This window comes from Aquarana catesbeiana, linkage group LG04 (genome assembly GCF_042186555.1).
Source record: "Aquarana catesbeiana isolate 2022-GZ linkage group LG04, ASM4218655v1, whole genome shotgun sequence".
NCBI lineage: Eukaryota > Metazoa > Chordata > Amphibia > Anura > Ranidae > Aquarana > Aquarana catesbeiana.
In genome coordinates, this window is record NC_133327.1 from 53,732,264 (window position 1) to 53,876,442 (window position 144,179).

General features: G+C 43.6%; 1 protein-coding gene across 1 annotated transcript; it reads left to right on the top strand.

Annotated features, from left to right (window-relative positions):
• Positions 1-990: 990 nt before the first annotated feature.
• Positions 991-97,308, top strand: LOC141139251 (NACHT, LRR and PYD domains-containing protein 3-like). The gene is made up of 13 exons (XM_073625209.1): positions 991-1,088; positions 2,486-2,547; positions 28,628-28,717; positions 33,240-33,400; positions 35,592-35,763; positions 48,673-48,738; positions 51,296-53,012; positions 56,657-56,821; positions 64,232-64,396; positions 75,872-76,036; positions 82,683-82,850; positions 89,054-89,218; positions 93,004-97,308. The coding sequence occupies exons 3-13, from the start codon at positions 28,684-28,686 to the stop codon at positions 93,089-93,091; spliced, it is 3,066 nt and encodes a 1,021-aa protein (XP_073481310.1). The 5' UTR covers positions 991-1,088; positions 2,486-2,547; positions 28,628-28,683; the 3' UTR covers positions 93,092-97,308.
• The last annotated feature ends 46,871 nt before the right edge of the window (positions 97,309-144,179 follow it).

Consider the following 144,179-nt stretch of genomic DNA (forward strand, 5'->3'; position numbering starts at 1 on the left):
ATATATATATATATATATATATATATATATATATATATATATATGTTATATGTATGTATGTTCTGCTTCAAACATACATAAGGCTGCATTCACCTGAGCGTTTTCAGCTCGTAAAACGCCAGAAAAAACGCCGGAAAATGCTCAACAAGCAAAATGCCATTCATTTAAATGGCCCATGTTCACATCTGAGTGTTTTGTACCCTGTAGCTCAAAAAAGTACACAAGCGTCTTTTTGGGCATATTACAGGCGTTTTTCTGCTTTTTACATTGGTGACCTTTTGACCTGTACAAAATCGTGGCAAAAATCGCTGCAAAATCGCGGTAAAAACGTGCGCCTTTCTGCCTGAAAACGAAACGCTCAGGTGTAAATACAGCCTAAAGGCAAAACTTTTTTTCATTTTGGATAGACTATGGGAGTGTTATATACCCCTGCCAGTTTTTTTTTTCAATCTGTGCGCCATTGGGGAGATTTCCCTTCACTTCCTGTCCCATAGCCAACAGAGGAAGTGAGAGAAAATCCCTGTGTGTCATCAGAACTAGCATCCCCATTGGAAGACTTCCCCTCTGTTCCTGTTCGAGGGACAACCCAAATGTGGAATTTTCTTTTACTTTCTCTCTCAGTGATAATGATGAACATAACAAATAGAGAGGGTGAATCTGTCTAATGGGGGCTGATGGGTGTTCTAATCCCTCTGCATTATATCTAAAACGAAAAAAAAGTCCTGCCTTTAACCACTTGCCGACCGGGCCATAGACAAATGACATTTTATTCTTTAGGGTCTCTGCTAAAAAAACAATATATGATGTTTGGGAGTTCTAAGTAATTTTCTAGCAAAAAAAAAAAACACTGATGAGAGATGTGTCAGAAATGGCCCTGCAGGCAGGTGGTTAATTATACCTTAAATCAAAAGGAATCCCATAAGCAAAGTTTATAATTGATGTTTACATACACTATAACAGCTCCCTGACTGCTGTTTGAGGGGAGTAGCCTCCTCCTTGCAGTGACGCCACACAGTAGGAAATGATGAGGTCTTTGAGGAAGATTTCTTAGATTATGCTTTGCAGTTACTGTGTATCGAGCAGGAATGGTAAGTCTCTTCAGCCTTTCTAAAATGCTAGCCATTTACTTCTAATTCTTTAAGAGTGAGTGTCACAATGGAAGTTTGCAACAAAAAGAGGTTTAAGTAATTACATTTGATTAAGAATAACGTCTGGAGTACTGCTGCAAGATGTTTTGGAGAGGAAGGAAGGCATGCCTGTTCTCAGCTATGCTATTTATATATATATATAAAAGTCCAAATGCAGCGCTTAAATGAAATAAAAGTCCAAATAAATGTGATAGTCCATAGAAATCAATCAGCAATAGAGATGACATGAAACCTCCACCAGACTTCAGTGTGCACAGGAAAAACACAACACACCACACCCACGTGCTATCAGTCTGCTTACCAGAAAGATATAAAAAATAGGCAATGTATTTTTGTTTATGTTTTTATATCTTTCTGGTAAGCAGACTGATAGCACGTAGGTGTGGTGTGTTTTTCCTGTGCACAATGAAGTCTGGTGGAGGTTTCATGTCATCTCTATTGCTGATTGATTTCTATGGACTATCACATTTATTTGGACTTTTATTTCATTTAAGCGCTGTATTTGGAATTTTATACTTTTATGTTTGATGAAATCTACAAACTATGTTAGCTGCTTTTGTTGTTTTTTTTTAGTTAGCGCAGATATTTGTTTTTCACTATATATATATATATATATATATATATATATATATATATATATATATATATATATATATATACCCTGTTTCCCCGAAAATAAGCCCTACCCTGAAAAGAAGACCTACAAGGACTTTAACTAGGGCTTTTTTTGGGGGTAGGACTTATATTGCAGCCATCACCGACAATCACGCTAGGTCTTATTTTCGGGGAAACAGGGTATATATATATATATATATATATATATACACAGTGTACAGTATATATATTTATAATCCAGGTTGGGATAAAGTTTGAGGTTGGCATAAAGTTTGAGTTAGGAGCCTGACTTTGTGGTGGTGCCTTAGGGTGATAGTGTGCTTCCATATATAATGGGATCTTAGATAGAACTTCTATATATCAAACAAATAATATTTAAGACTCAATAACCTGTGGGTTGAATAGGCCGTGCCCTTTATTATAGGTATAATAATTCATAAATTAATCATTAAGAATATTAAATTTAATTAATCAATACTTATATTATATAGTAAAATATTACATAACATACTCATAGCTCAGCTATATAAGCTCGAGCTAATACTTTAAAAAACAACCTAAAAGCCCCTTTTCAAGTGCTAAGGGACAGTAAACATCAACAGGAAAGAGAACGTTAATAAATTGTACACCTCATAAATAGGGCCACAACAGGGAGGGGGAGGGTGGCACAAGCTTCTTTTTCTGTCTGCCTGTATGATGACGCATCCACTTTCTTTTTATAGTTACCTGCTCCTGCCTGAGGACCATTTATTGGATAACTGTCAGCACATCTCTTCAATCTCCGGTAAGTATTCACTTTTTATTTTTATTTTTTTATAAATCTTTATACTTTTTTTAATAGTCTCTCATGATCCCATATGTGGTGGGGGTGGGGACATTTTATGCCCCACCCCTCACTTCTATTCCGAATGTATGCAACATAAAACTTTGTGTTAGTCTAGATAAGGACATTATTGGCTGACAGAGAAGAATAAGAGTGGAAGGGAATAGTAGTCAGAAATGGTACCATAATCCAAAAACACACAATCCCCCCCCCGCAAAAAAAAAAGCGCTCAGAAACCTCATATAATCAAACGCAGTGTCTTTGCAGAGTCACTCACTCGAATGTTATAAAAAAAGTCTCAAGCTGACCAAAATCTTGAACTCAAGACTGGTGGTCTCATATGGTGTCCATTGCACAGGGGATTGAAGGGGACTACATTGTGTCTGGGAGTCCACATAACTAAAAGCTCTAGATTTTGACACTCTTGCTTACCTATCACCCTGTTCTTTACATCACTCTTCACCCAATAAGGAGGACTGTTTAGCACCAGATGTTTTATGCTGTACATGCTTTTATCTTTCTCTTCTGTAAAAAGGACTGTTTACTATCAGATATTTGATGCTGTACACGTTAGGAGGACTTTTTATCAGTAGATATTAATGTTATGTATATTAGTTGAGCGCGACTCTGTTCCAGCTTATTTTTTTGTGATATTACACATTTGAGTTGCTGCTGTTTGTTTAAATTTTTACTTTTAATTTTCACTTTTTATTTGGAAGTGTGTTTTTTCTCCCATATACATTCCAAACGTATTGCCTTGTAGGCTTACAGTACATGTCCCCAGAAATCCAGTGTTCATGCTGGAGGTGAGAACTGATTTGTTGGATGTTTGTTTTGTTTTTGTTTTTTTACTAAAAGGTTATTATTATTTTTTTTAATTTTGATATTATGTTTGTTCATATTTGTTTTATAGGTGGAATTTCTTTTTTGGTTGGTGATGTTTTTTTTACCCATTCCTACAATATTCATCATAAAGCGGAGCTCCACCCAAAAGTGGAAGCTCCGCTTATCTGACTCGCCCCCCCCTTCGGTGCCACATTTGGCACCTTTCGGGGGGGGGTGAGCCACGGTGAGATCACCTGGAAGTTCAGCCCCCCTCCTCCTACTCCCGCTGCAGGGTCATTCACAAAACGCAGCTTTAACGGTGTTCCGGCGGCTTTCGAATTTGCCCCGAACACTGCATATTGTTCCGTGTTCGCAGAACATCCGAACAACCAAAGTTCGGACCGAACTTATGCTCAGGCCGAACCGTTTGCCCATCCCTAGTTATGAATACCCACCATTTATATCCATGTATCTTTGACACGTTCAAAGTGTAAAAGGTTTATATGATATAATTATGCACTGTATTTGCACTGAGAACTATGTATTCCAATTAGGTCATTTGTTTTACTTGTGGTATTCACAATACGATTTATGGAGGTGCCCTTTAGACAGGATCCCCATATATCCTAGTTCATTACATTAGCGCTGCACACAGTGCTGTGTCTTGGCCTAGGCCAGGCATGTCCAAAGTCGGGCCTGCGGCCAATCGCGGCCCGCAGTCCGGTTTCAGATGGCCTGCCTGGTAATTTTGACATATATATCTTTTGTGGCCCCCAACGAATCCCCGAGCGCCGGGGACCACAAAAGATAGATATGCTGGCTGCCTTGGAGGGGGGCTGGACGAGCGGCGTACAGGAGAATTTCCTGTTTACACGGCGTCCTGTGTAAAAGGAAGTCCCGTCTCCTGCGCTGCCATTGGACAATTGTTTTGTCCATCATAGGAGGCGGGACTTTCAATTAAAGAGGCTGCCGATAAAAACAGGAGTTTCTCCTGTATGTCTGTTGGCGCTCGCCCCCTCCCTGTCTCCTCCAAGGCTGCAGATGGACATGAATCAGGCTGCACTGATGGCAATGGTGAGTCTGCATTCATGTCAATACGGTGGGGGCTGCATTCATGTCAATGTGGGGGCTGCATTTATGTCAATGTGGGGGCTGCATTCATGTCAATACGGTGGGGGCTGCATTCATGTCAATACGGTGGGGGCTGCATTTATGTCAATGTGGGGGCTGCATTCATGTCAATACGGTGGGGGCTTCATTCATGTCAATGTGGGGGCTGCATTCATGTCAATACGGTGGGGACTGCATTCATGTCAATACTGTGGGGACTGCATTCATTTCAATACGGTGGGGGCTGCATTCATGTCAATACGGTGGGGGCTGCATTCGTGTCAATACGGTGGGGGCTGCATTCGTGTCAATACGGTGGGGGCTGCATTCGTGTCAATACGGTGGGGGCTGCATTCGTGTCAATACGGTGGGGGCTGCATTCGTGTCAATACGGTGGGGGCTGCATTCGTGTCAATACGGTGGGGGCTGCATTCGTGTCAATACGGTGGGGGCTGCATTCGTGTCAATACGGTGGGGGCTGCATTCGTGTCAATACGGTGGGGGCTGCATTCGTGTCAATACGGTGGGGGCTGCATTCGTGTCAATACGGTGGGGGCTGCATTCATGTCAATACGGTGGGGGCTGCATTTATGTCAATGTGGGGGCTGCATTCATGTCAATACGGTGGGGGCTTCATTCATGTCAATGTGGGGGCTGCATTCATGTCAATACGGTGGGGACTGCATTCATGTCAATACTGTGGGGACTGCATTCATTTCAATACGGTGGGGGCTGCATTCGTGTCAATACGGTGGGGGCTGCATTCGTGTCAATACGGTGGGGGCTGCATTCGTGTCAATACGGTGGGGGCTGCATTCGTGTCAATACGGTGGGGGCTGCATTCGTGTCAATACGGTGGGGGCTGCATTCGTGTCAATACGGTGGGGTCTGCATTCATGTCAATACGGTGGGGGCTGCATTCATGTCAATACGGTGGGGGTTGCATTCATGTCAATACGGTGGGGGCTGCATTCATGTCAATACGGTGGGGACTGCATTCATTTCAATACGGTGGGGGCTGCATTCATGTCAAAATGGTGGGGGCTGCATTCATGGCAATACGGTGGGGGCTGCATTCATGTCAATACGGTGGGGGCTGCATTCATGTTAATGTAGGGGCTGCATTCATGTTAATGTGGGGGCTGCATTCATGTCAATACGGTGGGGGCTGCATTCATGGCAATGGAGTGGGGGCTGCAGATGGGCACTGATTAGGCTGCATTGATGGGCACTGACCCTTATTTTGCTTCACAGTTCTTTATTTAAAATTTAAGATTTTTTTCCTGAAACTTCCTTTTTAAAGTGAAGGTGCGTGTTATAAGCCGATTAAATACGGTATATCCAAATAACATGCCTGTGCTCATCTATTCACCACACACAGCACAAAGGCAAGAGAATTCTTGTTGGGCCGTGTATTAGCGCTCGGACAGACACACTTAGACCAAATTTTAATGGTTTAAAGAATGTCAGGCAAAATGGTCGGCCCCCAAGCATGTTCTCTTCATCAAATCTGGCCCTCTTTGAAAAAAGTTTGGACACCCCTGGCCTAGGCCGACAAGGCCCAGGCCTAGGGTGGCACTTTGGGGGGGGGGCGGCCCCCTGCTCTCGAGTCAACCCATTCAACGAGAATTGGACAGAACACCGGAGTTGCTGGCTGCAGTGTTCGGAGAGCGTCTCTCTCTCTCTTATACAGCGTGTGGTGACAGTTCCCACCTCCTCTTCCCCCTCTCTACACAGACGGAGAGCAGTGAGAGAGATGGTCAGTTTCTCTTCCTGTGTTGTGACTTCTCAGGTACGGAGCCGTCCAATTGTGGCTTCAGCAGCGGACCCGGCTACTGTGTACATTCTGCATATCTGACCTGGCTGGAGGGGTGAGAGGAAATACCAATCCTCACTGTGTCTCCTTGCAAACCTCATAGCACTGCTTATCTGTGCTCCAACTTTCCCACTTTGTTTCTCCTATCTCCTGTTATCTGAAATAGAGACTCTCTAGTAATGAACCCTCTGTGTCCTTGCTGGGGGAGAACTGTGCTTTTCTTTTCTTCTCTGCTTCAGCCCAGGTTCACACCAGTGCGATCACAGACATTGCATGTGATCCGCACCTGCACCTGTGGTACCGATCACATGCAATGTCAGTTCAGCCATGAAATTGTATGGCTGAACTCGCATTGGATTGGCACAGAAAAAATTGCAGGGACTTGTTTTTCCCAGCACTAGAATCAGATCGCATGGGTGTTCTCACCTATGCGATCCGATTCCTGTGCGAGTTAACAGTTCGCACTGCGATCTGTGAACTAAGCTGGGGGTGTCATTAACATTGTATTGACACCCACAGCGGTTTGCAGAGGGTGGTGTGATCTGCCCACGGGAGAGATACAACGCGGTAACTGGCGCTGGAATCACACTGGTTCCCACATCACATCAGTGTGAACCTAGGCTTAGGGTCCTTTCACACTGGGGCGGGGGCGTTGTTGGCGGTAAAGCGCCGCTATTGTAAGCGGCGCTTTACCGTCGGTATGCGGCCGCTAGCGGGGCGGTTTTACCCCCCTGCTATCGGCCGAGAAAGGGTTAAAACCACCGCAAAGCGCCTCTGCAGAGGCGCTTTGCCGGCGGTATCGCCGCGCTGTCCCATTGATTTCAATGGGCAGGAGCGGTAAAGGAGCGGTATACACTCTGCTCCTTCACAGCTCCGAAGATGCTGCTGGCAGGACTTTTTTTACCGTCCTGCCAGCGCATCGCTCCAGTGTGAAAACCCTCGGGGCTTTCACACTGGAAGGAAAGCAGCGGCTGTTTCGGGTCGGTTTGCAGGCGCTATTATTAGCGCAATAGCGCCTGCAAACCGCCCCAGTGTGAAAGGACCCTAAATGAACACGTGTACACTGCTGCTTACCCCTTTCACACGGGAGCGCTAAAAATAGCACCTGCATAGCGCCTGAAAAAAGCCTGAGTGCTTTCACACTGGGGCGCTGCGCTGGCAGGGCGTTACAAAAAGTCCTGCCAGCAGCTTCTTTGCAGCGGTGTAGGAGTGGTGAATACACTTCTCCTGCCCATTGAAATCAATGCTGCAGCGGCATTTTGCAGGTGGATTTAACCCTTTTTTGGCCACTAGCAGGGGTTAAAATCGCGGAATAGAGCCGCTAAAACGACGGTAAAGCGGCGCTAAAAATAGCGCCGCTTTACTGTCGACGCCCAGGTGCTTTCAATGTGAAAGGACTCTAAATGGTTAAGGCTGCACTCACTGAGCGTATTTTTTTCATGCAGAAAGTTGCACGTTTTTACCACAATTTTTGCCACAATTTTGTACAGGTCAAAAGGTCACCAAAGAAAAAATCAGAAAAATGCCTATAATCTGCCTATAAAGAAGTTCATGTACTTTTTTGAGCTCAGGCTCTGTTTACACATAGGCGTTTTTGGGCGTTTGTTTGCTCTCAGCCTCAGCTCTAAAAACGCCCAACAAGACTAATCCCATTCATTTCAATGGCCCCTGTTCACATCTGAGCTTTCTGTCACCTAAAGCAAAATGGCCATCGCTCAAAAAAGTACATCAGCTTCTTTTTTGGCAGATTACAGGCCTTTTTAATTCTTTTACATACATTGGTGACTTTTTGACCTGTACAAAATCGTGGCAAAAATAGCGTAACTTTCTGCCTGAAAACGATACACTCAGGTGTGAATGCAGCTTCAGGCGTTTTACTACAGGCGACAAAATGCTCAGATGTGAACAGGGGCCATTTAAATGAATGGGATTTTGCTTGTTTGGTGTTTTCACGGGTTTTTGATGGCATTTTACGAGCTGAAAACGTTCAGGTGTGAATGCAGCCTGACTATTTACAGCTCAACATCTGCAGGCAGGTGCTTCTGGTAAAAAATGGCATTTAACACCTTAGTGTCTGCTTGTATATATTGGTTTAACCTTTCATAGCTACCTGTATGGTTTATGCTGCCTTCTGACATACGAAGAAAAGTGTCATTTCTCATTATAGATCAGTCTGGATTTTATTGTCCATTCTACTAACTACATTTAAGACTGACAGATATTTATTTTTCTTTCTTTTTTTTTTGTCTCTATTTGGAGTGAACGCAGTTTTCTGAAAAGGCCAATGATTTTGCCCCGCCTCCTTATGATCTATCCAATCTCTGTTGTGCCTGCCCCATCAGCTATGTCCAGACTCCACCCCCTGATGCACACACAGACACACTTTCTGTGTGTATGTTAAGGTGTGCAGGACAGGTGGCAAATCAGAGTACACGCATACTAGAGGCTGGAAAATTGGTTAGTAAGTTTAAACATCACCTCCCCCTAGACAATTAAAAAAGACTGTCACACCTCTGAAAAGCAATCCACACAGATTTCTTTTCAGAGGCAATATGCGGCCTCCTTGCCACCTGTGTGGGCACTGGTGAGGCTGCACTTGGTACCCACTTTAAGCCCACAATCACATTGGGCCGATTTGGCATGTCAAATAGCATGCCAAATCGGCAGCTATTGCTGCCAATTACACAGTTCAAATCGGTGCGACGACGCCTTTGCGGATCCTAACCGATTCCCAAAATAAGTTCCTGTACTACTTTTGGTGACTTTGGGGGCGATTTTGAATAGACATCTGTGCATGAACCCACACAGATGTCTGTCAAATCGTCCCCGAATTCGGACTGCATTGCCGGTTTGAAGTCATGCGAGTTCAGATTTCAAACCCGGCCTAATGTACAGAGAGGAAGAGGTGGAGCCTAAAGAGGAAGGGGTGTGGTTTACAGATGACAGAGCAGGTCTTAAACATGAAGGGGGTGTGGCATCGACAGGAAGGGGCGGGTCATATTTCAATTTGGGGGTACATGAGTTTAGTCAGGCCTAGGGCAGCACAAAACATAAATACACCACTGGCTGCACATATATATTTTTTAATTTTTTAACACACATTTGTCCTTTTGTGGTGCTGGCTGATTTTTATTCACGTTGGGACATTATTTCTATATATCTATTAGTTATTTGGTGTCCAGTCATCTTAATTTGCAGTTGCCACACCTATGATTTCCTAATCCCAATATATTGAAAAATCTGTGCATATAGATGTATATTATTGACAAATTCAGTTGGGTAGTTGAGAACATCAAACATTATAGAGTTGAATGTGTAGGAGAGATCTCTTTATACAATCTACCTGCTGTGACCCAGTTTGCTAGAGCATTATGAAAGCGTGCTGCTTCGGTTTACCACAACATGACTTCCTCTGAGGGGTGAGCAAACTCTGCAGCCAGATGAGAAGAGGGTGCCCTTACCAAAGTGAAGCTGCATTATGGCCACAGCCAATAATTCCTCATTACAGATTCCTATGTGCTACCAGACATTTCTACTCAACAGATGTGGAAAGTGGGGAATTAGCATAGCCTATTTCTGTCTCTAAACATAACACAAAACAGTTGAGCTCTAAGTGCTATTGCAGTAAGTCTTATAGTTTGAGACAATAATAAAAGGAATTATGTTAAAAGAATTCACAACAAAGGAGTAAACACAGTAAAAAAAAATTATGTACAGCTACTATTAGTGGTGGAAACTGATATAATAATCCAAAAACAACAAAAAAAAAAGAAAACGCTCAGAGACCTTATATAATCAATGCAAGTGAAAACCATGTATCTATTGAAATAGTATTGCTAACCTAAAATAGCCCTTAACCACTTAAGCCCTGGACCATTTGATTGCCCAAAGACCAGAGCACTTTTTGCGATTCGGCACTGCGTCGCTTTAACTGACAATTGCGCAGTCGTGTGACGTGGCTCCCAAACAAAATTGACATCCTTTTTTCCCCACAAATAGAGCTTTCTTTTGGTGGTATTTGATCACCTCTGCGGTTTTTATTTTTTGCACCATAAACAAAAAAATAGCGACAATTTTGAAAAAACGCATTGTTTACTTTTTGCTATAATACCCCCCAAAAATAATGAATGCACATGTCTAGTAGCTAGTATATAATCACCTTGAATGTTGATAGTCTCCAGTAACCTGATAGTAGCTTTGGTATCTTTGAGAAAAGAAGGGGTTTGTTGGACAAGGGGCTGTAAATAAAAATCTATATAACGTCCAATGCGGGAAGTAATAAAATCAATCATGCTCACGATAGGACATCCGATAATTAATCACATGACCCCAGAAATAATCATACTGATTTTTGATTACACCAATTAGCCATAATGATGACCACCCACCATAACATTAAGTAGGTACCCTCTTTGCCACCAAAACAACCCTGAGCCATTGAGGCATGGACTCCACTAGACCCCTTAAGGCATGCTGTGTTATCTGCCACCAGCTGGCCTTCTTCTCATAGTGCATCCCGGTGCCATCCCTATCCCTAATGAGCGACGCACATGCACCCAGCCATCCAAATGATGTAAAAGAAAACATGATTCAACAGACTAGGCCACCTTCTTTCATTGCTCCTGTGATCAATTTCTCATGCTCACATACCCCATTTTAGGTGCTTTTAACTGTGGACATGGGTCAGCATGGGCATCCTGACCAGTCTGTAGCTACCCAGCCCCATACACAACACACTGCGATGCACTGTGTGTTCTGATACCTTTGTACTGGAAGCAATTTGAGCTACATTAGCTCATCTATTGGATCTGACTACACAGACCAGCCTTCACTCCCCACATACATCAATGAGCCCTTGACCCTGTCACCGGTTCTCCAGTTTTCCCTCCTTGGACCACTTTTGGTAGATCCTGACCTCTGCAGCCTGAGAGCATCTCACAAGAGCTGCAGTTTTAGAGATTCTCTGACCCAGTGGTCTAGCCATTACAATTTGCCCCTTGTCAAAGTTGCTCAAATCCTTACACTTGTCCCTTTATTCTGCTTTCAGCACATCAACTTCAGGGACAGCATGTTCACTTGCTTCCTAATATATCCCACCCACTTTCAGATGCCATTATAACAAGATAATCAATGTTATTCACTTTACCTGTCAGTGGTCATAATGTTAAGGCTGATTGGTGTATTTCGGGGACCCATCCATAAGTTTGTTTGCCGCCCCCCTTCCCCCTCCCTCTGAAAAATGGAGCACCAGCCGCCACTGGTACACTGTAGCTTTCCTAGAAATGTTCCCAATAGAACAGGAACCATTAATAGCAGTATCTTCTATGGCATTGAAGTCATTTTTCTATATTGGGACTTAGATCATTGACTCTCTCTCCCTCTATCCTTGGCCATTATTATAACTTGACAGATGTTGCAATTACTGGACAAAGCGTATTCTTTTTTAGGAGTTTGGGCAGCACAGTGGCTTAGTGGCTAGCATTTCACGCTTGCAGCATTGGAGTCATTGGTATGAATCCCTGCATAGAGTTTGCATGTTTTCCCTGTGCTAGCATTGGTTTCCTCCAGGTACTCCAGTTTCCTCCCACATTCCAAAGACATGCTGGTAGAATAATTGGCATCTGTCTAAATTGGCCCTATTATGTGTATGTATGCATGTGAGATAGGGGGATTAGATTGTAAGCTCCCTAAAGGAGAAGTCCAGCCAAAGCTCATTGGGCTGGGCCTCTCCTTTGGATCACAGGAGTGCAATTCGTTTTGCACTCCTGTGACCCGTTTTCAGCAGAGAGCGGACTGAAGTCTGCTCTCTGCTGACGTCATGGATATCAGTCCAGACACCATGTCATCCCAACAATGGAAGTCTGGATCCGTCAGGTGCCTGGACTGACGCCCGTCTCAGCCTCTCAGCGAGCCGCTGAAAGCCTGAGATGGTCGCTCTGTTCCTCTACAGCTCAGCGCTCCAATGAGCATGGAGGGAGCTGAGCACAAAGCTGTGACTGACAGTCTACAGCTCTCTGCTCACAGAGCTGTGAAAACTGAGTAATCTGTGATGTTCAATTGCTCAGTGTTCAGTTCAGAGGTGCCGAGGGACCGATGCAGCATCGGACCGATGCTGCATCCACCTAGGTAAGTATAAATCTAAAAAGCCAAGAAACCCTCACTTCTCTTTTAAGGACAAGGAATAATAAAAAAGTAAAATATATGTAAAGTGCCATCTTTGTAAAATATATGTAAAATGCCATTTTTTAAAATTAGTAAACTGGGACTGCCTTCACAATACAAAACATAGCTTGTGCGTAGATCCTAAGATGATACAGATAAAATCTAATGGGCCTATGTAAGTTATCCTAGAGAGAAACTAACATTTTGGTTTAATAACCCTTATTTCCACCCTGCCTAGAGGAATACTCCTTCAGGCAGGCCTGGAAATTCATAGCATCATTCAAACCTGGAGTTGTGGTAGCTTTTAATCGGTAGATTCACCTCCACCGGACAATTCGATCGTGTGTGGGCTTCATCGGACCTTTGCTGTCGAAAAATCAGATGGACTTTAGAAATAGAACATGTTTCAAATCTTTCCGACAGACTCGAGTCCGGTCAAAAAATCCGGTAGTCTGTATGCTAGTACGTTGGACAAAAACCGACGCTAGGGCAGCTATTGGCTACTGGCTATGAACTTCCTTATTCTAGTCCAGTCGTACGTCATCACGTTCGAATCAGTCGGACTTTGGTGTGATCATGTGTAGGCAAGTCCGTTTCATCGGAACTCCGTCGAAAGTCTGTCGAAAGTCCTTCGGAGTTCAGCCGTCGAAAAGTCCGCTCGTGTGTACACAGCATTATAGAGCTCTCTGAAAAGCCTTTGTACAGGACACTGGGAGTATATTCTGGACAAAATGTATATTTCCTCAGTATTTGAGTTATGGTCCCTTTAAGGAGGGCAGTTAAGTACTCAGGGGTTCTCACCTATTCAGGGTGAGGAGTTCCAGGGTGGTCCAGCTGGAGAGGAGAGGACTGGTTTTCAGTATTTTCTGGATTGATAAATTCCTTTTAGGGATCCAGAATTTCAGTGTTTCAAAGAGTTTTGGGAGGGAAGAACCTCCAAACCCTGATGCGAGGTACCCTGGTCCTGAAGGGGGTAAAGCCACAGGCAAAGGAGTCTTGAAAGTAGCAGGAAAAATGCTTTGCACTACCCTGAAACAAAAAGGAACCCTAACCCTAGTGTGGGACTGAGAAATTAGTGGTCCTTTGAGAGATGTGGTTTCTTTTATACCAGATACATGAACGGATTGTTTTACTTTGCCAAAGAAAGCTATTTGTGTTTACCTGTTTTGGAGAAACCAATAAAGACTGTTTACTTTTACAAATGGCTTTTAGGGATGGGCGAATGGTTCGGCCCGAACATAAGTTCGGCCGAGCTTTTGCTGTTCAGATGTTCGGCGAACAGCCGAACAAACGGGTCATTCGACCGTTTGTTCGCCCTACCCCCGAACCGAAAAGTGTTCTTTCAATGGCAGCCATTTTCAGTGTGATTTTGGCGTGGAGAGAGATAGAACAGGGCTCTGTTCAGTGCTATTAGTTAGTGTGCTATACTGTGTTATTTTGCTTCAATTGTAGAAGTGTAGAATATTAGTTTAGTGTCAGTCTAGGGATAGTGTGAGTGTAGTGAGGAGGACCATCATTCAGCTTTGCACAGTGTGCAGTTAGAGTAGGTACAGCTCAGACAGTTTCACTGTAGTGTAGTGAGACCATATCTGTATCTTTATATTAGTGTATAGCTAGAGTAGGAACAGTTGAGACAGCATGAGTGTAGTGACGGTTGAACACTGTCTATTTGATTGCGTTACTTCCAGTTCAACGCCATTTACTTCTGTGTGCGTTACTGCAAGTTTAACGCTATATAGTTCTGTGTGCGTTACTGCCAGTTTAAGTCCATATTGTTTTGTGTGCGTTACTGCCAGTTTAACACCATATAGTTCTGTGTGCATTACTGCAAGTTTAACGCCATATAGTTCTGTGTGCGTTACTGCCAGTTTAACGCCATATAGTTCTGTGTGTGTTACTGCCAGTTTAACGCCATATAGTTTTGTGCGTTACTGCCAGTTTAACGCCATATAGTTTTGTGCATTACTGCTAGTTTCACACCATTTACTTCTGTGTGCATTACTGCCAGTTTAACGCCATATAGTTCTGTGTGCGTTACAGCCAGTTTAACGCCATATAGTTTTGTAAGTTACTGCCAGTTTAACGCCACATAGTTCTGTGTGCGTTACTGCCAGTTTAACGCTATCGTTTTGTGTGCATTACTGCCAGTTTAACGCCATATAGTTCTGTGTGCGTTACTGCCAGTTTAATGGCATATAGTTTTGTGCGTTACTGTCATTTTAACACCATTTATGCCGTGTACACACGAGCAGACTTTTCGATGGCTGAACTCCGAATGACTTTTCGACAAACTTTCAACGGAGTTCCCATGAAATGGACTTGCCTACACAGGATCACACCAAAGTCCGACTGATTCGAATGTGATGACGTTTGACCAGACTAGAATAAGGAAGTTCATAGCCGGTAGCCAATAGCTGCCCTAGCGTCGGTTTTCATCCGTCGGACTAGCATACAGATGACCGGATTTTTAGACCGGACTCGAGTCCATCGGAAAGATTTGAAACATGTTCTATTTCTAAAGTCCATCTGATTTTTCGACAGCAAAGGTCCAATGAAGCCCACACACGATCGAATTGTCTGGCGGATTCGTTCCGTCAGACCTTTGCTGATGAAAAGTCCGGTCATGTGTACATGGCATTACTTCTGTGTGTTTTACTGCCAGTTTAACACCATATAGTTTTGTGTGCGTTGCTGCCAGTTTAATGCCATATCGTTTTGTGTGCATTACTGCCAGTTTAATGCCATATAGTTTTGTGTGTGTTACTGCTCGTTTAACGCCATATAGTTATGTGTGCGTTACTGCCAGTTTAACGCCATATAGTTTTGTGCGTTACTGCCAGTTTAACACTATTTACTTCTGTGTGCGTTACTGCCAGTTTAACGCCATATACAGTAGTTCTGTGTGTGTTACTGCCATTTTAAAGCCATATAGTTCTGTGTGCGTTACTGCCAGTTTAACGCTATATAGTTTTGTGCTTTACTGCCAGTTTCACGCCATTTACATCTGTGTGCGTTACTGCCAGTTTAATGCCATATAGTTCTGTGTGTGTTACTGCCAGTTTAATGCCATATAGTTTTGTGTGCCTTACTGCCAGTTTAATGCCATATAGTTTTGTGTGTGTTACTGCTAGTTTAACGCCATATAGTTCTGTGTGCGTTACTGCCCGTTTAACGCCATATAGTTTTGTGTGCGTCACTGCCAGTTTTACGTCATATAGTTTTGTGCGTTACTGCCAGTTTAACGCCATTTATTTCTATGTGCATTATTGCCAGTTTAACGCCATATAGTTTTGTGTGTTACTGCCAGTTTAACGCCATTTACTTTTGTGTGCGTTACTGCCAGCTTAACGCCATATATTTTGTGTGTCACTGTTCCTTTGGCGCATTATATTGCAGTATATTATAGTGTATTCGTGGAGAGTGTCTGTGTAGTGTGAGTATTCAAATTAACGTGCACCAAGCACCTCTTTACATTGATTAAAGTGCATCTACGTACAGATTTCAACTTCTTCTTTACATTTGCTTATAAGCACCGCCCCCTCCCTCCCACCTACCCAATAATGTCTGGGAGGACAACAAGGAGAGGCAGACGTTTCCTTGGCACTTTAAGGGGGCCAGCAACAAATGTGTACACAGGCAAATGTGGATATGGTGGTCAGTCCTCAGGCAGGGCATCATTTCCTCCGTTTAGTGAGTTTGCCCATGCTATCTAGCCACAGCATGTAGAGGAGGTGGTGGACTGGCTTACTAAACCTTCCTTATCCTCCTCATCCTCTGTCACGCAAGAAGAAACAGGTGTGCAGTCCCCTGCAGTTGCCAGAGTAGATAAACCTGCCTCCTTGTCCACATCTATTCCTGCCATAGCCCCAGCATCAGCCATTAAGCAGTCAGCTGAGTTATCTGACCACAGCGTCAGCCACTTGCTCCTTGATGATGCACAGCCATTACTGGATTCAGATGTTGGTTCTGAGGTTGAGGATGACAGGAATATGAGCCTAGAGAGAGGGAGGAACACTGGTAGACAAATTGGCATTCATGTTCCTCAAGTATTGCCAAGTTGTCTCCAGTGGTAATGATGAAGATGGAGGAGATGGAGATGGAGATGATGATGATGAGGTCACTGATGCGACTTGGGTGCCAGATAGAGCAGAGGGGGAAATTGAAGGTGAGGTGGCACAACCCCAAGGTGGCCAACATCAAGAAAGAGAGTAGAGAGCAGCCACCCTATTCCATCACATTCTGCAGCTGTTATCTCCCGGCCCACTCCCCAAAGTTCAGCTGTCTGGGCCTTTTTCAGCACATCTGCAGCAGATCGCACTGTTGCGATCTGCAAACTTTGTCTCAGGCACATCAAACATGGCAAAAACACCAACCATTTGGGTACCACATGCTTAACAAGGCATTTAACCTTCAACCACTCAGCCCGTTGGCAAGAGCACCTAAAAGCCACACAAAAGGGGCACAAATCTGTCCCTCCTCTTCCTCCTTACCCACTTCAATCTGCCCCTGCTATACTGAGTCATTACCTCTCAGCGGCCTCCACTGACAGGGATGATGGTATAGCACAGGGTGTCCCAGGTCCTAGCAGCACATCTGCCAGCAGCACACCACCAGCTGTAGACTGTAGCCGGAAAATTTCTCTGCCCCATCTGCTGCAGTGGAAAAAATATATAGTCCCTGCCACCCACATGCCCAGCGTCTAAATGCAAGCTTGTCAAAGCTGTTGGCTCTCCAACTTCTGCCTTACAGCCTGGTGGATTCTGCCCCCTTCCGTGAATTCGCACAATGTGCTGTACCCAGTTTCCCAGTCGCTACTACTTTTCACGTATGGCCGTTTCATCTCTCTACCATCATGTGGAAGGGAATGTTCTGGCATCGTTGGGCAAGGCAGTCAGCCGTAAATTCCACCTTACTGCTGACACGTGGTCCAGCAAGCATGGACAGAGACGATATATTTTGTTCACAGCACACTGAGTAAGGCTGCTTACAACTCGAAAGGATGCAGGACAGGGCTCGGTGTTGCAGCTTGTTGTGCCCCCACGTCTCCATACAGCTCGTGGTGATGATGCCAGACCTGTGAGCTCTACCCACTCCTCCTCCTCCTTCACCACCTCCATGCCTTCATCTGCAGAATTGTCCTATGAACATCAGGTACCCCCCTAAGTGTTCAAAGGGCTATTCCCAGAGTCAGGCTAAAAGGTGCCATGCATTGCTTCAGTTGGTGTGTTTAGGGGACAGGAACAACACAGGGGCAGAGATTATTGCAGCTCTGCAGGGACAAGCCCAGAGGTGGTTCACACCATGCCAGCTGGAGCCAGGAATGGTGGTGTGCGATAATGGCTCAAACCTCCTGTCCGCCCTTAGACAGGGAAAGTTGACACATGTGCCATGCCTGGCACATGTCCTCAATTTGGTGGTGCAGTGTTTCCTAAATACGTACCCAGGGTTGCAAGATGTGCTAAAGCTGGCCAGAGGAGTCTGTAGCCATTTCAGGCAGTCATACAAAGCCAGTGCTCGGTTGGCTGAAATTTAGCAGGAAATCCACCCATCCATGTAAACCGCCTGATTTGTGACATGCCCATCAGGTGGAACTCGACTTTGTCAATGCTGCAGCAGCTATACATGCAGCAGAGGGCTGTCAACAAGTGCCTGTGCGAATACGGCATGGCGACAGGCTCAGGTCGCCTTGGCTTTTTTTCCCCATGCCAATGGCTGATCATTAAGGATGCATGCACTGTATTGTCACGATTTGAGGAGGCCACGAGCTTGGTGAGCCATGACAGGGCATGCATCAGCGACACAATCCCTGTTGTGTACCTGCTGGAGCTGACTCTGCGTGGCATTATGGACAGGGCACTGGAGGCAGAGCAGCAGGAGGAAGAGGAGGACTTCCTTTTCTCTCAAGGCCCACTTTATCCAGACCCCATCATTCCTATGTCACAGAACACACAGCAGGAGAGAGGGGAGGAGGATGAGTAGGAGGATTCTGGCACTTTCATAGGCTTCGAAGAGGAGGAAGAAATGCCTCAATCTGTAAAGCGATGGCTTTCCATCCCCAGGAACCCTGGGAGTAGTATGTGGCAGGGAGGAGGAAGTTCCAGATGCTGTCATCCTGAGTGACCCCGGAGGATTCTGCTTCTCAAGCCTCAGCAAATTTGAGGCGCATGGGCAACCCCATGCTTCAAAGCCTGTGAAAGGACCCAAGAATACATGGCATGAAGGAGAAGGATGATTACTGGTTGGAAACCCTCCTTGACAACCGTTATAAGGGGAAAGTCTCAGAATTCATCCTGTCCCCACAGAGAGTGCAGAAGATAAAATATCTTGAGGACACGTTAAAGAGGATTTTATTGAACGTTTTTCCTGACTCTAGTGGGTTACAGTGTCGTGGAAAAACGTTGTTTTGAGTCTTCTGTTGGTCAAGAGAGGAGCGTTGGAGAAGGCGTCCATCTAAGTGAGGCATTTCGGAATTTTCTCAGTCCTCGCCGCCCAGGGCTGTTAGCTTCCACATCCCATCGGCAGCGTCTGCATCACATGGTGGTCGATTACCTCATGGCCAAAACAGAGATGGAGAGCTTTCCAGCTGACGATCCACTGACTTACTGGGTCATGAGAATAGACCACTGGCCAGAACTTGCCCAGTATGCTATTGAGTTGTTGGGCATTCGCTGCTGCAGGAGGTTTCATTACTGATCATAGAACGCATCTGTCCACAGACTCCGTGGACCGTTTTACTTTTATAGAAAAAAATTAGTTCTGGATTATCAGCTATGAAGCCCCTGATGCCGATGTCACTGATTAAGTCTTTTTGGGATGTGGAATCTCTGCAGGACTTCGAGGCTACCTAGCTTTGAGGGTGTTCAATCATTTCATCTGGAAGAATGTTTTTGGTATAGGTTTCATGGGCACAATTTACACCCAAAGACCAATTTTCTGCACCTGTTTGACAGTTTTTTTGCCTTCATCAAGAGCACCTCTATAGGGTTACATTGGGAAGGCGCCCCCGACACCCAAAGAGTATTTTTTCTGCACCTGTTTGACAGGTCCATATCATTGCAATTTTTTTACAGCAGGGCCAATTCTTGCTTTCATCAAGAGTACCTCTATAGGGTTATGGTGGGAAGGCGCCACCGACACCCAAAAAACAATTTTTCTGCACCTGTTTGACAGATGCATATCATTGCAATTTTTTACAGCAAGGCCAATTCTTGCTTTCATCAACATTACCTCTATAGGGTTATGGTGGAAAGGTGCAACACACACCCTAAGACCAATTTTTCTGAACTTGTTTGACAAGTGCCTATCATTGCAATTTTTTACAGCAAGGCCAATTCTTGCTTTCATCAAGAGTACCTCTATAGAGTTACAGTGGGAGGGCGCCACAGACATCCAAAGACCAATTTTTCTGCACCTGTTTGACAGGTGCATATCATTGCAATTTTTTTTACAGCAAGGCCAATCCTTGCTTTCATCAAGATTACCTCTATAGGGTTACGATGGGAAGGTGCCACCAACACCCGAAGTCCAATTTTTACGCACCCGTTACTTCTATCCAAAGTCAAAGTGACACCAGAATTAGAGCTGCACGATTCTGGCTAAAATGAGAATCACGATTTTTTTGCTTAGAAGATAGATCACGATTCTCTCATGATTCTCGCAGCGTAATATCATCTTTCACATTAAGGCTCTGTTTCCACTACTGCAACCCCAAAGTCACGTGATTAACAGTGCGACTTTGCAATGCGATTTAGGATGCGATGTCATGCAACTGGTGAAAACCATGGGAAAACCAGCCGCACCGAAGTCGGAACAAAGTAGTACAAAAACCTTTTTTTGGAGTCGCTGCAACTTGAGTCACGCCACTTAGAATGGGGACCATTGAAATACATGGATTTTGACTTGTCATGCGACTTCACATATGTCACACAACAACTCGCAGTAGTGGAAACAGAGCCTTAAACAAAAAAAATTGGGCTAACTTTACTGTTTCGTTTTTTTTTTATTCATCGAAGTGTATTTTTTTTCCAAAAGACTGCTGGGCAAATACAGTGTGACATAAAATATTGCAGCAATTTACATTTTATTTCCTAGGGCCTCTGCTAAAATATATATATATAATGTTTGGGGGTTCCAAGTAATTTTCTAGCAAAAAATATATTGATTTTAACTTAAGAAACAATTGTCAGCAAAAGATTTAGACTTTAAGTGGTTAAACTTCCTGCATTTACAGGTTGTTAAAAACTTGGCAGATTTTTTCTTTACACAGAAGTTTATCCCTTTGATCTAAGAAGGAAGAGTTAGTTACAATGTTTCATGTTGAAAACTTGGCAGACTACCCAGCTGGGTGAGCAGATAAGTCTCTTCACTTGTTATATGAAAGAATCGTAGAGATCGTCAGGGGGCTTGAACCGAGATCACAATTTTTTAGTAATTAATTGTGCAGCTCTAACAGGAATGTATCCAAAAAATCTCTAATCTTGTTCCCAGTGCACTACATTGTGGCCTCATCATACACACTGGCTCCCCAGCTGTTTCTGAGCAAAATAAAGGCAGCTTGCAGGGAAAATGTCATTTTTTTTTTTTTTGGCTTTATAAATGCAATTATTGCTGCAGCAGATTCTAGACATGGTACAGATCTGCCACTTTACAGGTAGACTAAGGCGACCCCCCCAGGCACTATATTGCAAGGAATTTTTCATTTTTAGGCTTTCACTTTAAAAAATCAAAAAATCACTGCTCATTTAAAAATTACGTTTTTCACAAACTTTTTTTTTATTGATACATGTCCCCCAGGGCAGGACCCGGACCCCTATAACCATTGTATGCCCAATTACTTGCATATAAGCCTTCAAAATGGGCACTTTTGATTTTTGACGTTCGGGTGCCATTGACTTTATTGGGGTTTGTTATTCGGGTCCAAACTTTTGCGGTGTTCAGAAGTTCTGATGCGAACCGAACAGGGGATCATTTGGCCCATCCCTATTGGTGATCTTGGAACAACAAATCTTTTATCAACAACATAAATGTAGAGATTAAAACAAAACACCTTTAAAACCAAAAACCCCCTCCCCCAGAACCCAACAACCTCAAAATGTCCAATCCCCCACCCCGCATCCCCATCCCTATTGGTGATCTTGGGTCCCCCATATGACACCTTTTTAAGGCAATATTGGTTATATCCTCTTGCTCTTTGTTGTTCAAAGCAAATCTGCTTCTCTGTGAAAATCCTAATCATTGCAGCAATTACGCCTAAGCCTCAAGCACTGGCTGTAGGGAATAGAGGCTATCAAAGGGTAGGGTGGAAGCTATTGGTGTGCAGGATATTATTTCCTACTGTTTCTGTACAATATACTGTAGGTTACTGCCAAAGACATTGATCTTCCTTGCAATGTACTGCCAAATCTAGAAATGTAATTTTATTATAGTATGATATGATGAAGTTCTAGATGAAGGCGAGTTAAACTGTGTCATAAACTGATTCAGCAAATCTGCAGGTCCCTCTCATATCATAAAAATATCATAAATATAGTGATTCCATGATCAGGGAAAATTTGTAGTTTGGTGTTCTGGAATGCAAGATCCCCTTGCACTTTGGCCGCCCGTGGAACCTCATCCCTCTCTCGAAAGTTGAAGAATTTCAGAATAAAGGTGCGGGGTGGTGTAGTTTTGGGTGGGATATGATGGGCTAACTCCACAGCATAGAAGGGAAAAAACTGGGAACAGGCAGGAGGTTGCGCAGTAGATTTTCAGCAAACTCCATGGGATGGGGATCCTCAACACCCTCTGCCAGGCCCATAATGCTGAGATTTTTCCTCCTGTTCTGATTCTCAGCATCCTCCGCCTTATATTCCACGACACAAATTTTTGCTTGCAGGGAGCGTAGGGCTGTAGAATGCTCAGCAACAGTGTCATCAGTATGCCCTATGCGTTGCTTAGCTGAGGTGAGCTGGGACCTCACCTTGTCCATAACCTGGCAGGTAAGACTCACGTCCAGCTGTACAGCCTCCACCTTGGATGTCAGGGTAGTCAGAGAAGCCTGGCAGTTCGCTACGGCCGCCAGCAAGTCAGCCAGGCCAGCTGTTTAGAGGAGGACCGCTAACCCTGTTCCGTCTGGGATGCCATGATGGCAAAAGAGCACGCCCATGTCACCACGCAGGCACAGGAGGCCGGCTCAGTTTCCTCTGGCAGGGAAGGGAAATTGAGCTTTTTACCCCATCCTTTTGCAGCCCCGGAGGACTGGCAGCGCATTAGGGTGCCAATGGTTGCCTGGCAGAGAGGAAGAGGCACGGTTACAGGAGATTAGCCTGAAAGTTCAGCGGACCTCCAGCTTGGACTTCCATTCAGTACGCCATCTTGGCCACGCCCCTGTCAATACATTTTTATTGAAAGTTTTCATAAGCAAACAATAAGGTAATAACAAACATTCCAAGACAATAATAGTCCTAAGTGTCATGGTAGTTTCAATAAAGATTGATAATGTAATGCAATGTCAGTTCCTATTGAGGGCATTGGAGTTTCATTTGAAACATAACATGTTTAGTTGTGGTGATTCCCACTACCTCCAGGTACAGGGCATGACAGTGAGCACATGCTGTGCCTCATCTTACACAAAACCTGTACATGGCGGTGTGGGCATGCATTTTTTTTGCAGATGATCACCTCCCCATGTTTTAAAATCCCTATACAATCATGGAATCACTATATTTATGATATGAGAGGGACCTGCAGATTTTCTGAATCAGTTTATGACACAGCTTAACTCACCTTCATCTAGAACTTTATCATGTCATACTATAATAAAATTACATTTCTAGATTTGGCAGTACATTGCAAGGAAGATCAATGTCTTTGGCAGTAACCTACAGTATATTGTACAGAAACAGTAGGAAATAATATCCTGCACGCCAATAGCTTCCACCCTGCCCCTTGATAGCCTATATTCCCTACAGCCAGTGCTTGAGGCTTAGGCGTAATTGCTGCAATGATTAGGATTGTCACAGAGAAGCAGATTTGCTCTGAACAACAAAGAGCAAGAGGATATAACCAATATTGCCTTAAAAAGGTGTCATATGGGGGACCCAAGATCACCAATAGGGATGGGCCGAACGGGGTTGGGGATGCGGGGTGGGGGGTGGGACATTTTGAAGTTGTTGGGTTCTGGGGGAGGGTGTTTTTGGTTTTAAAGGTGTTTTGTTTTATCTCTACATTTATGTTGTTGATAAAAGATTGTGTTCCTACCTCAGGTATGTAGTATTATGAAGTGTGCTTGGGTACGCTGATCTTGTCCTCCATACATTGGGGGCTGGGCTGCTGCCCATACGAGCTTGCTCTTGCATCAATTTATTTTATTAATTCCCAGATGTTTCAATTTACAGTAATTTCCTGGAATGTCAGGCGCCTGAACTCAGCTGTTAAACGTTCCTGGGTGTTCCGTTTCCTTCAGAAGCATAATCCGCATATTTGTGTCTTGCAGGAGATGTTCTCCAAGGATCTTATACAAAAATCTTGGGTGGTTCTGCACTATCACGCCACCTATTCAATGCACGTATGCTCGTGGGGTCAGCACCTAGTTAGAAAGACTCTGCCGCTCCGGCTCCTCAAGTTTAAAACAGACCCAGAGGGTAGACATATGTAATTATACATGCTCATATCTATGACAAAAATGCGGTGTTGGTCGGAGTGTACATTCTACCCCCCTCCTCTGCTCAGGTTTTACTTACAATTATGCAATATGTGGTATAATTTGACACTGATGTGGTCTTTCTAATGGGAGATTTTAGTGAGGTCCCCTGTTCAGCTCTGGACAGGTTGCAGGTGGCTGATACCTTTGCTCTTATGGATGTTTAGAGACACATGCATCCTTTTCATTCTGCCACATAAAAGACCTTGTCCAGAATTAACATGATTTTTGCATCTACGCCTGCACTGCAGTATGTCGGGGTGTATCTGTGCTTCCCAGGGGCATCTCTGACCATGCCCCCTTGTGCCTTTCCCTTGCTCTGACAACCCCCCTGAGTCTTGGCCCTGGAGACTGTCCAGAATTTGGGCAATGGATGGGCGCCTACAGGAGCCATTAACTGCTTCTATTTGTAGATACTGGACAGATAATCTAAACACTGCCTCCCCACCTGTGGTATGGGACTCCTTTAAGTCATGGGCTAGGCTGAATATATTTCTCGGACATCACATCTCCAGAAGGAGGCCGCTCACTCCCTGGCGGAGTTGGAGGAGAGAGCAACTAGGCTGGAGGCAGAATATGTTTCTGATCCGGACGGTCATCACTATCAGGCATGGCAGCAGGCGCTCCGCAAACTATCTACCACTAGGGTAGCCCAGACTGACAAAGCCCTTTTGTACTCAGCCCAAAAGGTTTTTGAATTTGGGGGTGAATGGTAGATTTACACCCTTTGGATGCATCACATCGCCGGATCGCATTAACGATCGCTTTCTAGAATTATTTCAGGATCTATACTCCTACCTGGTTGATTTTCCGCAATCTGATCTCTCCTCTTTTCTTGATCCTATATCTTTCCCTAACTTCTCTACAGAGGATAGGGAGAGGTTGGAGGCGGACATCACTCTGGAGGAGGCTCAATTGGCTTTGGGGTGGTTGCAGGGTGGAAAGGCCCCCCAGGGCGGACAGGGAATTCTACATCAATTTCATGGAACTCCTTGCGCCCAAACTGATCTCACTCCTCTCTGATTTTGTGGCCTTGGAATCGTTGCCTGACTCTATGGATGAAGCCATTATTGTGTTGGTTCCCAACCCCGGCAAGGATCCTCAGGACTGTGTGTCTTTTTGACCTATATCCCTATTGAATGTGGATGCCAAGATCTTTGCTAAAGTGCTGGCCGGTCATCTCTCCTAGGTGATAGAGGACCTAGTTGAGCCAGACCAGACCAGACTGGATTTATGCCGGGTAAGGGAACTGACATCAGTATCAGGCGCCTCTACTTGAACTTATCCATACTTCATGATAACCCGGGCTCTAGAGTCATCTCCTCACTTGACACCGAAAAGACGTTCGATTCGGTAGAGTGGCCATATCTCTGGGAGGTCCTTCATCGCTTTGGGTTTGGTCCCTAAGTTCTTCATGGGCTTCATTTGCTTTATAGATCTCCCAGGGCATGGGTCCGTACAAACAACTGGCTCTCTAACCCCTTTTGCCTTTTTCGTGGTACACGTCAGGGCTGCCCACTCTCCCCCAGCCTGTTTGCCCTGGCCCTGGAGCCCCTGGCCATTTTGATCAACGGTGCCCTGGATGTCCTGGGCCTCAGACTGGGGAAGCTAGAAGAAAAACTGCCCCTCAATGCTGATGACGCATTATTATATCTAAATGATGCTGGACCCTCGTTTCTCATTTCTGGCCGGCCTGCGGATCTTTGATACCTTTGGTACCTTTTAGGAATTAAAAAAAATTAATTGGTCCAAGTCAGTTTTGTGCCCTATAGATGAAGATGCTGTTAGGACAGCCGCTCCCTCCCCCCCTGCGTTAGGTGGATGAGTTCCGCTACCTTGGGGTTGTAGTGACCAAACATCCCTCTAATTATTTAGAAAAAAATCTTCTCCCCCTACTATCAACTCTAAAGACACAATGTTCTTCCTGGGCTAATCCTGAATCTAATGGGATGTATCAATCTCATTAAAATGATGATGTTACCCAAATTCAATTATCTGTTTAGGAATTGTCCAATTTGGGTCCCTATATCCTTTTTTAAAGATATTGATAAGTGTGTGGGGCCTTTTATCTAGCATGAATCGGTTCCTCAACTAGCACGATCCACCCTATGGCTTTCCGCTCATCTTGGGGGGGGCTAGGGCTCCCTAACTTCCAAATTTACTATTGGGCTGCAATGATGGTGACCGTTCAGTGGTAGTTTATAGGCTCCAAATCTAACGTAGCAACATGTTTGGAGGCGGTTTGTTTGGGCTCCTTGGCAGATCTGCATAATTTTGCATACAGAGTCCCAAAAAAACAACCTAGTGCACAAGGCACTGGATGCAGTTTAGGTACCTGCAGTTATGACATGCCGCTAGGGCCCAGTTTTCCCAGATATCTCTCCTCCAAGCTGATCCTATAAGGCAGTGGTTCTCAACCTGGGGGTCGAATGACGATTTGCCAGGGGTCACCGAATCCTAGGCTGTTCCTGAAGCCCGCACCACTCTCCCAGACTTTTAGCGGCTGCCCAGCAGGACTGTCCCTGGAGTCTGTGGGCACCCAGCTGGGCTGTTCCTGGAGCCCACTCAGCCTCTTTGCAGCCGCCCATTCAGTTCACGGCATGGCTGGGGGGGCAGAGACTAGATGTCAGCTGGCTGGTGAGGAATGTGAAGTGGGAGTGGCTGGAGGAGACCCTATCTCCTGATTTCGGCATAGGTGTCACTGCTGCGAGACACCACAGAGCTGGAGTCACAATGAAGCCGGTGACACAGTGAGTAACACTACCTGTGATTAGAGTTGCCATTAAAAGTCCCTACTACAGTTCTCAGATCAGCAGATGACCTTGATCAAGAGCACCTAAGTTGGCTGATCAGAACTGCCACTGATCCCACCCCCCCACCAGCACTGCCACTCATCCCAACTCCCTGCCAGCCCTGCCACTTATCCCAAATCCCTGCCAGCACTGCCACTCATTCCATTCCCCCCACTCCCCACCAAGGAATAAAAATAGAGAATACATGGAAGGGAGAGGAAAAGAGGGGGAGGAACAAAGGAAAAGGGAGAGAAAGAATAAGATAAAGAACAAGAATGATGACTAGAGAGAGGGATGGGGCAAAAAAAAAAAAGAAATTAGGATAGAGAGAGATAAAAGGGAAAAAAGGAGAACAAAGAGAAAGAGTGGTACATCCTAAAATGTACCAAAAGGGGGTTTAATACTGTACGATTGGAAGGGACTCAGGGAGCACTAAATGTCCGTGGGTTAGGGGCGCAAATTACTTGTCTTGCCTTGGGTACTGAAAACCCATGCTACGAAAATTTTACTGTTAGGGGTCCCCACAACTTGGGAAATTTTATCAAGGGGTCACGGCACTAGAAAGGTTGAGAACCACTGCTATAGAGGAACTATTATGCCCGGGAGATCTGAGTAAACTCCTTTCGACATTATATGGTGAACTTTTGGGCACTGACTCCCCAAAGGTGGATAGATTGTGGGAGATATGGCACACTGATATATCACTGCACAAAGAGGATTGGGAACACCCAGTGCTTAGATAGAAGAGGCAAAAATATCTTCTTACCAGATTTAAAGACCTATCAAGACCCTAAGTCTGGAGTCTGATTACATTGTCAGAACTGCTGAATAAAGATAAGAACTTGTGCCTGATAACATTAACCAGTCATGTTTCTCCCGGGCCACCAGCTGAGCAGATAGAGCACAGTGCAGTCTGGATCATCACAAGAGGTTTCATCAAGGGTTCTCCACTAGGAGGCTGGATAAGCCAAGATGACCTGCACCTAATGTGAGAGGTAATAAAGCTCACAGTTGCGAATATAGACCTTGATAGGTCGTTGGATTTGGATCTGGTAAGAAGATATTTTTGCCTCTTCTATCTAAGCACTGGGTGTTGCACGGAATTCAAGCACTTTGCACATTATCACTTTATGGACTTTGGTTTTTCATATTTTGTATTATATAATTTGTATAATATATGGTGTATTTTATTTCATTCTTTTTTTTTTGCTCCGGTTTTCAATTCAATTTAATAGACAGCGCAACATGTTTTTTCATTATGTTTTTGGATGTTGCTTGTACAATGTTGTGAGTGCTGCTGTCAATTTGATCATATAATTTTATTAATTCCACATACACATCAAGTGTATTATTTTTCTACATACATAGTCTTTTATTGTTACCAGCTGAATATGTAAATTTCTGGAACTGTGCATACCAAACAGGAGGCTCACGATGTACATTTTTTGAGGGGTATAGCATTGACACTAGTATGAGAACCCACTGGATTAGTAGGGTGTACTGGGCATAAAAGGTGGAGAAGGCTATAGTGGACAATGGTGGAAGTGGGGGGCATAGATTTCCTTTGGTCAAACTTTATGTGACTTTGGATTGTATTGTAGGCAAAATAAATACATTTGATTTAAAAAGTAATGTTAATGTTGTCATTCTGTCTAGGTGTACATTGTGATGGACTGATCCTCACTGAAAATTAAATTACATCAACGGAAAAGATGAAGAGGTGCCAGGAAAGAGCTATTAGTCCTGGTAAACAAATGACTGAAAATACCAATCTTTATGGCAAATAACACATGTGCCTTATATTTTTGAACTGAGCTTAGAATCTCTTAGGAAAACATAATTATTTCTTTTAAATTCAATGTTACTTTCAGTAAAATCAAGATGGCTACTTAGCCAATAAAAAGTGGACATGTTGCCAATGTTGTTTAAAGAAATAAAGGCAGAAGGTTTGTATTTTTTTTACCAGACAAGGGAGCAACCTTAGGTAGAAAATAGACCAGCATTGACAAATCACTTAACCCTTTTGCTGCCAGAGCTGTTTTTTCACGTTTAACAATTTTATTTTAATCCTGATGATTTTGTAAAACCCCCAAACATTATACATTTTCTGAAAACAGACACCCTAGAGAAAAAAAATGTGGTGATTCCTATTCTTGATGTCCCACAAAATTGGTGCGACAGTGTATGAAACATGAAAGTTCATTGAAGATTGCACTTAAATTAACTTTAGGGCACACAAATGCAATATATTACCCAATTTTTTACGAGGTTGCACCAAGTAAATAGATACTCAATATGTCTTTAAAATAAAACTTTAAAATAGTGTGAAATGGCAAAAAACTTCAGTACCCTATATTTTCCATCCGGTTTCCTCACACAATCTAAAGACATTCTGGTAGGTTAATCGGATCCTGTCTAAATTGGCCCTAGTATATGTATGAATGTGTGTTAGGGACCTTAGGTTGTAAGCTCTTTGAGGGTAGGGACTGATGTAAATGTACAATGTATATGTAAAGCGCTGCATAAATTGACGGCGCTATATAAGTACCTGAAATAAAATAAAATAAATCAATAAATAAGTGATGCTTTAAAATCCCCTACAGATCATCAGTTTAGAGTTAACCATTAATAAGGAACCTAGAATTATTGCTCTGACTAGTGACGATATGAAACATGTGTATTGCAAGTGACATTTTCTCACATAGGCACCCCCAACACATGCATTTACATTTGTACGTTTGATTGAGCCAAATCTTAAGTGATTCTTAGGTGCTTGGTAAAAATAGAATGTAACACTACTACATAATAAACAATCCCTGGAATTCTGAATTTTATAAAAAAAATTATATACAGTATGGGTTAAATAACGTGTTTTTTAGTATATTTCCTGCTTCTGAGATAAATACTGCATTAGTTATTTTAATTCAAAAATGTATGCAGTATTTATCTCTTGTGCATACGAGGTGGGCACATTATGTATCAATAAGTAAAAGTGTGGGCCAAAGGTGCATAAGTGCAAAGCTCAGTTGTTACACATGATGAGAATGATGCCAACAGCACTCCATGTTTGAACAAGGACCTTTATGGCAGGATCATTTTGGCACGTACGTTGTTTACAAACCACATGCTGGAATTACTTCTTTATCTATTGGCTTTGTATGGGTATGTATATTTAATGTCTGAGTACACAAAATTTTAATAATAAAGTCTAAAACTGGCCATAGATGGATCAAAATTCGGCCAGTTTAACAGGAACCAGACAAATTTTCATCCATCTATGGGCAGGCTGCTTGTACTAAAGTCGATTTTCAGCACAACCAGCCTGTTAGGGTTTTTTGCATTTGATCACTGCCAGTGGCTATAGCCATCAGCAGTAATCATTGAATTTTGATGGCGGGGAAACCTCTCTGTCAGAAAAAAATAGCCCAACAGGAGGAATTTCCCCATCAACGCTGACTGTGTTAAAGGGGGAATCGAGCAATTTTCTTTCCTTCAACTCTAGCCAAATATATATTTTTTTTCATGCAGTGGGACTGTGCCTGCACTGCATGAATTAACTGCTGATTTTTATCTAGGGGTCCAGAAAGCTGAGATATACTCACCTAATCCTTCGTTTCTTACAGCGCAAGACCGGTTTCTTTAACTCCTGTTGGCGCAGCCTCATTACATGGGGAAAAAAAATTGCCCAGAGTTGGGCTTTAAGGTATGGCCAGCCCAGAGTTACAAAGGACTTTGCAAAAGGGAAATGCCCCAGGGATTTTATGGGCATGGGAGGTAAAACCAGATCATACAAAAAGTGTAAAAAAGTACAAAATTTATTGGAAATACACATAAGCTTGATATACAAAAATAAGAATACCTATAAAAACAATAATATATGACATAAATGATAAACAGCAAAGATTTACTAATAAACACATGAAGTTTAGACATGTAGTCGACCAAAATGTGTTTACAGTATACCCGACATGTTTCGGAAAAATGGTATAGTATTTATTTCCGTCTTCAGGGGCTGAGCTGAGGTATGCTGTTTTTTCTATTAACAAAAGAAAAACAGAATAATAATACACAATTCATAATGAGTAAATATAACAATATATGTAGTAACAGTGGCCACTTCTTCGCCATTTCCTAAGCATGGCAAGACATAAACAATTGTAGAGGATGGAAAATACTTATATAATTGGTGTCTTTTTACACAACAAGATGGATTGACAGAAAGCGAGGCTGAAATCTTCCTGTTCCACTCCACCACGTTCTTGGGACTCAAAAAGCTTGCATATGGGGGCAACAAGAGGCCTCACACAATTTAATGTTGTATGAATCCAAATACAGCTGAAAGAGGAGATGAAAGGACCAGTGGCATACTAAATGGGGGGCGGGCCGCCCCGGGTGCCACACACTGGGGGGGTGTCAGGCCGGCACCCCCCCTCCGCGACTGAAGCGGACTTAGCAGAGACATCGGACGGGTTTAAGCAGCGGCACTGTGCGGTGACAGGCAGTGGCAGGTAACACACACACGGAGGGCCTGGCTTTGCAAGGGAGAGGGGGTGCGAGCTGCACCCGAGTGACACCCGTCGGCACACCTGGGACCCGGCCACAGCGATCCCCTTCTCTCGTGGCCGCGCCGCGGCTCTGATCAGTCTCGGCTGTCTTACACAGAGTGAAGCCGCCTCCCCCTCCTCCGTTATGTCTACACGTCCTGTGTATGCATGTCCCGCGCTGATCATCTGAGGCGAGGTACATTATGGGTCTGAAGGGGGGGTGTCTGCACTGTAGGGGGGTCTGCATTGTAGGGGGGGTCTGCAATGTAGGGGGGTCTGTATTGTAGAGGAGGCCTTCACTGTAGGAGGGGGGTCTGCACTGTAGGGGGGGTCTGCACTGTAGGGGGGGTCTGCACTGTAGGGGTGTCTGTATTGTAGGGGGTTCTGCACTGTAGGGGGGGTCTGTACTGTAGGAGGGGGGTCTGCACTGTAGGGGGGTCTGTATTGTAGGGGGGAGTCTGTACTGTAGGGGGGGGTCTGAACTGGCCATATCCGCTAATTCTTTGATTAGTGTAATTATTTTGTATTCTCTTTTTGGATAAATATTGTGTGCTTCAATAGTCACTTGTATTGTCTGTCCCATAAATTCTAACCAAATTGTAAATTATGTATTTTTTAGCTGTACAAGCAATGACTGATACCTCCGCTCTCCAGACGCCACCACATTACATGTATACACTCTATCTATATGATATGGTAGCATCGCAGTGCTCGCCCCTTGATGCATTGAGGCTCCCTGGCACTGGGGGGCTCTTCATACACTGGCTCTATATTGAGACAACTCCTGGTACTTTTCTTGCAAACATATTTACTGCATTATTTTTCTTTTTCATGATAGATCCACGTGTCCCCTTTAGCTTAATCCTTGTGAGCATTGATGTGTTGTGCGATGATGCAAGCGCTGCTACCTTTCAATACATAGTCTTTTCACCTCCTCTTTCTGCTGTATTTGGATTCATACAGCATTAAATTGTGTGAGGCCTCTTGTGGCCCCCATATACAAACTTTTTGAGTCCTAAGAACATGTGGTGGAGCGGGACAGGAAGATTTCAGCCTTGCTTTCTGTCAATCCATCATGTTGTGTAAAAAGACACGAATTATGTAAGTATTTTTCTCTACAATTGTTTATGTCTTGCCATGCTTAGGAAACGGCGAAGAAGTGGCCACTGTTACTACATATATTGTTATATTTACTCATTATGAATTTTGTATTATTATTCTCTTTTTCTTTTGTTGATAGAAAAAACAGCATACCTCAGCTCAGCCCCTGAAGAAGGAAATGAATACTATACCATTTTTCCGAAATACGTCGGGTATTCTGTAAACACATTTTGGTCGACTACATGTGTAGACCTCATGTGTATATTAGTAAATCTTTGCTGTTTATCATTTGTGTCATATATTATTGTTTTTATAGATATTCTTATTTTTGTATATCAAGCTTATGCTCATGTGTATTTCCAATAAATGTTGTACTTTTTTACACTTTTTGTATGATCTGGTTTTACCTCCCATGCCCATTTAATCCCTGGGGCATTTCCCTTTTGCAAATTTCTATATATGGGATGTGGCATGGGTTTCCAGTTCTGATCCTCAATAGAGGTTTCTCTTAAACAATTTTCTCAGAGTTACAAAGGACAAACAAACCAGAAGGAAGAGCTGCATATTCATGATTGATTTTTAGGCATACGTTTAATCCTCAGACCTTTTTTGTCTTTCCCTAGAGGACATCAGGAAATTCTGCTGTCAGCTGTCTACATATCCTGATTCATCACTGAGGATGATATATGAGTATTACAGAGATGATCTGATCTACATTCTGGAGAACTTGAACCCTCATTCTGTTCTTAGTGAACTAAAATCTCGGGATGTCTTAAATGTAGAGGTAAGATAACAATGTTTCCAAAATTATCTGTACCGTATGTCAGCAAAAAGTAACAATGGGAATAAAGGTAGTCACACATACCTAAACGTTCCTAGTTCTCAAACTGCTGTTTGAAGGTCCTATTTCTGGTGCATGAAAGTTGGTTAAAAGTCTTTGTAAGCTTTAGGCTAGGTTCCTAACTAGTGTCTCCTAAATGTCTGTTTTTGCACACTTTTTTAGCACATATTTCATGTATTTTCTGGCTACACGCACAGGGCAGCCCATGCATTTCAATGTCATGCAAAAATGCACTTCTGCTTTTTACATTTGGGGTGCCATTAACAATGAATGGCACTGCAAGTGCGACACAATTTTTTGTGTATTAGATGAATGCACGTACAAATGTGTGTTTTTGCAGGCATTCACAGAGCGCAGTGAATGGAGCTTTGGTGTTGAACCCAGAGAAGTGTATGGGAAAACCTCTGTCCGTTTAGGGCATTGGAAAACCAGCATCTGGTCTTGGACATTTAGCAAGTAAAAAAGGCGCAATGCAGGTATACCTCAGATAACTGTTCCTAAATAGTCCAATTGAAGGGTGGGTGTATATATATATATATATATATATATATATATATATATATATATATATATATATATATATATATATATATATATATATATATATATATATATATATATATGGAGAGGAGTCAGTCGGGGCTGCCACCAAAAAGGACCAGAAGCAAGGTCCAATAGGCTAGAAGAAAGAAACAAGTAGAGGGGCGCCTCTGAGTATATATCAACAACAATTTATTAAAAACAGTGAAACAGGTAATAAAAGAACAAAGGGGTACCGGATAGTGTAGTATTTTCAACAAAGATGAGTTTTATTAAAATCATAAGGATGTACTCACATAGAACATAAAAGCACAGCATCTATCTCCTACGAGTGGGGAGCTCGTCAACCTCGGTCAGTGTAGAGTGCCTATCCCGGACTGACCGAGGTTGAAGTGCTCCCCACTCGTAGGAGATAGATGCTGTGCTTTTATGTTCTATGTGAGTACATCCTTATGATTTTAATAAAACTCATCTTTGTTGAAAATACTACACTATCCGGTACCCCTTTGTTCTTTTATTACCTGTTTCACCTATACTGAGGTACCAAGACAGAGAAAGTACCTGCTCTGGTCCAGGGATCCCAAGGATAGACAACCCCCACCAGCATTTGCTGTTTTGCGGTTTTCCCATTACCGCAAGGTAAGGGGCCGCTGCTCACTTTTGTGTGATCTATGCACGAAGAGGATTTACACCCTCTCTCCTCAGGCACCCCACTCTGCTATTTGCACATTGGACGGTTTTATTTATTCTAAGAAGAAATAACATCACTGAACCCTTTGTTTACTCTCCAGTTTCTCACTTATCGCACATAAGTTTTTTTGTTTTTTTGGATTTTTTGGATTTTTTCAGACTCATTTTGATTGACTGATCATTGTGGCACCATCTGCTAGCAATGTGATTGGAGTGTGTATGTCACACACTACCTTGCACTTTCTATGCGATTTTGCACGTTTTCACAGGAAGTTTTATGTATTGCTGTGTTTTGCACATCCATCCATTTGCACCTTATGTCCAGGGCTGCACATATTGTTCAGCAGTACTTTAGTACTTTATGGTTTTTTTTTTGCACATAAGTTTTATTTTTGGTTTTTTGCTTACTTATTGCTGTACTTTGCACATTTACCTATTCACACTTCACGTCCATGTTTGCACATTAGTGTATACTATTATTATGTGATTGTCTGTGGATTGATATTTTATTTATTGCAGTAATTTGCACACTCATTTTGTTTACACTGTCCTTTAGGGCTTTAGATATTGCACATTTATTTGGCATTGCCCTTGATTATCACTAGTTTTATACTATATCATTATATACACTACCTTGCTGCTGGCAGCTTTTAGTTTTCACTGGGCTGCAGCATTTACCTCATACTGCTACCCGTAGCAGCACTTTCTTATTTCTCCTGAATAGCGCAGCACCTAGCCCCACCCTTCTTTCATTCACGTGTAGGCTTTGTTTGACCCCATTCGGTGCTTGCAGCTGTTCTATCTGTATCTCTCCCCAACGGTAGCGCAGGAATAACCCACATCACATATCATCAACATTATCTTTATTATTTCAGAAATAAAATTAATACATTTGTTTTTCCAGAAGTACATGCCAATTATACAAGATGCAAGTACCTTCTCCAGCATTTTGTTACACGATATTCTGGAACTGGGAAGAGAAGCCGTGATCGGACTCTGGGAATGTCTCTGCGCACTGTTAAAAGATCATCCTCATCCTAATTTATTGGCAATTCTAGGTGAAATTCGCAAGATAGGTAATAATACCTTGTTTTTAGAATCAAATTTGTTATATTATAATCATCATTAGCACAGATATCATTAGACTCAATACATTAGACCAGGGTCAGCAACCCACGGGCCACACCCGGCCCACCACCGCTAGATGTCCGGCCCATCAGTTCCCATGATTAATTCAGGGGCACTCGGCCAGCGGACATTTTCGTTGGACAGCGGCGTGCATCGGTATCACAAGGCTGGATGGGGGAGGGAACCACTAGAGTTGACTTTTTACATTACCCAGCAGGTGATTGGTTGCCAGGCAATCCTAGCAACCAATCACCAGCCTCTTAATGTGAAAAGATAACCAGCAGTTCTCGTCCCCATCCAACCCTGTGATATCGATCTCTGCTCGGCTCGCTGTACACCTGTGTAGGGTAGGAGAGTTCTACGTACACAGTGTGTGAGTGTGTGTGTGTGTGTGTGTGTGGGGGGGGGGGGGGGGGGCAGAGGACACTATGGCGGGTACAGAGGACACTATGGGGGGTACAGAAGACACTATGGGGGGGTACAGAGGACACTATGGGAGGTACAGAGGACACTATGGGGGGTACAGAGGACACTATGGTGGGGGCAGAGGACACTATGAGGGGTACAGAGGACACTATGGCGGGTACAGAGGACACTATGGGGGGTACAGAGGACATTATGGGAGGTACAGAGGACATTATGGGGGGTACAGAGGACACTATGGGGGGTACAGAGGACACTATGGGGGGTACAGAGGACACTATGGTGGGGGCAGAGGACACTATGAGGGGTACAGAGGACACTATGGGGGGTCCAGAGGACACTACAGTGGGGGGAGAGGGACCCCATCTCCTCTGTGGACTGGGACCTTTTCTCCCCTGGGGACAGGGACCCCATCACCCCTGGGGACAGGAAAGCCATCTCCAGACCATGCTGGCTGACAGAGCTGGTGTCAGCCATCATTGGGTGCCAGGATAGGGGAGGGGGCAGTAAAATCCAAATCCCCAGCCACATGCTCCCTCAGGGTGAACTGGCTTTATATTATGCACCTTAAAGTGAGGTAAACCTGTACTGTTATTATTACTGTGTTAGGATTATTATTATCTTAATTTATTAGTAGGTGAATGCGGCCCTCCATGCATTCGCATACATTTAATCCGGACCTTAGCTGGAAAAAGGTTTCTGACCCCTGCATTAGACTATAACAACTGCTACTGAAAGCTGATGGTGGTGCATGGATGCCTCTGCTCAGAACAAGATTAATATACAGAATATGCCTTACAGAGCTACTTCCCAACTCTGTCCTCCTTCCCAACTGGTGCTTAAATTACTGGAATTGTTATCCATAAGAACAGTGGCACCACTCCCCTGGTCATATGACAGTGCTTGGACCCAGCAGTTACCTGTAGCAAAGTGACAGGAGAGCAGGTCACATACTCTTCTGTCCTTGAAAGTGGTGTTGTCATCAGCTGCAGAGGAAGGAGCAGTGGGGAAAAGCTGATAGAGTGTAAAGCGGAGTTAGGGAAGGATCTTTGCAGCACATTTTGAATGACAATTGCTCTGTCATGCAACACTGTGCACAAATTAAATTTTTATCATTTTTTGATACAGATAGAGCATTCATTTGGTAGCATTTATTCACTACTGGGGTTTTTATTTTTCACAAAATAAATGAAAAAAGACAGAAAAAAAACACTTTTCTTAGTTTCTATTATAAAATTTTGCTAATAAGTAATATTTCTTTTTCACTGGTGTACGCTGATGAGGCTGCACTGATGGGCACAAGTGCTGCGCAAACTGTTGGTGCTATATAAATCCTGTATAATAATAATAATAATGGGCACTGATGAGGCTGCACTAATGGGTACTGATGAAGCTGCGATGATTAGGCTGTACTGATGTGCAGTTATGGGCACAGATGAGGCTGAATTGATGGGCACTGATGAGGCTACACCGATGAGCATGATGGTCACTGATGAGACTGCACTGATGAAGCAGCACTGATGGGAACTGATGAGGCGGCACTGATGGGCACTGATAAGCTGCACTGTTGGGCACTGAAGGACACTGTTGAGACTGTACTGATGAGGCAGCACTGATGGGCACTGATAGGCTGCACTGATTTGCACTGATAAGGCTGCACTGATGGGTACTGATGAAGCTGCACTGATGAGGCTGCACTAATGGGCACTGATGAGGCTGCACTGATTGATGAGGCTGCACTGATGAGCACAATGGGCACTGATGAGGCTGCACTGATGAAGCAGCACTGATGGGAACTGATGAGGCAGCACTGATTGCCACTGATAAGCTGCACTGTTGGGCACTGATGAACACTGATTAGGAGGCAATGACGAGGCTGTTCTGATGAGGCAACACTGATGGGCACTGATAGGCTGCACTAATAGGCACTGCTAAACAGTACTAATGATCAGGGCACTGATGATCAGGGCACTGATTATCAGTGTACACAATGTACTCAGTGTGCCTTGTCAGATCGGCTCTCATTTCTCACACGCTGTCTCTGTGTGAGGAAAGGAGAGCTGATAACTGGCAAGTCTATTTACATGTGACCAGCTGTGATTGGACACAGCTGATCACATGGTAAAGGACTTCTGTGATTGGCCCTTTAACCCGATCAGTGGTCAGCTGTGTCCAAAGCACATGGTAGTTACAGAGTGCACCTGATGCATGGACATGGGAGGTCATTTATGAACGTTCTCCTAGAACTAGAGGCCTGTGCTGTAGCTGTCTTTGGCTATAGCGTGGGCAGGGAGTGGTTAAAATAAATTTTTACTGACCTCTGTAGCTGCTTGTACTGTAGTGTAATTTGCCCTCAAAGTTCATTAACCACTTCAGCCCCGGAAGGATTTGCCCCCTTAATGACCAGGACATTTTTTGCGATATGGCACTGCATCGCTGTAACCAATCAAAATTGATGTGCTTTTAAAAAAAAAGCCTTTTCCTATAAACAAAAAAAAAGCCACAATTTTGAAAGAAAAACACAATATTTTTTACTTTCTGCTATAATAAATATCCAAATAAAAAAAAAAATGTCTTCATCAGTTTAGGCCGATATGTATTCTTCTACATATTTTTGGCAAAAAAAAATCACAATAAGCGTATATTGATTGGTTTGTGCAAAAGTTATAGTGCCTACAAAATAGGGAATAGATTTATGGCATTTTTACTATTTACTTTTTTTACTAGCACTGGCCGCGATCTCCGATTGTTAGCGGGACTGCGACATTGCGGTGGACAGATCGGACACTGTTGACACTTTTTTGGGACCATTGACATTCATACAGCGATCAGAGCTAAAAATAGCCACTGATTACTGTATAAATGTCACTGACAGGGAAGGGGTTGACAACAGGGGGCGATCAAGGGGTTAAATGTGTGACCTAGGGAGTGTTTCTAACTGTGGGGGGATGTGACTGCCTGGAGGAGGAGACCGATCTCTGTTAATAACCAGTATGAACAGCAGATCTGTTTCCTCTCCCCTGACAGAACAGAGATCAGTCTGTTTACATTGACAGACCTCCACTCTGTTACGCCTATACCCATTAAAGCGCCCGCAGTACAGCTATGGTGTATCGCGCAAGGGGAGCCAACATGCCGCCATATAATGACGGCGGCTGGTCGGCAATTGGTTAAAGAAAAACTAAAATTGCAACTAGGTAATCAAATTCCCAACCATCCAATAAGAATGCAGAGCTTTTGAGAACAGCCTACACACTGTCACCAGTACTTCCACTATGAACATTAAGGATGAATGACTCCACAGTATCTGCAGCTACATAGGTCAGTATCGGCTTGTTTTAAAGCATAGTTAAGAATATGTAAATACCTGCACAGCTTGGCCACTGGTTCACTTTAAGGCTCAATTTAGGGGTTATGTTAGGATAGTGCTAGGGTCAGCATTTAGGGATTTTACATTTTAAGGTTAGGGATAAAGCAATATTTAACCCCAAAACAAAAATACAATATATTGCAGCTTACTGATTCTTAAATGCAGTGGCTGTGATGGTTTTGATGGTTTCTTATTTAGGTTTTTTCTTTTATTCTAACCTGGTAATCTGGCCAGTAACACACTTTCTGTCTTAAGGTGTCTTCATGCTGGTTGGAGGGGCAACTGAGATACCCTTGGACAATAGCATTGTTAGCCTGGGGGAAAATGTATTAAACTAGCAGATTCCGATGGATTTGACTAACAATTTATAGCTGAACTCCAGCTAACACTTTTTAAGCAGTTACAGCAAAACATTTTTTTTTTTCCTTTTTGGATAAATATTTTATATACATTAATAAAAGCTGACCATTGTAAGTAACCTGTCAGTGTTAAGAGGTTTGTCTCAACCCTTTAACTGCAACTTTTTCTGGACAGCTTGGTCTTTAACCACTTCCCGCCCAGCCTATAGCGGATTGACGTCCGGGAAGTGGTTGCGTTATCCTGACTGGGTGCAGACTCTTTACCACATGATCAGCCGTGTCCAATCATGGCTGATCACGATGTCAATAGGAAGAGCCGTTGATCGGCTTTTCCTCACTAGCGTCTGACAGACGCGAGTAGAGGAGAGCCGATCGGCGGCTCTCCTGACAGGGCAGGTCTGCGCTGATTGTTTATCAGCGCAGCCCCCCCTCGGATCACCACACTGGACCACCAGGGATCGCCACTAGGACCACAAGGGAAGGGGCAACATGTGGATGGCCAGGTATGTACCCCATGGCCATCCACATGTGCCCAATCTGTGCCAATCAGTGCCCATAAATGGGCATTGATTGGCACCATTATGTTTCAGTTATGCCCAGCAATGCCACCAATCAGTGTCATCAGTGCCACCTGTCAGTGCCCATCGGTGCCACCTGTCAGTGCCCATCTGTGCCACCTATCAGTGCCACCCATAAGTACCCATCAGTGCCACCCATAAGTACCCATCAGTGCCACCCATAAGTACCAATCAGTGCCACCTACAAGTGCCCATCAGTGCCGCCTATGAGTGCCCATCGGTGCCACCTATGAGTGCCCATCAGTGCCGCATACCAGTGCCACCTATCAGTGCCCATCAGTGCCGCCTATCAGTGCCCATCATCAGTGCCCATAAGTGCCACCTCATCAGTGCCACCTCATTGTTGCCACCTCATCGTTGCCCATCAGTGCCGCTGTATCAGTGCCCGTCAGTGCAGCCATATCAGTGCCCGTCATTGAAGAAGAAAACGTACTTATTTACAAAAAACTTTTTTCAAAATTTTCGGTCTTTTTTTATTTGTTGCGCAAAAAATAAAAACCGCAGAGGTGATCAAATACCACCAAAAGAAAGCTCTATTTGCGGGAACAAAATGATAAAAAATTTGTTTGGGTACAGTGTAGCATGACTGCGCAATTGTTATTCAAATTGCGGCAGCGCTGAAAGCTGAAAATTGGCCTGGGCGGGAAGGTGTCTAAGTGCCCGGTATTGAAGTGGTTAAAGAAAGTTAAATAATAACATACTTATTGGCAGGATCAAAATGGGACAAAAATGAAAACAAATGCAGCCACCACAACTAAGAATTGGTAAGCTGCTATACAATATACATTAAATTGTGTTTTTTGGGTTTAATACCACTTTAGGTGCTAGGGTAGAGGCGAAGTGTTGTGGAATATTAAACGCTAAGGGCTAACTTTAAGGGATTGGTTAAAACGTATGTAAACCATAACAAAGAACTTTTCTTATTTTCTCCATTTTGGTATAGTAATAAAAGTGTTGTGTTACTGTATGTGTTTGAAAAGCATCAAAAAGCACAATTGTATTAACTGAAATTGGCAAGGGTAAAGGTGGAAAAACTGCAGGATACGAAAAGCACATTTAAAGGGAAAAATATTTGAAAGAGGAAAAGCACTACTAATTGAACTATAGTCATCTGGGACATTTGTTTTATTATATTGTACATGAGAAAGTTTGTCACTGAAAAATGAAAGCAGTTATGTGGTTCAAAAGTAAGGTTTTGGTTTAAAAACATTAATTGGATTGCACACGGATAGGTGCGGCCAAAGTTTCCGTTTTTATAACTTATACCTAAGCAATTCCGTGCAGCTGGACTCTGTCAAGGTGTTGTCAGCATCTCTGAAACTAGCTTCTCAGCCGTGTTGCCAGTGCCGTTGTGTTTGTGGATATCGTATTGTTTCAAAATGTTACCTCAAGTGTGTGCAATAGCAATTGTACTAGTGCTAGTAATTTCAACTTACTGTTGTTATGTTTACTGTTCACCTACAACTATAATACAAGAATCGTTGAACCTTGTGCTGGACTTTGCGTGTTGTCTCGTCTCTTTGGGTACCCAGTTTCTGGTCCCACCTACAACCTCTTTGAATGACAAAAAACATCTCCTACCTTATGTAGTGGAATTGCATACTTGCCAGCTGTCCTGCAGGGGCTGTGTTCCGGTCTATGTCTCGGGTTCTGAACTGCAGTGTCCCTGTACATGCTATTAAATATGTATACTGCCTAGCCTGAACTCCCCTCCCGTATATATGCCCTGAACAGCCACCTGAACTCTCCCTAGATCAGCATGAAGAAGTAGAGAGAGGATGGAAGAAAAGATGTATCTGCTCCATCTCCTGAGTTCCAATCTGCACAACTGCCCAAGTATTTCATGCAATTCTCAGTGCACTATAAACTCTAATTTTGAATGCTGGCTGTAAAACCTAGAGGTGTAATATCTGTGCTACTGGAGAGTGGGTGATTGTGTGGCGGAGCCAACTGAGCCTGCAGTCAGGTGGCAGACACTGGTGCTGTGTTCTGCTGCAGCCAACTTCAATTGCTTTCTCTATGCCATGCACATGTCCAGTGGCTGTTGCAATCCTGCAACTAAGACGCACATTAATTACTCATACACTCCCTCCCCAGCTAACAGGCATCTTTCTCCAGTACATACTTGCCATTTCATTACTGTAAGGTCACCTGAGTCCAGGTGACAGATGCACAACATTGGGGTCAGGAGTGGACCTTATGGCTGACTGCTGCGGATGGAGCACCGGCACAGATCACACTGGGAGCTAGAGCATGAGATTCCCCAGGGCACGGAGTCTAAGAGCCAGCAAGTGTTCACCGGAGCCTCTATTGGTGAGAATGGACTGTGCTGCGAATGACTCCAGGCACCCAGGGTCTCCCAGCTCACACTCACGATAGGCTACTGGAGGATAGAGAGGAAGCAGCAGTCTAGGACAACAAGGGATAGTGAGGAGATAAGCCAAAGGTCAGGGCAACTAGCAGACAAGGATAGACAGAGAACACGCCAAAGGTCAGGGTATCAAGCAGGCAGGGATAGTCAAAGAACAAGCCCAGGACGGTAAACAAAATGAGACGTAGAGCACACAGCAAGACACACACACAGGAAGCCAAACACACAATATTGATCAGCAAGGTAGGCTTGGACAGCACAGTGTTAAATAGTGTATCCTGTAGAGGCTAGGGTGGAGCTATGCTGAGGGAAAATTACTAAATCATGCAGGTGTGAGAGTGCAGGCCCTAAGGCTGATATAAAGACCAGAGGTAAGCAGACAAGCAGACAGACAGGGCATGAAAGTATTACTACAGATTCATGACAATTACTCCACCTTGCACCAAGACTATAACTCCATGGCCACGTCTCTCCTCCATTCCAAGCTGACACACATCACCATATGGCCACTTATCAGCCCCAACTCCCTCCACCTTACATCACTCCCTGGTAACATCACACCTCCAACTGACATGTATCACTCCTAGTTACTTTCTACTACCCCAGCCGACAGATATCATTCCATGGTTACTTTCCATCCTTGACTTCCCCAATATCTCTGGCAGCCATGGTATGTCTTTTAGTATATATAAACCTTGCTAAATTATCTGTGAATAAATGAATTAACCAGTCATTAAGGTCGGCGGTGCTTATTAAAAGCTCTGTGCCCTTCCGGTTGGTGCTCATTCAGGGTAGTGGCTAGTACAGGGACAGGTCTCCTGCTGGCTAGGGACAGTCAGAGTAGCATAGGGTCTGGTTCCTGTGGACAAAGCAGACACTTTTGCTGCATACCATCAGTAGCCTTCCTGTTTTGGGGCACAGTTGCCAGTCTATCTACCTCCCCTACCAGAAGCTGTTAGGTGTCTCCAGTGTGCGTCGTACTCCCTGTCTGCTTTGTTGTAAGTGTTCAGGTCCAGTGTGGCCGTTTCTGCAGAGTTTGATATTCTCTCTCAACATTACTACATCAATACACTTTGCTGCATTATCCACTCTTATTGTGAGCTCTCTTTCCCTGCAGGCAGCAAGCCAGGGCCAGACCTACACTTGGCATAAGTCAGCAGGATATGAAAGCAGTGATGGTACTTCCAGAAGATGAGCGTGTCAGCCTTGAGCAAAGTGTGGCATGGTTATGGGGAATGTAACCTTGTCTGAACTGAGATGCAGATTTTTCATCTGCAGGCAACTAGAGGGCGATATCCTCGCACACTTTGCTGTAGCACAAATTATGGAAATGGTTTCAGAAGAAGGGGTGTGCTAACATAGGTGCCTCAGACAAGCTGTTACGGAACCAGTTGATTGGAGGAGTGAGTGGCAGTCCTATCCGGAGGGCCCTGCAGGAACGAGTGAGAACTCAACCCTCCCTCATGTTTAACGATATCATTGTGGAAGTGGTGGCCCGGGAACAGAAGGAAGCAGAAGCCTTTGCTGCCCTGGGAAAGAAAGGTGGACCTCTTTACATGAGCGAGGAGGCCTTGGCCCCATTCACCGCTGTTGACTCTGCAGGCAACTATCCAGCAGATAACCCAGAACATGGCATCTATGCGGCAAGAAACAAGAGTTGGCCCAGCTTTCAAGGGCAGAAACCCGTTGTGAAAAGATCCAGACGAGGACCGGAGGTGCTGGCGGTGTGGATGCTACAAGCATCTTGCCAGAGGTTGTGGCCGCACTGAGATTAGAAACTCTCCCTGCCAGCCATTAAATTAGAGGTTTCCAAAGTTGAGGGATGACCCCCAGGAAAGGCCCAGAAATGTCCTAGCAAGCAAGAATCTATAGTCAACCAAACCCTGTAGTCAATGCGCTGGTGAGCGGCCAGCTGTTTCCCTGCTTAATCAACACTGGATCTGAAATTACCAGTATGGAATATGATAGTTATGTCCAACAGTTTGGTACTCTGGACCAATTAGACCTCTCATTGTCCCTGAAAGCTTCCAACAACTTGGCAATTGTTGTGAATGGAGTCACCTAGGTGAAGATACATATATTCAACCAGGTGGTGGAGTGAGTGGGGGTCATGGTCATCCTTAGCCCAGACATTGCCTTGGCACCTATTGTCCTTGGCATAAATGTCTTGAAAAATCTGGACTTACCCTGTGTTCTGTCCTAGGTTGAGCAGTTGAATCAGCCCACACTGGGTTGTGGTCTGCGGGTGGCTTGGCTTAATGTGATTCAGGCCTTCAAAGCCTACCGGAGGGCAAACAAATGACAGACTGAATGGGTAGGCGTAGCCTTTACCCCTCTGAGCAGAAACTGTTGCAAGCCCCTGTCCATAAAGTTTTCTGGTCGCTGCATGTGGGGCTCACAAGAAACTACAGGAGGCCATAGTCATGGTAAAGCCCCACAAGGACATTAAAGTTCCAGGAGAATGGTTGGTGGCCCACACATTATCCAAGGTTCATTAAGGTAGGTTCAACTAATCAAAATGGGGGCCGCCCCCGTACAACTTCTGAACAGCATGATCCTCGCAGTCCTCTACATTGTATCCAAGCACTGTATCACAGGGGCCCAGCCAGCAGTCAAAGCTGTCTGTGCCCCTCTGAAGGCCTCCATGACTTCCCTAAATGTTGAGCAGTACCGACAGTTTCTGGACCAGTTGACCATCCCCTTCCAGTAATATTCCTTATTCCAACAGTGTCTCCTCTATCAGAAAAGCACCTGTTAGTCTTTGCGGCTAGTCCTGAAAATTATGGTTGCACCAAAGCCATAGACCACCCTATCCATACAAGGGATACACCCTTTTTGGTAGAGATATCAGCATATAACTCCTGCTCTCTGTCAGGAGGTCAAGGACTCGATCCACAATTTGCTGCAGAGTGAAGTGATCAAGGCGAGCCATAGTCCATGGGGCTGCCCCTATTGTTCTGGTGCGCAAAAAGGATGGCAGTCTGTGCTTCTATGTAGACTACCGTAAGCTCAAAACCTTTACCCACTGAGACTCCTACTCGTTGCCTAGGCTAGAGGAGTTGCTGATGACACTGGGCTAGGCTTGTTGCCTTACCAACTTGTACTTAGCTAGTGGGTACTGGCAGGTCCCAGTGAGGGAACAGGACTGGGTGTTAATGCAAAACCCGAAATTCGAAAGGGGAGGCAAGCTGGAGCTGATGTCTGTTTGTTGGTGTGAGATGGCCCCAAAGGTGACAGAAAATGCCTCCATCAAAATCTCCTAAGGCACTGTGTGTTCAGCAGACCTGCCACAGACTGGAAGGATGTAAATGTCATGGATATTCCTCCCATCCAAGAGGTTCCCTTGGAATGGTATCTGCCTCCTGTAGAAGTTGTGCCTTTGGACAAGCCTGACTTCCTCTGTTGATCTGGCAGACAATGGACAGATCTCCCACTTACTAGGGGCAGTCAGAGTAGTATAGGTTTAGGTTCCTGTGGTGGAGGGACAGATCAGGGAGTATTGCTATGCACCATCAGTAGCCTTCTTGTTTTGGAACCCAGTTGCCATTCTACCTTCCAGCTGCTTCCCCTGCTAGATGCTGTCAGGTGTCTCCAGTGTGCATCATACTCCATGTCTGGTTCATTGTAAGTGGTCAGGAGTCAGGACCAGTGTGGCTGTGTCAGCAGAGTTTGTCCTCTCTCAACATTACTACATCAATATACATTTCTGCATCAACCACTCTTTATGTGATTTCTCTTCCTCTGTGTGCAGCAAACCTGTGCCACACCTACAAGCTGACATTCAGTGTCTTGGGAAGAGTCTTGGCATTTATTGTGGAAAAAGGTCAAAGAAAGAAGGGCATCAGTCACTTTTAGATAAAAAGAAAGAACAAATTTATTACTCACAGACCAGGGAAAAAATGGGTATGTCTCACTCTCACTCACTGAGAACTCTGGCACTGTATATTCAGATATATAAGGAAGCCGTTTCCTTTTCAATGCTAACACTCCAGCGTAAGTATTCTCTTAGCAATCATCACTAGTATCTCCAGGAGAATCTACCAGTTTTACCTGAAACTTCCATCCCGGTCCACAATCCACAGGAACAGCTTTAAATTGCTTTCTTTACAAACTTCCCCAGGAGGACAAATCTACAGTAGTATCCATTCCAGATGGGCCTCTTCAGACAGACAAGGCCTGAAAGAGCTTAGGTCCATCACATGCACCCTCCCAGTATTTAGCTTGACAGTAAAAGATGGGGGAATATTGGGGGAGGTTCAATAAGCGTCATTAGAAGAATTACCGGTAGCCCACCTGTAAAAAGCCACCCTCTCTACCCTCCCTGCCTAGTTCATTTTTGGTGTCGTAACTCATACAGAAATGCACATGTTAATGCATAGGTTGCAATGCATTCCCAAAAAAGGGACCGCTGTGGTTTCTTGTGTGTTGTGTAGCAGACCACTCAAAATGAATTAACTGCTATGACATGGACCGGTCAGTGTCAGATCAAAGAAGCTGTGTTATGTTGTAGAAGAGCGGCAGAGTCTTTCTGGGATTGTTCTCACTTTCAGAACAACTAGCACTAGCAATCTACAGCCAACAACCCATATAAAATGTCACACACGGGGAAGTGGCTGTTGAGTAATAGTTAAGTTATAATTAATCTTGGCAGTGCTTTCAAGTGAAGCTCCACCGAAAAGGGGAAGCTTCACTTGTCAGCCTCCTCTCCCCCCCCCCTCCGCTGCCAAATCTGGCACCTTTTGGGGGGTACCTGGTTTTGACAGATACCTGCTCCCAATTCCGGCTCAGTTGCAGCGAACTGAAATGGAAGTTCGATCCCCTTCTCTTTACACCGCAGCCGGCCCACTCACAGAGCGCAGCGCACTTCATGCATGCACAGTAGGGTATTGGCTGTGAACCCACAAGACTTCACTGCTGGTTTTCCTTAGTGGAGATGCTGACGGCAGCACCTGATAGCCGATTGAAAAATCAGCCCTAATATTAAAAGTCAGCAGCTACAATATTTGAAGCTGCTGACTTTGAATTTTTTTCTGAAGTAGCCTGGAGCTCCTCTTTGAAGGGCTATGTGGTGGAAGCCATTTTTGAAGATGGCTATAATGGGGGTCATGGCTCTTTGGTAAGCCTATATGTATGGCACAGTGGTGGAGTGGAGTTCAGATTGTTGGGCACATTTACTGTATATGAAGATCGCCTTGTGTTTTACCACAAAGGAAGAGGTGTGGGATTATTTCATGCACTTTTTATCTTCTATTGTCACCTAATAATAGCACTCTGATTTATCTATTTGAATATTTATATTTTTGTTTGGAAAGAGCTACACTTGTTGTTTGGGTTTTTAGTTCTAATGACATTGGTGCTTATAATGGTCAAATTGTGATTATATGTTCTAATAGGAAAAAGTTGCTTCTCCAATTGCTTAAAGTAGTAGTACTGTAAATGCAGACAAAGAAATGAAAAATCCTGGCCTCCACACCTTTTTTTTTATTTTTTCTTTGCAGGCAATTCAGTCAACCCCGCTGACAGCTGATGACTCATTGGTTGTTAAGGATGCAAAGGCCCCCTGCTCCTTAGCAACTGGCTATTCACAGTTTGTTAAGGAGAAAAAAAAATGAAAAATGAGCAGATGATACATCAGAGGTTTTTGTTATATTTTATTATATGTCCAAAAAACTGTGGCAGTGAAAGGAATAATGTGTGGCTTTGTGCATGTGAAAGATCAGTTTCAGGTTGATTTATGTTATTACTTTTTCCTATAGGTGAAGGTCTGGTGGATCAGATTCTGCTGGATGAGTATGGACACTCACTGACTCCAGAGCTGAAAGGTAAATATATTGATTATATACAAGTTTGACTGATACTCACCTATCACCTTATTGTTTAAGGTTGTGGGAGCAGAAACAAATCTATGTGCCTATATTTCAAAATGCTTTGCTTAGATTGAATGCAGTCTGTTACTTAGTATTGGCAACAGTGGTGGCCTGTCCATAGGGGGCACATGAGCGCCGCAGCCCCCAAGCTATTCACAAAAAAAAAAAAATTGTATAAAAAAGCAATCCACCACATTGAACATCATCAGAGACTACACACCTGATCATTTGGGTATCATTGTCCTTCTGTGTTTTATCTTACAAATGAGTGGTATTTGACTTTTTCCCAGCATCTCCAGAAATCTACAAGAATTTTGGAAGAACAGTAATTCATTTATATTTAGTGTGGTTTACTGGACATATATATATGATTAGTTTATTTATTCTTTATAGGATCACATCCTTTATTGGATCACATTATTTATTGGATCACAGTGCTATATTAAGGTTGATGGTAGCGCTTTATTAACTTTTTATACAAAAAAAAGTAGTCACTTTAAGAGTGTCCAGGCACCGGATACACAGCAGTCTATGGGAAGCTTCCCAGCTGGCAATCAGCTGATTGCCAGCTGGGAAGCTGATTTGCCCGTGTTTGGGGCGCAAGCGATGCGCTCACAAACACTCCCACTCTCCAATGATTTGTTTCTGGCCTCCTATGCTTTATTTTTATTGGCGGGGACCAGAGGAAGTGGGCGGTGCTTTTTGTGGCACCGCATGTCACTTCCGGTTTCCCGGCTCACTGTACTGCGGACTATCCAAGTCCGACTGACTGTGCGATCTTCCAATGCGCATTGTATTAGGAAGCCCTGAGCTCAGCTGAGCGGCATGATTCTGGGCAAGGTAAGGCTAATTTAAGTGTGCTGTGGGACTCAGTCTCTCTCTCCTGACTGACACTGTCTGACTCTGTATATAGCTAACTGTATACAGGACAGATGATGTATACCTGCATACCCTGATCTGTGAGGCTGAGCTGTACACCCTACCTGTAATGCTGAGCTATATACCCCAATCTGTAATGCTTAGCTATATACCCTGATCTGTGAGGCTGAGCTTTATACCCTGATCTGTAATGCTAAGCTATAAACCCTGATCTCTAATGCTGAGCTATATACCCTGATTTGTGAGGCTGTGCTATATACCCAGATCTGTAATGCTGAGCTATATACCCTGATCTGTGAGGCTGAGCTATATACCCTGATCTGTGAGGCTGACCTATATACCCTGATCTGTGAGGCTGAGCTATATACCTCGATCTGTTTGCTGAGCTATATACCCTGATCTGTGAGGCTGAGCTGTGTACCCTGATCTGTAATGATGAGCTATATACCCTGATATATAATGCTGAGTTATATTCCCTGATCTGTGAGGCTGAGCTATATACCCTGATCTGTGAGGCTGAGCTGTATACCCTGACCTGTGAGGCTGAGCTATATATCCTGATCTGGAATGCTGAGCTGTATAGCCTGATCTGTGAGGCTGAGCTATATACCTTGATCTGTGAGGCTCAGCTATATACTCTGATCTGTGAGGCTGAGCTATATACCCTGATCTGTGAGGCTGGGCTATATAATCTGTCCTGGGATGCTGAGCTGTATACTCTGTCCTGTGATGCTGGAGCTGTATACTCCTGTCCTGTGATTTTGGGACTGTATGCTCTGTCCTGTGATGCTAGAGCTGTATACTCCTGACACTATGATTGGAAGCAAGTAGAATACAGGGGACGGAGTGGGTGGATTCTATATGGGGTGGGGCTTTTGAGAAGTGGGAGAGGTCAAAAAGGAAGGGCGCCCCATCCTAAAACTTCACCAGCCACCACTGATTGCCAATACAATGGCATTTCTTCTGGGTTCGCGAGCTCCGGAGCTGTGAGTGGCCTGCTGATTTCCGCTGAGCAAGTGGATGGTTGATCCGTGTCCGCTCCCCTTATGCAGAGTGGACACAGACACAGCCCATTCTTCTCTATGTGCAGTCAGATGTAAACGGACCACCTGTCCGTTTACACCCAACTGCCATCCGATCCGCCGGATGGATGAGGAACGGATCCCCATGTTGGTGGGTGTCAACAGACACATGTCCGTTGACACCCGCTGCTCCATAGAGGAGACTGGAGGTCTGCCCATGTGAAAGGGTCCTTAAATGCTACTGGTGTGTCAGTGAATTTCAGATCTAGTTAAGGCAGGTCATTATTGGGGAGGGCTGGCAAATCCAAACATCTATCCAGCATCTCCTAAGACGATAGCACTGCACTGCTCACTTCTGGCTCATATGCAAGAGGGAGGCAGTACTTCTAGGGCAGGTTGCAAGTCCTTCTGACTCTCCATCCTGGTGACATCCTGGACTTTTTTACAGCCAATACAAAATGTCTGTTCTTTGAAGATGTGCCTAACTTTAGTTCCTTCTAGTGTTACCTTCATTTATTCTTCTAAAATGACTTCTGGGTTTTCAGTATATGAGGGCATGTTTGTACAAAGGTCTCCTGCTAAAAATAAAATATTTTCAAATATATTTCCAGATCTTCAGGAAAAGCACAAACAACATCTGATGGAGAAGACTCAGACTCTAGAGGAGCATAAACCCCCAGGAACTACCATAGAGCCACAAAGATTCCTCATCAATGAGCGTTATGTGAACTTGGTTGTAGTCTCCACTGATCAGTTCAGGCAGCGTCAACAGAATGAGCTAATACAGACTGGAGTAAAACTTGAGAAACTCTTGAAGGAAACTCAAACTGGACTGCAACACATTTCCCCCAACAAGCTCTTCCGCTGGAACCACCACTCACAATGTGTACCACATGCAGTAATGGTGAGTGGTGTTCCAGGAATAGGGAAGACTACACTGATGCAAAAGTTTGTCTTTGACTGGGTGACTAGAAAACTCTACCAGAGATTTGCTTTTGTCTTCTTCTTCCGATTCCGGGACCTTAATAAACTTGGAGAGGTCAGCTTGGAGGAAATGATTCTTCATAAATATCCATATCTGGGGAGTCAGATTGGCAATGTTTTACAACATCCAGAGAATCTTCTGTTTCTATTTGATGGCTTAGATGAAAGTGTTCTCCAAATGGATTTCAGATCAAGCACACTGTGCACCAATCCAAAATGGAGGAGAGATTTTAGCACTATTGTGTCTAATTTGGTAAAGCAGAATCTTCTTAAGGGTTGCTCTGTACTGATAACCAGCCGCCCAGCAAGACTGGCATCAGTTGATACTAGTGTTTTTCAGAGAATTGCTGAAATCATGGGATTTCTCCCCGGAAACAGACTGATCTATTTTAAACATTTCTTTGGAAATAAGGAGTTGTCAGAAAAGGCTTTTCATCATGTGCAAGAGAATGACACACTGTACACTTTTTGTTATATCCCATCATACTGCTGGATCATCTGTACAGTGTTATCAATGTGCTTCAGAGCCCAACCAACAAACACTGACCAGCTGATGGCACCGTTGCCCAAAACAGTGACACAACTCTTTGTGACTTTTGTCTCCAACTTTCTGGCCAACCACAACCAGAATAAAGATGGTGGTCACACTGTCCGGGAACTACTGACATCTATTGGGTGGATGGCAGAACATGGAGTCATGAATCACATAATTGTTTTTGATAAGCGTCATCTGGACTCATTCAGTGTGAGAAATGATAAGCATCTCTTTTCATGTTTCATGATGGAATCCGGTCAGCCTCCTGATGTGGATTTCACCTTCCTACATCTTACTCTTCAGGAGTTTTTTGGTGCTTTAGTTCATTATATTAGCTATAATCCTGACATATTACAAGAAGCACTTAATAAGGCCGAATCTTACAAAGACGGACATGCTGAAATATTTGTCCGTTTCCTCTGTGGTCTCTCAGACTCTTCTACTAGATCCATGTTAAAGTCTCATGTGGGAGAATTGTCTACTCAGGCTGCGAGAGATGTCATCACCTGGATCCAGAAAAAAACTACAGAAAAACAAAGTCTTGACAAATCCATAGCAGACAAGAGAGAGCTTCTTAATGTATTCTACTTTCTTTATGAGAGCAGGAATACATTTCTTGTGTCACAATGTATTGGATCAAACAAAGTTGACTTTTCTGGTGTTCCTCTCAGTCCTCTGGACTGCTCTGTGTTGTCTTTTATCCTCCAATCCTGCAGAGAGACAGAAGAAATACATTTAAGTAAATGTAATATTCAGATTGACGCACTGAAAAAACTTTTACCAGCTCTAGGCACAAGCAAGATCTTGAGGTAAAGATCAATAAGGTTAATTTTTGTGCAGTCATATATAATTATGTGAACACATCAGATAACACATTGCAATAACATTATTTATTGTTAAATATATATTCTCAAATTAAAAACTAAACAACAGATGAGTAGAGGCAATAGAAACCAATCTATAGAATGTTGATCTTAAATGCAAATAGCATTGATTACCTTGCCCCGGTAACTTGAGTTTCTCTGCCGTGACTTGTTCAGGCTGAACAAAGAAACCAACTGGGACTCTGTTCCTTACATAAAGGCACCAATGTGTTCTTCCAGTGTCACCTTGAGGGGCTCACTTTCAGATTCAGATATTGTATGATGAGATAAAAACACAATTAAATCGTATGCTGTTGACTCCATTCCATTCTTCCAACTAATACTGCAATAATGAGCACATTTTTTTAATTATGCTTAGATTTACTGAAACAGATTCATTGTTTTTTTTTTTTTTTTATCACAAATATGGTGGATGAATGTCATACATTTGATAACCAGTAACCACCCTTTAGGATTAATGTGCTCTCCATTGGATTGCATCCTTCCCCAACACTCCTCTATCCCCAGTGCCCTGGTTATCTGTCTATTCTCATGTGACAGGAGAGAGAACCTATAAAAAAAAACTATATTGAAATGAGACTATAATATAGTCTCATTTAAATGCCTTAATTTGCTGTCATTCTGATATTTACTTACAAGTACCTGGTACAGCAGACACATATCAGGAATATGAAGTGTTGAGGTAACAAATGCTTTAGGTGATATAGAGCGACAACACATAAACAACCTAAAGTGTACACCCTTGAAAATGTCCATACTTTTACCATCATTGAACAGATTAAGTCACCTCAATTTAGGCTAAATGCAGCAGAAATTAATACAGATTAGTCATATTTGGATATTAATACATGTTGGTCATATTAGTCCGTGAACCGGTTCCCGACTGGCTCACGTACATACAGTGGGGACGGAAAGTATTCAAACCCCCTTAAATTTTTCACTCTTTGTTATATTGCAGCCATTTGCTAAAATCGTTTACGTTCATTTTTTTTCCTCATTAATGTACACACAGCACCCATATTGACAGTAAAACACAGAATTGTTGACATTTTTGCAGATTTATTTAAAAAGAAAAACTTAAATATCACATGGTCCTAAGTATTCAGACCCTTTGCTGTGACACTCATATATTTAACTCAGGTGCTGTCCATTTCTTCTGATCATCCTTGAGATGGTTCTACACCTTCATTTGAGTCCAGCTGTGTTTGATTATACTGATTGGACTTGACTAGGAAAGCCACACACCTGTCTATATAAGACCTTACAGCTCACAGTACATGTCAGAGCAAATGAGAATCATGAGGTCAAAGGAACTGCCTGAAGAGCTCAGAGACAGAATTGTGGCAAGGCACAGAACTGGCCAAGGTTACAAAAAATTCTGCTGCACTTAAGGTTCCTAAGAGCACAGTGACCTCCATAATCCTTAAATGGAAGACATTTGGGACGACCAGAACCCTTCCTAGAGCTGGCCGTCCAGCCAAACTGAGCTATCGGGGGAGAAGAGCCTTGGTGAGAGAGGTAAAGAAGAACCCAAAGATCACTGTGGCTGAGCTCTAGAAATGCAGTCGGGTGATGGGAGAAAGTTGTAGAAAGTCAACCATCACTGCAGCCCTCCACCAGTCGGGGCTTTATGGCAGAGTGGCCCGACGGAAGCCTCTCCTCAGTGCAAGACACATGAAAGCCCGCATAGAGTTTGCTAAATAACACCTGAAGGACTCCAAGATGGTGAGAAATAAGATTCTTTGGTCTGATGAGACCAAGATAGAACTTTTTGGCCTTAATTTTAGGTGGTATGAGTGGAGAAAACCAAGCACTGCTCATCACCTGTCCAATACAGTCCCAACAGTGAAGCATGGTAGTGGCAGCATCATGCTGTGGGGGTGTTTTTCATCTGCAGGGACAGGACGACTGGTTGCAATCGAGGGAAAGATGAATGTGGCCAAGTACAGGGATATCCTGGATGAAAACCTTCTCCAGAGTGCTCAGGACCTCAGACTGGGCCGAAGGTTTACAAGACAATGACCCTAAGCACACAGCTAAAATAACAAAGGAGTGGCTTCACAACAACTCCGTGACTGTTCTTGAATGGCCCAGCCAGAGCCCTGACTTAAACCCAATTGAGCATCTCTGGAGAGACCTAAAAATGGCTGTCCGCCAACGTTTACCATCCAACCTGACATAACTGGAGAGGATCTGCAAGTAGGAATGGCAGAGGATCCCCAAATCCAGGTGTGAAAAACATGTTGCATCTTTCCCAAAAAGACTCATGGCTGTATTAGATCAAAAGGGTGCTTCTACTAAATACTGAGCAAAGGGTCTGAATATTTAGGACCATGTGATATTTCAGTTTTTCTTTTTTAATAAAGCAAAAAATGCCAACAATTCTGTGTTTTTCTGTCAATATGGGGTGCTGTGTGTACATTAATGAGGAAAAAAATTAACTTAAATGATTTTAGCAAATGGCTGCAATATAACAAAGAGTGAAAAATTTAACAGGGTCTGAATACTTTTCGTCCCCACTGCACAATGGCACTGCTGCATGAAACCCAGTATTTCCTTTAGAGCTGGCGGAGGGGTGCACCCACTACACATGGCCGGCGGTCACGATCGCCGCCGGCCACGAGCGATCGCGTTCACGAGCGCCACTACAGGGATTTGTGTGTGTAAACACACAAAACCCTGTGCTGTCAGAGGAGAGGAGACATGTCATTTGTTCCTAGTAAGTAGGAATAGTGAAATGTCTCCTCCTACTCAGTCCTATCACCATACAGTTAGAACACATAGATGGAACACACATTTAACCCCTTGATCGCCCCCTAGTGTTAACACCTTCCCTACCAGTGTCATTTACACAATAATCAGTGCATTTTTTATAGCACTGATCACTGTATAAATGTCAATGGTCCCAAAAATGTGTCAAGTGTCTGATCTGTCTGCTGTAATGTCGCAATGTCGCAGATCTCCACCATTACTAGTAAAAAAGTTTTTCAAAAAATGCCATAAATCTTTCTCGTAGGTTGAAGACGCTATAACTTTTGTGCAAACCATTCAATATACGCTTATTGCTATTTTATTATATTTTTTTACAAAAAATATGTAGAAGACTATATATTGGCCTAAACTGATGACGAAATTTGTTTTTTAAAAACATTTTTGGGGATATTTATTGTAGCAAAAAGTAAAAAATATTGTTTTTTTTTCAAAATTGTCTCTTATTTTGTGCGCAAAAAATAAAAACCGCAGAGGTGATCAAATAGCACCAAAAGAAAGCTCTATTTGTGAGGGAAAAAAGGACTCAAATTTTGTTTTGGTACAGCATTGCATGACTGCGCAATTACCAGTTAAAGCGACACAGTGCCAAATTGTAAAAAGTGCTCTCGTCAGAAAGGGGGTAAAACCTTCCGGGGGTGAAGTGGTTAAAATGAATGTCATAGGTTGGACTTGATGGACTTGTGTCCTTTTTCAACCTCACCTACTATGTAACTATACTGTAGATCAAAATGGAGATTAATAAAATAATTTTCTGTGGAATGTATGTAACAATTTTCTGGTATCATTCTCTCCTTCAGTTTGGAAGATAATGACCTGATAAACATTTCCTGTCCATATCTGGCATCTGGAATAAGAAATAACCAGACGCTGAGGACACTGATCCTGACTGAGAACAATCTGGAGGGTCCTCATTTCAGTGACCTGATGACAGCTCTGACAACAAGCCGGATAGAGGAATTACAGTGAGTATAACAGAACTATTTGTTTGGCAAGTTTACATCCAGAACATATAAACCAGCTCCATCCAATCTTATGAAGAAATAGGAATATAATATATTTTAATATGCACACCTCTTACTTATATGCACTACCTAGAACATCCGTTTTTGTAATGATAAACATCTCTGATTAAAGTCTAAATCAGTCAGGCATCTCTTATGGGTCTATTTAGAAAGAAATGTGCATAGTCATTCATCCAACAAATCTGCATGTACATTCGTTCTGTGCAAATTGGACAAAATCAAATGTTCTTTAGGCTATTTTCTCTTCTAAAAGAATGTTCTTTTATTATTACACAGTAGTAAAATATTATGGCCACTAGATGGAACTGAGGGGGAATGCATACCTCTTTGTAGCAATACATACAATGTAATAATTCTAAAGAATGCTAGTGGGAATTGGAAAATAAATGTAACAAATGTTTACATTTTTAAAAGTTTGCCCTGTACATTACAATGTTCACCAAAAATCGGATGTTGATTTGGACTCTCTGCAGAAATAAGGTACATTGGAGTGATTGGGGCACACTTATCATGCCCTTTATAAAACCGTAAGTATCTGTCACAGATTTTGAACTTTCTGTAAATACAGTACAGAAAATTGCTAAAGAGTAACTGCAGTCTACTCACATAATTTGTAATAAAAACATATTTTCCATTCTGAAGTTTCCCCCCAACCACTTTGCATGTTATTTTATATATACTGTGATGATTTTGTACTTGCCAAATATGCTGCAGAAATCTCCCTCCATTGAGTCTAGCTGCAATCATTTTAAATGTGGGCAGCTGAAGCTGCTGCCTGTTCACTTCCTGGATTTACACAGACACACAGAGGCACACCTCCAGCTCTGCAGCTCTCATTGGCCCTCTTATGACTCATCCACCTCCCTTCCTGGCAAACTCTCACGAGAGTAAGAGCTGTGTATGATGTCATAAGCCTAGGCTTTTTACCAGACAAGAAACAGGAAGCCGGCTGTATAAGGTGTTTACGGGCAGAAAAAATATGTTTTACTATCCCAAGTTAAAACAACAAGGGCAGAAGATTTAATAGATGGAAAGATGAAAAAAATATTGCTTCCGCTTAAGTATCCTGATTAAAATATTTTTACCTTTCTTTCTGAGGGACAACAATTAAGCAAAATAGATCTCTCACAAATGTACCTGTAACAGAATGTAGAGTAAAACACCAAATACTATCTTATACTAAATTTGCCAAAATAACTCTACTAGTGCAAAATATTAGTCATTTGTAGCCAGGTGGAGACTGCAGTATTTCCTCTAACCTGAAGGTGGTACTGTTGCATTAAGAAATAATTGTCCCCTGCTATGCACTACAGGCATCTACTGTATCTTGGGTAGGGCAGTATATCTTATTGGATACCAAAATCTGGCAAGACTGGGTCAGCCATTTTGACAAAATCACAAAGAAAATAGAGCGCGCCAGCCTACTGCATTATCTTATGGTACATTTATTCAGAAAACATAATGAAAACTACTCACAAAAGTTGGAGACAATCACACTTAACCACTTGACCACTGGGCACTTAAACCCCCTTCCTAACCAGACCAATTTTCAGCTTTTGGTGCTCTCACATTTTGAATGACAATTACTCAGTCATGCAACACTGTACCCATATGAAATTTTTGTCCTTTTTTTCACACAAATGGAGCTTTCTTTTGGTGGTATTTAATCACCGCTGGGTTCTTTATTTTTTGCGCCGTAAAAGAAAAAAGACCGAAAAATCTGTAAAAAAATAAATTTTTCTTTATTTCTGTTATAATATTTTGCAAATTAGTAATTTTTCTTCATATATTTTGGCCAAAATTTATACCGCTACATATCTTTGGTAAAATTAACCCAAATCGGTGGATATTATTTGGTCTTTGTGAAAGTTATAGAGTCCAAAAGCTATGGTGCGAATATCTGAAAATTGATCACACCTGAAGTACCGACGGCCTATCTAATTTCTTGAGACCCTAACATTCCAGAAAAGTACAAATACCCCCCAAATGACCCCTTTTTGGAAAGAAGACATTCCAAGGTATTTAGAAAGATGCATGGTGAGTTTTTTGAAGTTGTCATTTTTTCCCACAATTCTTTGCAAAATCAAGGTTTTTTTTTTTACTTTTTTTTTTTTCCCACAAAATTGTCATATTAGCAGGTTATTTCTCACACACCGCATATGCATAGCACAAATTACACCCCAAAACACATTTTGCTATTACTCCCGAGTACGGCGATACCACATGTGTGAGACTTTTACACAGCGTGGCCACATACAGAGGCCCAACATGCAGGGGAGCACCTTCAGGCGTTCTGGAGCACCCAGGCCAATTCTGACATTTCTCTCCTACATGTAAAAATCATCATTTATTAGCTAGAAAATTACATAGAACCCCAAAACATTATATATTTTTTTTTAGCAAAGACCCTAGAGAATACAATGGCAGTCGTTGCAACTTTTTATCTCGCACGGTATTTGCGCAGCAATTTTTTAAATGCGTTTTTTTTGGAAAAAAAACTGTTTTGTGCTTTACAAAAACCAAAACAGTAAAGTTAGCCTAATGTTTTTGCATAATGTGAAAGATGAAGTTATGCTGAGTAAATAGATACCCAACATGTCACCTTTCAAAATTGCACGCGCTTGTGGAATGGCGCCAAACTTTGCTACTCAAAAATCCCCATAGGCGACGCTTTAAAATTTTTTACTGGTTACATGTTTTGAGTTACAGAGGAGGTCTAGGGCCAAAATTATTGCTCTCACTCTACCGATCGCAGCGATACCTCACATGTGTGGTTTGAACACCGTTTTCATATGTGGGCGGGACTTACGTATGCATTCGCTTCTGCATGCGAGCACACAGGGACAGGGGCGCTTTAAAAAATTTTTTTTCTTTTTTTATTGTTCATTTTACTTTATTTATTTTAGTTTGATGCTTTTTTCCAAAAAAAAAAATTTTTGACCACTTTTATTCCTATTACAAGGAATATAAACATCCTTGTAATAGGAATATGGCATGACAGGTCCTCTTTACAGTGAGATATGGGGTCAATAAGACCCCACATCTCACCTCTAGGCTGGGAAGCCTGAAATAAAAAAAAAAAAAAACGATCCTGGCTTCGATCATAGCGGTGAGTCGGTAGAAGCGTGGGGGGGGGGGGACATCCCCTCTCGCCTCCCGTAAGAACGATCAAGCAGTGGAACAGCCGCTATGATCATTCCTATGGTGTAGGGAATCGCCGGCTGAAAAAGCTGATATCTGAATGATGCCTGTAGCTGCACCCATCATTCAGATATCCCCGCACAAAGTCAAGGACATTGTATGACGGCCGGCGGGCGGGAAGTGGTTAAAACGCTTTTTTTTTTTTTAACACAAAGTTGTCCATTTATACAATATTTCTACCACATAACATGTACATACCAAAAATGACACCCCAAAATAGATTCTCCTGCTCCTCCTGAGTACGGCGATACCACATGTGTGAGACTTCCACAGCCTGGCCACATACAGAGGGCGAGTACAGCTGAGCATGGCTCAGCATGGCAGGGTATGGCGGGGTATTGCGGAGTATGGCGGGGTATGGCGGGGTATGGCGGGGTATTGTGGAGTATGGCGGAGTATGGCGGGGTATGGCGGAGTATGGCAGGGTATGGTGGGGTATGGCGGAGTATGGTGGGGTATGGCGGAGTATGGTGGAGTATGGCGGGGTATGGCGGGGTATTGCAGAGTATGGCGGGGGCATGGCAGAGTATGGCGGGGGCATGGCAGAGTATGGCGGGGGCATGGCAGAGTATGGCGGGGGCATTGCAGAGTATTGCACAGCATTGGAGAGTATTGTGGGGGTATTGCAGAGTATTGCACAGCATTGCAGAGTATTGTGGGGGCATTGCAGAGTATTGCACAGCATTGCAGAGTATTGTGGGGCATTGCAGAGTATTGCACAGCATTGCAGAGTATTGTGGGGGCATTGCAGAGTATTGCACAGCATTGCAGAGTATTGTGGGGGCATTGCAGAGTATTGCACAGCATTGCAGAGTATTGTGGGGGCATTGCAGAGTATTGCACAGCATTGCAGAGTATTGTGGGGGTATTGCAGAGTATTGCACAGCATTGCAGAGTATTGTGGGGGTATTGCAGAGTATTGCACAGCATTGCAGAGTATTGTGGGGGTATTGCAGAGTATTGCACAGCATTGCAGAGTATTGTGGGGGTATTGCAGAGTATTACACAGCATTGCAGAGCGTTAGGGATGGCTGAGCATGGATGGATGGATGTCTCTGTGCAGCGCTGTGGGCACTACACATCCAGCCCACAGCGCTGCAGATATCCATCCATCCCCCTCCCCGCATCACTGTGTACCGATCGGTACACAGGAGGGGAGGAGAGGAACCGGCGTCATCAGATGACGCCGGTCTGTTTACATGTGATCGCGCCGTCATTTGACGGCGCGATCACATGGTAAACGGCCGCGATCAGCGGCCATTTACCGGGATCCGTGATGCGCCGGGTCCTCTGGACCCGGCGGTCACGGATGTGTTCGGGTGCGCGCGAGAGGGGAATTCCGGGAGGACGTCATATGACGTCCTCCCAGAGTTATCCAACCGCCCTGCAGCCGTCATTCGGCTATGGGCCAGTTGGTAAGTGGTTAAATAAGGCCTTTATCATATGGCAGTCTGTCTACTGATTGCAGTCTCTGAGTCCTGGAGAGTGGACATACGAACCGCTGTTGGCTGATGCGTTTCGAAGGTATTCCTTCTTAATCAGAGCCTCTGATGAAGCCATTTTGACACAGAAGTCTTTACAAAGTCGGATTCTGCATCATTTAGTGTGCCTGTAGTGTACGAGTTAGGAAGGGACAGAGTCACTCTGGATAGGGAGTAAGAAAAGCTTTAGTGAGAGGTACCTGTCGAAAAGGGAAAGAGTATGTGTTCCTTTTCAAGGTGTCTCCCCTGTCAGCCTTCTGGAGCAGTCTCCCACTGGTAACAATTTATCTGCAATATTATAGCCCCTTCCAAAGGAAGTGTTCCTCTGACATTCTGTGTTATGTACGTACCTGCCTGGTACATTGCTATTGGAAAGTGCCTTGTGGATAAGCAGTGCCCTCTTCTGTCTAAAGAAGTTTTTGACATGCAGGTTTACTTAAATCTTTGGTGCACTGGTTGGGCCCTGTCTACACTTGGTGTAGTCAACAGGATGACAAATCCATCTTCCTCTGCAGCGGGAGTGGTGAGAGGGACATTAGTGATATTTTATGGAGCCAAATTAGTGTTAATCACAACATTTTAATGGCACCACTATTCCCCTAATAGACTGGGCAGAATGTCTGCAAAGCTCTCCATGCATGTTCCAGATCCCTTTAGCACACCTTCCTGATTTAGCTATCGATTTCCTGGAAGGTGGTGCCCATCGAGCATTGTTAACCTTGCCTGAGAAGGAGGGAGACAATGTAAAAGCTATAAAAGCTATAAAGGCTTACATGGAAGTTCTGTATGGTGACATTAACTCCCTGGTGTATCTCCATAATAAATTCTTTCTAGACCTGTTAGTTTAACTTCTATAGTTGGGAAGATACTGGAGAATTTAATAAAAGACCACATAGATAAGTTATTTTTAGAAGCAACAGACAGCATGGATTTATGAAAGACAGAAGTTGTCAGACAAATCTGATTTCTTTTCATGATGAGGTAAGTAAAACATTAGACAAAGGAGTGACTAGTGATTATTACTCTGAAAGATCTAAGGTTATTAGTGGTGTACCCCAAGGTTCAGTGTTGGGACCTTTACTTTTTAATATATTTATAAATGATATAGGGTCTGGGTTTAAAAGTACCATTTCAGTCTTTGCAGATGACACCAAGCAATGCAATGGAATAATGTCCTTACAGGATGTCTCCAACTTACAAGCCCTCCTAGTATTGGACATACTAGGAGGAGAACAGCTGGGGGAATCAATGGTGGAGAAGGATCTGGGGGTTTTGGTAGATCATAAGCTCAATAATAGCATGCAATGCCAAGCTTCGGTTTCCAAAGCAAGCAAAGTCCTTTCTTGTATTAAGAGAGGTATGGAATGCAGAGAGAGATATAATTTTGCCCCTGTACAAATCATTAGTAAGACCTGGAATATGCAGTTCGGTTTTTGGCACCAGTTCACAAAAAGGATATTGGGGAACTGGAGAAAGTGCAGAGGAGAGGAACCAAACTGATAAGAGGCATGGAGGAGCTCAGTTATGAGGAAAAATTAAGGGAACTGAATATATTCTCTCTGGATAGGAGGAGATTAAGTGGCCCATATAGTGAACTTGGTGTTGAGTTATTCACTTTAAAGTCATCACAGAGGACAGGGGGGCAATCTTTACACCTGGAGGAAAATAAATGTAATCTCCAAATATAGAAAGGCTTCTTCACAGTAATGCCCTGTACACACGATAGGATTTTCCGATAGGACCTTGTTGTTGGAAATTCCAACCGCGTGTAGGCTTCATCACACATTTTCCATAGGAATTTCCGACACACAAAGTTTGAGAGCTTGCTATAAAATTTTCCAACAACAAAATCCGTTGTCGTAAATTCCAATCGTGTGTACACAAATCCGACACACAAAGTGCCACGCATGCTCAGAATAAATTAAGAGACGAAAGCTATTGGCTACTGCCCCATTTATAGTCCCGACGTATGTGTTTTACATCACCACGTTCAGGACGATCGGATTTTCCGACAACTTTGTGTTGTGTTGAATGTCCGATTAATGTCTGACCATGTGTACAGGGCATAAGAGCTGAGAAAATGTGGGAATGACTCCCTCTAGAGATGGTTCTGTCCAGCTCTGTAGATTTACAAAAGGCCCGTATTCTTTCCCACTTACACATAATATAACTGGATACCCTGTTTCCCCGAAAATAAGACCTAGCGTGATTGTCGGTGATGGCTGCAATATAAGCCCTACCCCCCAAATAAGCCCTACCCTGAAAATAAGACCTACAAGGACTTTAACTAGGGCTTATTTGGGGGGTAGGGCTTATATTGCTGCCATCACCGACAATCACGCTAGGTCTTATTTTCAAGGAAACAGGGTACTAATATTTATAGGTAAAGTTGCTCCAGGGAATATGCCTCTTGGGGTATCAGGAAGAATTTTTTTCCCCTGCTAATGCTTTGCTGGATTTTTTTTTTGCCTTCCTCTGGGTCAACTGTGGGTATAGGATTGTGTATATAGGATTGTATAAATTTTATTCCCTTCTATTGGTTGAACTGGATGGATTTGCCACCCACTCACAACCCCAAACCATTGTCTTTTTTCAACCAGACTATGTAACTATATAACATTTGTGATATAAATAATTTTAAACATTTTTTTAACATTGTCCTTTTCAGTTTGAATGGTAACAACCTGAAAGACAGCTCATGTCCCCACCTGGCAATGGGAATAAGAAATAACCAGACACTGAGGATACTGAATCTTTCTGATAACAATCTGGAGGGTCCTTGTTTCAGTGATCTGATGACAGCTCTGCCAACAAGCCAGATAGAGCAATTGGAGTGAGTATAACAGGATTGACTAAGATAATAATATTCTGTCACACCTCTATCCAAAATTTACAAACAATACAATAAACACCATGTTTTCTGAATAATGGAAGTTTATTGCACATCGTTTTTTTTCATGAAAGCAACTTTCATTTAAAGTGATAATAAAGGTTAACTTTTTTTTATTAAAACCAAAAAGTTGTTATACTGCTCAGAACAGTCCCTACCTTCTCTATGGCAGTCCCCTGCTGGCACTGTCTGCTCCTCCTTCCAGGTACCTCCTTAGTGAGCCGGGTGCTATGAAGGCACCCACGCATGTTCGTTCTCAAACCGAAATGTGTGTGTCTATAGACACACACAGCTCTGGTAAGCCACACCTCTCACTCCCTCCTCACAGGAGTTTTATTGACAGCATGTGGTCAATATTGACAGCATGTGAGACCAAAAAGTGGGAGGAGAGGTGCTGTAGCACTGGATACTGGAGCGGTGACAGGAGCTAGGTAAGTGTTTAGAAATGGGAGTGGGTAGAATAGGTATTGGGGAGATTTTTACCTTAAAAGAGTTGTAAAGGCAGGAGGTTTTTTACGTTAAAAGAGAAGTATGGGTTTTCGGTTTATTTTAGATTCATACTTACCTCAGTGGATGGAGCATCAGACCGATACTGCAGCTGTCCCTCGGAGTCTCTTCACTGAGGACCGATTCAAGGAACACCGCTGATGGCTCGGTTCTCACTCCTCCATGAGCAGAGAGATGCTGCCTATCAGTCAGCATCTCACCTGCTCTGATCCTCCAAGCTCATCGGAGCGATGAGCTGTGAAGGAATGAGGAGCGGCCGTCTCAGCGGCTGGCTGAGACTACTATCAATCAAGGCAGCTGGCAGATCCAGACTTGGGAAGTCAGGATGATGGCAGTGACATCAGCAGAAAGCGGACATTAGACTGCTCTCTGCTAAAAACGGGTCACAGGAGTGCAAAACGAATTGAACTCCTGTGACCCAGAGAAGAAGCCCAGCCTAAAAAGCACAGGCTGGACTTCTCCTTTAAAGAGGAGGTCCAGACCCCCACAAAAAATTAAAAGTCAGCAGATACAAATACTGCAGCTGTTGACTTTTAATATAAGGACACTTATCTGTCCAGAGAGCCTGTGATGTCGGCACCCCAGCCGATCTTCGGATCGGCTGTCAGATGCAGTTGCCGCCATTCCTGGTAAGGGAACCCGGCAGTGAAGCCTTTCTGCTTCACAGCCGGTTCCCTACTGCGCATGCGTGAAGCGCGCTGCGCTTTCTAATTGGCCCGGCGGTGGAGGAAGGAGGAGGGGGGCCAAACTTCCAAAAGACAGCACTGTGGCACTGTCTCTGGAAGTGGGGAACGGTACCTGTCAAAAACAGGTACCGTTCCCCCCTGAAAGGTGCCAAGTGTGGCACCAGAGGTGGGAGGAGATGGATAAGCGGAAATTCCACTTTTGAGTGGAACTCCACTTTACTGCATTCTATGCATTAGGATAAAAAAACCTTCTGTGTGCAACAGCCCCCTCAGCTCCCCCCCAATAATTACCTGAGCCCCATCTCTCTCCAGCGATGTCCAGGACTCTCCTCTGGATTGGCAGAGACACAGCAGCGGCGCCATTGGCTCACGCAGCTGTCAATCGAAGTCAGTTAGCCAATCAGGAGAGAGAGGGGCCAGGCCGAATGGCAGCACTGTGTCTGAATGGAAACACAAAGCTACAACTTGGCTCGGGTGCCCCCATATGAAGGAGCTTATACAAAGAAAAAGAGTTCCCCTATTGGTGGACTTTTTAGGCACGTATAAAAAGGCGTAGAAGAGTATATAGAGTACAGATATAGTTTATTAAATAGAAAAATATTAAAAAATATGACAATAATGTAACGTCTATTATTGGAAATGCGAATCAAGCTGTTTTACATTTGTGTATATACAGTGTATAAAACAGTACTCTTGCACCCGACGTGTTTCGGAGTTAATTAGCCTCCTTCCTCAGGGGTGGGTGTGAGTTAGCAATAGTTCTATATTAGAAAAAATATGTTGAGAAAACAATAATGAGCATATAAATATACATATACGTAAAGAATTACATAGTATATTTTTCATGTCTTTTTCACTTACGTTAACACTGTATTAGCTGACTTGGCATTCCATGAAACTTTAAATTAAAAACAGCGACAATGACACGGTCTGTGTGTTCTTGATTCCGAGAGAGAATATTTGTTTTGCATATTGAAAATGGAATTTCTGTAACGATGAGATTTCTATCAAAAAATTGTGTGTATATGGTATTCTCTTCAAAAAAGAGAGGAGAGAGCCTGTGAGGGGCGTGTAAAAATAAAAACTTGAGGCTCCACTGAGGCCGAAAGGCAGGTCCTGCAAAAAAGATGTGATAGTGCCAGTGTATAATAGAAGATCTTTTTAATTATTGGGTATAAAATTTCATGAATTGATATAATTTTAAAAAAGGGACTATCCTATAAAGTTTAGCTCCCACCTGGAGGTGGCTCAATAGATGTTGTTTTAGAGACGTATGGTGAGTGGCTAGAAATAGTAACAAATAAATAGAGGTTCAATTAATTAAATAGTTAAATCCTGGATGTATGTTTCTCAAAACAACAGTTTATATAAAAGAGTAATAGAGATACTACACTACTGTGGCATTTAAATAGAATAAGTCTACTTGTTAGATACCAGTTCATATATGTAAGATAATAAAAGGTGTAGTTAATTTAATATTATATTCAGCTGTTAGATTGTTTAAACGAAGCCACAGGCAAGATCTTAATGCAGAATTTTCAAACATGTAGTTGATAAGCCTAGGCTGAAAAGACAGCCATACAAGAATGGTTTACTTACATAGCAAGCAGGTAGATGTGTGTCTGTTCAGACCGGTGTCATCCCGCAGACTGCAAGGGATGTCCGTCATGAAAATCTACTGTGTATATAAAGCCTCTCTCACCCAATCAGCTGTTGATAGAAATTACAACAGCTGATAATGTGGGCGGGAGAGGAGGCAGGTACAAGCCAAGTAAGGCCCCCGGGAGGAGTGACCACCGCCCAGTCCGCAGTGTGCATGCGCGAGCGCTCGCGTCGGAATGTGGCCACGCCCACTCCACCCGCCGACACAGTATGCTTCCCCGGCGGACTGCGCATGTCCGCTGGGGTCGCAAGATGGAGGCCAGTCAAAGATGGACGTATACTGTAGCCTCACCTAGCGCCGCCACGGGTTGAATAGCCCGGGCGGCTTGGTGTGCCGTGCGAGTATCAAGTTGATTGTTCAATGTGATGATGTGATGTTATAAGAACATCACCTTTTGTGTGGGAAAAAAGAATACAAAATGTATATAGTTACCATTGATGTGATTTGCATTTTTTGGAACTCACAGGTTAACATGGCATTATGGGATAGATGAGTATAACTTCACATAACAGTATAAAGTAAGGTATGCAAAATACAATGAAACATGGACAAGAGAATCAGTCAGATCGGACTGAAATGGTTAGTGTACATGATGTTTATGGCAGGATCAACCATAATGTATTTTCATTCACAGACAGTCTAGTAATTAGAACATACAATATTACCAGTTACTGTAAACAAGGAGGACTCCTAAGAGTATTTGAACATTGGGTCGCAGGCATACATGATCCATAGACGTCAATATTAAGATAACAAGCTGGGAATATATATGTTATATATGTAGATTCGAGTCGCATAAAGTAGTGAATACTTAAAAGAACTACCATAGAGTATAGTGTTCATATACATATAGGCATATGCACATGCAAAGTGCATCTAGATATATATTGCCAGTTGGACCCAAAATATTTATGATTTAAAAAAGGTGTTAATGAAATGGTCATATACAGCAGGAATTCATCATTGACCTATTAGTTCCAACTATAAAGTATAGGTGAAGGAAGATAATAAGAATAGTAAAGAATAAAGAAATAGTGAAATGACAATCAACCACCTGCATCCAAGTCGCAGAAGGGGAAACCGGAACGGGGAGGGGACAGTGGTATTCCAGTCTCCCCCTCTGAGACCCGGATGCACGCGGTCTAAAATGAGAAACCTTATTTTTGGGAACTTTCCATTATGTGCTAATGTGGTATGTCTCCCAAGAGGGAGATTGGGGTCGCATGTTTTCATGCATATTATATGTCTATATGCCCTTCTCCAAAACTCCACTTTTGTTTTGCCAATATAAAAGCATGTGCATTTGCATAGAAGCATATATATTACCCCATGGGTTTTGCAATTGACGAAATGCTTGGGGTAGAAGGTCTGACCATTCAGAAGAATGGATTTTTTTTTTCTGTGAGCATGAATTTACAATAATTACATGCCCCACATTTAAAGGTTCCCTTGTATTTACAGTGAGATTTATTTAGTTCCCCCTTATATTCACTGGTGGTGATTCTATCCCTCAGAGATGTAGCCCGTTTAAAAGTAAAGAGAGGTTTGGGAGGGAAAAACGGTCCCAGTGCTGGATCACATTGTAACATATGCCAATATTTTTCAATAATACTTTTAATTTGTTTTTGTTGGTTACTGTATTTTGTAATGATTCTGATGGTATTGATGTCATTTTTATTTTTAGATTTCTCAGAGTAGAGTAGCTCGTTCCTTGATTGTAAAGAGGCTTTTTTAAAAGATTGTTTTAGTGAAGCATGGGAGTAACCTCGTTGTAACAATCTCTCCCGTAGTTTGTGTGCTTCCATTTTGAAGGTATTATAGTATATCATGGGGGATCGAGCTATACAGGGATTCAACATCCACTGTTACTAGTAGTGCACTTGTGGGAATCTTCAGTTTGTCAATAATTTGCAAAAAATGAAGTGTGTCCATGACAAAGGAAGGTAAGGATGAGACAAGCCGTATTAGAACTTCATCCACTAATTTACTGGCATTCTCACTTATCGCCCCCACACCTGAGATGATTGGTCTTCCAGGTGGGTTCTTAGTATCCTTGTGGATTTTTGGTAGTGCATAAAACACCTGGGTGTGGGGGGCAAGTTGTTCCTGATAAATTCCCAGAGTTGTTTGGCAATTGTAGCTTTAGGTGAACACTGTGCAGAGCTTGAAAAAAACTAACTTGTAGCTTATTTAGCTGCCTGCAGTAGTGATAGGTTCAGGAAAACACCACCAACCTTCGAAAGGTAGCTTTAGGTGAACACTGTGCAGAGCTCGCAAAAAACTAACTTGTAGCTTATTTAGCTGCCTGCGGTAGTGATAGGATCAGGAAAACACCACCAACATTCTACAGGTAGCTTTAGCTGAACACTGTGCAGAGGTCGCAAAAAACTAACTTGTAGTTTTAGCTGAACACTGTGAGGAGGACGCACTACACTAACTTGTAGATTTAGCTGAACACTGTTCAGAGGATGCACTACACTAACTTGTAGCTTTAGCTGAACACTGTGCAGAGGTCGCACTACACTAACTTGTAGTTTTAGCTGAACACTGTGAGGAGGATGCACTACACCAACTTGTAGCTTTAGCTGAAAACTGTGAGGAGGACGCACTACCCTAACTTGTAGCTTTAGCTGAACACTGTGCAGAGGTCACACTAAACTAACTTGTAGCTTTAGCTGAGCACCGTGAGGAGGACGCACTACCATAACTTGTAGCTTTAGCTGAACACTATGTAGAGGTCACACTAAACTAACTTGTAGCTTTAACTGAACACTGTGAGGAGGACGCACTACCCTAACTTGTAGCTTTAGCTAAACACTGTGCAGAGGTCACACTAAACTAACTTGTAGCTTTAGCTGAACACTGTGAGGAGGACGCATTACACTAACTTGTAGTTTTAGCTGAATACTTGTCACATACCTGGTAAGTAGAGCCCGGAATGCAGGGAACGGCCTCTCGTATACCTCCGACTCGGGAACCCCTGGTAGTGATGACAGGGGCTCGAGAGTGCGAAGGGGCACAAGTGCCTGACTGGAAGGCTAGAGCAGGGAGCTGAATCAGGTAGTCAGCTGGAAGGTGTCCTATAGTCCGGCAGCAGGATGTAGGCAGCAGGGAGGTGACCTGTAGTCCAGCAGCGGGATGTAGACAACAGGGAGGTGTCTTGTAGTACAGCAGCAGGATGAAGACAGCAGGGAGGTGTCTTGTAGTCCAGCAGCAGGATGTAGACAGGGAGGTGTCTTGTAGTCCAGCAGCAGGATGAAGACAGCAGGGAGGTGACCTGTAGTCCAGCAGCAGGATGTAGACAACAGGGAGGTGTCTTGTAGTACAGCATCAGGACAAAGACAGCAGGGAGGTGTCTTGTAATCCAGCAGCAGGATTTAGACAGCCGGGAGGTGTTTTGTAGTCCAGCAGCAGGATGTAGACAGCAGGGTACAGGCAAGCCGGGTCAGACACTGGCAGGCAGAGCAGGTACAGAAGGTAAATCCAGGAGAGTAGTCAAGCCCAAAAGCTGAGATCAGGGCGGGCAGAAAACAGAGTAGTCAATGTCCAAAGCCGGGATCAGGGCAGGCAGCAAATGGAGTAGTCAGGAACAGTCCAACAGGTATCAGGTAGCAAATACAAAGTAACAGGGCAGTAGGGGTCTTCAGGAACACTGTAGACCGGACAGCAAGGCAGCAGTGGAACAGTCCCCTTTAAATAGCCTCCTTTGGCGCCAAGTGCTGTTACAGGGGGCGCGCGCGCGAGCGCCGGATGGCGCTTTTATGCACAGGCATTCCTTTAAACTTTAGTTTGCTGGTGTATTTGCAAGAGGGCTTTCCCTGACAATACTGTTCAGAGGACGCACTACACTAACTTGTAGTTTTAGCTGAACACTGTGAGGAGGACGCACTACACCAACTTGTAGCTTTAGCTGAACACTGTGCAGAGGTCACACTAAACTAACTTGTAGCTTTAGCTGAACACTGTGAGGAGGACGCACTACCCCAACTTGTAGCTTTAGCTGAACACTGTGAGGAGGACGCACTACCCTAACTTCTGGCTTTAGCTGAACACTGTGCAGAGGTCACACTACACTAACTTGTAGTTTTAGCTGAACACTGTGAGGAGGACGCACTACACTAACTTGTAGCTTTAGCAGAACACTGTGCAGAGGTCACACTACACTAAATTGTAGCTTTAACTGAACACTGTGAGGAGGACGCACTACACTAACTCTAAATATTCTAGCTGCCTGACTGTGGTACTAATAGGATCAAAAGAACACCAGCAATTTTCTTCAGGTAGCTGTAAATACTGTAACAAGACAAGCCTGCCTGTCAGTAGCAAGATAACAGGAACGGATCTAGCTAAACTGAATACAGTGTATATATATATATATATATATATATATATATATATATATATACACACACAACACCTGGGATGCATATATATACACAATACACTGTAAGTGCAGCTAACTCACTAACTGTCCTGCCTAATCTAACTAACTCAAATGAAATGACACTGTCTCTCTGTCTATCTAAGCACGCTGGAACACACTACACAGGGCCGCCGTGCAGGCGGCCTTATATAGTGTGGGGCGTGTTCTAAACCCCCTGAGCCATAATTGGCCAAAGCCTTTGGCCAATTACAGCTCTCTCTACTGATGGCACTGTGATTGGCCAAGCATGCGGGTCATAGTGCATGCTTGGCCAATCATCAGCCAGCAATGCACTGCGATGCCGCAGTGAATTATGGGCCGTGACGCGCCACACGAATTTGGCGCGAACGGCCCATAATGTTCGCAATTCGGCGAACGATCGAACAGCCGATGTTCGCGTCGAACATGGGTTCAACTCGAACGCGAAGCTCATCCCTATTAACAAATATGCAATACAGCCAAAATGAAAACATTTCACAGTAATAAACATTGTGAGAATGATACATTGAATCCGTAAAAGAAAATCTTGCATAGCATACAGTACAGTGATACAGAAGCTTTGTAATAAACATAATATAAAAATAAATCCCAAAGGAGTTTTTAGTGCTAGCTCATTGACAAACCATGGCTGAGAGAGGAAGAAACAAGGGGGAGAGAGTGGGAGAGGGAGGGCATGGGTGGGGAGGGGGATCGGAAGGGAGGAAGGGATGAGGAAGGAGGCCATAGGAGGGAGGAAGAGAGGGAGAGAGTGAAGAGGGGGGGTCATTAAAGGGAGAAAAGAAAAAGAGGGAGAAGATTTGAGTAGGTAAAATAAAGTAGCACAAAATAGGAGATCAAACATCCACCAAGGAATCCTCACCATATGCATCCATCCAAGCAGACTATATTTTGTCAAACTTTTTTGGACAGTTTCTGCTCTCGTACCTGATCTTATATAATGGTAACACCAAATTGAGTGCCTTCCACCAGGAAGCATGAGTGGGAGGGTCAGTGGTTTTCCATCGTAACAGGATTTCCCTTCTCGCATAGAATAAAGTAAAGGTAAGAGATTGATATACCTGGCGCCCTCAATATCTTCCATATAACTCAATAGCAGAACAGGAGGGTCTAGAGGCACACTGGTACCACATAAGTCACTCAGGGTGTCAACCATTGACTTCCAATAGGGACAAAGCCTAAGTCAAGACCATACCAAATGGCAAAAGGTACCAGTTTCAGTAGTGCACCTTGAGGGTAGATAGTGGCCAGTCGTTGGGGATGAATACAAATTTACACATAAATATATACAGTCCTGGTCTGTGACCAATTTAAGGATCCAATTGAACTTTTACTGAACAACTTCACCAAATATCCCATATGCAGCATAAAAATTGAATGAATTTATATTTACCACCAAACAAATTTAGGGCATTCTTGGAAGTACCTAGCACTAAACTTCAGTGAGGTTATTTGTCAATTGCATGGGACTATGATTAAGGAAGAATTATTTATCATTTCCTTTGATGCCCACAAGAAATTTCTCAACATCTTGTCCCCATGGATATCCCACTCCCAACCAGACCAAAGGGTGATAAACTTTTGAGCTCTGTGGGTATCTTGGTGGGACTGGTCTATGGAAGAAGGTAACCAACCCCTAACCTTCATCTTCCTTCCTTCTTCCTTTCTTCATTACTTCGTTCTCTTTTTCCCCTTCTGTCTCAAATTTCTTCTGTCTTTGCTTCTCATTTTTTTAAATAATTTCTAAGCTCATAGCTCGCCAATCCCTCAGAACACCACCACCAAGTGATACCCGATGCATTATTTACCTACATTGGGTTTCACACTGAACCCTCACCTTAACTTTAGTCAGTGGCAGCTGGTGTTTTTATGTTTTGGAGGCGGGGGCGGCAAACAATCCACCCGTCGTCTCCTGGTCAGTCGGGTTGGGTCACGGACGACACTCATCACCCACCCTGGTCAGTCAGCCATGGGGGTCATGGGTGGCACCCCCAGGGTCGGTCAGTCAGTAGGTCGGGGCAGCACTTACCCCATCTCATGGGCAGCACTCTGGGCGGCTAGCTGCGTCAGCTTCTCTCTGGGCTGTTCTCTCCAGGTACTGTACTTGTCCCCATGGATATCCCACTCCCACCAGACCAAAGGGTGATAAACTTTTGAGCTCTGTGGGTATCTTGATGGGACTGGTCTATGGAAGAAGGTAACCAACCCCTAACCTTCATCTTCCTTCCTTCTTCCTTTCTTCATTACTTTGCTCCCTTTTTCCCCTTCTGTCTCAAATTTCTTCTGTCTTTGCGTCTCATTTTTTTTTTAATAGTTTCTAAGCTCATAGCTCGCCAATCCCTCAGAACACCACCTAAGTGATGCCCGATGCATTATTTACCTACATTGGGTTTCACACTGAACCCTCACCTTACCTTTAGTCAGTGGCAGCTGATGTTTTTATGTTTTGGAGGCGGGGGGCGGCAAACAATCCACCCGTCGTCCCCTGGTCGGTCGGGTTGGGTCACGGACCACACTCATCACCCACCCTGGTCAGTCGGCCATATGGGTCATGGGTGGCACCCCCAGGGTCGGTCAGTCAGTAGGTCGGGGCCCTGCACTTACCCCATCTCATGGGCAGCACTCTGGGCGGCTAGCTGCGTCGGCTTCTCTCTGGGCTGTTATCTCCAGGTACTTCCTCGATTCCCCTGCGTCTCCTCCCTCCTCCTCCTGGCAGCCAACCCGATCGGATCTTCTTTCAGGCCAATCAGGTGACGGGTCCCATGACCCACTTCCTGATTGGCTAGGAGGAGAATCATTGTTACAATAGTGAATATTCATTCGCTATTGTCACTCAACTGGGTGGGCTCAAAGGGCAGTGCTCTGCGCCTGGAGCCCACCCTTTTTTGAAGCCTATTAGAACCTCTGGCGTTAATCACGTGCTTCAAATCCCCCCCATTAGAATCTATGCATCAGGCACCCTGCATGTAGATCAGGGGGCCGGACGCATGGATGGGTGGGCGGTGCCCATGCGCCCCTAATGGACGGGCCGCCACTGCCTTTAGTATTACACAATATTGCACACAATAAAGTGACTCTATGCATGTTATTTCAGTGTGATACTTGAATTATATCTCAAAAACTAAAGTTCCACTCATCGTTCCCCATCAAAAATTCACATGGTAACTGAGGCTTTTAGTCTTGTGGAGTATGCATGCCATCTGTGAACACAACCAACTTGATAATGGTTCTAATTCGTTATGTAAACTTGTACGTACAATTTTTAATGGATATGCGTCTTTGGAGCATTTTTTTTCTTTTACAAACAGCTTTATTAAAACTGTTGAACAGGAAAATTATATTTCAGTTTTAATCTAATGTGACTCTACTTTTCAAAACTGTCAAAATTGTAAAATGTTTGATTCCTTTAAATATAATAATCTGCAAGTGTTCGGTATAACTCTAGGAATCTAATTTCTTCCCAGAGTAAATGGCTCATTGTTTTTCTCAAAAGTCAAAACTCTGAATTTTCAGTTATCCCCTACAATAGGAATTCCATTTTAGTGGGATACCTAAGACAGTGCTCCCTAAACTGCAGTCCTTTGCTCAGCCTTACAAGTCATTGGGGCACTGTTCCCCACAATGACACAAATAATGAGCTCTATTCTTTCTACTGACCACATTTATTTTACACTTTTTTTCTTTCACTGACAGTAATGATGGGGCAATTTTTATCCCACTGATACATATGGTGGGGAACTATTCCTGCCACTGACATCAATGATGGGTACTATTCCACCCACTGACAGCATTGATGAGGCACTATTCCTTCTAATGACACTTACATTGTGGCATTATTCCTCCATGGAGACAAAAGTCGTTGCACTATCCCTTCCACTGACACCAACAATGGGCCACTATTCCTCCCACTGGCACCAACAATGGGGCATTATTCTTCTCACTGACACTAATGGCTCAATCCACAACTGCAAGAATTTGGTTTCCCATCACTTTCTTCCTTTGTGGCAATGGTCACCTGGACAAATGGTGATAATGAATCTCCCTAGCTGGAATATAATATCTAATTGGTCTCTGCTATAGCCACAACTAAAAAAATATGTTTTGGATATAATATATTTTACTGTTTTTCTCTTCTTCTACAGTTTGCATAATAATCACCTGACAGACAGTTCCTGTCTCCATCTGGCATTTGGAATAAAACAAAACAAGACATTATGGAAACTTGACTTGTCTCGAAACAGTCTGGAGGGTCCTCATTTTAGTGATCTCATGACAGCTGTGACAACAAGTTGGATAAAGGAGTTATGGTGAGTATAACAGGACTGACCGACAAAGCGTATTACAATGTTATACCTTCTGTTTGTGGCATGTTGTGGGATCTCTATATCATCAGAATAGACTTATAAAACATTAAAGTAGAACTCCAGGCAGATAAAAAAAACATGTAGTATGGCAGTTCTCTACTTCTCTAAATATGAATACATCCTTCAGTTTTTATTTTTAAATGCTAAGCAGAGGAAGTACCTGTATTTACCTTGGTATTAGCCTTTTTCAGTCCCTGAACAGCTGACCTCAAAGGGGAACAGGGAGACATGGCACATGGAGTCAATCAGTTGGGCTGCATTGCAAGGAGTCAGTTGGAGGAGGGAGCAGAAAGGCAGAATGATGAGCTCATTAGTCTGTTGTTATTTTCTTCACAGTTTAAGACTGCATCCAAGAGGGACCAGACCTGTAAGTGTTATTGAACTGTGACAGAGAAAAATTGAATCTCCTGCCTTCTCTTTTACCTCATTAATCTTGGTAGTCAATGTGCTTTGGCAGGTAGAGATCACTTCCAGCACCTTCATGATATCTCCTGCTTGTGGTCCAGAGAAGGTGTGGCGGCATCGTTTCTGGCTTCTCTCTCCTCATGGTGGAAGCAATCCAGCTTTGCAGCGACGCTAAAGGATTTTTTCAGCAGAAACTTTAGTGGCCGGCTGAGGGCGAGTCTCAGCAGGCAATTCAGTGGAGAAAGACAGGCAGGATGTCCCCAGGATTTTAAATCATGATTGATCTCAAGCGGAGCTCTCGGTCAGCACACCCTACTCCATGCCACTCCAGGCCCCTCCCTTGGGTCTCCTGCCCTCTCAAGCAGGGCTTTGCAGTGTGGCAGAGTTCTGTACATGTAAGAACTTTATGTACAGAAATTCAGATCCTTTGGTAGGTAAATCATTTGTGCATTTGCCTGGAGTTCAGCTTTAAACAAGCAAAAAAAACAAGCTGCAGTTGGCCATGCCATTGGATTGTTTTCCTGCCAACCATATAAAGCACCTCCAGGATCCCTGCGGGTGCCGTTGGGCTTCCCTCCCTGCTTTCTCCCTTTTGGGTACACGGGGCATTGCGTGATTTTATATTATACTTGCAGGCTATTTAATCCTTATATTATGTGTACCATCCATCTACCATCTTTGTCCATTAGGTTACATAGTTACCCTGAGAAAGAGTAAGTCTTGAAACATGGGCACTATATCGGTGATATATGAGATGAACATGTGGTGTCACACATAAATATACAATACTGTTGTTCCAAGAAATATACAATATGTAACAATGCATGGCCTGTGAATGTTTTCATCTGATGATAATAAAGTTTTCATAACTTTATATACTGGATGTTTGATATATGGTGCCCGGTAAAGACCCTTTCACTCAGACCTCTGAAGGTATGCTGTGGTATCTGACACCAAGCTGTCAGTCGCAGATCCTTTAAGTCTTGTAAGATGCTAAGTGGGGTCTCCATGGATCATTCTTCTCATAGTTAATACTAGTGCCATCTCTTCCCCAGGTAAGTGACGTCCACATATCTGGCCATCCACATGATGTTAAAGAAAAAATGTGATTCATCAGACCAGGCCACCTTCTTCCATTGCTCTGTGGTCCAGTTCTTATGCTCACATGCCCTTTGTAGGTGCTATTGGCTGTGAACACGGGTCAGTAAGGGCACCCTGACCGGTCTGTGGCTAAGCAGCCCCATACGCAACAAACTGCAGCGCTCTGTGTGCTCTGACACTTTTCTATTGGAAATTGCCATTTCACCAATTTGTGCTACAGTAGCTCTTCTATCGGATTAGAATACTTTTGGTATTTCCTGACCAATGCAGAGCAGGAACACCCCACAAGAGCTGCAGTTTTGGAATTGCTATGACCTAGTTGTCTAGCCATTACAATCTGACTCTTATCAAAGTCACTCAAATCCTTACATTTTTTTCTGCCTTCCACACATCAACTTCAGGGACAACTTGTTCACTTGCTGCTTAATATATCCCACCCACTTTTAGAGGCCATTATATCAAGATAATCAATGTTGTTCACTTTAACTGCAGTGGTTATATTGTTATGGCTGATTGATGTATGTTAATATACACCATCTGGGACAACCTCTTTTCTTTTCTATTATGCAGAACCTTACATTATCCCAAATTAAATTATTCACATTCCTGCTCCCACTGTGGCCTTGAAGCATGTTTTTAGGACACCAAGTAGTTTTGGATATTAAACAACCAGGATAGAAGACAGAGTAGTTCTAGAATAATAAAAGTTATTTTATAATCCTACTATATAGATGTGTGCTTCAGAGAGACACTCAAGTTGCCATGCATATAACAAAGAAAGAAAGCTATAAGGCTTTTTATCCCATTGCACATCTCAATCCGCCTACCATCCACATCATTGATAAGGAAAAAAAAGGAGGCACTTGCTTTTGCTTCCTAACAGTAGTTAAAGTGGAGGTCCCCCCTAAAAAAAAAAAATTACATAAACAGGCTCTTTAATTTTTTTTAAAAAACATTTGAAAAAAAAATGTTTTACTTACCTGAAACGCCTGTTGCTAGGCAGTCTTCCTAATCTGCCACTTCCTTCTCCGTGGAGCTGTTCCTTCTCTTCATCCCTCACGTGGTGTTCTGGGAAATTGGGCGCGCTGTCTTCTGGGACCTGTGTGTGTCCCAGAAAACAGCCGCCCGTTCACAAAGCGTTGCGCAACTCGCACATGCGCAGTAGGAAACGGGCAGTGAAGCCGCAAGGCTCCACTGCCTGTTTCCCTTAGATAGAATGGCGGCGCCGGCACCCGATCCGATGGATGGATCGGCCTCTGGGGGCCAACGTCGCGGGCTCCCTGGACAGGTAAGTGTCCTTATTAAAAGTCAGCAGCTACAGTGTTTGTAGCTGCTGACTTTTCATTCTTTTTTTTTTTCAGCTGGAACACTGCTTTTAACAGAGGCAAATTGGCAATTGCACATGCACAAAATAATCTTTCTCGAGACGTCTATAATAAACTGATAATTACATGCCTTTTTGGCACCAGAATGAAATAGACCTGCAAGTCTTAAAGTCTATGATTCTGTTGGTTTTTTATAAAGGGGAAAAAATTACATCCCATTACTATCCAAGTATCCAGGGCTCCATTATATTGATTTTCCCTCGCTTCCTGTACCAGTGACAATGGTTTCACCAGGCAGGAAATGAGGAAACATCTGTAACAAGATAACAGAGTGACAGATAGAAGTAAAAAAAACAATTTATGATCCTTATGAGGACGTGGGCAAAGTTTGTGAGCCAGAGGATATAAGCCAAACCAGCTGTCAACAAGGCCTGCACTTGTAATAACAAAAAAGAGCAACGTTAAAGATCCAGTTTACTTCTACCTTTTTAACATTGTTGACAATCAAGCCCCAATGAAGGGGGCTCTTGGCTACCTTTTGGATTGTCCTCCTGGCTTTTATCTGAACAAAGTTGTTTCTAGATGCTGGGTACTGGACACTGGACTAAAGACTATGGACACAGGACTCTGGACACAGGATCCTAGATGCTGGACATGGGACTCTAGACACAGGATATTAGATGCTGGGCACTGGACTAAATATTTTGGACACAGGACCTGGACATGGGGCTCTGAACAGAGGATTTTAGATGCTAGACATAGGACTCGGGACACAGGATTATAGATGCTGGACACAGGAATCTAAATGGTGGTTTGTGGACTCTAAACCTTCTGGACGTGGGGCTCTGGACAGAGTATTCTAATGATAGACATAGGACTCTGGACATACCAATCTAGAAGCTGGGCACTGCACACTGGACATTAGATTAAAGTCTCTGGATATAGAACTCTAGACACAGGATTCTAGTTGCTGAGCACAAGACCCTGGACGTAGGACCCTGGACACTGCTTATAACTACAAGAACAGTCCGTTAGCCCAGGCAATCCAGCCCAACAGAGAAGAGTACAGACCTGGGAAGAAAAGCCCCATGCTGTTTACTTTTCACACATGTTACAGAAGGCAGCGTGTGCTCAGAGGACATGTCACTCTGCTGGAGGAGTGACTTGGATTTCAGGCTGGATGAACTCTTAGAAGAAGTCCCTGATTCCACAATGCCTGCAGACTTTTATCTACCACTTGAAAAAAAAACAAGTACTGCTAATATGTGCCTTACTCACCGCTGCTCTACAGCCTTTCTCCACCGTTTTTCGCAGACCCCAAAAATCCTGATGCATATCCCTGGTTGCAAATTTCTGCTTTAGACCATAGGCTTAAATTAAGACTTGCTTAATCCACCTAGTCATGGCGAAGCGAAGAAGGGAGCTCCCTGTGGGAACTTTTGTGAAATGGTTAAAGCCTTAAAGGTTTTCACCTCAATACATTCTATGCATTAAGGTGACAAACCTTCTGAGCTGCAGCTTCCCCCCCGCCCCCCCTGAACTTGATCCGATCCAGCGATAAGCACAAGAGCAGTGGCTCTCGCCACTGTCTTCCTCCTCATTGGGCAGATTGATAGTGGTGGGAGCCATTGGCTCCCACCGCTGTCAATCAAATGCTTTGATACGGGAGCGGGGGGGTGGGGCAGAGCCGCCTGCTCTGTCAATAGATGCAGACAGGGCAGCCCGGGAGCAAGCATGCATGGGTACCCCCCATCAAAGCGACTTTCCATGGGGGCACCCACCAAAGAGAAGGGGCCTGGAGTGCTGGCGGGGGACCAAAGAAGTAGAGAATTGTTGCTGCTCTGTGCAAAAGCATTGCATAGAGCAGGTAGGTATAGACATGTTTGTTATTTTAATTAAGGACGGTTTAATAACACTTTAAGTCTGCTTCCATTTGAGTGCTTGGACTTGGCATTGTTTGTTTGTCTGTCTGACTTCACAACTGAGGGGTCCAGGAATGAAGGGACAATTGAATTGCCCTGAGTTGCAAAATGTTGATGGAAAACCGGGCTTTCTCTGACAAAGTCCCCTGAAGGCATCTAGGACTCTTCCCCAGACCAACTGGTTGGCATCTGTCATGAGAACCTTCCACATCCTTGGGAAAAGGTTTTCCTGATGTACATTTTAAAACTACAACAAAGACCTTTGTGAACTTCCAACCTGGTAACAGTTTGGGAACATCCTTTTCTGGCTTGACGTACATTTTAATACTACATCATACAAAAATATGTTGTAGTATTAGACACTTGTGAACTTCCAAACTGATAACAGTTTGGGAAGGTCATTTTCTGTTCCAGCATGACAGTGCTCCTGTACACAAACCCAGCTCCATAAAGACATGAATTGAGCAGTTTAGTTTGGATGAACTTGAGTGAACCATTTAAAGCCCTGACCTCAACCCTACTGAACCTTTGGGATCAATTAAAACACATTTGCAAGCAGGGTTTTCTCACAAACATCTGTACTTGACAAATCATCAACCTGAAACATTGCATTTACATTAAAACCCAAAGCGCCAACCTCTTTCTTTTTTTTTTATTAGTCTCTTTCTTATCTTTATGCTATCCTGAGTACCACCTATGCCAGTTAATCATAAAAATACTTTGGAATTTGTATAATTAAAGGGGGCACTTGGCACAAAGTTCAGTACCCTTCCAAGCTGCCGGCAATTGGACTCCCAATATATTATTTTTCGGGGAGATCCATCCTCCTTGCCTTATCCATTTGTAAAAAAATATTTATTTTTCCTTCTCTTCCTTTCATTCCCTAATGTCCCCAAAATGTTAGTCTAGATAGAAAATTGAGTAGTTTTAGTACCGCATCACTCTAGAAATGCTGTTTTTTAATCATTACTGCATCTGTCACCAATGGGCTTAGGTCATGATTACACAAATAGAACAGTTTTCCACATTGACATCGAGGTCCAACTCTGTTGCAGATTAGACGTCCCAAACCTGAAATGTGAGTGTGGGGTGGTGAGATCTGTCCATATTTTATGGAGTAGTAGCTTCTACTTATAACATTTTAGAGTTTTGTCTGATTAGGAAACAAAAATAAAATTCTACAGAATAATAAAGTGAACCAAAATAAAATATTATGTTCAGTGAAAATCGCTTTCAGTCATTTCACTTATCATGTAGTGGTCTCCAAACTGTGGCCCTTTACTTGCTTTTAACCATTGGGGCACTATTCCTCCCTCTGACACCAACAATGAGGAAATATTCCTTTCATTGACACTAACTTTGAGGCACTACTCTTCTCATTGACACCAACAACAGGGTACTATTCTCTTCACTGAAACTAATGATGGAGCACTAATCGTTCCACTGACATCACAAATAGAGAATTATTCCTACCACTGATGGAGCACTACAACTCCCATTGACACTAATGATGGGGCACATTTCCTTCCACTGACAGAAAGGATGAGGCAATATTCTTAACTCCAACAAATAAAATGGGTCATAATTCCTCCCACTTATCCCATTGATGGGGTATTATTCCTTCCACTGACACCAACAATGGGGCACTATTCCTCCTCCTACTAACCACAGGCGCTAGGTAATTTTTGTACTCCTACTGGCCTTGCTAAAGTCCGAAGAACATATAATTGGCCCTGTGTTTAGAGAGTTTGAGGAACTCTGATTTAGAGAATAATGAAATTAATTCCAGGATGATAAATTAACTTTTTTGTTCTGGTAACATTATCTCTTCTACAGTTTTTTTAATAATCACCTGACAAACAGTTCCTGTCCTCACCTGGCGTCTGGAATAAGAAATAACCAGAAGCTGCAGAAACTTCATTTGTCTAAGAACAATCTAGGGGGTCCTCATTTCGGCGATCTGGTGGCAGCCCTGACAACAGCAAGCGAAATATGGGAATTACTGTAAGTAAGAGAAATGACTCAAAAATGCTTTAAGTGGACAAATTTGTCTTCAAATCATTGGGGTCAGTTTACCAAAGCAAATGAACAAAAATAAATCACTATGTTAGGCTTGCATTGTGCATCCAGAAATTACTATTTTTTTACTTATTACTTTTCAATGTGTATGGTGTGTGCCTAGTTTTTCTGTGCATGCTACACATCCAAATAAAACTACTTTTATGCTTTCTGTTCATACAAAGTACATTCGGATTGGGTACATAAACATATTTTAGGATGAAATAAAAAAAAAGAAATAAGATTAGCTTGCTAAAAAATATAATGCACATGTATTAAAGGGATTGTAAAGGCAGAAGTTGTTTTATATCCTAATGGATTCTATGCATTAAGATAAAAAACCTTCTGTGAGCAGCAACCCCCCTCAGCCCCCCTAATACTTACCTGAGCCCATCTTTATCCAGCGATGTTGTAAAAAGTGTCTCAGCTGCCCGGGACTTCCCTTCTCATTGGCTAAGACAAAATAAGAAATGGCTGCCCCTCACATGGGTTCCAAGTAAAGTTTATTAGAATATGAAAATATCCAAAATGACACCAGAGGACATCAGCAGTGGTCAAGGTAGACGTGTTTCACACATGTGCTTAATCAGGTAATCATTAAGCACATTTCTCTTGTGTGAAACTCATCTACTTTGGATATTTGATATTCCAATAAACTTTGCTTGGAGCCCACATGAGGTGCAGCCGTTTCTTATTTTGACAATTTACCACGGAGGCAAGACAGAGCTAGCACTCAGGTGTGTGTTCCAGTGGGTGTATCAGTTACACCTGGAGTGGTGAGATCTTTTAATTTGGTCATTGGCTAAGACAGCAGCTTGGAACTATTGGCTCCCGCTGCTGTCAATCAAAGTCAGTCAGACAATCAGGAGAGAGAAGGGGCCAGGCCGGGTCACGGTTCTGTGTCTGCATGGACACAGGGAGCTGTGACTCGACTTGGGTGCCCCCATAGCAAGCTGTGAGGTGCACTCAACAGGAGGGAGGGGCCAGGAGTACAGAAGAGGGACCCGAGAAGAGGAGTATCCAGGCCACTCTGTGAAAAACTGACTGCACAGAGCAGGTAAGACTTTACAATCACTTTAAAGTGTAAGTAAACCCCCCTATCGTTTTCAGCCAGGGAAGCTGCCATCTTTGCCTCTGTTTAATCTACAACTGGCAAGATGCTGCACATGTGATCAGTTATGACACCAGCCATTGGATGGTTTGACAGTTTGGTTGAGAGCACAAACAATGGGAGTGTTACATTTCCGGGATATGCCGGAAAGGAAACTGTTTTATGGATGGGTTTACTTCCGCTTTAAGTGGTACCCATACATTATGCTGTTTTAGGGAAGGAGGAAGTGTATGCAAATGTATTATTGGAATCTCTGTTCAAAGTGCCAGTTATTGAAATTTCATACCATGGTTAATGCTTGAATGTCGAAGCATAGGCACAATGATGCAGGAATGCACAGTACAATGCCCCTCTGTGTGTGGTCTGTTGAGGTTTTTTTGCAGTTTCCTTCAATAGTAAGCATGCACACATTTACGTGGAAAAAAAATACCACTCTAATGCTCCTATCACTGATACCAGCCAACATGACATGTAATGAACTGCTGCAGATCAAATAAAACAGCTTGTCTTGCTACACCTTACCTACAGAAAAATGGCAACTGATCGCACACAGGATGTCCACTCACTGTGACCAAAACTAAAGTGGTAATGTAAGATGGCTTCAGCTCTGCTCTCCACCCACAGCAGAGGTCCTGCAGATGGGTTTTGCCCCTCAGTGGGCTTATCACTGAGGCCTCGCTGCTCAGTCTTACGTGTAAGATCAAGTGTAGTATCTGTTCTTATCAGTCTTTGGGAGGGAGAAGGCTTGTCCCTGGTTAAAGTTCCAATGCCTTCCTGGTAGGAATAGAGCTGCACCAGTCTGGCCAGGAGCTGAGCTGAGAGAAGAACACAGTGTATGTGCCACCTAGGGTGACAGTCCAGGAGTGCCATAAATTCTCAGTGGGGGAACTCACTAGGAGTGTTTTGGCACTATGGTAACTGCACCATTGCACGCTTGTTTATAGCCTGCCTCTAAGGCTGGGCCTTTTGGCTAGGACCAGAGGAATTTCACTATTATGGCCAGAAGGCCCACCATGGTCATGCACTGTGGCACTGACAGAACTTATCTAGTCTTCTCTCCCCCTTTTTATTTTTGTGTGCTTGTCACTGCACTTTTTGCACAGCACTATACGCACCTTATCACTTCCCTCATTAGTAGGGTGTAGGTCCTCAGGCCTGCCCTGAAAGTCTTGGGGTGGGGGCACATGGCCTATTGGTCAGGTTTCCCCCCCTCCCATGGGGTCTCACTTCGGGGGGGTGGGCACTCCTAGTACTTGGGGTGGCCTTGCTTCAGCAGGCCTCCCAGTAAAAAGGTTCCCCCTGGTTTCAGCCAGGTGGACCAGTGAGTACCCCAGTCCCTGTCAGGAGCTTTGTGCCCCGGGGGATCAGGGTTAGGGACTTTTCTCTTCAGAGGAGGGCCAAGCGTACACCCTGTGCACTTTTTAATGCACTGGGTGTTAAAGTGGAGGGTCACCCTGGAAAAAAAAATGCCACCAAAAATCCTAAAAAAATAAAAAAAAAAACATTTGGAAAAAAAATAAATGTATACTTACCTAAACCCATGTTGCTAGGCAGTCTTCCTAATCTGCCTCTTCCTATTCCGCAGCGTGTTCTTCTCCTCGGTGAGCGGCCCCGTTGTCTTCTGGGAACTGTGTGTGTTCCCAGAACACCACGGGGCCATTCACAGATCGCTGGCGCGTGCGCAGTAGGAAACTGGCAGTGAAGCCGCAAAGGCTCCACTGCCTGTTTCCCTTACCTAGGATGGCAGTGCCGGGACCCGAGAGCCGAGGGACGGGTTGGCCTCGGGCGGCCGACATCGCGGGCACCCAGCACAGGTAAGTCTACTTATTTAAAGTCAGCAGCTACAGTGTTTGTAGCTGCTGACTTTAAAATTTTTTTTTAGCTGGCCGGAATCCCGCTTTAACTTTGTGAGTGTTTCACTACACCATGGCTCTTCAAAAAAAAAAAAATGTTGAGGCCTCCTATTATATCTCCTGTTAAATGCCTTTTATCAAGTGAGAATAAACTCAGTTCAGCTGATTTTTTCTCATAGCTGATCTCCTCCATGCCTCTTATCAGTTTGGTTGTCCTTCTCTCCACTTTCTCCAGTTCTCCAATATTATTTTTATGAACTAATGTCCAAAACTGAACTGCATATTACAGATGAGGTCTTACTAATGATTTGTATAGGGGAAAAATGATGTCCTTCACTCTCTGAGTATATACCTCTTTCCTTCAAATTATTTTATTGAATTTTTGCAAGTAAATACAAGATACAATTTAGGTATTGTACGTCGTGCAACGACGTTATGATTACATTTGAAACATAAGATACTCATAAACTATTTGTTAACAACCAACAGTCTGTCATTGGATTAAATTCAAATAACGAAGGTATAAGTTTAGATATAGATAGAACTTCAGGTATAGATAAATAGAGGGTTCTCTCTCCTGTCACAGCACCCCGATTGGGAGCATATTGTGCCGCAAGGGGAGACAGGACCCAATGTGTACTTGTGGAGTACATTCAAGTTCTTACATAGTTAGGTATTATTTTTCTTCTATAGTCATGAGTCTATACCTCTTATAATACAAGAAAGTATTTTGTTTGTTTTAGAAACTTCAGCTCTTATTAAAGAAGAATTCCAGGCATGGTAAATTTTATACATAGTTACATTGATCCAGCTTGGACTAATGTAACTATGTATATACCGTAGCTGGCCCCTAGAAGCTGGAAATCACTCAAGTAGATATCGCTATTCCTATTATCTCCTCTTGCTTTCGGGTCCTGTAATGAGCAGCCTGATGTTTACTAAATACAGAAGGTCGGTTTCTCAGCACAGGTACGATTCAGAGAATGCTTTGCATGCAAACCATTCTCTAATTGGACTAGGTGGAGAGAGTGATGTCACCACCCCACATCTCCACCTCCTCTGATGCGAGAATGCTTTGCATTCATTCATAAAATGCAAAGCATTCTCTGAATGGCAACCATGGTGATCGGCCAACCTCCTGTGTTCACAATGCAGCATGGCCGCTCAGCATAGGATCTGGAAGCAAGTGGAGATGACAGGAGTAGTAGTCTACTTCAGTGACTTCCAGCTTTCGGGGGGATCTGCCAGGTACGGTATACACTGTACATAGTGTGATATTGAAGGTAATTAGGCTAAGTGTGATAGATGGGTTTTTCAATGAGTTGTGCCAGTCCAAACTGTATTTGAGGGCTTTCTGGCCCACGTTTATTGCAAAGCGAAAGGAATAGTTTATGAGGTTGCCCACACAAGGTAAAACAATGCCAAAAATACCAAGCCACCTAGTTTTCTTGTCAGCTACACCACTATTCTTGACTCAGGTCTCCTGGACCATGGGCTCTTCAAGCTCATTCAGCCTTTAGTTGCAGGACCTTGCTGCAAATACCTACTCGTGGCCTCTAGATAGGGGTTCTACTGACACCCTGGGCTCTCTCACTCCTTCTGAAGCTTACGGACTACTTTGAGTCCCCTGGAGTCACCACAGCTTTCTCTCCAGACTCACCCAGCTGTTCTGACTTTCCCAAGGTCTGTGGGCAAGTAATCCCCCCAACATGGGATGCAGTCTCTTGGCAGGGACACACAGCTTCACCCTGACAGGACTCTAGCTTCAATAGGAGCCTTGAGCTATGATCAGATTATAATCAGTATGCCCACCTGCATATTCACACAACCTGAAGGCCTCCAGGAAGACCTGGTCACAGGATTAAAGATTTCTGTCCACCCAAAACTCTTTAAAGCCTCCAAGCTCCAGACCCTGATCTGGGATTAGAAAACCCAGAGAACATTGACTAGCCTGTCTTCTCCAGTCAGAAATAATCCTCTGGAGCTTCACACTCTGCTTTAATGTGAATCTGGTGTGGCTTTTTCCTAAACTCCTAACAGGGTCTAGCACTGTCACAATAGGTACATTGATCCAAGCTGAAACAATGTAATGCCCCGTACACACAATTGGACATTCCGACAATGAAATCCATGGATTTTTTGCGACGGATGTTGGCTCAAAGTTGTCTTGCATACACACGGTCACACAAATCTTGTCGGAAATTCCGAACGTCAAGAATGCAGTGACATACAACACGTATGACGAGCCGAGAAAAATGAAGCTCAATAGCCAGTGCGGCTCTTCTGCTTGATTCCGTGCATGCGTGGAACTTTGTGCATCGGAATTGTGTACACACGTTTGGAATTTCCGACAACGGATCTTGTTGTCGGAAAATTTGAGATCCAGATCACAAATTTTGTGTGATGGAAATTCCGATGGAAAATGTCCGATGGAGCCTACACATGGTCGGAATTTCCGACAACAAGCTCCCATCGAACATTTTTCGTTGGAAAATCCGACCGCGTGTACGGGGCATTAGTATGTATAAAATACCCATGCTTGGATTTCATGTTTAATTCTGTAATCTAACAGAACACCCATATGCTTCTCCACCATTGACTCCCCAGCTGTTCTTCTGGAATGTATGATGCATGCATGATTTTAGCTCCCAAGTGCATTATTTATGCGGCTCTAGCCACCACATGCTCCATGCAAGAGCCCATTTATGTCTTTTGGGATGTAGGGGCTGCAAAGACACCAAATTTGATAGCTATGTGGGTGAGCTGGTGAGCTGCCCCAAATGCAAACAGTATATGTTCAGGGCCACTCACTTGCATGGCTGTCAAATTGGAATGAGAGGCTGTGTCCATGCAGCTGCTGCGTCCCAATAGACATCCATGGATTCTTGAATGCAGTACCTAGCGGTTGAATCACATAAACAAAAGTGTTCATTTGCCCGGTACAGGTGTCAGCTCCCATCTGAATGAGGCCACACTCTATTAATAAGATTAAAAAGTAAGGGTCCCAGCACTGAACCTTGGGGTACAAAACTAATAGCCTTATATAATAGAACGCAACAGTCCATAAATGCTGTTTGCAAATGTATGTGTATATCATGTTATCATGTTAGTAATTGATCACTGGAAACAGCTCTCAAGGATTAAAATGCCTAACCGGAGAAAAAAAAAATATTTTTTTTTAACAGACTGTGGGGAACTGAGTTGACAGATGAATATGCACCATTACTTGTGTCACTGAGTGGCATGAAAAGCCTTACACGCCTATATCTTAATGATAACAGATTTTCAAATGCCTCTTCCCGCCACATTCGGGATCTTATAATGAAATCACAGGGCCTGAACGAAATTCGGTACGTATAACACAAACTCCTCATGGCAGGACAATATTACTGAGTTACTGTAATTGACAGATTTTATCAAAATCTTCCTTTACTCTGTTGTTCTTTTCTCTTTTACCCATCTGAGATTTTCTGTCACCCTAAAACTGTTGCTAGACATGTTGTAAATCATCAACTATCAGATACATTTTACCAAAGTCCCAGTTATCAGATATGACTTTTGAGTATATCCTATTTCATTGCAAACATTTCAACAGACATCAGGACCAGACTGGGAATAAAAACCAGCCCTGGAACAAATTTCACACCAGCCCCATAGCATTTTTATACCAGTCCAAAAGCATAACGTCATTATTTTCTTGTTCATAAAAGGGAAAATTATGCATTTTAATATATATACTGTGTGTGTATATATATATATATATATATATATATATATATATATATATATATATATATATATATATATATATATATATGCAAATTCCGGTTAAAAGTGGAGCAATCATTAAGGGGGACCCCAGGAATGTGGGGGGGGGGGGGGAAGTCCACCTTCCGCAGAAAGAATACACTAAGGTAAGGAGGTGGGGTTACTGATATAAGGGGTAAACCTTTATATCAGTGCCTCCTACATTATTGTATTCACTCCCCCTTACATCATTGACCCCCCCATAGACTGGCCTGGCAACTCTGTCACTGACCTCCTCTCAGGTGCACCATGCAGGGATCAGACGCCTTCAGCTTGGTGGCTCTGGTTTTATCCTATAGTCTCCTCTCCACAGTCCACACATGTCTGACTCCTCCTGTGACCCCCATCCAGGCGGTACTCTCACTCCTCTCCAGACTCCTTCAGAGACTGCAGACATGATACAAGAGATGATCAGAGACTGTGGATATGAAACAAGAGATGGTCAGAGACTGCGGACATGATACAAGAGAGGGTCAGAGACTGCAGATATGATACAAGAGATGAGGAGAGACTGAGGACATGATACAAGAGATGATCAGAGACTGTGGATATGATACAAGAGATGGTCAGAGACTGCGGATATGATACAAGAGATGGTCAGAGACTGCAGATATGATACAAGAGATGATGAGAGACTGAGGACATGATACAAGAGATGATCAGAGACTGTGGATATGATACAAGAGATGGTCAGAGACTGCGGACATGATACAAGAGATGGTCAGAGACTGCAGATATGATACAAGAGATGATGAGAGACTGAGGACATGATACAGGAGATGGCCAGAGACAGCGGGCATGATGCAAGAGATGGTCAGAGACTGCAGACATGATACAAGAGATGGTCAGAGACTGAGGACATGATACAAGAGATGGTCAGAGACTGAGGACATAATACAAGAGATGGTCATAGATTGCAGACATGGTACAAGAGAGGGTCATAGATTGCAGACATGGCACAAGAGATGGTCAGGGACTGCAGACATGATACAGGAGATGGTCAGAGACTGCAGACATGATACAAGAGATGGTCAGAGACTGCAGACATGATACAAGAGATCAATGCAGACTCACTGTGCCCATCAATGCAGCCTCACTGTGCCCATCAATGAAGCCTCACTGTGCCCATTAATGCAACCTCACTGAGCCATCAATGCAGCCTCACTGTGCCCACAATGCAGCCTCACTGTGCCCATCTGCAGCCTTACTGCGTCAATCTGCAGCCTCACTGTGCCAATCTGCAGCCTCACTGTGCCCAACTGCAGCCTTGTCAGTGCCCATCAATGCAGCCTCACTGTGCCCATCAATGCAGCCTCACTGAGCCATCAATGTAGCCTCACTGTGCCCATCTGCAGCCTCATCAGTGCCAACAATGCAGCCTCACTGTGCCCATTTTCAGCCTCATCATTGCCAACAATACAGCCTCACTGTGCCCATCTGCAGACTCACTGTGCCAACAATGCAGCCTCGTCAGTGCCCATCAATGCAGCCTCACTGCGCCCATCAGTGCAGCCTCACTGAGTCATCAATGCAGCCTCACTGTACCCATCTGCAGCCTCATTAGTGTCAACAATGCAGCCTCACTGTGCCAACAATGCAGCCTCACTGTGCCCATCTGTATCCTCATCAGTGCCCATCTGCAGCCTCACTGTGCCCATCTGCAGCCTCACTGTGCCAACAATGCAGCCTCACTGTGCCCATCTGCAGCCTCACTGTGTAAACAATGCAGCCTCACAGTGCCCATCTGTGTCAACAGTGCCCATCTGCAGCCTCGCTGTGCCAACAATGCAGCCTCACTGTGCCCATCTGCAGCCTCACTGTGCCCATCTGTATCCTCATCAGTGCCGATCTGCAGCCTCACTGAGACTATACCAATCTGCAGCCTCACTGTGACTATGCCCATCTGCAGTCTCACCAGTACCTTGATTACACACAATGGGGGTCTCCCGCTGTGTCATGCAGCTGCAGTCTGAACTGTTCGGTAGCCGTCCACTGTAACAAAGCCCCACCACCTCATCTGTGATAGACGGTCAACTGAACACTGATACAATGCTGAGAAATTGAATCAGTGTTCCGTCTATCACGGATGAGGAGGCGGGGCTTTGTTTCAGTGGACAGGTGCCGAACAGTTCAAACTGCAGCTGCATGACACAGCAGGAGACACCTGCTGTTTGTGATTTACACAAACTGAGGGAGGGAGAGGAAGACTTTGCATTTGTATGGGCGCTGGGCGCAGCTGCAGCCGCAGCTCAAAGCGGCCTCAGGGCAGCTGGCTACAGGAAAATTTCCCGGTATGCTGGTAGGCCAATTCGACCCTGATTGACATTTCCTGTGGCTGTACACACAGACATGTGAGAAAGTAAGCATACTCCATGAAAATCGTTGTCTTTTTCAACATATCGGGACCAGTTCACACCATAGAAATGCAGTCCGGATGCGTTCCAGATGCTTTTCTGCATGTGTGTTTTTTTTACGCATTTTTGATGCGTTCCAGTGCATTTTTGATGCATTTTTGATGCAGTGCATTTTTCCCCCTCTTTTTTCCTTAACCTTGAATAAGGACATGTGCGTTCTAGTATGTTTTTGGTGCATTTAGGTGCATTCTGGTGCGTTCCAGTGTGTTTTTGATGCGTTTTACAGCATTCCAGTACAGTCCAGTGCAGGAAAAATTAAACATGTTCTACTTTTTTTTTTACACTGGAACGCACTGGAACTGCAAGCACTGATGTGAACTATGCCATTGAAAGCCATATAACCAACTTTCCATGCGTTTTTGATGCAGGAAAAAACACACTGGACTGCATGTGATGTGAACTGGCCCTCAGTAAAATCATCCCTGGAGCTGACCAGTTGATGCTAAAAGTAGTCACTTATAACCCCAAAATTTCATCACAGGGTGTTAAGGTAATTCTTGCAACAGTCGGGGTCAAAGTGCATGCATCTACAATCAGAAAGTGTTTGCACCATCTTGCATGAGATGTGTATCAAGAAAAAGTCTTTGCTGTCCAAAAAGAACATTAGAGCAAGATTACAGATTGCTATTGAATATACAGCGGGTAAAATAAGTATTGAACATGTCATCATTTTTCTAGGTTAATATACTGTATGTAGGTACTGTATAAAAAGCTATGTTGTTGGCTACCTCAATTAATGATGGCACAAGTAAAGTTTAAATGTGATTGCTGGCTGTGGGGAAACAGGAGAGCTTTTACAGGACAAATTACCAGTTTCATAATACACATATCTCCTGTTTTACAGTCTGATGTAGTCTTAACATAGTGAGAGCATTCTGCTAAGATCTTATGACCATTTGTACACTTTTTTCTAGAATTGGTGACAATCTGATGTCAAATGAAGTAGTAAGAGATCTAAAAAATCTGGAACAGCTCCGGCCAGGACTGAATGTTGACATATAATTAACTAAGAAGATGTTCTGCTGCAGATGTGAATGGAGCCAGGACATTGTTGTAGATGATTAGAATGGGATTCAGAAATGAAGAGATGTCACCCAAAAGGCTGATGAATCATTATATTTGGACTCTTATCTTATGATTTAAATTGTATCGTTAAATTGTTCACAATATCCCAAGTAACATAAAGGGTATAGGGACAAGCCAATCTAACATAAACGTGTTGCATTCACCTTGACCCAGGGTACACCACCTGCCTACTCAATGGTCCTTGCCATCATCTGGTTGCCCTCTAACTAAATCTGCAATTTTGGAAAGTAGATCTTAAATCATTTATACTGTAAAGCCATAGAAGGTCCAATACAAATTGGATGTAGAATATAATTCTCATGCCATGGTTTCTGCCATTGCACCCAACCTTATTGGAAAAATAGTTAGTCTAATCTATGCCACCAGGGAGAGTGGAGCTTCCCTGTAATGGTGGGGTGACAAAAAGACCTGGGAACATATACTGCATATATGCCACAAAAATGACATACATTTTGACACTGCAAGCAATGTTGTTAGCCTTGCTTCACCCAGGGGGCACAGTTTGCCATCTTCACCCTGGGCACTGGATGACCTTGTCCTGGCACTGGGTGTGAGCCCAGTATTTTATACATACCTGTTGATCCTGCCAGCTTCTGCTCTCTCTAAACCCTAAATAAGGGTGACCATTGGCTACCGGTGTTTTTGGACAGTGGTCACCTTCCTGCATTCTGTGCTTCCAATAAATCTGTTGCAGTCAGTGTTGCTGCTTGATTGACAGCTACTCTTACCATTTAGCTGCTGGGATTTCCTGAAACTTCCAGTTTTGCTGGTTGCTGCAAGAATTAGAAAATAACATCTAATCACAAGATCAAAAGGTCATAACCACTTGAAGACCTTGGCCATAGGAAATATGCCCTTAAAAGCTTCAACAAATTTTATAGGTCCCCTAGCTACAGCTTCCCTGTCACCATTACTGGCAATTGCCAGCTGTCAAAATGTAGCTGTTCTTTTGTAGAATGACACTTGAAGGTACACTAGTTTATGAACAAATACAGTGTAACTATTGTTATGTTATTTACTATTTCATTCATATGTATATTCACATATATAATTTTGAATGTATTATTAATTTTCCCTCTATTGTTGCTTAGTTAGCCCTAATTTAGCCCTTTCCCCGCCACTCCAGCCCCGAACCATGCTAGTGGCCTTGTGAATATACTGTTCTTGACATCATCACACCCATAGACCAGCTCTGGGCATGAGGATGGCAGGAACAGTCCACCGCTGGACATGGGGGAGCGCGGTTTTCCGGAGGATCGAAGGACTGGGTAAGTACAGCTTTTCCTTGTGCCTTCTTGCTTCTCCTGCCAGCCAATCAGGACAGGAAGCGGGTCCTAAGACCAGACTGGCCAGGAGGAGAAGTGACCGAATTGGCTGGGAGCAGACCTGGATGGGGTAAATGCAGGGATGGTGAGTGGGGCTGGTGGGCTGGCGGTTTATTTGCCCCCTCCCCAAAAAAAATGGAGCATCAGTTGCCACTGCCCAAAGTACTCATTTTTGGAAAGTAGACATTCCAAGGTACAAAGGTGGATTGAAAGCCTCATCACCAGAGGGCAGAAGATTCCACAAACTTCATGGATAGTTTTGTAACCATTGATGAAACATGGGTCCACTATTATTAGCCTTAGTCCAAACAACAATCAAAATGGTGGAAGAATCACATTTCACCACGTCCCTAGAAAGCCATGTCTGTATGGTCAGCTGCAAAAATGATGGCCTTTGTTTTTATAGGATTGAAAGTATATTGATAGTGGATTTCCTTCCAAATGGCCAGAATATAAATTGACAATATTATTCTAACTCAACTTCATTAGAAAATAAAATCCATAATGCCTGGGACGCTGACACAAGGTGTACTGTTCCAACAAGACAATGATCTGCCTTACTGTTAGGTACCTGGTAGCGAGCCTGACTTGTAGAAGAAGACCTCTCATACAACGCTGGTTCAAGAGCCACTGGAGTGGGGACAGTGGTCTCGTGAGCACAGTGGGGTAGGAGTGCCTGTTGAGATGAAAGGCTCTGATGCTGGAGCAGAGTAGAGATCCCTCCAGGGATGGCTGGACTGCAGGTGAGGTGGTAACAGGAAGCAGCAGGCTGCAGCGCTGAGGATGCAGATGCAGAAGTTCCTGGAGCAGGAGCTGAGGGTGCAACAGCACAGCAGCAAACGGCAGGCACAGGCAGGGGCAGGCACAGGCAGGGTCAGCCAGTTCGAATCAGCAGGCAGCAAGGCGGTTAATACAGCAGGCAGAAGCAGAGTCGGTAGGCAGGCAGAGGTCGGCAACGATATTGGTAGATGCAGTAGCAGGGTCAGGCAGGCCGGGTCGGATTGGAGAAAGAGGGATGGTCAGACAAGCCGGGTCAATAGGGTAATCAATAAATCAGGTACAGGTTTAGCAGATCCACAGAGCTGAGATGAAACAGCAGCGCATCCCTGCAGCAGGAGAACTTTTATGCACCTTTTGGCGCCAAATGGCGCTAATGCGAATACGCGCCCATGCACACACACGCCGCGCACCCGCACGCGCCTGAGCACCGCGCTGACGCACAGTAACAGCTGGAGATTGCTGTATTGCCTGATCAGGGGCGCGCCGGCGCATAGGCGCACGCACATGCGCCGGTCTGGTGCTGACAGATCCCTGACACTTACACTTCCACAGATGCAATGGTAACAGCTCATCAGTGTGGCTTCCCATAGTTACCTCACCCCCCATATTCCCCAGATCTAGAACCTATGGACTTCCACCTTTCCTGAAGCTCAAAAGCCATGTCAGTGGACCCAGATTTTTCTCAACAGAGGAGGCTATACGTGCTGGAACACAGTTTTTTGCAGACCAGGAGAAAAACTTCTACAAAAACGGCATTATGGCGTTGGGGCATTGATGGAGTAAGTGCAAAGACTTGACAAGGGGATTATGTTGAGAAATTACATAGGCTACACCCCTGAACACATTCTTCTACATACTATCTAATATGGGGATACCACATGTGTGACTTAATTAAAGAGGCACACAATCCAAGGAGTACCTTAAGGATTTCTGGGGGAATAAATTACAATTTCCTGACTACATTTAAAATTTTTGGAAGCCGTGGAGCACCAGGATAATGGAAACACCAACACTACAAGTTTTTAGAAAATAGGGAAAGAAAATTGAAATATTTCTAAAAAAAAGCTTAGGCATACCTAGAATATATCTAAAAATACATTCTGCTGCATGTGGGGATACCACATGTGTGAGACTTTTGCACAGCCTAACCAGGGGCCCAGAAACCAAAGAGCACCTTTAGGCTTTCTAGCATCTAATTTCCTGACTACCTTTCACATTTTTGGAGGCCCTTGAGCACCAGGACAGTAGAAAAACCCAGAAAAGGCCCACATTTTGAAGGGAAACACCCCAAGGTAATTTCTAAAAAGCATATTTAGTCTTTTGAAAATGTATATTTTTTCCACAAGCTGTCAATGTAAGGTTCCATGCACACTGGACTTAAAAAACGTAAAATCTACAGGCGTTTGACCTTTTTTCTCCTGCCTCTAGAAGGACTTCTATTGTGTTCTATGTGTCTTTGCACATTATGACTACTACAGGCGTTTTCTGTCAGGGACGTTCAGAGGCAGGAAAAAAAACCCTTCTCTATCGCGTTTTCTGGAGAAGTTTAGGAGCTGTAAAAACGTTAGTCTCTCCTAAACTCCTCTTATCTCTTCTGAACGTCAAGTATCAATGTTTTTTTAGTAAAAAAAAAAAAGTGTGTTGTCACTGTACATCATTTCCTGGCTTTTACAGAGGGGCGTGTAGTGCAAAAAACGCCTATAAACTAAATGCTCTTAAACTCTCATAGACTCGCCTAAACTTTGTACAATATACTTTCAATTTGTGTCTTTTATGCCACGTTTTTAAGCTAAAAATGTTGACATTTTTTCTGCTCCTAGTGTGCATGCAGCCTAATAAGATATTTCTTATGCACACTATGGGTTTGCCCATATAATTACACCCCAAAACACATTCTGCTACTCCTCTCAAGTATATGAATACTATGTGTGAGACCTTTCCAATGTTTGGACTGATTATGTACCTGACATTGTATTTTGTGATTCACAAAAAATCAACCAACATCATATTAAAAACAGTGCACTGTAATGTTTGGCTCTGTATGAGTGGTCAGGCTAAATAGCTTAGTTTAGCTTCAGCCACAGCCAACTGTATGCTTTTTTATGTTTTTATTAATTTTGTCCTGACATACTCAAAGTGTAAAGATGGAAGATATACTATACCTAAGAAGGCATAGCTGTTTGCAGGGCTGGGACAAGGGAGTGCCCAGAAGGGGCACCTGCCCTGGGCTCTGTGTGGTCTTCTGGGGAGGGTGCACTGGGAGCATGGTCTGTTCTCCATTCTCCATCTGGCTGAATCACAAGCATGGTCATGCTGCCGTTTCACACTGACCAAGCCAGGAGAAAGTGGATAGAATGGGTGCTGGCTGAGAGTAAAACCTTACTCCTAGAGAGGGAAAGAAGAGGCGGTGAAGGTGGGCCGAATCCACTGGCATAAGTCATCTGTGATCTCAGGTGCCACCCATACCATGGCTAATGTAATGGAGGAGGTAGGAGATTTAAAAGAGGAAGTTGCTCCCCTTCTCTAGGAGGACAGTGAAAACATGAGGGCTCCCTCAGCAAACAGGGACATGTATTAAGAAGGCAGGAATTAGGAAAGAAAGGTGCTTGAGCTTTTTTGTCCTTTAACTCATATTTAGAATTGGACATTATGTCTTTCATTATTGAAAAGGTAGTAGCACTCTCTTTAGGTATACGTTTATTTAAGCCTCTGGTAATAGATGTAATGCATCTATTTTCTCAGTGGCATATGAACCATGGGAGGAGAGGAGTAAACTGTGCTCTTACACATTGCACAACAAGGGTAACCAGTTCCCTGTATTTTTGTTTGTCTGGAGAAGGAGCCGAGCGACCACACATCACAGTTAACCCCACACCCAATGAAGGTGGGAGTCAAACCTCACAGCTGCCATGTGCATCTATACTATGTAATCACCAGGCACTCCCAAAGAGCGGTTAGTAAAGATCTCTGAACTCTGCATCCCTAACTACTGATTTCTGACCTCTGAACAATGTGACATATACTACTGGCCTGTAAACTTTGCATCACTTAGTGATGAAGTCGTACACTGTACATGTGTCTATTTTAACCACGGCCAATATTCCGTGTAAAAAAAAAACACACTCAATTTTTGCAGTGGCATGCTGTGTGCCCCACACTTTCTTTTTCATGGCCCAACTTATGATCCCGCACACAGGCCCCATTAATTTCGATATCACTGTTACCCCATATTTTACTGAGGGATAGAATGGTACATGTTTCAGTGCCGTGTGCTGCATTCCACGCCCTACTCCCCCCAGTTGGTGTTGGGGGAGAGGAGCATTTTGGCATCTTCACCCTGGGCACTGAATGACCTTGTCATGACACTGGCTGCCTGTGTAAGGTAATCTCCCTCCATAGTGGTATTGGCTAGTCCGCACTACAGGTAAAGGGCACTAGATTACATCACATTTCCACCCCCAGATAAGAACAGTTTCCAAAAACAACAACCTTCCGAAAATTTTAATAGTTAAGTGGAATCAACCTTTTCACTATAAATAAATCCTTTTTTTAAAAAGAATCGGTGGATCGGTCAGTTTTCTCACTGTGCATAGATGTGTTACATGTAGCATATTGCTTAGAAGTAATCGAATTTACATCAAGTTCTCAATCTACACATGTGAATTCAATATGCTTGATTTTGCCCAAGTGCTGCTGTACTGGAGGCTCATATCAAATCATAATTAGCTTTAACAGCTTTAACTTTGACATGCAATATTGAAATCCATCATCACCTTATCTTAAAATATGTGGAAATAGAAAGTTCTTTTTTATCTGTAGATGTGACAGTTATTTTTTACACTTTCTGATGACTCAAGACATTACCGAAGCTTCTGTTTGTGATATGACCTATGTCGTTATATGGACAGTTTTTTAATTGATTTTCTATAAAAAAAGGTCAGTATACTATAAATAATGATATTAATGGGTTTTTGTATATTCTTTGCAACGAGATATGTACACAGGGGAGAACATATGTGCTCTTTACATATGTAGGCCCAGTTTCTTGCTTTGCAACACTACTCAATGGTTGTCCAACTCACTTAAAGTAGAATTCCAAGTTTTTCATTTCACTTTAAACAGTTCGTTCCGGACAAACTGGCCCAAACAAGTCATTTCCATCACAGAATGAAGCAGTCCCTGTGTGTGCTGTAATGGACTGTAGAAACATTAGCTACATTAACAGTAAGCACTACAAGGTGCCAGTAGCAGTGCAAGCAACTTCCAGTCTGCTGCTGGATATAGAGAGAGTTGGGCTGAGTGCTTCTCCACCATTCAGGAGAAACCTTGTATTCTTTTTGGTGAATATAAGGCTTCCTCTGATTGGATGAGGTGGAGAGATGGGCAGATAATTTCAAGATTTGCTCATTATTCAAGCAGAGGAAGTCTTTTATTTATTGATACAAATACAAGGTTTCTTCTGAATGATAGTGAAAAAACAACTGACTCCACACCAATGGTGTCGATATTTTGGTAAATCAAAAAGTGGATCATAAACATAAATTTAAGCAGTGAAAAAGATAAAAATACACATAAATCAAGCTGCTCCCCAACTTGAACATAAATGATCAGATGGTAGATAAGTGGATAGGGGGCGCTAGTGGTTTATCAGAAAATAAAATATATTTGTTAAAGTGCAGCAAAAATAAAAAAAATTATGCTTAATGTGTACCTTAATTAATAAAAATGGAATTAAATTGATATAAATATTGACAGTGGAATTAATCCATAAAACACAAAACCAACACAGTAATACCAGTGCCAATGATATACTATCACAGTATACAGTGAGTAATAAATTCTAAATTAGAGTGATATCTTCCAAAATGTGCCAGTTTCTTGCCGTTGATAAATAAAATGGTTCCGTCACCAAAAGAAAGAAGAGAATACACCTTGTAGTAATAGATATCTGCTTACCAGATATCAATGACCCCTTTATTTAAAAAGAGAGTCACTAGCGCTTTTGCAGGATTGTGCCTGCTCACATGGACGGCTGGACAACTGGATGATGATTAGGCATGAACCCCTCCGATCCCAATCGTTCAAGCAATGGATATATGGGAAACAAACAAAGTCTCCATAGTGTAAAACCATTTATTAAAATGCTATGGATAACATTAAAAAGCCAATTGGCCACTTATATTTGTGGGTACCTACCCGACACTCTGGCTGCTCGCTTGTCAGGGTATGGTTGGTATCAAAGACCCATCGCACCGCATCAAGGGACGGCGTGCGTTCCACCCAGCGTGAGAGACAACCAGATAACCGGATGTAGGTAAACAATCACTGGTATTACTGTGTTGGTTTTGTGTGTTATGGATTAATTCCACTGTCAATATTTATATCAATGTAATTCCCTTTTTATTAATTAAGGTACACATTAAGCATAATTTTTTATTTTTGCTGCACTTTAACAAATATATTTTATTTTCTGATAAACCACTAGCGCCCCCTATCCACTTATCTTCTTCTGAATGATGGAGAAGCAGTCATACCCACACTCTTTGCTTCCAGCACCTGACAGGAAGTTGCCCCTACTGGTACTGGAACCCTGTGGTGCTTACTTTATATAGCTAATGTTACTACAGTCCATTACAGCACATATGGCAGCCACATCATTCTGTAAGGGAAATAGTTCCAGCTTGGCACAAATGGATTTAAAGTGAATTTAAAGTGAATTAAATCTGGAATTCTCCTTTAAAACAATGCTCTCCCTGTGTGGCAGAAATGTTAAACAGCAGGTTTAGTGTGGCTGGATCAAATACAGAGCTATGTCTAGTATCAATCTACAAATCTCCACTGTAATAGAATAACAAAAATAAGGGAGTTGAAAGTACTTAAAAATTTGAAAGTCAAATCAATATTAACTTGGGTTTAACTTTATTACAATAACTGAAGCAATGTATTTACTTTAAATGTAAAGTTGTTTCTTCAGTTGCATCTAAAATGAACCATTGTTCTATTGTGGGTGTTTATTCTTTCTTATATTTCTGTTCTTTTAGGATCAATTTTATCTGCTTTGATTGCCAAGGCCAGCCAATGGGAAATGTACTTTGAACCCGTAGGCCCCTTTCAGATGAGGCAGACTCCATCCCGATCAGCAGGGGATCAGCTCACAGATCCCCAGCTGATTAGAGCAGAGTGGACGGATGACAGGTCCATGTCCGTTTAGTTTCTGCAAAATGGACACAGACAAACCCTACTCTGCTCTATGGGCGTCCAGGAGCAAACGGACTCCACTGTCCATTTATACCCGACTACCCTCCAATCTGATCCACCTAGACAGAGGGGGATCAATCGCCTTCTGGCTTTTTTTTTTTTTTTTTGAGTGGACCGGAGCAGATCCAGAGGTAGTTGGGTGTAAATGGATAAAAGTTCGTTTACACCCTCCTGTCCATATGAAAGAATGGATCTTCTGATCAGGTCCACCTAAAAAACTGACAGGCGACCTGATTGCATCTCCCACGTGAAAGGGGCCTTAAGAGATCTCTTATTACAATATATAGTATATTGAATGCCATTATAATAAATACAGTCAAATATCCCAAACAGATAATGCCAAATAACTGTATTGATAGCAAACTTCTTCACTTGGAATGTAGTTTTGCTTAAAGTACTGTATATGTCAAGGCATAATAAATCATTTTTAAAAATCTGCAATACATCTCTGTCATATATGCACATTTCCCTATAATTTATCTCTTTAAAGACTATTCAAGTACAGAAAAAAAATCTGTTGAACTGCCAAAAAAAAAATGCTCAGCTCCTACATCCTGTTGGGGGCTGAAACACACAACAATTTTGTTGACTGAGGGGTGTCAGACAGTTTTCTTTTGCCAAACTGCTCAACCTTTATTAGCATGCAGTTTATACAGACACCACTGCAGCAACCATTTGCAATATACAAACTTACCTTGGATAGAACCTTGAGCTCATCCTTTAAAGGCTGGTAGAGATTCCTCAGTAGGGATGAACCAAAAATACCTGGGTTCAGATCAAGTTGGGTAAGGTGAACATTACTGAAGTTTGGGTGCTGAATCTAAACCCTATTAAAATCAGTAAGGACCAATGTTAGAAAACAATTCTGGCAATTTTCTAGGCTAATAGCCAAGGCATAGTCAAACAAATGATACTGGGAGATGGTCACTGCCCTGGAGAACAAGTACCAAAGCAAAAACTTTTTTTTAGATTCCACTTGGTGGGGAACATTTTTTTTTTGATTAAAGGATTAAAGGGCAACATTAAAAATATAAAATTCAGTTAAATAACATGACTGGGGAATCAGGCAGCAGGACAGCATCAGGCCACCCACATTTTTTAACACACTGTTTGGGATTAGTATGCATTTCAAGTGACAACCCTACGCAAAAAAAATAAAAAATGGGAGGTCCCCCAAAATCCTTACCAGATCCTTATCTGAGCTTGCAAACTGTCAGGACATCCTGATTAGGGATGAGCTGAACACCCCCCCCCCCCGTTCGGTTTGCAGCAGAACATGTGAAAAGGCAAAAAATTTGTTCGAACGCCATTAAAGTCTATGGGACACGAACATGAATAATCAAAAGTTCTCATTTTAAAGGCTTATATGCAAGTTATTGTCATAAAAAGTGTTTGGGGACCTGGGTCCTGCCCCAGGGGACATGTATCAATGCAAAATAAGTTTTAAAAACGGCCATTTTTTCGGGAGCAGTAATTTTAAAAATGCTTGTCCCAAGCCGCGTCTTGTCATTTTTACCATTTTGACACTTTTTTTGTGAAATGGTTGGGGTACAATGTACCCGTTACCATTGCACACAGGGGGGGAGGCTGGGATCCCCTTGTTAAAGGGGACTTCCAGATTTCGATAAGCACCCCGCCCGCATACCCCCAAAAACACCGGGCAAGGGTTGTGGGGATGAGGCCCTTGTCCCCATCAACATGGGGACAAGGTGCTTTTGGGGGGCTACCCCAAAGCACCCTCCCCATGTTGAGGGCATGTGGCCTTGTACGGTTCAGGGGGGGCGCTCTCTCATCCCCCCCTCTTTTCCTGAGGCCTGCCAGGTTGCATGCTCAGATAAGGGTCTGGTTTGAAATTTGGGGGCACCCCCACTCAATTTTTTTTTTCATTTTGGTTTGGGGTTCCCCTTAATATTCAAACCAGACCCAAAGGGACTGGTAATGGACTGGGGAGATCCCATGCCATTTGTTTCAATGACTTATTTTATCTGTATTGCCGGGACCAACAATTCATTATAGCCGCGAGTAGTTTTAAATGACTTTTTTTCCTTTACAATGTCATTTTGCTCTCAGACAGTTCTAAACATGGGAAACATGCGCCACTTTACAGGCATACTATAGTCACCCCCCAGGTATGAAATTTAAAGGAATATTATACTTTTATTGTTTCACTTTAAGCATTATTAAAATCACTGCTCCTGAAAAAACGGCCTTTATTAAAACTTTTTTTGCATTGATACATGTCCCTTAGGGCAGGATTCAGGTCCCCAAACACTTTTCATGACAATACCATGCATATAAGCCTTTAAAATTAGCACTTTTGATTTCTCCCATAGACTTTTAAAGGGTGTTCCGCGGCTTTCGAATTTGCCTCGAACACCCCAAATTGTTCGCTATTCAGTGAACAGGCGAACACCCGATGTTCGAGTCGAACTTATGTTCGACTCAAACATCAGGCTCATCCCTATTCCTGAACCATAATAGGCTAAATGTCCCAAACATGGGGTAGTACCTTGCTACTTGTTAATGAGGTCAAGAGCCTCTTCCCTACAATACTGATCTGGTGGTTGTGGGGGTTCTGTGGGTGAGGAGGCATATTGGAATCTGAAAGCCCCTTTAAAAATTAGTAGACCCCTGATACCACCCTCCATGTTAACGAGGAAGGGGGTACGCCTACTCAATAACAAAAAAAAAAAAGTAAATGGATATACATTTTTTCACACAAGTCCTTTATTAAAAAATGATCCCCCCCCCCAAAAAAAATCCCCATGATATACATCCATTGTCTGCCACATTGTCCAGCAATCTAGATCCATGTCAATCACGTTGTGTGATGACCCGCTAACTCGCTGAAAGAAAAAACCCACCAAATGACCAACATGTCATGTTCCTTTGCTACAGTCACAAAGAATGACCGCTGTGGTCCCTGCAGCTAAATGAAAACAAGGGGGTGGGGTAAACCCAGTAATATCATCAACTAAATATGGCCATGCGAGCCATATTTGGTCAGTGAGGTCAGTGCTAACCCTACCTCTGTTTATATGGACAGGGAATTCATGATGGAGGAGCACAGGTAAGATAACTAGTTGCAACAGTTTTTTCCCAGTTTAGCCTTGCTTTTTTAGAACTGTCTTTTTTCTGTTTTTTTTTTCTGTTTGACATTTTTCTACTCTTCCAGGGAGCTTTAGCAGCTGAGGAAGCCATCTGGATGAGTTGCAAAACTTTTTCAAAATAACTGCTGATGAGAAAAGGTATTTAGTAGTTTATATTTACTAAAACTATTGCCATGTTCTGTGTACTGTGGGAGACCAGATATAGTGAATGCAGAGTCCTGGGTTTAGTAACGCTTTAAAATAGTCTGTTTGGTTTAAGCTGGCCAAAACTATTTTCTTTACCAAGAAATGTGGCTACTGTCAGCTCTATACAAATTGCTGTACGTAGCATTAGCGGTACAGGAATTTCCCATTCCATTCCAAGAACATAATTGAATCTTGCTGAGTGCTGCTTAGCCATTCCCTGGAAGTCTTGTATTTTTTTAAGAACGAAAACAAGACTTCATCTGATTGGCTGAGGTAACTTGTTTGCCTGGGTGCTTGTTTGCCTGGGGTACATGTGTGTGTGCTTATTGACCTTGTATTGCATACATAAATGCATGAATGGCAAGAATACTTTACATTTTTTTATAAGCACCACCCCCTTCCTCCCAATAATGTCTGGGAGGACAACAAGGAGAGGCAGACGTTCCCTTGACACTGTAAGGGGGCCAGCAACAAATATGTCCACTGTCAAAGTTGGATGTGGTGGTCAGTCCTCAGGCAGGGCATCATTTCCTCTGTTTAGTGAGTTTGCCTGTGTTATCCAGCCACAGCATGCTCATCCTACTCATCCTCTGTCATGCAAGCTAAGACAAGTGTGCAATCCCCTACAGTTGCCAGAGTGGATAAACCTCAAGATAGACATCAAGAAAGAGTAGAGAGCAGCCACCCTATTCCATCATATTCTGCAGCGGTTATCTCCTCTCCTAGCCCACTCCCCAAAGCTCAGCTGTCTGGGCTTTTTTCAGCACATCTGCAGCAGATTGCACTGTTGCTATCTGCAAACTGTGTCTCAGGCACATAAAACGTGGAAAAAACAACAACCATTTGGCTACCACATTCCTAACAAGGCATTTAACATCCAACCACTCAGCCCGTTGGCAAGAGCACCTAAAAGCCACACAAAAGGGGCACAAATCTGTCCCTCCTCCTCCTCCTTACCCACTTCAGTCTGCCCCTGCTATACCAAGCCATTTCCTCTCAGCAGCCTCCACTGACAGGGATGATGGCATAGCACAGGGTGTCCCAGGTCTTAGCAGCACATCTGCTAGCAGCACACCACCAGCTGTAGACTGTAGCTGGCAAATTTCTCTGCCCCATCTGCTGCAGCGGAAAAAAAAATACAGTCCCTGCCACCCACATGCCCAGCGTCTAAATGCAAGCTTGTCAAAGCTGTTGGCTCTCCAACTTCTGCCTTTCAGCCTGGTGGATTCTGCCCCCTTCCGTTAATTCGCACAATGTGCTGTACCACAATGGCAGGTTCCTAATCGCTACTACTTTTCACGTTAGGCCGTTCCATCTCTCTACCATCACGTGGTTGGGAATGTACAGCAAGGCCAATTCTTGCTTTCATCAAGAGTACCTCTATAGGGTTACAGTGGGAAGGCACCCCTGACACCCAAAGAGTAATTTTTCTGCACCTGTTTGACAGGTTTATATCATTGCAATTTTTTACGACAAGGCCAATTCTTGCTTTCATCAAGAGTACCTCTATAGTGTTACTGTGGGAAGGCACCACCTACACCCAAAGACCAATTTTTCAACACCTGTTTGGCAGGTGCATATCATTGTAATTTTTTACAGCAAGGCCAATTCTTGCTTTCATCAAGAGTACCTCTATAGGGTTATGGTGGGAAGGCGCACCTGACACCCAAAGAGCAATTTTTCTGCACCTGTTTGACAGGTGCATGTCATTGCAAATTTTTACAGCAAGCCCAATTCTTGCTTTCATCAAGAGTACCTCTATATGGTTACTGTGGGAAGGAACCACCGACACCCAAAGACCAATTTTTCTGCACCTGTTTGACAGACGCATATCATTGCAATTTTTTTCAGCAAGGCTAATTCTTGCTTTCATCAAGATTACCCCTATAGGATTGAGGTGGGAAGGCGCCACGACACCTAAAGACCAATTTTTACGCACCCGTTACTTCTATCCAAAGTCAAAGTGACACCAGAATGTTTCCAAAAAATCTCTAATCTTGTTCCCAGTGCACTACATTGTGGCCTCATCATACAGACTGGCTCCCCAGTTGTTGCTGAGCAAAATAAAGGCAGCTTGTAGGGAAAATGTCATTTTTTTGGCTTTATAAATGCAATTATTGCTGCAGCAGATTCTAGACATGGTACAGATCTGCCACTTTACAGGTAGACTAAGGGGACTCCCCAGGCACTATATTGGAAGGAATTTTTCATTTTTATTTTTTTAAGCTTTTGCTTTAAAAATCAAAAAATCACTACTCATTTAAAAATGATGTTTTTCACAAACTTTTTTTTTAATGATACATGTCCCCCAGGGCAGGACCCCGACCCCTATAACCAGTGTATGCCCAATTACTTGCATATAAGCCTTCAAAATGGGCACTTTTGATTTTTGATGTTCAGGTCCCTATTGATTTTAATGGGATTCGTTATTCAGGTCTGAACTTTTGCGGTGTTTGAAAGTTCTGGTGCGAACCGAACAGAGGTCCCTTCGGCCCACCCCTAGTAACTAGCTTTACCTTCTTTCAAGGAAAAGTTTTTTTTTTCCATGTAGGAGATGTTATTCATGTAAGTTCACCAAGCTGAATGGCCAAAAAGGAGATACATCCAAATCCATTGTTATAAATAAGGAATACCAGATCAAAGAGTTTATCTCATGCAGGACAGAGGGGGTGGTATATGTCCTCCAATGTCCGTGTTTGAAACAATACATTGGTAGAACCAAACGCCCTATGTGGAAAAGGATTAAAGAGCATATTCAAAAAATTTGCAAGGAGTTCACTAAGCATAGTGTCCCAAGACATTTTGCCCAATTTCATTCACAGGAGCCTTCAGTATTGAAATTTTGGGCAATTGAAAGATATAAACCTCACTGGAGAGGGAGTAATAGGGTCAATACACTTAGTAGATGTGTATATAAAAAAGGACCAGAGGGTCTAGGGACAGGATTCTTCAGAGAGGAACACACAGGCTTTAGAACATTACAAAAATGGAAAAATGTATTGATAAATAAATATAAATTTCCACCCACAATAACAAGTAACCACTGTATACCTCCACCAGTAGATGAAATAAATGATGAAATGACAGACACACCACATAAGCCCTCCTCATTCACTCAAATTCCCCCCTAGAGGATGAGTTGTATGAATGACAAACTAGCAGTTGCAAATTCTAATGTTTAGGGCACTGTAAAAAATGATGATGAAACACCAAAGTACAAAACTAATAATATGCCCTAGAAGCATTGAATAAGTGCACAACTTGTGTAGTAGTCTATATTTGAATAAATAGATGTCATAGATCCTGACAATAACTGCGGATGGAAATGAAAAAACACTGTAACCGCTGACAGATTATGCAGAGTGGACCTTCGGGGAGTAATTATTGAATGTTCTCAAAGATGCCGTACACCCAAAATAATGTGGAGATTGAAAAAATGTCAATGTAAATGGCATAAGATTGATGAATCTGATAGAAACTGACACATACCTTCACTCCACTCCTGCAAAGACTGTCCATGTATAGGAGGGAGTACAGCTTCACTGATCAGGTTGGAAGCGCATGCCTTCTGAAATACAATCTCCTGATAATATCAGGGGAGGGGAACCTTCCTGATGGATGAGATGAAAGTTGATGACTAAGTCCGGGTCCAGAGACGGCCGGCCGGAGTAGGCTGTGACACTTCGCTGGGCTTGACACACACAGCTCTAGGAACGCTCCCCCTCACACACCAGGCACAACAGCCATACAGCGCTGGGAGCGGCTCCGAGCAGAGATAGAGCACTCACTGGCACTCACTGGCCATGCACAGCTGACTGAATGTGAGGATGGATCAATTAATGGCTATTCAAACCAGAAGCTGGATGTGTTCAGAGTCCCATAGGTCCACACTAGTCCAGTGGAATCATTCGTTCACCAGGCAGCGAAGAGCTGGGAAAAAGGAAGAGGGGGTATGGAAATGAATTCCAAGTGGGTGCTGTGAATGTTTGGGCATCCAGCTGACGCGTTTCAATCTGCAAACAATTTTCTTCAGAGCTAGAGATGCACTGGACAACAGGAAGCTAAATACTAAAGCAATTACTTTAATTAGCTGCAAGGAAATCCAGTCAGACTGCCCACATTCAAAAGGTTAACCCTAAAAACTCAGTGACACTGTGCAAGCAAAAACACCTGATACACACATGAAGCCGACAGGCACACAATGAATAGGTAAATGGAAAAAGATGCAACGATAATAGAAGTAAAAAAGAGAGAATAAAGAAGAGAGAGGATTTCTTAGTCCTAAAAACTGTATGGTAATACCTATATATAACCCAAGTATGGTAAACGATGTCTGATTGTTGGGATATAGTAGAAGGAGATGGACTCAGAAAAATCAATCATCGTATAGAGAAGGGAAGAAGTATAGATGTGTTTTATATTACAAGTTTATTGGAAAGGGCTGTCTAATACAGTCTAGTATGTCCTTATCTAAAGCATAGATGGTTCTATCCGTACATAGCTAGAAATTAGGATTCTAAGACTGCAAGATTACATTCATTGTTTAATCTGGCAGGCTGAAAACTGTTTAAAAGATAAATCCACATTTTTTCTTTTTGGTATAGGATGCGATCAAAGTCACCCCTCCTGAGGGGGAGGTTCAGTCTGTAATAACCTTTGACCCGAAGACCACTTGGATCTCCTCTATGTTCCATGAGGAAATGTAGAGGTAGTGGTCGTTCGTTGTCTTTTTTGAGGATACTTTGGATGTGTTCACTGATCCTGACTTTGAGTTGTCTTTTGGTTTTCCCAATATAGATTTTACAAGGACAGGTGACCATATAGATCACCCGTGTGGTAGAGCAGTTAATAAATCCTTTTATTTTGTATTATTTTTGGCCTGCAGAATCAGTGAACACATCCGTCCTCTCCACGTATCCACAGATAGAACATTTTCCACTAGGGAAACTGCCCCTCGGGGGGGGAGGTCAGTCAGCCAGTTTTTGCTGGGAGATCTTATATATTCAGAATGAGACAGGGTATCTCCAAGGTTTTGAGAGCTACATGCTGTCAACACTGGGCGGTCCCCAATAAATCTCCCCAGGATTGGAGCATCGGATAGAATATACCAGTGTTTGGTAAGGATTTCTTTAAACTGGTCCCACTGTGATCCAAACCTTGTAATAATTCTAATGGGATTTTGGGGGCTATGTTCACCTCTATCCTCAGGTACATCAACCAGTAGGCCCTCTCTTTTGGTATTTATGGCCCTATTTTTCACCCTCCTAATAGACCTATGTGAGTAACCTCTTTCCCTAAATCATGTGTTAAGCTCCGAAGCCTCTTCCCGAAAGTCAGCGTCCGAAGAGCAGTTCCGTCTGATCCTCAGGAATTGACCAATTGGAATTCCCTGGATTAGTGCTTGGGGATGGTGACTAGACGCCTCTAGGAGGGTATTAGCAGCTGTTTTTTTATGAAATGTCTTCATAACAAGTCGATCATCCTGGATACTAATTTCTAAGTCCAGAAATGAAATTGCATTTGGGTGGTACGTGTATGTGAAACGTAGATTTCTATCATTAATGTTAAGTTCCTGCATAAAAGTGTCCAGTTGGGTGGTACCCCCAAAATCATGAAAATATAATTAATGTACCTCAGCCACAATTTGCTGTGGCCAAGGTACAGTGGCGAGACATAAATCACTTCCTCCTCCCACAGGCCTAGGTGGAGGCACGCAAAGGAGGGGGCCCAAGGGGCTCCCATTGAAGTACCCCTCTTCTGCTGGAAATAGGAGCCCAAAAACTGAAAACAGTTATTAGCCAGCATAAACTCAAGGAGTTCAAGAATGAACACATTTTGGGTAGCAAGAAGGGGATAGCTCTTTTCCAAGAAGTGGCCCACTGTGCGGAGACCCCACTCGTGGGGAATCGACGTGTAGAGGGACTCGACGTCGATCCCCACAAGCAGAGCACCCGCTGGGCACACAACCTCCTGAAATTCCCTAAGTATATCCCTCGTGTCCCCGACAAAGGATGGCAGATCATAAACAAGTTGTTTGATCAGTGCATCTGTGTATCTGCCTATCCTCTCCAGGGATCCCTTAATAGCAGAGACTATAGGTCTTCCTGGGGGATTGGTAAGGGATTTGTGCAACTTGGGAATAATGTAAAATATTGGTATGTTAAATTCCTGTACCGATAGGTAATGGAGTTCTTTCCTGGAAATTAGGTTACTCTCAGATGCAAATGTCAGATCTGGACTATCCTAGGAAAAGGATTTTCAGGTAATTTACTGTAGGTGGAAGTAGCCATTAATTGGCGCATAACTTCTTCTTCGTATTTTTGTCCAGACATGAGGACTATGTTACCCCCCTTATCACTTCCTTTTATGACTAGATCAGTTGCTTCCTGAAGCTCTTTTAACGCATACCTTTCCTTTCTAGATAGGTTGTCTAATCCCAATTTATTTTCCTGAGGTCCTTTTGTACCTGATCAAGAAATAATTGTATCCATTTATTTTTGGAGATGGGGGCATTTTTAAAGATTTTATGGTCAAATTTGAGGGTCGGTTAGTCAGATTGGGGTATATACAGGCCTCCAAATCAGACTCTGAGTCTGGGTTCTCTTGAAGTAAAGACATTAGATTATTTAGTGCTCCCTGTTCCTCTAGATTAACTGGATCTACCTTCTGTGTAGTTTCACGATTGGAGTGCCAGGATCTGAAGATTACCTTACGCAAAAAAAGATTAATATCTTTAAATACTTCAAATTCTTTCATAACTGATTTAGGTGAAAATGAAAGGCCCCTTTTGAGTAAGGAGATGTGATGTTTGTTAAGGGGGAAATCAGTGGGGTTGATGACATTCAGATCCTGGGATTCCATAGAGGGGACTTCTTGTGCACTAGTTAGCTCAGGCCTCTAACGTGTGAATTGTCTCTTAGATCCCTTGAGTTCTTTCTTGGTTCCTTTTCTTTTTCTTTTTGTATTAGGGGTTTACGCCTCACTTGCTGAACCCCAGGATTCTTGAGTCCTGTATCTCAGCACTGTTGAGCCCCTGGAAGCCAGCTTCAGGGAACTTCAATTACAGGACTTGAAAATATTTTTTTTGCCTGGGGTGAAGCCAGGAAGTTCTTTCTCCAATCGGTAGAGGAAAGGAGTTTGGACTTAAGTACCATTAAGGGTCAGAGTTTGTCTCTATTCATTTTTTTCCAGGGGTTTCTCACTCCCTGTTTCATACCTCGTACAGCAACTTGAACAGTCCTGCCTGTCAGGCCATTCTTGTGTCCTTGGGACTTGAATTGTTCTTGACCGTCCTTGCAGAGGACACTTTTTGAACCAATGGGGGATTCTGTTGGTCCTTTTACCTCAGAAGGTGGCTTCTTTGGTTGCTATCACTTCACGAAGTGGAGTGTCAGATTTGGCGGCTCTCTCATGCAAGGAGATATTCTTGGTCTCGCATCATAAGGTGATGTTGCTTCCTCATCCATTTTTATTGCCTAAAGTGTGACAGTGTCTTGCCTTTTATTTTTCTCCTAATCCACAGTCGCCAGGAGAAAGATTGCTACCTACTCTAGAGGTAGTTCAGACACTCAGGGTCTACTTGAGTTGTCGGCACAAGTCAGGAATCCTGGTTTGTGCTACCAGAAGAGCCCAGGAAGGGCAGGCGGCATCCAGGTTGAAAATTTAGCAGTGGATCTGCCAGTTTATCAATGAAGCCTATGGTTTAAATGGCAAAATAACACATTTTTTTCTGGGGAGAGATTCTCTACTAGGTGTGGGAGTATCTAGGGCCATCCATCATCGGTGTCAGTGGCCCAGGTGTACAAGACCACTATTTGTTGTGTTTATACATCTACAGGGTTTTTACCAAGTCGATGTCAATCGCGTAGAAGATACTGCCTTTGGCCTCAGCGTATTACAAATAGCAGAGTAGGTCCTTCTTTGGTGGCAGTTTCTATGATGGTGTCTCCCTTCCCTCAGGGGCATTGCTTTTGGACATCCCAGATAGTAATTACTACAGCTGCTCTGTGTCCTGTGATGTACCAGTAAAGAAAATAGGATTTTTCCTACAGCTTACCTGTAAAATAATTTTCTTGGAGTACATCATGGGACACAGAGGTCCCTCCCCTCTTGCTTGCTACAAAACTGAGGTACTTCCTGTATAGGAGGGTTATATAGAGGGGGGACTTCCTGTCTTTTGAGTGTGCCAGTGTCCATTCACCTATAGGTGGCGTATAAACTAGATAGTAATTACTATAGCTGCTCTGTGTCCCGTGATGTACTCCAAGAAAAGGATTTTACAGGTAAGCTGTAGGAAAAATCCTTTTTTTTTAAAGCATGAAAGTGAAAACAGACAGCGCTGCAACCAAAATAACAAAAATAAATGCAATTTAAGTTACACTGAATTTCATCAGCAGCTATCCTAAATGCATAAATATGTGCTAAAATATATGATGTGAACAAAGAAGGACTAAAAATCACTAATAATAAAAGTGACAATAAAAATCATATAAATCACATGAGCTAATTCAAATAAAACTTACAAATTGAAAAGACCCAACAATAGTGTTCATTTCACCATTCCCAAAAAAAGTTCAAATAATGAGGTTGATTTAGTAAAGGCAAATAAAATGAGCAGTTGCGCCAGAGCTTAGTAAATAAGCAGAAGTTCTCTTGACTTCAATCATGTGCAAGCAAAAATGCTGTTTTTTGTTTATTTTCCTTGTATGTCATTTACTAAGCTTTTGAGCAACTTTACTTTGCAAAGTGCACAGTCTATTTGCCTTTAGTAAATCAACCCCACTGCGTCAATAAATGTGTGGGATATCCCGCGCTACCTTATAGTAATATGTGACTTGTCTTGTGACAATTGCATACAATCTAATTGTGTTCCCAAAATGGGAATCAAATAATGAGAGTGTATGTTGTTGCACCTGGTGCCTTTAGTAGTGTCAATTAAAAGAATTGTGTTAAATTATAAAATGCAAGTAAAGTTTGGAACCTTCCTCCTTAGTGTCCTTGGTAAATGGTATTGGTGAATACACAAATATAAACTGTTTCAGTGATAGAAATTTCAATAGTCCATGCAAGTGCTCAACTCTAAATGAAAAGTTCAATGGTGCTCCAAAAAAGAGAAACAAGTGGGAAGAATCCTCAGTATACCTTTTGGACAGCCTTAAAGTGGTGTTCCACCCAAAAAAAAAAAAATTAAAAGCCAGCAGCTACACATACTGCTGACTTTTAACAATAGGACACTTTCCTGTCCTGGAGTCCAGCAATGTCGGCACCACAGCTGATGTTTCCATCAGCTTTCAGGTGCTGCCGCCACCATTGCGGGTAAGGGTACCCGGCAGTGTAGCCTTACAGCTTCACGCCGAGAACTCTACTGCGCATGCGCGAGGCCCCGCTCCTCTCTTCTACTTGCCTGGCGACAGGGAGAGGAGGAGGGAGGAGGAGGGAGCCCCGCGGTGATGCCATGGGCCACAGCCCGGACACCCGGAAGTAGGATCAGGATATGTGTCAAAGACAGGTATCCTGTCCCCCCTCCCCCCCTAAAGGTGCCAATTGTGGCACCTGGGGGGGAGAGGAGACAAATGAGTGGAAGTTCCACTTTTGGGTGGAACTCTGCTTTAACTCACCAGAACCACAGAAGTATTGTGCTCTTAATCATCTAGATGGTGTTCCCCCACTGCTCTGAACTCACAAGGCTCCACGGATGTAATCAGCCACAGGTTATATAAGTAATATTCCTCCAATCCTCTGGACCAGGGGTCTGCAAACTTTCTAAACAAAGGGCCAGTTTACTGTCCTTTAGACATGGGGGGGGGGGGGCTGTGGCCATTGGGAGTATAAATTGTCCTGGCGCCGGTGGGTGTAAACAATGCATCTTTGGTATTAGGGGGAGGAAGAGTGCCCCTTCATTGGTGTCAGTGGGAGGAATAGTGCCCCTTCATAGGTATCAGTGGGAGGAATAGTGTCCCATCATTAGTATCAGTTTGAGGAATAGTGCCCCATCGTTGGGGTCAGTGGGAGGAATAATGCCCCATCCTTGGTAATAGTGGGAGGAATAGTGCCTCTGCATTGGTGTCAGTGAGAGGAATAGTGCCCCTTCATAGGTATCAGTGGGAGGAATAATGTCCCATCATTATACTATGCAAGGGTTCCCCCAAGGGGTTTTTCAGCAGCAATGTACAGTGGGGACAGAAAGTATTCAGACCCCCTTAAATTTTTCACTCTTTCTTATATTGCAGCCATTTGCTAAAATCATTTATGTTCATTTTTTTCCTCATTAATGTACACACAGCACCCCATATTGACAGAAAAACACAGAATTGTTGACAATTTTGCAGATTTATTAAAAAAGAAAAACTGAAATATCACATGGTCCTAAGTATTCAGACCCTTTGCTGTGACACTCATATATTTAACTCAGGTGCTGTCCATTTCTTCTGATCATCCTTGAGATGGTTCTACACCTTCATTTGAATCCAGCTGTGTTTGATTATACTGATTGGACTTGATTAGGAAAGCCACACACCTGTCTATATAAGACCTTACAGCTCACAGTGCATGTCAGAGCAAATGAGAATCATGAGGTCAAAGGAACTGCCTGAAGAGCTCAGAGACAGAATTGTGGCAAGGCACAGATCTGGCCAAGGTTACAAAAAAATTTCTGCTGCACTTAAGGCTCCTAAGAGCACAGTGGCCTCCATAATCCTTAAATAGAAGACGTTTGGGACGACCAGAACCCTTCCTAGAGCTGGCCGTCCGGCCAAACTGAGCTATCGGGGGAGAAGAGCCTTGGTGAGAGAGGTAAAGAAGAACCCAAAGATCACTGTGGCTGAACTCCAGAGATGCAGTCAGGAGATGGGAGAAAGTTGTAGAAAGTCAACCATCACTGCAGCCCTCCACCAGTCGGGGCTTTATGGCAGAGTGGCCCGACGGAAGCCTCTCCTCAGACACATGAAAACCCGCATGTAGTTTGCTAAAAAACACCTGAAGGACTCCAAGGTGGCGAGAAATAAGATTCTCTGGTCTAATGAGACCAAGATAGAACTTTTTGGCCTTAATTCTAAGCAGTATGTGTGGAGAAAACCAGGCACTGCTCATCACCTGTCCAATACAGTCCCAACAATGAAGCATGGTAGTGGCAGCATCATGCTGTGGGGGTGTTTTTAAGCTGCAGGGACAGGACGACTGGTTGCAATCGAGGGAAAGATGAATGCGGCCAAGTACAGGGATATCCTGGAGGAAAACCTTCTCCAGAGTGCTCAGGACCTCAGGCTGGGCCGAAGGTTTACCTTCCAACAAGACAATGACCCTAAGCACACGGCTAAAATAACAAAGGAGTGGCTTCACAACAACTGCATGACTGTTCCTGAATGGCCCAGCCAGAGCCCTGACTTAAACCCAATTGAGCATCTCTGGAGAGACCTAAAAATGGCTGTCCACCAACATTTACCATCCAACCTGACAGAACTTGAGAGGATCTGCAAGGCGGAATGACAGAGGATCCCCAAATCCAGGTGTGAAAAACTTGTTGCATCTTTCCCAAAAAGACTCATGGCTGTATCAGATCAAAAGGGTGCTTCTACTAAATACCAAGCTCTTTTGTGCTGTGTGTACATTAATGAGGAAAAAAATGAACTTGAATGATTTTAGCAAATGGCTGCAATATAACAAAGAGTGAAAAATTTAAGGGGGTCTGAATACTTTCCGTCCCCACTGTATGGGATCAAAAAACGTATTTGTTAATAAAATACTTTATTAACAGAATTGAGTTCAATAGCAATTTCCAATTAAAGACTCCATGATCCATCCTCACCCTGTCAGGAAAGGACAATTCAGGGCACTTGCCAGCGGCGTCCCTTCGTCATTTCCAGACCTCTCACAGCAAGGTACGCATGCGCGACCAAGCATCATGGGGGGGGCAGAACATCGCGACGTCACGCGTTTACAGCAGAATTGACGACAGCGGTCGGACACGCCTTCCGCGACGCCAAGGGAGCCACGATGAGGCCGCAGGTCTTGGGATGCCATTATCTTGGGAAGGATGGAGGGCAGCACCTGCAGCAAATCATTTGATCCACCAGATCATAAGCGGTATTTTATAAAGGTCAGGCCATGTGAGGAGTAAGGCAGGATTCCATGCATGTCAAGACAGATGATTATTATAACAAAATTGCTTAATATAAGTATCCTAACAATGTCAGGTTAATTACTTCACTCCTTGCTGGTTATTAGGGTAGAATTAAGGTACAACTTATATAAAGTTTTGAATTCAATGATAGTCAGCATTACTGCATGGCTCGTCTTTTTCTTTTTAGAGCCTATCCCCTTCTTGCATACTGCAGTTGAACATTAGATCACATATAATTAATGGTCCACGCTAGCTATATCAGCAGTCAAGGTAATTGATGTTATCTGTGACTCATTTACCTTTTTCTTTTTTCACTAGACTAGTGTGTTTTGTGTTTTGTTTTTTTTACTATTCCTGCTGTTTTTTGCATGTCAATATTAGGGATGAGCCAAACACCATCGGTTTGCACCAGAACCTTACGAACGGACCGAAAATTTGCGCAAACTTTAGAACCCCATTGAAGTCTATGGGACTCAAACGTTCGAAATCAAAAGTGCTAAATTTAAAGGCTAATTTGCATGGTATTGTCCTAAAAAGTTTGGGGACCCGGGTCCTGCCCCAGGGGACATGTATCAATGCAAAAAAAAAGTTTTAAAAACGGACGTTTTTTTGGGAGCAGTTATTTTAATGATGCTTAAAGTGAAAAAAAAAAAGTGAAATATTCCTTTAACCACTTCCAGCCCACGGACGTCATATGATGTCCTGGGCTTTGGGCGGGTATATCTGAATGATGCCTGTAGTTACAGACATCATTCAGATATTGCTGGTTTCAGCCGGCGAATCTCTACACCATAGGAACGATCATAGTGGCCGTTCCGCCGCTTGATCGTTCCTATGGGAGGCGAGAGGGGACGCCCCCCCTCCCGCCGCCCTCCGGTGCTTGCTGCGACTCACCGTTACGATCGGTGAGGCGGAGAGTGGATCCGCCGGCGCCGGATGTAGATCATAGAGATTTCCGGCGGACCAGATGGTCGGATGTTATGACGTCACGCCCGGCCTCTCCATTCAAAAAAACGGCGCTGCTTCGGCTGGGAAGCGGCGATCGTTTTATTTATTTTTTTTATTTCAGGCTTCCCAGCCTAGTGGTGAGATATGGGGTCTTATTGACCCCATATCTCACTATTAAGAGCACCTAACATGTCATATTGCTATTACAAGGGATGTTTACATTCCTTGTAATAGGAATAAAAGTGATCAATTTTTTTTTTTTTTCAAAAAAGTGTCAAAATAAAAAAAATAAAATATAATTAACAATAAAAAAAAAAAAAAAAATTTTAAAGCACCGCTGTCCCCGTGTGCTCGCACGCAGAAGCGAACGCATACGTAAGTCCCGCCCACATATGAAAACGGTGTTCAAACCATACATGTGAGGTATTGCCGCGAACGTTGGAGCGAGAGCAATAATTTTGGTCCTAGACCTCCTCTGTAACTCAAAACATGTAACCAGTAAAAAAATTTCAAGCGTCGCCAATGGGGATTTTTAAGTACCGAACATTGGCGCCATTCCACGAGCATGTGCAATTTTGAAGCGTGACATGTTATCTGTATCTATTTACTCGGCGTAACTTCATCTTTCACAAAATGCAAAAACATTGGGCTAACTTTACTGTTTTGTTTTTTTTTTTTAAACACAAAACAGTTTTTTTCCCCAAAAAAACGCGTTCGAAAAATTCCTGCGCAAATACTGTGTGAGATAAAAAGTTGCAACAACCGCCATTGTATTCTCTAGGGTCTTTGCTAAAAAAACATATATAATGTTTGGGGGTTCTATGTAATTTTCTAGCAAAAAAATTATGATTTTTACATGTAGGAGCAAAGTGTCAGAATTGGCCCGGTATTGAAGTGGTTAAATATCGTACCTGGGGGGTGTCTATAGTAAAGTGCCTGTAAAGTGGTAAACAGTCCCTGCACAAAATGACATTTTTAAAGGAATAAAAGTCATTTAAAACTGCTTGCGGCTTTAATGTAATGTCCGGTCCCGGCAATATGGATGAAAATTAGTGAGACAAACTGCATGGGTACCCCCCCAGTCCATTACGAGGCCCTTTGGGTTTTGTATGTAGGTTTGTTGTTAAGTATCTGTTTGTAATTTTGAACTGGTACATTTTTAAAGTGTAGCTTTAGCCAAAAAATCTATTTTTAAGCTTTTTGGAAAATATAGGGAAGGGTTATCACCCCTGTGACATTTGCTTTGCTGTCTGTGCTCCTCTTCAGAAGATTTCACCTCACCTTCTGTCCCAATGACAAATGTTTTTTGACAATTTGGGGTTTTTAGTGAAACAAGGATTGTTGATAAAGCATCAGTGGAGAGGAGACACGTTTTTCCCATATTAACTCTTACAGGAGAGAATTTCCCTTCCTAGGGGTAGATTTCATCTCACTTCCTGTTGTCTCCTTCCGTTTGCAAGTAGGAGTCGTTTGTAAGTTGGATGTTTGAAAGTAGGGGCCTGCCCTATATACTCTTCAGAAATTGCGGCCTTAGGTGTTGGTGTTGTTGTGGCCTCAATGCTGTAAGCCCTCACAGGGCCCTGCTGTGAAATATTAGATCAAGAATTGTAATTACATGCACCTGTTGAACAGGGGCAGAAAAATTGGGCCTTTGATGGTGGTGGTGCTGGTGCCACAACATTGTAAGTCCTCACAGTTACTCTTGGTGGGCACAGAAACGGGCCCTGCTGTGAAATATTAGATCAAGAATTGTAATTACATGTCCCTGTTGAACAGGGGCAGAAAAATTGGGCCGTAGGCACTGGTGCCACAACACTGCAACCCCTCACAGATACTCTAGTTGGAGCGCAGGAACGAGCCCTGCTGCAAAGTATTGCATCAAAAATTGTAATTACACGCCCCTGTTAAACAGGGGCTGAAAAATTGGGCCTTAGGCACTGGTGCTGGTGCCACAACACTGCAACCCCTCACAGATACTCTAGTTGGAGCGCAGGAACAAGCCCTGCTGCAAAGTATTGAATCAAAAATTGTAATTACACGCCCCTGTTAAACAGGGGCTGAAAAATTGGGCCTTAGGCACTGGTGGCGGCACCCAGAACCAAAAATATTCTTACAAGCTATCAGCATGATCATTGAGGAGGAAGAGGATAGTCACTCAGCATAACAGGATATTCACTCAGCATCAGCATAGGCAGTCTTGAAGGGATCTGACATTTCAAAAAAAATCATTCGGTTACATCAGCATCAGGTGCTTGGTAGCTGGTGGTGATCCAAGACTGATTCATTTTTATGAAGGTCAGTCACTCGACCGAGTCGGTGGACAGGCGCACCCTGTGATCGGTTACAAAGCCTCCAGCAGGACTGAATGTGTGTTCCGAAAGAACGCTGGATGCAGGACAGGCCAGTAGCTCAATTGCATACTGTGCAAGCTCTGGCCAGTGATCCATCCTCAAGACCCAGTAACCCAGAGGATTTTCGGTGGGAAAGGTGTCCAAGTCAGATCTTGCCCCTAGGTATTCCTGCACCATGTAAAACAGACGCTGGCGGTGGTTGCTGGAACTGATCATACCTTGGGGCTGCGGACTAAAAAATTGTCTGAACACATCGGTCAGATGGCCACCTTCTCCACCGCTCCTTCTTTGACTGACCGAAGCCTCAGCAACACGTTTTCCAGGAACAGGAGTTTGTAACCTCTCAGTCTCTGGGAACGCATTGCACAGACTTTTCTGCAAGGCCTCCCAAAGATGTTTCAACCTCTGCTCCCTCTGCGACGGCAAGATAAGGTCCGCAACCTTACCCTTGTAACGTGGATCAAGGAGGGTTGCCAGCCAGTATTGATCCCTCTCCTTAATACCACGAATACGAGGAATCTTCCGCAGGCTTTGCAGGATCAGGGAGGCCATGCAGCGTAGGTTTGCTGAGGCATTCGGTTCGGAGTCCTCTGGGTCACTAAGGACGACATGATCCGCAGCCACCTTCTCCCAGCCACTTACAAGTCCATGGGTTTCTTCAGACTGTAAATGATCCCTTGAGGACTGCTGCTGATGCTGAGTGCCAGGCTCCACCTCCATGCTGACACAATCCTCCTCTTCCTCCTCCTCCTCCTTCTCCTCTTCCTGTGTGATCGGCGGGCACGCAGGAACACTGTCTGGATAAAGGGGGCCTTGAGAGCTAAGGAAGTCCTCCTCTTCCTGCCTCTGTTCTGCCTCAAGTGCCCTGTCCATTATTCCATGCAGCGTGTGCTCCAACAGGTGGACAAGGGGGACAGTGTCACTGATGCATGCACTGTCACTGCTCAACATCCTCGTGACCTCCTCAAATGGTGACAGGACAGTGCATGCATCCCTGATCATGGCCCACTGGCGTGGGGAAAAAAAACAAGCTCCCCTGACCCTGTCCTGGTGCCATAGTCACACAGGTACTCATTGATGGCCCTCTGCTGTGTGTGCAGCCACTGCAGCATGGCCAACGTTGAGTTCCACCTGGTGGGCATGTCACAGATTAGGTGGTTCTTGGGCAGGTTAAATTCCTTTTGGAGGTCAGCCAGCCGAGCTCTGGCATTATATGACCTGCAGAAATGCACACAGACTTTCCTGGCCTGCCTCAGGACATCCTGTAAGCCCAGGTACCTGCCCAAGAACCGCTGCACCACCAAGTTAAGGATGTGAGCCAAACAGGGCACATGGGTCAGTTGTCCCTGTCTGAGGGCGGAGAGGAGGTTGGTGCCATTGTCGCAAACCACCATACCTGCCTTAAGCTGGCGTGGCGTCAACCACCTTTGAACCTGCCCCTGCAGAGCTGACAGAATCTCTGCCCCAGTGTGGCTCCTGTCCCCCAAGCACACCAGCTCAAGCACCACATGGCATCTTTTTGCCTGCGTGCTTGCATAGCCCCTTGAACGCCTACGGAGCACCGCTGGTTCCGAGGACAAATCAGCACAGGAAGAGGCCATGGAGGAAGAAGAAGAGGAGGGGGTGGAGGAGAGAGGTGTGGCAGAATCACCACTAGTAGTATTTTGGAGGCATGGTGGCGGAACAACCTCCAACACTACTGCACCTTGTCCTTCATCCTTCCCAGCTGCCAGAATAGTCACCCAGTGCGCGGTGAAAGATAGGTAACGTCCCTGTCCATGCCTGCTGGACCATAAGTCAGTGGTAATATACACCTTACCGCTGACCGCCCTGTCCAGCGAGGCCAAGACATTGCCTTCCACATGCTGGTAGAGAGCCGGAATCGCCTTCCGTGAGAAAAAGTGGTGTTTGGTAACCTGCCACTGAGGAACCGCACATTCTACAAACTCACGGAAGGGGGCAGAGTCTACCAACTGAAAAGGCAGCAGTTGAAGTGCTAGCAATTTAGCCAAGCTAGCATTCAACCGCTGGGCATGTGGATGGCTGGGAGTGAACTTCTTATGGCGGTGCAGCAGCTGGGGCAGGGAAATTTTGCCTGCTACAATCTGATGTCGGTGTACCAATACCAGATTGCCCCCAAGTACTTGGCTGTGACACGCCTAATTCTACACCTTCATTCCTCTCAGTTAGGGATGAGCCGAACACCCCCCTGTTCGGTTCGCACCAGAACTTGCGAACAGGCAAAAAATTTGTTCGAACATGCGAACACCGTTAAAATTTATGGGACACGAACATGAATAATCAAAAGTGCTAATTTTAAAGGCTTATATGCAAGTTATTGTCATAAAAAGTGTTTTGGGACCTGGGTCCTGCCCCAGGGGACATGGATCAATGCAAAAAAAAGTTTTACAAACTGAAGTTTTTTCGGGAGCAGTGATTTTAATAATGCTTAAAGTGCAACAATAAAAGTGTAATATCCCTTTAAATTTTGTACCTGGGGGGTGTCTATAGTATGCCTGTAAAGGGGCACATGTTTCCCGTTTTTAGAACAGTCTGACAGCAAAATGACATTTCAAAGGAAAAAAGTCATTTAAAACTATTAATGAATTGCCAGTCCGACAATACACATAAAAGTTCATTGATAAAAATGGCATGGGAATTCCCCACAGGGGAACCCTGAACCAAAAAAAAAAAAAAAAAATGACGTGGGGGTCCCCCTTAATTCCATACCAGGCCCTTCAGGTCTGGTATGGATATCAAGGGGAACCCCGGACAAAATTTTAAAAAATAAAAATGGTGTGGGGGTCCTCCTCAAAATCTATACCAGACCCTTCAGGTCTGGTATGGATTTTAAGGGTAACCCCGCACCAACATTTAAAAAAAAAAATGGCGTGAGGTCCCCCTAAAAATCCATACCAGACCCTTATCTGAGCACGCAACCTGGCAGGCCGCAGGAAAAGAGGGGGGACGAGAAAGCGCCCCCCCCTCCTGAACCGTACCAGGCCACATGCCCTCAACATTGGGAGGGTGCTTTGGGGTAGCCCCCCAAAACTCCTTGTCCCCATGTTGATGAGGACAAGGGCCTCATCCCCACAACCCTTGGCCGGTGGTTGTGGGGGTCTGCGGGCGGGGGGCTTATCAGAATCTGAAAGCCCCCTTTAACAAGGGGACCCCCAGATCCCGGCCCTCCCCACTGTGTAAAATTGTAAGGGGGTACAAATGTACCCCTACCATTTCACAAAAAAAACTGTCAAAAATGTTAAAAATGACAAGAGACAGTTTTTAAAAATTCCTTTATTTAAATGCTTCTTTTTTCCATCTTCTTTCTTCTATCTTCTTTCTTCTATCTTCCTTCGGTTTCTTCCTCCATCTTCTTCTGGTTCTTCTGGTTTTTCCTTGTGCGGCATCTTCCTCCGCGTTGTCTTCTTCCCTTTTTCTCCTCAGGCCGCTCCGCATCCATGATGGCATGGAGGGAGGCTCCCGCTGTGTGACGCTTCTCTCTTCATCTTCTTCTCTTCATCTTCTTCTCTTCATATTCTTTTCGGGCCGCTCCGCATTCATGATGGCATGGAGGGAGGCTCCCGCTGTGTGACGCTTCTCCTCTTCTGACGGTTCTTAAATAACGGGGGGCGGAGCCACCGGTGACCCCGCCCCACTCTGACGCACGGGGACTTGACGGGGACTTCCCTGTGGCATTCCCTGTGATGTCAGAAGGGGCGGGGTTACATAACGGGTGACCCCGCCCCCTCTGACGTCATGGGGAATGCCACAGGGAAGTCCCGTCAAGTCCCCGTGTGTCAGAGGGGGGCGGCGTCACCGGGTGGCCCCGCCCCACCGTTATTTAAGAACCGTCAGAAGAGGAGAAACACACAGCGGGAGCCTCCCTCCATGCCATCATGGATGCGGAACGGTCCGAAAAGAAGATGAAGAGAAGAAGATGAAGAGAAGAAGATGAAGAGAAGAAGATGAAGAGAAGAAGATGAAGAGAAGAAGATGAAGAGAAAAAGATGAAGAGAAAAAGATGAAGAGAGAAGCGTCACACAGCGGGAGCCTCCCTCCATGCCATCATGGATGCGGAGCGGCCCGAGTAGAAGAAGGGAAGAAAGAAGATAGAAGATAGAAGAAAGAAGAAGCATTTAAATAAAGGAATTGTCAAAAACTGTCTCTTCTCATTTTTAACAGTTTTTTTGTGAAATTGTAGGGGTACTTTTGTACCTCCTTACCATTTCACACAGGGGGGAGGGCCGGGATCTGGGGGTCCCCTTGTTAAAGGGGGCTTCCAGATTCCTAAAAGCCCCTCGCCCACAGACCCCCACAACCACCAGCCAAGGGTTGTGGAGATGAGGCCCTTGTCCCTATCAACATGGGGACAAGGTGTTTTGGGGGGCTACCCCAAAGCACCCTCCCAATGTTGAGGGCATGTGGCCTGGTACGGTTCAGGAGGGGGGCTGCTCTCTCGTCCCCCCTCTTTTCCTGCGCCTGCCAGGTTGCGTGCTCGGATAAGGGTCTGGTATGGATTTTTGGATGGACCCCACGCCGCTTTTTTTTTAAATTTTGGTGCGGGGTTCCCCTTAAAATCCATACCAGACCTGAAGGGCCTGAAAAGGAATTTAGGGGGACCCCCCACGTCATTTTTTTTTAAATTTTGTTCGGGGTTCCCCTGTGGGGAATTCCCATGCCGTTTTTATCAATTAACTTTTATGTGTATTGTCGGACCGCCAATTGATTAATAGCCGCGAGTAGTTTTAAATGACTTTTTTCCTTTGAAATGTCATTTTGCTGTAAGACTGTTCTAAACACGGGAAACATGGGCCCCTTTACAGGCATACTATAGACACCCCCCAGTTCCGAAATTTAAAGGGATATTACACTTTTATTGTTTCACTTTAAGCATTATTAAAATCACTGCTCCCGAAAAAAACGGCTGTTTTTAAAACTTTTTTTTGCATTGATCCATGTCCCCTGGGGCAGGACCCAGGTCCCCAAACACTTTTTATGACAATACCATGAATATAAGCCTTTAAAATTAGAACTTTTGATTTCTCCCATAGACTTTTAAAGGGTGTTCCGCGGCATTCGAATTTGCAGCAAACACCCCAAATTGTTCGCTGTTCGGCGAACTGCCGAACAGCCGATGTTCGAGTCGAACATGAGTTTGACTCGAACTCAAAGCTCATCTCTACTCTCAGTGCAGGTCTCAGAGAGGACTGAAGGCATCGAACTGCATGGCAGGTCAACATATGTCTGGTCAAGCATGTGGTGCCCAATCAGGTGATGTTTTGGCCACGCGAGATACAAATAGCAGCAGTGATCTGATGCACTAGTCTCAAAAAAGGCCCACACCAAAGAATTTTTGGAGACAGCAGCGCCCTGCACATGCGGAGCTCTGCAGTGTGATGCAGTTGGTGTGCTGCCTGTAAGCTGGCCCCTGGAGGGCATCCTGCCTCGTTGGTGATGTGCCTCCTCCTCTCTCCTATCAGGCACCCATGTGGCATCAGTGACCTCATCATCCCCTCCCTCCGCATCACTGGAGCAAAGCTGGCAGTATGCTGCAGCTGGGGGAACATGACTGCCAGATTGCTGTCCTTCTTGGGCACCCACCTCTCACGTTACTGCCTTCCTCTAGCTGGGTACCATCATCGAAGCCTTCAAAACGCTGGGGATCCACACTGTGGTCAAACAGTTCGGGGGACTCCTCAGGAGGACATGGTGGGGTTAGGGAAGAAGTGACTGATGCCATTGAGCCGAGGGAAGAGGCCACGTTGGCAGCTGCTTTGCCAGACAAAGTACCCTGAGCCTGGGTGAGAGAGGATGATGAGGATGAGGACGGCTTGGTTCTGCGTGTTGCGCTCAACACGGCCAGCTGCCTTAAAAAAGGACAAGCATGTTCCATGGTCACGTGCTGATGAGGATGCACCGTCACCATGACCAGCACTGTTGCCTCTAGACACAGAGCCTGATTGCCCTCTTTTATTGGCTTGTGACTGTCTGCCTCTCCTTGTTGGCCTTCCAGACATACTAATGGCCTGCAGTGAGATGTAGCTGCACAAGGCTGGAATGTATATATATATATATATATATATTGATACCGCAGCTAGCAGATTCAACTGCCTGCCTGTAGTATTATAAGTATAAGAACACCAGCTATTGTCTTCAGGTAGCTTTGGGTGCACACTGTGCAGCGGACACAGTACACTAACTGTAAATACTGTAGCTGCCTGTCTGTGGTATTAATAGGAGCAGAACAACAGCAATTGTCTTCAGGTAGCTTTAGGTGCACACTGTGCAGAGAACGCAGTACACTAACTGTAAATACTGTAGCTGCCTGCCTGGGATATTAATATAGGATCAGAAGAACACCACCAATTTTATTCAGGTAGCTTTAGGTGCCACTGTGCAGAGGACACAGTACACTAACTGTAAATACTGTAGCTGCCTGCCTGTGGTATTAATCTAGGACCAGAACACCGCCAATTTTATTCAAGTAGCGTTAGGTGCACACTGTGCAGAGGACACAGTACACTAACTGTAAATACTGTAGCTGTCTGCTTGTGGTATTATTATAGGATCAGAAGAACACCACCAATTTTATTCAGGTAGCTTTAGGTGCACACTGTGCAGAGGACACAGTACTCTAACTATAAATACTGTTGCTACCTACCTGTGGTATTAATATAGGATCAGAAGAACACCACCAATTTTATTCAGGTAGCTTTAGGTGCCACTGTGCAGAGGACACAGTACACTAACTGTAAATACTGTAGCTGCCTGCGGTATTAATATAGGATCAGAAGAACTCCACCAATTTTATTCATGTAGCTTTAGATGCACACTGTGCAGAGGACACAGTACACTAACTGTAAATACTGTAGCTGCCTGTCTGTGGTATTAATAGGAGCAGAACAACAGCAATTGTCTTCAGGTAGCTTTAGGTGCACACTGTGCAGAGGATGCAGTACAGTATCTGTAAATACTGTAGCTGCCTGCCTGTGGTATGCAGTACAGTATCTGTAAATACTGTAGCTGCCTGCCTGTGGTATTAATAGGATGAGAAGAACACCACCAATTTTATTCAGGTAGCTTTAGGTGCAAACTGTGCAGAGGACACAGTACACTAACTGTAAATACTGTAGCTGCCTGTCTGTGGTATTAATAGGAGAACAACAACAATTGTCTTCAGGTAGCTTTAGGTGCACACTGTGCAGAGGACGCACTACACTAACTTGTAAATACTACAGCTGCCTGCGGCACTAATAGGATCAGAAGAACACCACCAATTTTCTTCAGGTAGCTTTAGGTGCACACTGTACAGAGGACGCACTACACTAATTTGTAAATACTACTGATCCTATTAGTACAGTACCGCAAGCAGCTGTAGTATTTACAAATTAGTGTAGTGCGTCCTTTGCACAGTGTGCACCTAAAGCTACCTGAAGAAAATAGTGGTGTTCTTCTGATCCTATTAGTACAGTACCAGAGGCAGCTGCAGTATTTACAAATTAGTGTAGTGCGTCCTCTGCACAGTGTGCACCTAAGGCTACCTGAAGAAAATTAGTGGTGTTCTTCTGATCCTATTAGTACAGTACCGCAAGCAGCTGAAGAACACCACTAATTTTCTTCAGGCAGCCTTAGGTGCACACTGTGCAGAGGACGCACTACACTAATTTGTAAATACTGCAGCTGCCTGTGGTACTGTACTAATAGGATCAGAAGAACACCACTATTTTCTTCAGGTAGCTTTAGGTGCACACTGTGCAAAGGACGCACTACACTAACTTGTAAATACTACAGCTGCCTGCGGTACTAATAGGATCAGAAGAACCCCACCAATTTTCTTCAGGTAGCTTTAGGTGCACACTGTGCAGAGGACGCACTACATTAACTGTAAATACTGTAGCTAATAGGACTAATAGGATCAGATGAACACCAGCAATTTTCTTCAGGTAGCTGTAAATACTGTAAATACTGTAAAAACGTAAAAACACCTGCCTGTCAGTAGGAAGAGAGGAACAGGAACGGATCTAGCTAAACTGAATACAGTGTATGTATATATATATATATATATATATATATATATATATATATATATATATATACACACATATATACATATACACACACACACACACACACACACACACACATATATATATACATATACACACACACACCACCTAGGATGTATATATATATATATATATATATATATATATATATATATATATATACACACACACACACACACACAATACACTAAGTGCAGCTAACTGACTCACCTGCCTACTCTAACTTAAATCAAATGACACTGTCTCTCTATCTATCTCTCTGTCAACGCCGGAACACACTACACAGGGCCGCCGTGCAGGCGGACTTATATAGTGTGGAGCGTGTACTAAACCCCCTGAGCCATAATTGGCCAAAGCCACCCTGGCTTTGGCCAATTACGGCTCTCTGTACAGAAGGCGTTGTGATTGGCCAAGCATGCGGGTCATAGTGCATGCTTGGCCAATCATCAGCCAGCAATGCACTGCGATGCCGCAGTGAATTATGGGCCGTGACGCGCCACTCGAATTTGGCACGAACGGCCCATATCGTTCGTAATTTCGACAAACAGGTGAACATACGATGTTAGAGTCGAACATGGGTTTGACTCGAACACGAAGCTCATCGCTAGTCAATATCACTAATTTAAGTAATTAATTAATAATTAATTTCTTATCTAGCACATATCACTTCATCACCTCTATGGCTCAGTCATGAGCATTTTTTGAAACACATTTTCATTATATATTTTATCACAGTATTCACATTTTTGGTTATTTTTTCACATTAATCACAAACACATACTCACAAACACAATATATGCTAACATTATTTAAGTGGTTTCGCTTATATATCATATAATGGATTCTTTTCCCAATTAATACAAACTCTGGAAAAACTTTTATAATTTGTTTGGCATTGTTCCAGTCTAAATAGGGGTTTGAATTTTGACCTCATTTTGATATATTGTTCTTACTTGGGATTATGCTGCAGGTGCTGCCTCTCTGTTCCCTGAAAGGGTGTCAGAAGTGTGGCTTCTTGCAAGCCCTCTTGGGCTGTTGTCCTATCCTGGGAGGGCGAGGATGGATCATGGAGTCTTTCAGATCACTCAATGAAATTTAAAATTTCTGGTTATGAGATTCTTCATTCCATTTTTCAGTGGTAAATATACTATTGTTGTACATATAGAAGTTAATATATGATGACATGTTTTGAAATGTTCTGAGTTGTTTAATGTATTTCCTCAGAGCTAATTATTACCCCCTGAAGAAGACCTTGACTGTATAAGTCAAAACGCATTGGGGTTCAATATGGTGGACACTTTGTAATGTAACAATTACTTTTGTATTTTGTCCATTGCTACTTGAAAATGTATTGATTTGGTAAACAGAGCTCATATTTTAATTGGAACATGATATTTAACTCAATTCTGTTAATAAAGTATTTTACAGGATTTATATAGCGCCAACAGTTTGCGCAGCGCTTTACAACATGGGGCAGACAGTACACTTACAATACAAATCAATACAGGAGGGATCAGAGGGCCCTGCTCGTTAGAGCTAACAATCTAGAAGGGAGGGTCAAGTGGAAACAAAAAGGTAATAACTGTGGGGGATGAGCTGATGGAAAAAAAATAAAAATGAAAATACATTTGTTAGGTGTGGGTAGGATAGGCTTCTCTGAAGAGAAGGGTTTTCAGGGATCTTCTGAAAGCTAATAAAGTAGGAGATAAGCGGACAGATTGGGGTAGGGCATTCCATAGGATTGGAGAGGCTTTGGAAAAGGCCTGAAGGCAAGCATGGGAGGAGGTGACAAGGGAGCTAGAGAGCAGGAGGTCTTGAGAGGAACGAAGAGAGCGAGTAGGTTGGTATTTAGAGACTAAGCTAGTGATGTAGCTGGGGGCGAAATTGTGGATGGCTTTGTACGTAGTTGTTAGAATTTTGAATTTAATACTTTGGCCGAGCGGAAGCCAGTGGAGGGATTGACAGAGAGGAGTGGCAGGCACAGAACGATTGGTAAGGTGGATGAGTCTGGCAGCGGCATTCGTAATGGATTGAAGAGGTGATAGACTATGTAGAGGTAAGCCAATGAGAAGGGAGTTGCAGTAGTCGAGGCGAGAGATGACCAGCGAGTTAATTAAGAGCTTTGTTGTGTTATTGGTTAGAAAGGGGCGTATTTTGGAGATGTTGCAGAGGTTGAGGCGGCAGGATTTGGACAGTGATTGGATGTGTTGCTTGAAGGAGAGTTCAGAGTCTAGGACTACACCTAGAACCTTGGCATGTGGGGATGGGCTTATAGTTGTGCCATCGATTTTGACAGAGAGATCAGGGGAAGAGGCATATGGGGGAGGAAAAATTATAAGTTCGGTTTTGGCTAGATTGAGTTTAAGGAAGTGGTGTGACATCCAGACTGATATATCTGAGAGTAAATTACTGATACGTGAGGAGACAGAGGGAGTGAGCTGAGGGGTAGAGAAATAGATTTGGGTGTCGTCAGCGTAGAGGTGGTATTGGAAGCCATGGGAGGCTATCAGTTGACCCAGGGAGGCAGTGTAGATTGAAAATAGTAGGAGGTCCAAGAACAGAACCCTGAAGGACCCCAACAGAGAAAGGAAGAGGAAAGGAGGAAGTAGAGTTATAAGAAACGCTAAAGGTGCGGTTGGATAAGTAGGAAGAGAACCAGCGAAGTGTACAGTCACGGAGAACAAAGGGGTGTAGTTTTTTTGAGGAGGAGGGGGTGGTCAACCGTATCAAAGGCAGCAAAGAGGTCCAGGAGTAGGAATACAGAATAGTGTCGATTGGTTTTGGCCGTTAGTAGATCGTTTGTTAGTTTTAGGAGAGCAGTTTCTGTGGAGTGTTGAGGACGAAATCCAGACTTAAGGGGATCAAGAAGGCCATTATCAGTTAGGTGGACGCTCAGTCGGTTGTAGACCAGACGTTCGAGGAGTTTGGATAAGAAGGGGAGCAAGGAGATGGGGCATAGGTTGTTAAGATTGGATGGGTCCAGTGAGGGCTTTTTAAGTATGGGTCTGACAAGTGCACGTTTTAGAGAATTAGAGAAGATGCGGGTTAGAGAGTGTAGTATAGGGCCAGAGGGTGAATGTAGGATTTGTGAGGGAACAGGATCCAGAGGGCAGGTGGTGAGGTGGACATTAGCAAGTAGTTTAGCAACTTCCTCTGTAGTGGTGGGGTTGAAAGAGGGAAATAATGATTGTGCCTGTGGGCATGAAGTGTAAAGCATGGAGAGTGTCGGCACAGTAGAGATCTCAGCGCGAATAGTATCAATCTTCTGTTTGAAGTGATTGGCGATCTCCTGTGCAGTGAGTGAGTTGGCTGGTGGAGGACGAAGTAAAGAGTTGAAGGTGGAGAAGAGTTGACGGGGACAGGATGATAAGTTGCTAATGAGAGTGGTAAAATAGGTCTGCTTGGCAGAGAGGGGGCTGGAATTGTATTTTTGGAGGGCAGATTTATATTGGTTGAAATCTCTCTGGGACTTAGTCTTACGCTACAGGCGCTTAAGAGCACGACTACGTTTTTTCGGACTTCTAGTATCTGTTTGCCAAGGTTGAAGGTGTCTGGGCTTGATTCTGTGTGTAGTGAGGGGGGCAAGTGAGGCGTTGTACACAGAAGGGGCTAGGTTGGTGCAGGATAGGGGTGAGATTTTGTCGTAGAGGTTGTTGATAGCAGAGAAGAGAAGGGTTGAGATGACGTAGGTTTCTGCGGGTAACTTTAAGGTGGATGGAGGGAGAGGAGGTGAAGGAAAGGGAGAGAGTGAAACTAATAAGGTGGTGATCAGAGAGAGGCAGTGGATAGTTAGAGAGGTTGCATGGAGTGCAAAGGTGAGAGAGCACGAGGTCAAGAATATTGCCTTCTGAGTGAGTTGGAGCATGTATCCACTGCTTCAGGTCAAAGGAGGCTGTTAGGCTAAGAAGTTTGGAACTGGAAGGAGTGTTAGTATTAATAGGGATGTTGAAGTCCCCGAGAATGATAGTGGGGATTTCAGAAGAAAGAAAGTAGGCTAGCCAGGCAGAGAAGTCTTAAAGAAAGGTTGATACTGGTCCAGGGGGCCTGTAGATCACAGCTATCCTTAGAGAAATTGGAGTGAAAAGACAAATACAGTGTGCTTCGAAAGAGGAGAGTGAGAGAGGGAGGTGGCTGAAGTACCTGAAAGGTGCTATGTGGGGCTAGAAGGATTCCGACACCTCCTCCCTTACCTCCGCTGGATCTGGGGGAGTGAGTCAAGAGAAGACCACCATGGGATAGGGTAGCAGAAGATGCAGTGTCGAATTCGTGGAGCCAGGTTTTGGTAATGGCGAGTAGGTTAAATGAGTTGGCAATAAAGAGGTCATGGAGAGAGGTGAGCTTGTTGCAGACAGAACGGGAGTTCCAAAGGGCACAAGAGAAAGGGAGTCTGGTTTTGGGAAGAATAGAAATGGGAACTAAATTGTGTTGATTGCGGCTGCTGCCAGAGGGTGCAGGGTGATGGGTGCATGGGGTACAGTTAAATGATGGAGGCCCAGGGTTTGGGGATATATCTCCAGAGGTTAGGAGAAGCAAGAGTGTGAGGGAGGTAATATGGGAGTGGGATTTATATGAAGGGACATGCCCCAGGGTCTTAGAGATTTTTAGTGTATGTGGATTTAGAATTAGCAGGAGTTGGTGGGTGCAGTAATAAGGACAGGACAAGAGTGAGGGTGAGATATATATACTGTGTGGGGAAGAAGAAGGAGAGATAGTTTTAGGATGGAGGACAGAGTTGTCAAAAGCAGTGGTAGAGAAAGCATGTTACAAGGAAAAAGAGCTAAAGGAGTAAACAAGTTCACCTGATGTCTGTGTGCTGTTTTTCAAAGTGTTTATCTTGTGTCCTTTCGCTTTGTGCCTTCGCTGAAGTGCAGAGTCAGAAGTGCATTTCACTTATAGAAATCGCCACTTTGAGAAAGAGCCAAGTTGCAAATGTGTACCCCCTGCAAATGTTTTTTTTTTTTATCCCTATTACATTGCTGCTAAAAAAAACTTTGGGGGAACCCTTCCATAGTCATAGGTATGCGCACAGGGTGTGCCAGGTGTGCCCAGGCACACCCTAATCACCCTGTGCAGCATAGATTCCCCCTACTGCCCTAGCTCCCCTCCTTCCCCCTGCACCGCTGCTGACTTCCCTCCTCTCCTCTCCCGACAGCTGTTGTTGCGGGGATGTTTTAGGATGAATGGGGGAAGGGGCCAGTAAATATGTAATTTACTGACCCCTTCCCATTCTGAATTAACACAGTGAGCGATCGGTAGTGTGTGTTTGAGCTTTGAGGTGCACACCCTAATGCAAAAGGCTGCGCACACCTATGTCCATAGTATATTGTTCTGGGGGGTGCAGCTGCAGTTTCTCCCCCATATATGTTTTCCCTATAATATATAGTGTCCCATCATTAGTATCAGTTTGAGGAATAGTGCCCCATCATTGGGGTCAATGGGAGAAATAGTGCCCCGTTATTGATGTCAAGAATTATACCCTATTGTTGGTGTCAGTGGAAGGAATAATGTCTTTTATCAGTGTGAAAAGTACCTGAGGGGCTGGATAAAGTCGAGCAATGAGCCGCAGTTTGGAGACCACTGCTCTAGAACCACAAAGCTCCAATCGTGGGATGAAGGGGAAAATGCAGAAAGGAACTCATTGTGTAAAATTCTCAAAAATCTTTATTTAATTAAAACTATAGAAATGTGCTCACACTGTAAAGTGCCTGAATTGTCAGTACAAACATTAGCAGCGTAGTACCGGAAGGGTAAAGCAGCCACTCCACCTATCATTCAAGAAGGTCTGCATTCCACAAAGCACTAATGCCCCGTACACACGGTCGGACATTGATCAGACAGTCCGACAACAAAATCCTAGGATTTTTTCTGACGGATGTTGGCTCAAACTTGTCTTGCATACACACGGTCACACATAGTTGTCGGAAAATCCGATCATTCTGAACGTGGTGACGTAAAACACGTACGTCAGGACTATAAAGCCCGCTGACAGCTGAGTCATCAGCTGTCAGCGGGGTTCCCACGCTGAAAGCTGAATGTGAAAAAAAGAAATATTGCCGGGAGAAAAATTCACAAAAAAACATTGTGGGATTCCCCCCAGGTCCATAACAGGCCCTTTGGGTCTAGTATGGATTCGGAGGGGACTCCCCAATGCCAACATTTTTTAAAAAACGGTGTGGGGGTCCCCCAAAGATCCATACCAGACCCTTATCCGAGCATGCCCCCCTGCAGGAAAGGGAGGGGATGAGCAAGCGCCCCCCACCCTCCTGAACCATACCAGGCTACATGCCCTCAACATAGGGGGTACGGGTGCTTTGGGGCAGGGGGGGCTCTGCGTCCCCCCACCCCAAAGCACCTTGCCCCCCCGTTGATGAGAACAAGGGCCTCTTCCTGACAACCCTTTCCCGGGGTCTGTGGGTGGGGGGCTTATCGGAACCTGGAAGCCCCCTTTAACAAGGGGACCCCAGATCCTGGCCCCCCACCCTATGTGTACATAATGGGTACATTGTACCTCTACCCATTCACCAAAAAAAAGCAGTGAAAAGTTAAAGAAACAAGAGCCAGTTTTTGACAATTCCTTTATTAGTAAAATAGCTCTGAGCCGCTGTCTCTCCCGATGTCGTCTCTCCCGGTATCGTCTCTCCCAGTGCCCTCGCCTTCATCTGCCACCATTTTCTCCCTGAGCTGGCATCTCCCGGTGTAGTCCTCTTCTTTCTCCTCCTCGCGTTGTCGCTGCTGTCTTCTTCTTCCTCTTCCTCGCTGTCTCCACTAAAAAAAAAAAAAAAAGCTGGTCTTTTTGCGAAGCTATCTTCCTCCGTTGTTATGTTCCCAGCTGTCCGGCGCCTCTCATATAGGCATGGGGCATGGCCATCCAATGACGTCGCTCGATACGCCCGCCCCTTGTGACGTCACATGTCACAAGGGGTGGGCTGTCTGGACAATGTCATTGGATGGCTACGCCCCATGCCCATATAAGAGACGCTGGAGAATGGGGAACATAACAATGGAGGAAGACAGCTACATGACAAGACTAGCTTTTTTTTGTTTTTTTAGCAGCGATGGTGGGAAAGAAGAAGAAGACGGTGGCGACAACGCGAGGAGGTGGAGGAAGACGACAACACCGGAAGATGACAGCTGGGAGAGAAAATGGCAGCAGAAGAAAGCCAGGGCACCGGGAGAGACGACACCAGGAGAAATGGCAGCAGCTCAGAGCTATTTTATTATCAAAGGAATTGTCGAAAACCAACTCTTGTTTTTTTTTAACTTTTCACTGCTTGTTGGTGAATGGGTAGGGGTACGATGTACCCGATACCCATTCACATAGGGTTGGGGGCCAGGATCTGGGGGCCCCCTTATTAAAGGGGGCTTCCAGATTCTGATAAGCCCCCCGCCCGCAGACCCCAACAACCACCGGGCAAGGGTTGTCGGGAAGAGGCACTTGTCCTCATCAACATGGGGGCAAGGTGCTTTGGGGTGGGGGGGGCGCAGAGCCCCCCCTGCCCCAAAGCACCCAAACCCCCCATGTTGAGGGCATGTGGCCTGGTATGGTTAAGGGGGGGGGGGTGTTCGCTCATCTCCTCCCTTTTCTGGCCTGCCGGGCAGCATACTCAGATAAGGGTCTGGTATAGATTTTGGGGGAGACCCCACGCCTTTTTTTTTTAATTAAGACATAAGGGGATCCCTCCAAATTTATACTAGACCCAAAGGGCCTGGTATGGAACCGAGGGGGGGGACCCCATACCGTTTTTTGGCAAATTTTTTTGCCGGAATTTTTTTATTTTTATTTTCAATTCAGCTTTCAGCATGAACCCCGCTGACAGCTGATGACTCATCGGTTATTAGGGATTCGGCGGCCGGCCCCCTCCTTAGCAACCAGCTTTATACAGTGTGTTTTACACTGCGTTTAAAGAGAGAAAAAAATGTAAAACGCAAAATGCATGAAAACTGCATGCAAAAATGCATAAAAACGCTGGTTTAAAAACGCAAAATGCACTGAAAAACATGCCTGAAAAATGCATTAAACACAGCTGCATAGGTGTGAACCTAGACTTACAGATAACAAGGCACCGAAAATCCTCTCCTCCTCCTCTGATTGGGAAAAATGCATTGAGATAGAGAGGTGAATATGAAAGGCTCTGACAGCATTTTCAGTGCCTTGTAATCTGTGAGTGCTTCGTGTGATCTCCCCATAGTGGTGTTTTCTAATCTGCACTCATATTTACCCAAACAAACATTTTTGCGTGGCTTGCACTATGCAGGTAAAGGCACTAGATTACATCACATACATTTCCACTCCCAGATAAGAACAATTTCCCAAAAAAAGAAAACACTTCATTAAAATCATTTTTAAGGGAATCCGTGGATTAGCCACTTTTACGCTGTGTATAGATGTGTTACATGTTGCATATTGCTGAGAAGTAATGTAATTTACCGCAAGTGCATAAATTAATGAAGGAAATGTTATTTTGTCCTGCTTTTGTGCTGCTATACCAGAGGCTTATATAAAATCAAAATTATGTATTTACACTAGTTGCATTAAAAAACAAATGTGTAGTACAGTACTACATCTGAAATGTGCTTTATAACATTACATTTGAAATACAAAATTGCAATCCATCACCTTATCTTAAAAAATGTTGAAATAGAATGTTCTTGTTTTCTGTAGATGTGACAGTTATTTTCTACACTTTCTGATGACTCAAGACATAACCAAAGATACTCTTTGTGATATGACCTATAGGGAATGTACAATCACTGATATTTATGACATACATATAGAAGAGGTCAGCTTATTATACATTTTTAAAATTATTATTATAATACAGGATTTATATAGCGCCACCAGATTGCTCAGTGCTTTACAAAATCAAATATAAATAATGGGGAATGGTGCTAACATAACCAAACGTCCATAAAATAGAAATATTAATGTCTATAAATTGTGCATAATAGTCCCAACACCAGGTGAAATTATTACGCACAAGTTATGAACATTAATATTTGCATTTTGTTGGGCATTTGTTGGTTGTGTTAGCACCATTTTTCTTTTCTTTTTTTTTTTTACATTTGTTGAAGGTAGAAATCACATTATTTTCAATAGTGTCTGATTATATCAATGCAACTCTGTACAGCACAATTTTGGAAAAGGTTCTTGCCCTACTATGGTGAGATTTACAGTGCGATTTGGCCCCACAGAATATGCAACCCACATCCAAAATGCTACAAAGTCGCATTAAAGTTGCACTACAAAGTTGCCTTGATGATTGGATCACAATCGCTTCACAGTAGTTTGAACTGAGCCTAAGTTGACCAATACACTTAAAACAATGCTCTCCTTTTGTGGCTGATCTCTTTTCTCAGCAGTTGTTAAGCAACAGGTTCAATGTGGCTGGGACAAATACAGAGTTGTATCTAGTGTCTACTACAAATCTGCTACAAATCCCCATATGTAATACAACAACAAAATAAGAAAAAGCAAGTTTTAAAAATGTCAAAGTCACATCAAAATTAATGTGGTTTAAAATCCTAAGTTTACAGGGGGCATAGCTGGTGCTTAGCGGAGAAGGCTGCGTGATCATTGAGCTCCTGCTGTAACCCTGAGAAAATCTTTAATTCAATTTACCCTTATCTTGATCACACAGCTCCCCATGGGCCGTAGAGGAAGATGCACCTTTTGTCACTCTCCATATACAACAGTAGTAACTCCAACTCAGGGTAATCCACAGTATTTTGGAGTTGGAGAACAAGCACCCTGCACACCAGACACATCCAAGATAGTGGTGGCTTAACAACCTCTAAAACAGACTGAGAGATGAGGCTCCTACTTGCCTATTCCTGGCAGTGTTACCCACCATAACTGTGTGCCCATCGCTGGAATCAGCAGCTTCTCCTTCCTCACCCAGATCTCATTCCTCCATGGAATTTGGCAGTGCGTGAGACTGAAAAGATAATAATAAGGCGCTACCCATGTGATCAGAAAAATTTTGTCCAGAGATAAAATCTCTATGATCAGAGCTCCACTCCATCTATCAGAAAACAGCAGACCTAAAGCAATCCTACATATCCCTTTGCCACCTTACAGGCCCAGCAATTGCAGCTCACTGAACAGGAAAAGTATATTCATGCTCATTTTTACACCATGATGCGCTCAAAGGCAACCAGGGGCTTAGATCTGCTCCTGACCATAAAAGGCCTATTTGCTAAAATCCTGGGAACCTCATATAATGTGGACTTCGAGACTGGGTGCAGAGAATCCTGGGCCCTAGGAGCTCTGATCTGGCCAGACCTCAGGACATTATATCTCGTGTCCATTTTTCTGCAGTAAATAGGATGTCCAAAGCTAAACACCTGGGATCCATTGACTTCAGCTGTGCTAATATCACATTGCTCCCATACACACGCTCCAAATATACTTAGAAGAGCTCTTAAACCACTCCCAATCACATGCTTCAAACATTCAGGGATGATTTCTCCTCCCTCTGTGCTCCTACAGATTCAAACCATCAGAAATATGAAGGACAGCAATTTCCCAATTAAAACCTCCACACAAAAGGTTCTTGATTCCTCTTTTAAAGAAGAGGAAATCCCTTCCACTATTCGGTGTATACCCATAGACACCTACATTCCTAAAAACCTTATACCCAACTCAATCATTAGAAGTCCACATCTCCCTAATCCCAAAGCCGGACAAGGACCATACTCTACGTTCAAACTACCTCACAATCTTTTTAATAGGGTGATCTTAATATACATGCCAAATGATACCGGCTAGACTACAAGATCTTTTATGACAAACCATACACTTGGATCAAGTAGGATACAGGGGCATGCGAAGGCCTTTAATAGGGTCAGTTGGCCTTTTCTTTGCCCCACTCCTCTTCAATGAGGCTTAGGGCCTAATCTCATATGTAAAATAATGGTATTATACTTATCACCCTCTGCAAGGTTCTGAGTGACTAGCTCTCTATCTTCAAGACTCTACGCTCTCAGTAATTTAACTGGACAGCAATGTCCGTTATCCCCACTGATGTATGTTCTCACGATGGAACATCTAATCAACGCGTTTTGATTTAACCTCTCAATTACTGGTATCCACACAGGCTCTCAGCACATCAAACTGTCTTTGTTTGCTGATGATCTTTTTTTCCCAGTTACAATTTCTCATATATCAATGCCTTCAATCATCCACAAATGTAAACACTTTGAACTATTGAGCAACTTAGGTGTTATCTGTTACAAATATGAATTTTTAAACATTTCCTTATTGCAGCAACAGGAAGCCCTCCTTTATCAATACTGTCCTTTCAGATAATGGTTTGCGTCCCCCCAAACATATCCCAGTTCTTTACTTTTACCCTCCTCCAAAAGACACTCTTATGCCGTGTACAGACGATCGGAATTTCCGACAACCAAACTGTGGATTTTTTTCCGACAGATGTTGGCTCAAACTTGTCTTGCATACACAAATGTTGTCAGAAATTCCGATCGGGAAGAACGCGCTGACGTACAACACATGCGACGGCACTAGAAAAAGGAAGTTCAATACCCAGTGTGCCGCCCTTTGGGCTCCTTCTACTAATCTCGTGTTAGTAGAAGTTTGGAGAGTGACAATTTTCACTTTTCAGCCTTGTGCTTTTCAGTTTGTTACTGCTCTTCAGTTTGTGCTTGTGGGTTTGTATCTATTTTTCAGTGCGTGTAGTCAGATCGTATCTGTTTTTTCAGTGCGTTCTTATTCGCTCGTTTCTGATTTTCAGCTCGCTCTTCTCAGGCCTTTCTGATTTTCAGTGCGTTCTGTTAGTTTGTTCTGACCAGCTAACCGTTTTGAAGTCATGTTGCATTTATGTACTGGTCATAGAGTTCTTGCTATGCAGGGGCTTGGTGTTGGGGTTCTTACTTTGACTCGAGCCCAGTCCATGAACAGGGCGGGGAGGAGTTCATGGATGAAGAATTGGTTACTCCCGCGTGACCAATTCTCACATATGCCTTTGTTGCAGGAGATCCAGGAGAAAAATGCTGATGATTTCAGGAATTATCTCCAGACGACAGACCCCGTTTTTCACCGTCTGTTGGCTTTGCTGTCCCCCTATATTACCAAGCAGGACACTTGCTGATGATTTCAGGAATTATCTCCAGACGACGGACCCCGTTTTTCACCGTCTGTTGGCTTTGCTGTCCCCCTATATTACCAAGCAGGACACCTGCATTGTAGTGCTTTACCCTAAAACCTCCTAAAATGTAAACAAATGTTATTTTTGTCTTTAAAATCATACATAGTGCAAGAGGCTTTTTTGGGGGGCCCAAACTCATTTGGAACCCCCCTCCAACCACTAAGTCAACCGACAATCCTCTATCTGCTGACTTTGCCAAACCCATACTCACTATACCTACCTCTTTTGTGATCAGAAATATGAATGAATTCACCAAAGCATGTAGTGCAAGGGCCTGCCTGAATACTTTCAAATGGTACTGTTTAAAGTATCTTGATAGGTAATTGCAGAATGTACAATTGTGCTTCAATTTGGACAGTGTGTATTAATATTTTTGTATTATGACACTTCTTACCTGTCCAGCAGCCTGCCAATAGTGTAAGTAAGGCGTGGCTGGCCAAAGTAACACACATTATTTATGCATTCAGCTCTTAATGAAGTGGAGAGGGTTACCTGTTCAAAACATCTCTCCCCCCCCCACACCATAAAATTTTTACACTGGGCCATCAGAGGGGAAGAGGAATCTGATAAGTGGACCTTATACTCTTGTCTTTAAATACTCCTTAAAATAAATGTTATACTTACGTTGGCCAAGAATGTTTGTGTCTAATCTGCTTGAAATGTTTATGTGCAAAAGTCCTATTTTTTTTTTTCTTGTTTGACCCCACAGTTTCCTTCAACCCCACAGGAATGTCAGACTGTGGCATCCCACTTTGCCCAGCGGTGGGACTTTCCCAATTGCAGAGGGGCAATTGATGGGAAACACGTCCACATCGTCCCTCCCCCCAACTCGGGGTCATACTATTATAATTACAAGGGGTTTAATAGTATAGTGATGTTGGCGGTGGTGTCGGCGACATACGAGTTCCTGTATGTGGACGTGGGGAAGAATGGCCGGATTTCGGATGGTGGAGTCATTGCCCAGATGGAGTTTTACAGACGGCTCCAGAATGTTGGCTTGGGCTTGTCACCTGCGGAAGACAATGTGGCTGGTCTTCCGTTTGTGTTCATCGCTGATGAAGCGTTTGGGCTAGGTGACCATCTCATGAGGCCATTTTCGATGAGGACCCTCACCCCGGACTAGAGGGTTTTTAACTACCGCCTTGCCAGAGCCAGAAGAGTGGTGGAGAATGCTTTCGGCATAATGGCCAGCCGGTTCCGCTTATTTCTAACACCCATACACATGGCGGAATATAAACTCAACCATATAGTGCTTGCCTGCTGCATTTTGCACTACAGAAAAATGCCACGAACTATGTGGCCTCAGTTGGGCCAGAGGCCGGATTTCCAGATCAAGCAACCCTGCCAAAACTTGAAGCTGGTCGTCCTGGCTTGCCCCCCCAAAGTACCCGCAAAGTCAGACATAAATATCTGTAGTACTTTGCGGGTAGGGGGGCCATTGATATGCCAGCAAATGTATAAAATATTTTAAAAATAAAGTTTTATTTTAAAATGAACTAATATTTCATTTGATTTCCTGCTTGTGTTTCTTTTAGCTGTCTCCTAGGTTCTTCAATGGGCTTTTCTTTTTGGACATTTTCTTCAATAGTGCAAATGTAATTTATTTGATACATGAGGTGACAATCTCTTCTTCAGCTAACTATTATGTTGTGAGTCTGCTACACACACACATTGTTTTTGTTGTTAATGTATTTAATGCATTAATGATAAAAATAATCATCCTTTTCAGCACCATGAATTAATTGTTTGGAGTCCCTGATTGGGGCCAATTTTAGAGCACTGTGTGGGTTATTTACTAAAGGCAAATCCACTTCGCACTACAAGTGCACTGCAAGTGCATGTTTAAAACCATAACATACACGACTCAGGAACTTACAAAGTTCAACTTTGAAAAAGTGAAGGCAATATCAGACATTAGTATGTTAAAACCTCTCTAAGATCTTGCCTTCATCAGATGGGGTGATGTCACCCCTGTAAAAGCCAAATTTTGAAGATGCACACAAATTGGGAGTGAAAATGTGGATTTCCCTCTTGATCTCATGCCTAATGTCAACATGTGCTAGCTCCCATCATGGGGGGATCAATGGACGTGTTTGGGGGGTGCAACCTCTACCTCTCACCTACTTGAGTTGCGAGGAAGGGGTTGCACCCCCAAAAGGCGTACCTTGAAATCTCATGATGGCAGATAGCACATGTTGACACACTGTGTGCATCTTCAAAATTTGGCTTTTAAAATACTTTAAAACTTAAATTAAAATAAAAAAGTCCTTAACAAAATGGTACAATTTTTGTGTGTTTTAGATTCTGCCTAAAACATCAATGATGTTCTTCAATTTTGTTGAACATCATTGATGTTTTCCTTTATCTTTTCTAAATCACGATTGCACACCATGATCTCCCCGATGAGGACGTGTGCACTTGCACTTGTGAAATGAGTTTCTTGTTCCACAACAACCACATCACCTAAAAAGAATAAAACACACCATGTATTATAAATATTAAGGCATACATCTATTACCTGAAGCTGTGGTCTCAGACACTCACCTGTTGTGGTCACTATTTCAACCACGTCATGAACCTCTCCTTCCTCCACATCCTCAGGTTGTGGTGTGGTGACTTCCCCTTCTTTAGGAAGTTGGGGGTCCCTGGTGTCCTCTGATGTCCCGAGTCTTTTCTCCCCTATGTGAATAAAAAAAAGGTATACTTAGCACACAGATATTTGAGGCAAGAAATATGAATAAGAAACATTGCTTGAAGTGTCGTACAATTGTCTGTTTTGGCAGGGTTCCAAGCTGAAGATATGATTTTTTTCCCTTTCTTCAAGCTGCAATACTTACCTTTTTTGTTAAAGTTTCCCACATGGAGACACCCCTAGTTTTCACTGGAGCACCTGTGTTGGACACCCTAAAAAGGTTGTTCTGGTGTCCCACACTAGTGTTCCTGCTTCCAGAAGTGTAAATAGCTGCTGAGTGTCTTCTCCTTAAACTGAATCAAGTTTGTATTTCATTCTAGTTACAAACCCATCTAGACAACAAACTTCTTTTAATACAAATAGGCCTGAACAAATGTAGTTAACCTGCATCTGCCAAAAACATTGTATTAGTGAGCGAACGAACGATGTTTACTACGAACGATTACTGTGCCCATGAACCTGAAACTTGCCATTTTAAAGTGTACAACAGTAAAGAAAAGCACATGGAGCAGCACTAAAGTAATAATAATAATAGGAACACACAACAAAATACTTACTTTTTTTCAGCACTCTCTTAATTCTTCTGTACTGATCCTGCTCCCTCAATTTGAGGTCTGACCATCGTTTCCTCAGTTGATCCTTGGATCGCCGTACCCCAAAATTCTTCTGCAGACTTTTCACAACTTTACTCATGATTTTGGCCTTTCTCACATTTGGGTTTCTGTGCGGTCCATATATCCCGTCATAGTCGGCCCTCTTCAAGATGTCCACCATCTCCACCATCTCACCAAAGGACATATTTAAGGCCTTAAATTTCCTGGATCCTGACGTTTGTGGCTCCGGGCTTTCCACGTCATTGCTGCTCTCCTCTGCATGCACCTGCTCGGTCTCCACCATGTGCTCTCCCTCTGCGCCAAAAGAGAAGCGGCGGGGAATATACTAGAAAGAAGGTCAGGGGCGGGCGGAGTTTCACACATGCGCAGTGTATATAAAGCGTAGCACGTGT

Coding starts and splice junctions, on each gene's coding strand:
- LOC141139251 (XM_073625209.1), top strand. CDS start 28,684: ATGAAGAGGTGCCAGGAAAGAGCTATTAGTCCTG. Junction 48,739..51,295: donor ACTGACTCCAGAGCTGAAAG/GTAAATATATTG, acceptor ATATATTTCCAG/ATCTTCAGGAAAAGCACAAA. Junction 82,851..89,053: donor AGCGAAATATGGGAATTACT/GTAAGTAAGAGA, acceptor TTTTTTTAACAG/ACTGTGGGGAACTGAGTTGA.